Below are 144,179 nucleotides of genomic sequence, written 5' to 3'. Positions count from 1 at the left end.
TTCTGCGTGGGTTGCCTTTGACAAAGGCTTGTTGACTCCAAACCGGAAGCCGACACTGCCAACAGCGAGATCCTTCATGGGACAGTCCGTATCCAGCTCCTGGTTGTCGTCGACGCCTCCTGGTCCATGTGGCTGCAGAGACAAGCTTCGCATCTTCACCTGATTGCTCCCGACATCGCCTGGTTCCTTCCAGGTTCCATCCTGGTCACTGGCTAGTGACCCAGACTCTATCCCCTCTGATTTCAGGTTCTTCACGACATCGACCCACTCTTGGATCCACCCGGACATCTTCCTCCTGGTCGCCTGCAGCATCTTCTTGCGTCTCTCCATAGGATTCGACGACGAAAACCGACACAACTTCACACCGATGCCCCCGGCTTCCCTGGGTGAGGTAACTCGAGCACTCCGGTGCTCCCATGGGTAACAACTATCCAAGTGTCCTAGTGTATCTGGGTTTTCCCGTGGTCCACCCGGAAGTTTCCGAAATGAACTACTTTGTTAACTTTACGTTCCAATTGACTTTCCATGGTAACCCACATGTGTGTTTAGACACTGCAAACGCATCCTGTGGGCCGTCTACGTCCAAGCCTTTGGTTGTCCTGTGTAGCCCCAGCGATTTTCTAGGCCCTAGGCCTATTCACCTTTCCTGAAGTGGTTCTTATACCACTTCTTTAGTATATGGTTCGTGAGGCCCCTAGGGCAGAATTGTATTTGTGCAACTTATAGTATGCTTACTGAGTAACTTGTGCTGTATCTCAAACTCTGGTCTCATAAAGAGTATAGGGGGGTTGTGTTAGTAATAAATACATATATATCTGATATATACCTTGTGTGGTGTCCTTTAATTTGGTATTCAAGGGATTATATATGGTAAAACAGCTGGCTTCACATGCCCTCTTGAGTTTAGCCTAAGACTGCTTTGTCCATGCTACCACTAGGATAGCTGGTCTATAAGGTTGACTTTACAACCATCACCATAAGGGTTGTTTGGACGGGTGCAGGATGCCAACTAGAATAGTGGACATCATATACCAGGCCAACTTCTCACAGGTACCCCAAACCTAACCAGGTAGGAGATAGATTATGCAACCTCAGGACATGACCAACCAGATTTGCCATGGAATCATGGCAACAAATCTAGAGCTATTTGTTTGGACTCTCATGCATACCCAAAGTAATACAGAACCGGCAGTTTCACTGTACATTACAGCATTACGATTCTTGAGTATAAGATGTGTGCTGTAATGATCAATGAAAGGAAACAGAATAATGTCATTACCATTACGAGAATAGCTAAAAAGATGAACAAGTCCACCATTGTGCTGAAACAGTGCTCCTACATAGTGCTCCGTAACCTAGTCTTGTCTAGGGTGGGTGATGTGCAAAATCCCTGCTGGGTGGTCTAACTTTCCCATTCCCTCCGAGTAAGTGCCATCAAGCTGTCCATCTTGTGGACGTGTCGGAAAACAGAAAACAGCTGAGCAGGAATTCTGGCATGCAGTGACCTCGCAGTGTCAGTGCTCCTCTGACCTAATCAAGGAAGTGGTTCTGCATATATAATAAACAGCACCCATGTGAACATGTCGAAACCCCAGTCTGGTCGCAACCGTTTTTTCTAGTTTGATAGCTTTGTCGTTTACAGGACATTTAAGGTTTCACAATAGTGTGTCTACAAAGTTGAAATGTAATATGCATATATCTTGGTGTATCTCAACATCATATTTATCAGTATTAAAATAGTGCCATGTGGTAGTGTCCTAAACGTAATTCCACCGCAAGTGATTGTTGCCCCGTCGGATAACATGGGCTGGCATTGGGACATTACCTCTATGTCCAGCTCCATGATGGCCCAGCTGATTTCTTTCAAGTGTGTGCTTCCTTAATCCTTGACGCAGTGGTGGTGTTCAGGTGTAACCAGCGTCAACTTAGGTGACACTTCAGAAAGGGCCCACTTAATTTAACCCGTGTTCCCATGTCTTGGCTGACTTTTCAAAGCCTTGCTGCCCACACATAAGTCTGACCTCATGCTGGGAAGTTTGTGTTGCTCCCGGAGGTCAGAGACAATGGACCTGTGTGAGCAGGAGGTGCCACCTCCGCCCACACATGATGATTAGTGAATTGAACTGGCAATGCAGTGAGCCTCACAGGCACACTGCAGGAGGAAGAGGTGTGGTGCTGCAGCTAGGGCGACTGACTCCGGAATCTGGGGATCAATGTTCTATCCCCGGCACCGGCAGCAGATTAGCCCAGCACCATGTGACTCTGGGCAATAGCTTGCTTAATCTTCCCAACGGCCCCCAGCGCCTAGAGACCCTTATGGGTGATTGTGCGCTTTACAAATGTGCATTATATTATATCATATTCATTTGTGACACTGGTCAATGTAACAGTCCCCAGCTCGAAGGACAAACCCTTCCCCTGCCCCAGGCACGGTATTTCATGGGCAGACGGGAAATTGCTATGCAGGAGGCATGCACCTCCACAAGGCTGACCTCACCTCTAAGGGCTGGCAGCTGAGGTCAACCACTGAGGACGGTTCTGGCAATCTTGAATTTAGGCTGAAACAGGTTCTGACTAACTTTAGTGACATACAACATCAGGATGTTGTTACTACTGAGGCGGATTAGCCACAGGACATGATTCCAATTGGCTATTAGGCCTCACACCCACTAACATTCCCTAATTCTAGAATTTAAGGGGCACCCCAGACACCAGAATCTCAGGTTCGACATGATACCAAGAGACCCGTTACACAACATGGTAGGACTCCATGAAGAGAGGTGCACCTGTGGTAGCCGCCCTGTACTCGCTAGATTTCACCTCGGTCATGGCAAGAATCCAGTTAGCAAAGGAATGTGAACCCCTCTACAAACCCCAGACATCACAAGAACTCCCTTGGTTTAGAGGATCTAGTCCCCTGCATTTGGCAGGTACAAACTGCAAAGTCCACAACCTTAAAGTCTTGCACCCCAAGCCACCTGACATGGCTAATCCAAGTTCTTGTGTCGGTGGCTTCTGGGAACGGTTGTCCCAACCCTCAGTGGGGCTCAGCTTTCTACACCATTGCCCTTGTCCTATGGATAAAGATTTCTCTGACCAGAGTGCTTGATGATACCAAGGCTTGTTTGTTTTTAGTTCAATGACAACCTGCTTGATTAAATGTTTAGAAAGCAGTCATATCTGCTCAAAGAACCAACCACTCCCGTGGCTCCATCATAAAGTTCCTGCATTATTGTTTAGCCTTTCTTGGCACACCTGCCAGTTCTTCTGGCCACAGATCCTGTTCAGCACCACGGGTAGCCGAGGGCACCTCTACACCCGAGCCCCTGAGTGAGGTAGATTGGTCCATGACCAGCTCCTTGCTTTAATTCTAAAGGGTTTTGCTCAACTCACCTGTGCAAGTACCATTGTGCTAAAGTAACTATTTCAACACCGCAATTCTGATTTACAGCTCCGTTTGACAGCTGAAACCGCACCTCTGCACCTCATTCACTTTAAAGAGGTAAAATTGTGCTAGCTGTTATGAACTGATCTTAGACCTTCAGAGACCTTAACTCCGAGTGGGTTCCATTGAACTCACCCTTTAAAGTATCAACTGCATATATGTTTTTCCCACTGAACATAACGTTAATATTTTTCAGATTGCTAAATAATGATTTATTTATTGCTTGAAATTTGATAGCTCCGGTCATACTGTATGTTTTGATTTCTTTTTTGTATCTAAAAATATATCAAAATCAGAGCAATTCTTCTAAAGTGGTGTTGGAATCTTATCAATGTGTGTCAATAACTTATTGTCCGTGTTGCTGATTTGAAAAGCTTCACAATTGTTCCTCTAAGTAGCCTGTATGCTCTGTGTCACTCCACCAGGACTGATAAAAGATATACTTGGAGAGTATACTGAGAGGAGGTCTACTGAGAGAGTACCCGGGTTCCATCTTTGCATGTTTTATCAGTATTGCACTGTAAGGCACCCCTGCAAGACCACATACTTCTACCATACAGAACCACACTTTATCACACAGGAATCTCAATCCAAGACGTCACTGATGCATGGTCTCCATAGGTGGAAGCATTGTCTCCATAGGAAAGTGTTTTTGAAAAAATATTATACGCCAGGATATTTTTGAAAAATTGTTTTTTGATATAAATTGATTGTTCATGTTTCTTAATTGAAGCACTTCTCACTCTATGTTCTTTTGTACTTTTCTATTCTAACACGCTATATTCAATTTCGTGCACATATTCTAGTTTGGGCAACCGAATCTCTCTCTGTGTGTATTGAGATAGCTACAATTGTTATGAATTAAAATTGCCCTGAATTATTGCTGTTGCTTTGTTTGAATTCGATTCTGATTGTAGTTTTATTATCATTGAATGTATTTGGGCTAAGTAACTGTACATGTCCCAGAACTAAGTGAATAATCTCTGAAGTAGAAGTAATTGTCTGAGACCATTGTCTTTGAATAGCATTTACTACCCGGGTCTCCTTGACGTTCTGGGTCACCCCATTGACTTAATGGTCCCCTCGTAGAGTGAGCGTGAAACATGTGAAGATCAACGCCGGCTAACTGCATAGTCCACTTAGCCCATCTTGCTATTGTTGCAGAGGTTACCGCTGTGACAGGTTTTACAAATGAAATGAGACGTAGGTCAGTACCACCAGGACGACGTTCACTCATTCTGGAATCATATTCCTTCATACATCTTACCACACACAACTTCTTGCAAGAATCAAATTTGGGCTAAAACTTGGTGTCGGATATTGTTTTAGTTCCCCTAATGATCTCAAACTTTACCCCGAAATCATCACAAACTCTGTTACTTACCGCTAAAGCTCTAACGTCCAACACACATCAACAGGATATTAGACTGAGCAAGGAAGCTAACTGATAACCCCTCCTGAAGGCTCTTTCTTTGAAGTGGGGCTTGTGGAAGGGTCGGCCCGCAGAAAGGCCCCTTCTTCTGGCCCAGCCACAAACACCTGGCTGAAGATTCTCCTCCTTCTGGTTTGGGCTTTGTCTAGGGCTGTAAATGTAGCTACATACTTCCCCTCAGTTTTAATCATATCTTTCCCAAAGAGTACTCCCATGTTTTCTGAAGGGTCCTTCTCAGCAAGGTCACCTAGTTTGGGGTCGATTTCCTTAATAAGACCCTATGCCATTCGGCGTTGAGCCCAGCATTGGCATTCCCCAGGAGGATTAAAGCCATCTGGGCAACCCCTGAGTAGCTTAACATTTACCGGGGTCTCGTTGACATGGAACTTCTCCGCCATGTCAACTATTCTGGCGAGGGGTGCTAAGACATCAAGAAGTCGGTCCTGGAATGCCTTTAGGGACCTCTCCAGCCCTTTCCTAGAGTCCCTGCCAAGTTTAAATAAAACGGGTAATGAGCTCAGGGTCCAGGTTGGGGGGTCAAACAAACCATTTCCTGGATTGCAGGTTTTGAGCATTCTGCTCTCAAAATATTACGGACCTCTTTTTCAAGGGGATTTCAAATCCACCGGCTGATGAACCTCCCCATGTGATCTCAAGGCCACCATTTGGCACTCCTTGGGCATCTGATATTACAAAGGGAGAACATTTATTGACCCACGGGTTCCTTGGCTATCCCCTTGGAGGAAGACAGAACCTCCTCCTCTGTACGGAGGCTATCCACGTTCAGGTCGCCCCGAGTAGATCAAAAATGTACTCATTCAGGACCTCTTCATTCTGAAGCTCTAGTTCTTCCAGGGCATAGTTCTGAGTGCCGCTTTGTGCACCTAAGACTGATGTGCTGCTTTGGACTCATTTCAAGTCTGGGCTGCGTAAGGCGCCCAATACCTCAGAGGTGCTTAGACGTCCGGATCCCTTTTAGGTACTTAGACCTCCAGTATGTTTTGATGCGCTAGTGTTGCTCATGGAAGAAGCCCCCTCAATGCGTTTAATATTTTTTAATCTCTTGCCACCTTTTTTTATCCCAATCAGAGTCTCCCCTTGCAGCAGAATCATGGCCATCCTCTTCATCAGACGCCAAAGGTCTCTTGTTAGTCATGACCTGGTACAAGGTTTTTCACACTCAAGTACCCTTTTCCTGCTGGATAAGCTTTTTAATCAAGTCCTCGTTTAAATACTGATGAGAGCATCAGGGCTATAAATCTCCTGAGCTGACATATTAATAAGTATATATGAGAGGGGTACTATATATATATATATGAATCACCTAGCCTGAGTAGTGTAGTTCCAATTTCCAATAGTACCCTGTCTTGCAGGACCTAGGCTGTTTACAGATAACATATACCGTGGGTCAGGTGGCAGACTGACTCTGTACACCCCCACAGAATATATTAGCCATTAGGTGAAAGGTTTAGTCCATAAAAGGCTGCAGTCCTTATAAGGCGTGATGTACTTATAAGGCATTCTGTCCTTATTTTGAGTTATGTCCTTATAAGGCTTGTTCATATGAAACAACAGGAGCTGATGCAGAGAAAGTGTGCGATGTTCCGTGGACCTATATCAGGGTACCAATATGAAATATAACATCTGTTCTTACTGGCGATGGAGAGAGCTAATTCATATGAATGAGGTGGTGTTGTGTGTTCCATGTAGAGGTAACATTAAGTCCATATCGTTCCATCTCCCATTTACCATTCCATTCCCCTTTCCCTTTTGTGTGATCAGTTGAATGGTCCTGTACCTGTCCATCCTCTTCTTTGGTGAAGACGTTGACTGAGAGAACATTGTGAATGTGTGAATGTGTGGCGGCTCCTTGACTGGCAAATGCTATGCTGTGCAGGGACAGTTATGTGACAGCTGTGCTCTCGATCTGGAGAATTATAGCTGACGTCCACCTTTATGCCCTGATTTTGACAGACTTATTCCAAGTTCCCTGCAGTTTTCCATGGACACGTTCCAAAAGCTTTAACCTGACCAAATGTATCCATGATAAACCCTGAGAGTGCAGTAGTGTTACTTTTTTTGCAATACCCGTTAGATCAGAAATTTAGTTTTTGTGCAAAATCAAATGTAGAACAAGACGTGCAATGAAGGTGTCTGTGGTGTCACAATGAAGCCACTATGTGATGTTCAGGCCTTGCTAATGTGAAATTTGAGCTCTAATTTAGAATGAGTTCTACTTTGTAAATGACATTCTATGTTTGGAATGAGAGTTCTAATTAGGAAATAAAAGAATTCCATTAGAATGCAGATTGGAACCACACTTCTAATTTCGATAGTCAGAACTGAGTTTGGAATGCAAATTCTACCCTTGGAATGCCTCTTGTGCAAAATATAAAATGTTTTTTCAGGTTCAAGCTGCAGCTTTAGAATTTAGAATTTGTTTATTGTACAGTTAATAAAAACTCACAATATTACACAAAAGATAAAAAGTCTTTGACTATATAAAAAACTTTTACAAACAAGAAGATATTGCACATTGGTAAATTCTCAAGGAGTCTATAGTGAATTAGTAAGTCTTCCTGTTGGTCTCAGCTATTAATACTTATAGTTCTTATGGCTGTAAGGCTGCTGCAGAGATCTCTGTTCTCCTGATGTGATCAATTCTTTTGCCCAACAGTCTTATAGTTTTTAAGGGCCATTAAGGAAGACTACTTTTCTCCGGGTGCGGTTGGTTTGTCGCACCCTTGTGTTATTTCATTTCATTTTTAATTTCACTTCTAATTTGGATAGTCAGAACTGAGTTTGGAATGCAAATTCTACCCTTGGAATGCCTCTTGCACAAATATAAAATGTTTTTTCAGGTTCAAGCTGTAGCTGTGTATGATGTCTAAGGTTCATTTTGTGAGTAGTAATGAGCGGATTCTAAGGCTACAGTTTTGTTGGGCACCTCGTCTCCCCTGGGTACCCAGAACTACCTTCTATTGACTGAATGGGTGCGATGCTCTTGAAGCTGTGGAGAGTCACCCAGGGAGTCTATGGCAAGCCAGGCCAGCACAGAGGCATTCACACTGATGAAGACTCAGAGCCCAGCCATAAGGCCACTGCCAGGCTCTGCCAGTCAGTGCAGAAGAAAGATGCAGGGTGTCTTCTAATTCTTAGATCCCACCCTGCCATTTGAATACCTGAATCACACCTGTGAAATGGGCAGAGCAGATAGGAGGAAACAGAATGAAACGCTGCGCATTCCTGTGCAGTGCACTAGGCCCGTCTCACCAGCGCCTTTACAGATTCTCTTACGATGGGTTTGAAGGACATTCTTTTTGGCAGCGACATTGAAAGATGACTATTGTTAATTATTGACCGCAGTGGCTACAACATCTGCAGAATAATTAAGACAAAGAGAAATTTTGAAACAAATCCTCTGACAGCTTCTGTCTGTCTAGGCAGGTTCAACATTAAAGTCTGTACGCAAATGAGAGAACACAGGAAACCTTAATAATTAGTTCATTGTAACTGACTTCCTTCCCTCAATCTTTTTGTTCTGTGATGTCATGTTACAGATGGACTTACACCTATCAACATAATGTAACACTGATCTCTCCATGCAGCCTTGAGTGTTATCAGCATTTTAATCGATCCCTTGAGACATCAGGGACCACAGCACATCCTGGGTCCTGGCAGGCTTGTGACATCATGTACCTCATCACACCCCTGGCAGATATTATGACATCATTCACCACTTAGCTATATATAGAGCCATAGCCAGGGATGCCTGCAGTGTGAGTGAAGTGTGTGGGCTTGCGTATGAATGGTGTGAATGTGGTGTGAATGAGGGCACTCAGACTGACAACAGACAGACAGGATGGCCACAACAGCTCTACGTCTCCGAGGCCTGACAGGAGCTTGCCTGGTTCCTTCACAGAGGAGAAATCAACAAACACCACGCAGATCGCAGCAGCTAATGAGAAGGCAGTCATGCACTGTGACGTGGGGGTGCAAGGACCAGTCGATGTGGTATGGCCAAATAAGAAGCTGTTTTCCAGGTTCTCCAGTTGGCAAATTGAATTTTTCCCTGAGCTCGACGAACCCAAGCACCACCCCTATCTGGAGCTGGACACCGGATCTCTGATCTGATGAGCAGCAAGGTAACCCCTGAATGACGGTGTGAATGGTATGAATGCAGCCGCGGCCGGTAGTGGGAGTACCGGCCGGGCGGTGAAGGGAGGGTGAGGGGGCCGGGTGGGGGGTAGTAATGTATGGATCACGGAGTTTAACAGGTAAGTCAACATATACATAAATAAAAAGAATTTTGTTGCGTGCACTGCATCACCAAATGCGATGCAGTGCGCGCAACAAAATTAGTTTAATTTATTTATATGTTTACTTACCTGTTAAACTCCGTAATCCATACATTACTACCCCCCACCCTGCCCCTCCCCCTCCCACGTCACCGCCCGGCCGGTACTCCCACTGCCCCGCGGCTGGTTGAATGTCCAGTAGCAAAGGTCAAAACCTTGGCGTGGTGCTACTGCTCACAAGTTTACCCAGGAACTTGTGCTAATTTGACCTATTTTGGATGAAAGTGGATCGTGCATTGGCTTTGATTTCTCTGTCTTTCTGTTCTGTGTTTTTCTCCTAACTGCTTTCTTGTCCTTTCATGTTGCCTTTCTCACTTTTACTTTCTAAATCTCACTTCATTGTCTTCATACATTCTTTTGTTCCTTCATTGTTCAATTCTATGGGTTTTTTCATCTCATTTATTTTGTCTTATATTTTATTTCATCCTGTATAGGCTTCCAAAGGCTTCCAACTTTCCTCATTGCTCTTTTTCTATTTTGTATCTTGGACTTTCTCTTGTCCAGAATATTTTCTGTCCTTATTCTCACTGTATCCGTTCTCTTATTCCAACTTCCATACTTTCTCTTTATTTCCTGGTTCTTCTTTATGTTGTCTTTATATTTTATCCTTTCTGACATTGTATTCGTTTTCATATTGTTCCTTTTACCACTCTTCACTTCATTACCTTCTGGCATCAATACTTCCCGATTTGTTTTATTTTAGGTGTTTCTTTTTACAAATGGGACAAATATATTTTAATTTGTTTGGGGATGACTTTTGAATCACCAATAGAATGGGGCGCCTAGAAGATGTCTTAGCCCTTTTAGATGTAGCCACTACCTTGTAAGCAGTGAACCCTATCCTGGCACCATTGAGCTGTATATTACATCTGTTCTGCATCTTACCAGAGTAGCTGTTTGAGGTCCATGAATCAAGAAGACAAAACTGGGCAAAAGGACCTACTTAAGACCTTGTGTTCAACAGAAGTAGAAAGACACTGAAAGATGAGACCAAAAATAAAATGTTGAAAGCCCTGCACCTGTCCTTAGAGGGGACAATATCTGAGAGGAGCTTCTCGGCACTGCAAGAACTGAGGTATAAAGAGGAGTGGACAGTAAACCTTTGAGCTATTCTGAGTCTGCGGTGAAGGTGGCCACTTACACTTTTTATTGTATAGCCTGCTTTGATTTTTAGACCATGTGTAGAGTCTTATTGCTGTAATAAGAAATGTGTACAGGTGTTGAAACCTGTAAAGCAAGTCGGGATTAGGCCCTGATACAGTATCCAGGAAAAAAGCACTGGTAAAGCCAATCGGTCTGACACTAGCTGGCAGTCTTTTGATTTTGCCAATTCTTATTTTGTTTTCTTATTTTTGTTTTATAGTAGGGAGTGTTTTCTTTTCTTACTCTCACCACCTTTCTTACTTCTGTTTTCTTGTCTTCCACCTCGGTTCAAACCTGGTTTGTTTGTGTTTGCCTTCAGAGAGGACATAGTCTGGCAGTTCAACTGGATGGTTCCCATGAGGAGCAGGGTCAAGACTGATTTGCCAAAGGCAAGGTCTAAACCGAGGTGGCATGGTGAGCAAAAGAACCATTAATGGGGACGCTACCCGCATGAGTGCCAGTGGTTAGATTACTTTCAATCATTCCTCCCATCACCTTTTGAGAGAACTTTACATGGACCAATTGTACGAAGCCTATATTTTCCATCCTAGAAACCCACATAGCCATAAATTGAAAATGTTGCTTCAGTATATTCATAATGATTTTGATATTTGGAGGGGTACTGAGAAAAACCTTTTGGCATTAGTTTTATCGCTCAACAACTGCAATCCTGACTTACAGATCGCACTTGAATGCAGAAATAAAAAGACAATTATATGAGAAAAAGTATCTTAAGATCAGGATCCAAAAACAAAGAGTTTCAATACTGTCTTATGCAAACCTGCCAAGTAAAACTCAATCGCAATATCGTAGCTTTCATTCCAGGGCGGTGAGAGATAACTTGTCCTCGTTCTGCTTCTCTGGTTTGGTGGATGTGATTAATCATGAGTGTCGTCTTGGATTGAGATTCCTGTGTGATAAAGTGTGGTTTCTGTATGGTAGAAGTATGTGGTCTTGCAGGGGTGCCTTACAGTGCAATACTGATAAAACATGCAAAGATGGAACCCGGGTACTCTCTCAGTAGACCTCCTCTCCAAGTATATCTTTTATCAGTCCTGGTGGAGTGACACAGAGCATACAGGCTACTTAGAGGAACAATTGTGAAGCTTTTCAAATCAGCAACACGGACAATAAGTTATTGACACACATTGATAAGATTCCAACACCACTAAAGAAGAATTGCTCTGATTTTGATATATTTTTAGATACAAAAATGAAATCCAAACATACAGTATGACCGGAGCTATCAGTTTTCAAGCAATAAATAAATGAATACTTCGCAATGCGAAAAATATTAACGTTATGTTCAGTGGGAAAAACATATATATGCAGTTGATACTTTAAAGGGTGAGTTCAATGGAACCCACTCGGAGTTAAGGTCTCTGAAGGTCTAAGATCAGTTCATAACAGCTAGCACAATTTTACCTCTTTAAAGTGAATGAGGTGAAGAGGTGCAGTTTCAGCTGTCAAACGGAGCTGTAAATCAGAATTGCGGTGTTGAAATAGTTACTTTAGCACAATGGTACTTGCACGGGTGAGTTGAGCAAAAACCTTTAGATTTAAAGCAAGGAGCTGGTCATGGACCAATCTACCTCGCTCAGGGGCTCGGGTGTAGAGGTGCCCTCGGCTACCCGTGGTGCTGAACAGGATCTGTGGCCAGAAGAGCTGGCAGGTCTGCCAAGAAAGGCTAAAAAATAATGCAGGATCTTTATGATGGAGCCACAGGAGTGGTTGGGTCTTTGAGCAGATACATCTCTGCTTTCTAAGCATTCAATCAAGCAGGTTGTCATTGAACTAAAAAACAAGCCTTGGTATCTTCAAGCACTCTGGTTATAGAAATCTTTATCCAGAGGACCAGGGGAATGGTGTAGAAAGCTGAGCCTCACTGAGGGTTGGGACAACAGTTCCCAGAAGCCACCGACACAAGGACTTGGAGCAGCCATGTCAGGTGGCTTGGGGTGCAAGACTTTAAGTTTGTGGACTTTGCAGTTTGTGCGTGCCAACTTGCGGGGGACTAGATCCTCTAAACCAAGGGAGTTCTTGTGATGTCTGGGGTTTGTAGAGGGGTTCAAATTCCTTTGCTAACTAGACTCTTGCCATGACCGAGTTGAAATCCAGCGAGTACAGGGCGGCTACCACAGGTGCACCTCTCTTCATGGAGTCCTACCATGTTGTGTAACGGGTCTCTTGGTATCATGTCGAACCTGAGGTTCTGGTGTCTGGGGTGTCCCTTAAATCCTAGACTTAGGGAATGTTAGTGGGTGTGAGGCCTAATAGCCAATTGACTAAGAGGGCCAGGGGAAGTGGTGTAGCCACACCTGTAATGAATATACATCCAGACAACCTGCCTCTTTCAAATAGATTTGCGGTTCTTGACAACCAGGTTGTCATGGACTGACTAGATCCCACGCTAACCAACCACTCAGCCAGTGCACAGGATGATCCCATTGACATCCCTACCCCCTGTAATACTGCTAACAACTCTACCCCTTGTAATGCGGTTTCTAATGTGGGGGAGGTGACAACAGAGGGAGGTAATAGAAATATTAAGATTTTGACCTGGAACATTGCAGGCTTACGTGCCAAACAAAATGACCCAATCTGGCTAGGCAAGCTGAAAGAATACGATATAGTAGCCATGCAGGAAACATGGGCTAGGGACAACTCATTTTGGCTGGATGGTTACTCCTCTTTCTTTGTAAAAGCACAGTGTTCCGTGGCGGGAAGGGACATTGGTGGCCTGATGTTCTTGGTATCCCTCAATATAGCTGGGAGTGTGAGAGAAATTCCTAGTTCCTCATACCATTTTCAACTGGTAGAAATATGTCAAGTAGATAAAAATAAAACACTCCTCGTAAATTGTTATAATTCTTTGCAGGGTGGCCCCCAAAATTCTGTTTTAGACTGTTTAAATGTATTTGTTACGGATTATATGTCAAAACAAACCACTTTTGTTCAAATCATTTTAATGGGTGATTTTAATGTCCACTTATGTGAATTACAATGTCAGATCAAAGATTTCGATGGGCCTGATCTCACGACCCCTCCCCATTTTGAGCATAGCCTGAAGGGTTCCACTATGGAACATTTGTTATCAGCTAATGATCTGTATGAACCAAGTTTTGCTGATCCAAAGGAACGGGTGGTGACTTACAATGCTAGGGGTAGTGAATCCATCATTGATTACATTTTCATGTCCCCAGGGCTCCTCCACTATGTCCATTTCTATAACGCCATTGAAAGTGGCTTTAGTGATCACAATCCGGTGTGTTTAACGCTGGACGGATCACTTGGATTGCTGAAGGGGGCCTTGCTGGCCACTTCTGTGAAGCACGTTAAGAGCAAAGACAAAGGGCGGCGATTAAAATGGTGCAAAGTTTGCCCTGAAGATTTTTTGAATCTCATTGAACACGAAATGGTGGCGGAATTCCAGATTTGCAGGGACCCCGCTAGGGGGGACAAAGTGATCATTGCCGCCTTTGAGGCTATCTGCTCGAAGGTGGAGAAAGAACTAACACTTAGCCCTAAAAGGGGACCCGCTCCAGCCTCCGGCTGGTTCGACCATTCCTGCTCAAAAGCCCACTCTGCACTGATAGCAGCACTAAAACATTCCCCAAGAAACAGGCTAGTGATAGCTCAACTGAGGAAAAAATATGCAGAGGCGGTAAAAACACGCAAAAAAGCTGTTAAAGAAGAAGCCTGGGATGCTTTAATGGACTCCACCACCCTAAAACATAGCTCTAAATTTTGGTCCATTATCAATAACACCATATTTGCTAAGACATGCAACACAGACCTTGAGGCTAATATACCTGAGTCAGACTGGCTGAATCATTTTTCAGTTATCTATGGGAGCAATCTATTTTATGAAACTTTTTGTATACCGTGTTACTCTAATTTGCAACCCGTGGTTGATTTTACTGAAAATGAAGTCAAGGTCGCTATAATTGGGTCCGCTAAGAACAAAGCACCAGGACCCGATGGGGTTCCATTGGACTTATATAAATCAAACCCAGAGCTGTGGGCAACTGTACTAACGAATGTTTATAATAATGTACTTAAGGGGGGTTTTCCTAATACCTGGACATGTTCAATCATTGTACCAATTTTTAAAAAAGGAGTAAGAAATGACCCTAAATGTTATCGCCCCATATCCCTGTTGGATTCCTCTATGAAGATCCTGGGAAAAGTACTACTGGTGAAAATTAACAAATGGACTACAGAGAATAATATTTTGTCCAATGCCCAGTATGGTTTCCGGTCAGGCAGAGGGACAGAGGACCAATGCCTGAACTTGAACATGATAATTGCTAAATATACAAAGGCTAAAAAAGGGACTATTTTTGTTGCTTACATGGATCTGTCCACAGCGTTCGATTTAGTGAATAGAGCCAAGTTGTGGGGCATGCTGTTACAGATGGGATTGGACCCCCCTTTGGTCCACTTCTTGGCTGAACTTCATAAGGACCTCAAGGCTTCCATTAGAATGGATCAAGAGGGGCATCGCACAGCGTGGTTTAAATCAGGTAGGGGTGTGCGACAAGGTTGCATCCTTGCCCCTATGCTGTTTACTTTATATATAAACTCTCTGGAAAAAATTCTCTTGGCGTCATCTGTGGACACTCCGCGTGCAGGAGACACTCACATCCCAGTGCTCTTGTACGCGGATGATGCCGCCTTAATAGCTAGGACACACCTGGGCCTCCAGAGACTTCTCAATGCATTTAGTGACCTCATGTCCTCTCTTGACCTTGTGGTTAATAACGCGAAATCCCATGTTATGGTCTTTGGGGCAGCAAAAAATAAAACTAAATCCTTTTACTGCAAAGGGGAAGTGATCAGCAATGTAAAAGTGTTCACTTACCTCGGAGTAATTTTTGACACCAAGGGCAGCTGGATCCCCCAGGTAGTAGCAAAGACTAAAGCAGTGAGGAGCTCTGTTAACGCTATTCTGAGCTTTTCAAGGAGACTGGGGGGGAAACCAAGTGGTGCACTTTTAGCCTTGTATAGGGCAAAATCATTGGCTATAGCGAGATACGGAGCTGGATTATGGGGTTATGTAAAAACTGAAACCATTCAAACGGAGGTTAATACGTTTTTATGTTCTGTGTTAGGACTCCCCTTATCAACAGCCACCTTTTCTGTCCATCAGGAGCTTGGAGTGTGCTATATCACAGATATCCTCTCCATGGCTCCTATCCTCCTGTGGATAAGAGTTTGGACCAATAACAACTTAGGTCTCAACCACAAAATTCTGTTGGACTGCTTAAAATTGGATAAGCATAAAGATATCGCTTGGCTGGCATACATTAATAAGTGCTCGGTAGAACTTGGACGCCCGGAGATTTTCTCCTCCCCGCTTGATTTAAAAAAAGCTGACCTAGCCTGGGTCAAGGAAATTTTTTATAAACTTAAGTCCTTGGAGAGAGAACAACTCCAGTTAACAAAACCCACGGTCAGAGCACATTATATGACACTCACCTGTATTGCCATCCAACCGTATCTTGCTCTAGTTAACATCCCATTCCACAGATGGCTTTTGGTTAAGTTTAGATTCAACCAGATTTACTTGGTACTCTGTGACAGACGATGGTTCAAGCTTGAGGATGCACCAGTATGTGAATGTGACAACTTTTCCATACAAGACAATATGCACCTTATGTTATTCTGCCCTTTTTATCATGTTCCAAGGCAAAAGTATTTGTTACCCTTGTTGAAGGGGAAAGCGTTTCCTCAAGCAAAACCCGCTCTACTGTTCCTACAAATGCTTGAATCTCCCTTGGTAATGTTCAGTGTGGCAAATTATCTTGTCGCTGCTGTTCGAATTAGGAGGAGGAAAGTACAAGCCCAACTGCGGGGACTGGGATGAATTAGGTATTTCTGGCTTTTTTGCACATGATGAGTCTTTCTATGACCTTTTATTGTTTAAATTGAATTGCACCATATGAAATTTTTAAATGTGTTTTAAATTGTATTGCATCATATGAAATTTTAAAATATGTACCTGGAATGATTTTTAACTGTTGTAGTATGCTTTTATGATTTTTAACAAAATCGAATAAAGTGGTTTTTGACTTGACTTGACTAATAGCCAATTGGAATCATGTCCTGTGGCTAATCCGCCTCAGTAGTAACAACATCCTCCTGATGTTGTATGTCACTAAAGTTAGACAGAACCTGTTTCAGCCTAAATTTAAGATTGCCAGAACCATCATCAGCTGTTCACCTCAGCTGCCAGCCCTTGGAGGTGGGGTCAGCCTTGTGGCGGTGCATGCCTCCTGCATAGCGAATTTTCCGTCTACCCATGAAATACAGTGCCTGGGGCAGGGGAAGGGTTTGTCCTCGAGCTGGGGACTGTTGGATTGACCAGTGTCACGAATGAAGCCTATGAGGCTCACTGCATTGCCGAATCAATTCACTAGTCATCATGTGTGGGCGGAGGTGTCACCTCCGGCTCACACAGGTCCATTGTCTCTGACCTCCGGGAGCAACACAAACTTCCCAGCATGAGGTCAGACTTATGTGTGGGCAGCAAGGCTTCAAAAAGTCAGCCAAGACATGGGAACACGGGTTAAATTAGGTGGGCCCTTTCTGAAGTATCACAAAAGTAGACGCTGGTTACACCTCAACACCACCAGTGTGTCAAGGATTAAAAAAGCACACACTTGAAAGAAATTAACTGGGCCATCATAGAGCTGGACATAGAGGTAATGTCCCAATGCCAGCCCATGTTATCCGATGGGGCAACACTCACTTGCGGTGGAATTACGTTTAGAACACTACCACATGGCACTATTTTAATACCGATAAATATGATGTTGAGATACACCAAGATATATGTATATTACATTTCAACTTTGTAGACACACTATTGTGAAACCTTAAATGAGGGATAAAGTTCACTGCACAAATCTAATTACTATTATTGTCTTGTAAACGATAAAGCTATCAAGCTAGAAAAAACAGTTGCAACCTGACTGGGGTTTCGACATGTTCATATGGGTGCTGTTTGACACCAATTGTTGTATGTCAGTTGTGCTTAATTTTCACTCGAATGCAGAACATTCACAGTCACTTGAAACCGGGACCCAATCCTTCACCCCGATTAAAGTATGAAATCATAAAACTCCACCATATGTTTATGGGCTGACATCCTCGTGGCATGGACTCCAACGATGCAGACTCTCCAGCTCCCCTCAGGTGCTCGAGGCAACTGTTCACAGCACACCAACGCAGGATCATTTCACAGATCTGATGACAGCACTTTCAAACACAAGTGGATTGTGCAAAATTCAGATATCCACATACCTTTTTAGACAAGTAGCAGGCAGATTCCAAGTTAATCAAATCAAATCACCTCCTTTTGTAAGAGGCGTGTAAGGCGGAGAGTCTCAACATCAAGTTGCAAATTCCATGTAATAGCAGATTTAAAGAAGCAGGTGACAACATAAACATCCAACATTTAGCTGTGCTGTAAGATGTCCTAAACCCAACTTACTTATGGCCGTCAGTTGTTGTAGACACCGGTGGGGCACTCAAGAGGTTGGGCATGAGGTTCAGATAGTTTCTTCAGTTGCAATATCTTCTTGATCACGCGTGCTTTCTTTCCTTAAATCGTCGCCAGTGTAAAATCCAATAATTGAAAGATGAATCCTTATTTGCTGTGTCAGGAGGGATGTTTATTCTTGGTAATCACATAATCAAGTAGAGTATTTAGATACGGTAGTAATCCAGGTTCCAGTAAAGGTTAAGGTAAATGCCCCACGGGGAGCAGCTGCCCTGCTGCTCAGCCTCCAAGGTAACGGACAGTACACTTCAAGACACACAGATAGAGCTAAGGATGACATCACAGAGACAGGCTGAGCAGCAGAGTACAAGAGACTAAGAAAGGACAAGACAGAGAGAAGAGCAGGGAGAAGCAGGATACAACACAGCTGCAGAGGTGCACTTTCAGCTGCCAAACGGAGCTGTAAATCAGAATTGCGGTGTTAAATAGTTACCTAAGTACAATGGTACTTTCATGGGTGAGTTGAGCAAAACCCTTTAGAATTAAAGCAAGGAGCTGGTCCTGGACCAATCTACCTCGCTCAGGGGCTCGGGTGTAGAGGTGCCCTCGGCTTCCCGTAGTGCTGAACAGGATCTGTGGTCAGAAGAACTGGCAGGTCTGCCAAGAAAGGCTAAAAAACAAATGCAGGATCTTTATGATGGAGCCACAGGAGTGGTTGTGATGGAGCAAGGATTTGCACGTAGAGCGACTAGCTTGTACTCAGCCCTCTCCATTAACTCATAATGTACTAATAAACATGTTTCGTGTACTAATATTTGCACCCCACAAAGACACTTTTATCTATGGGAAGCTGTTACTAAGGTTAATCCGCTCGCATTAAAATGGCTGCTGCTATGCGGGATTTCTCACTGCGCATGCGTCAGTCACACTCACGTGACATGACGTACTCTTAGCTTTGGAGGGAATCTTTTGCTTCTGCGCACTAGAACTAAGATGGCTGCTCTGTGTTACTGCATGCATGAAGCTTGCACTGCTGCTTTTGCTAAGCTGTTCGTTCTGCTTAACCTATAATGCAATAGTTAAAATAAAGTAATGGGAGTAGAGTAGAAATAAGTGGTATACAGTGCATTCATTTATTCCGTGTCCTAAAACTGTTTATTTTCTATTTTTATGTAACGACAATCTTGGGCCTGGGAGGTGCTATTACTCCATCTTGAAAACCCACATCGCGCATGTTCAATTTCAGAACCACATCGCGCATGTCTAATTTCAGAAGGAACTGAAGTCATTTAACCTTGAAGCAGTGCCAAGATACAGTACACTGGAAGATGCGCCTGGGAAAATGACCGGCTGACCCTAGGCGGGAGAAAATTATTAACAATGTATTTCTATAAGAACATCCATTGTTGGGTGGAATAAAGATGCATGGGAAAATTAAATTTGATGGGCGGGAACGTTATTAAAATATTCAGAAGCAGAAGTTTCATTTTGGCATGGTGTGAAGACCTCTCGCTGTCTCTTGTCCAATCAAATTTGGGTATCCTTATACTTGCAACATTGGGGGTGGTACACTGACCTGGAAAACAGCATAACTAGGGTAGGCTTAGTTAGTTAATTTGTCCGACTTGTCCGAATAGCTGACCTGTCACTGACCCAACGCACTCAATAGGTGACCAAGAGCAGAGGTGCTGCGGAGCACTCTGTCAGAAGATTCGATAACCCAATCAGGGTCTGGGAGTAAGGGTGCTGACGGAGCACTCTGTCGGAAAATTCGATGATCCAATCGGGGTTTTGGCTGTTAGCTGCAGAGAGGGTTGTAGCGCTGGCGTAGCAACTTTAACTGTGGGTGCCGGTCTTAGCCTGTGGAGGTCCTGTCCTGATCCAAATCTGGTTACGCCTGTCGTCTATGCTGGCACCTGCACTTTGGGCTCTATCCTTTGACTAATCCGTGGCCAGGGTTAGTTCTTCACACCATTCTAGGTAAATATTCAATGTGGGTTCGTCATTGTACGGTTTCCTTTTCTCTTCCCACCCTAATGTCAAATGATAAAAGTTTTCACATAATTTCATATGCTATTTACTTTTCTCTCCCCACCCTTTAAATGTCAAATGCGAAAAGACTGCCTTATAAAATATTTGCATATTTTCATTTTAATCGTTATCTTCCTGATTGAAAACTTTCTATTGCTCAATACTTGGATTAAGACATTTAAAGAATTTTAGATAAAGAGTTTAAACACTTCCCGAGTTTGTGGTTATTATATGAGTGCAATGTTATTTTCTACCTATGATTCCAACTCCCTTGATCCCTTAGGACTTTAGGTATCGTTGACAAGGATTGGTCAGTCAATGGTACAGGTCCTAAATGAAATTCATAAATCACTGATTAGAGTAAAAGTGTGCAGGTTATCTGATTAAACTCACTACAAGTTTATGTTGTATGGGTCCAGGTGAGTATGGTAATCGGAGTCTGGTGACCTGTGCGCTCCATCAGTTGCTTCTTTGAGCAGATATATCTCTCCTTTCTAAGCGTTCAATCAAGCAGGTTGTCATTGAACTAAAAAACAACAAGCCTTGATATCTTCAAGCACTCTGGTTAGAGAAATCTTTATCCAGAGGACCAGGGGAATGGTGAAGAAAGCTGAGCCTCACTGAGGGTTGGGACAACAGATCCCAGAAGCCACCAACACAAAGACATGGAACAGACATGTCAGGTGGCTTGGGGTGCAAGACTTTAAGGTTGTGGACTTTGCAGTTTGTGCGTGCCAACTGCGGGGGACTAGATCCGCTAAACCAAGGGAGTTCTTGTGATGTCTGGGGTTTTTAGAGGGGTTCACATTCCTTTGCTAACTAGACTCTTGCCATGACCGAGTTGAAATTCAGCGAGTACAGGGTGGCTACCACAGGTGCACCTCTCTTCGTGGAGTCCTGCTACATTGTGTAACGGGTCTCTTGGTATCATGATGAACCTGAGGTTCTGGTGTCTGGGGTGCCCCTTAAATCCTAGATTTAGGGAATGTTAGCGGGTGTGAGGCCTCATAGTCAATTGGAATCATGTCCTGTGGCTAATCCGCCTCAGTAGTAACAACATCCTGATGTTGTATGTCACTAAAGTTAGTCAGAACCTGTTTCAGCCTAAATTCAAGATTGCCAGAACCATCTGTAATAATCCAAGACAGCTTAATTTTTCCAGAAGGGTTATTGATCAGCACAGCATCAAATCCTTGTACAGCAGTGTCCAGGTTGTAACTGACAGGCAGTGCAGAATGCTGTATGAGCAAAGCTCTGTGCAGAATGTAGAATGTATAAAGAAACATAACATGGCACATGCAGTTAAAGGGGCAGGAATACAGGTTACATATCAAATAAATATAACAGAATGTAACACATCTCCCTCATTAAGTAAATAAACAGCATTATATCATACAAAATCTTGTAGAGCAGTTGGTCTTCTGACACACGTGTCAGCTTTGACTCTTGAAGCTACTGAGTCAGAAAAGGAACTTGGACCAACTCCACCATTGGAACTGTCACATTGACCAAAAATACCTTGAGATTGAAACTGCACTTCATATTGTGTAGGACAATTAGCAACCTTGCTAACATTCCAGACTTTGCCATCTTGAGTGATGACTGAGTTACTGAAGACTTTTTTAATTTGAATCGGTCTACCAAACTTACTCATACCCTTGCTAACTATGTAAGGTTTCAAAATCCTTACCCAATCACCAACAGCCAAACTATGCTCTTTGGTTTTCCACTTCTTATTGTACAACTCTGCTGACTTACTTTGTTTACAACTAACTTTGTTCGCAAACTTTTTAATGTCAACCGCATCCTCTTCCAAATTATTACACTTCTCCTTAAACCACCAAGGACAAATACTTGAGGCAGGATCTGTACCTTTAAGTAACTTAAAAGGACTAACCTCTGTGGTGGTATGAGGAGTAATACGATATGTCCAAAGTTGTCCCCTAAGTACATTTAACCAATTACCACTCTCCTTAACAGCATCAGAAACAAAACTTTTTAGTACTCAGTTAAAGCGCTCAACCTGTCCGTTCTCATGTGGTTCATAAAGGGAGGTCCGAATGTGTTTAATATTAATAATAATAATAATAATAATAATAAAGGGGTTTATAAAGCGCCTGGTGACGCCTCCCTGCGTGTCCCCGCGCGGTGGAGAAGGGTCAGAGTGCAGGAGGAAGAAGTTAGGAGCTAAAGGGAGAATAGGTAAGTCTTCAAGAGTTTTCTGAATGTGGATTCATTGTCCGCTAGCCTAATATAGGTGGGCAGAGAGTTCCATTTGTTGGCTGCCAGTGCACGAAAGGAGCGACCTCCCATTCTAGCTTTTTTAATTCGAGGTATCTTGAGAAGGCCTGTTCCCCTGGAGCGAAGGGATCTATTAGGCTCGTAGGGGACGGCCAAATCTGTCAGGTAGGACGGAGCTTTGTTCGAGATAATCCTATAGCACATGAGGAGCGCTTTAAATAGAATTCTCTTTCTAATAGGTAACCAGTGTAGGGTGGCTAGGTAGGTTTTGAGGCAGCTCTTCTAGGTAGTCTAAGAACTAGACGTGCCGCCGAATTTTGGAGGACCTGCAGTCTCCTGATGTTCTTTTCGGATGTTCCTAGAAGAAGCACATTGCCGTAGTTCATACGTGAGGTTACCAGAGCTTGGGTCATGGTACGTCTGGCCTCCAGAGGGAGGAGGTCCAGTGTGGGGTTGAGGGTTTTCAGAACTCCAAAACATTTCCCTACAACTTTATGTACGTGGCTGTCGAAAGAGAGTTTGGGATCCACCCAAATACCCAGGTTCTTCGCTTCCCTACAAGGAGTAGGTAGGGGCCCAAGACAGGATGGCCACCAGTCTTTGGTCCAGCTGGTGTCCTTACCTCCTATTACTAACACCTCAGTTTTAGAGCCGTTAAGTTTGAGGCAATGTTGGGTCATCCAACTTACAAGATCCTTCATACAGGTTTTAAAGTTGTCAGCAGCTAAGGTGGACGCTTGGGACAAGGAGATCAGCAGTTGGGTATCGTCAGCGTAAGAGACTAGCTCTACGCCGTACGATTGGACCACCTCTGCCAGCGGAGCCATATAAGGGTTGAACAGGGTGGGGCTCAGGGCAGAGCCCTGGGGCACCCCCTGTTCTACGGCTATGCTGTCAGAGAGGTGATTGCCTCTTTGCACCTGAAAGCAGCGGTCTGTGAGAAAGGCTTTCAGCCAACCCAGTGCCGCCCTGGTGACCCCTGCTTTGTTTAGACACTGTAGCAGGATGGGTGTGCTACAGTGTCAAACGCGGCACTGAGGTCCAGCATAATGAGTGCCATGGTCTGACCCTCATCTGCTCCTTCCCGTAGAGTTTCGGTCGCTCTCAAGAGAGCTGTCTCCGTGGAGTATCCCGACCTAAACCCAGATTGCGAGCTGTGTAGAGCACTGTGGGATTCAAGATGGACCATGAGTTGATTATTGGCTATTTTTTCGGCCACTTTAGCTAGGTAGGGTAGCAAGGAGATGGGTCGCAGGTTTTCAAGGGTATCCTGGCTAACATTGGTTTTTTTTTTATAGGTAGTACAATTGCTTTCTTCTATTCTTCAGGAAGACAGGCTGAGGCAAAGGAAACTTGGAGCACATGTCTAAAGTAAGGCTCCAAAACAGTTAGACTAGCTCCTAATACTTTGGGAGGAGCAGGATCCCGAGGGGAACCTGATTTAATGCCTTGGCAGATTTTCAGGAGTATTTCAGGAGGAGGGGCCGTGAAATTTCGTAGGCAGGATTCTGTGAGAGCGACATCTTCCCTCTCAACAAAACCATGACCAGATGTCAGATTACCCGAGAAGTTGGCATAAATGTCAGTAATTTTACCAGCAAAATATTTGGCGATTTTGTTACAGGTGTCCACCGAATCACTGTGGGAAGTGTTATCAGTGGTTATTACTGAGATTTCTTTGAAGATCTTAAAAAGCTCTTTCGAGGAATTGTCTGCTTCCACAATACGATTTTTATAATGTGATGCTTTGGTGACTCGAATTTTTTTGTTATAGTCCTTTTGCGCTTTTTTATATAGAGTTTTAATTTTCGGGCAAAAGTTGGTTCGCCATTCCCGTTCAAGTTTTTTGCAAGCAGACTTAGCTATCTGGAGTTCACGGGTAAACCATGGGGTAGATTTCCTTGCTCTCTTGGTGTTTACTAGAGTTCGGATAGGGGCAGTACTATCTAGGGCAGTTATAATACAGTTCTAAGTCAGGGCCTGCATCAAAGTCAAGAGCACCAGTGAGTGGGTTTGACGTAGGCCCTCATTTCTTGCAATGGATCAGACTGCTGTACTCTAGACTGCAGGCACGGGTGGAAACGGGCAGTACTTACTCACCGCTTTTGTCGATAGCTTGGGGCACACGCCAGGGCTGCCCCCTGTCACCGAACCTGTTTGCTCTGGCTATGGAGCCCCTAGCATGCAAACTGCGGCAACGGTCGGAGACTAGGGTATGTGATCGGACCAACGATGGCACATCGTCTCGTTATACACTGATGATGCATCAATTTATCTACGCGGTAAGGCCAAGATATTATATTCAATTATGGCTCTTTTAAATGCGCACGCAGGAGTCTCCGGCCTTCAGGTTAATTGGACTAAGTCGGTGGTCAAAGTGCCCACACCGCCAGCGCTCGCCCCGCAATGCACATTATCCACTTACATACCAAAGGAAACTCATGAGACATATTTGTGGGAAAGCAGTGCTGCAAGTTTATTTCGTACAACACAGGTAGCTGTTAAGGTGGGTCATCTTACAGGCGATCCAATGCGGCAGCCCCTCGCTGACCCGCATGCCTAAGGAGCCATCTTGCACGGCGAGACGATGCTCTGACGGTGCAGTAAATTACCATTTCGTTATACTCCCGCCCCCCCTGTCAGGGCGGAGCGATGAGGCACACCCCCGGTCGGTTCAGGCCCCCCGACCGCCCGACGGACTAACGGGGCGCCGACGCTGTTTCCTGGAACCTCCTTCGGCTCCAGGTTCTTGGCTCAGGCCCCCTTACTGTGCCAGGCAGAGGTATCTAGACTGTATCCTTCTGCCGCAGAGGTACCCTTACTGTCCATCTGCTTCCAGATCGCCCTGTACTCCGCCACAGCTCTAGAGGAGGCCCACGTCGATGACAGAGCCCCCCCACCCACCTAGCTACTTCCCGTCGCTGTTTTGCTCTCGTATGGTACTTGCCTAATGACAGCCAGGCCTCTCTTCCCATGAATCTTCTGCATGGATCAGTTGACCCCTTTGCGGAATGTTCTACCGCTGCGCCTCAAATTGGTTCATCACCTGATGTATACACAGATTATCGCATTGGTAATGACCCCTTCTGAACCACTGCATGCCCTTGATTATGCTACGAGGGCAGGTCTCGAACTAACTTATGACCTTTTATGTCGGGGTTTTAACTGTAATTCACCACCAGGTGATCCGTATCTTACATGTCGCACTCAGTTTAAACAGGATCAATCGCACCTTGCATGATAACTTGTAATTCCCTTCGTCTACCCCCAAATAATTGGGGTCCAGTTACTTCAGGGGTTGTCAGTATTTCCAGTTACCCCGGTTTGAACTTGACACTCAAAAATTTGCTTTTCTGGCTCTTTTTCAGAAGTTATTTCTTCTCCGCTTGCCTGTGGTCTAAATACTTAACATTACCTTGTCTAAGAAAGCAAAGTGATGGGTTTATGAAAGTTATTCCGTAGTCATAATTATTTACTTGCAGCGTGAGCACAGTAGCTATAATAATTATGACAATGAATGTCCTGGCAAATCACTTCAAGATCATTATGGTCCTAGCAGGATATTGGTAAACACAGCATGGGAGAAGTGGATGGGCACAGTTTCTACAGTCGTGATAGTGCAACATGCCTATGGTTACCCCACTTCCTGTGGATGCCAATCGAAAGCTGATTGACACGATGACTATTTTACAAGCATAGTGCTAGCACACTAGGACATCACACAATGTTACGAATATAGCTGGCATAAGGTTAATGCCTCCAGTGAAAAGCACATCATGTAGCATGCAGATGACTGACTTGAATTTTGTAGCTTGTTACTTGCAGCTCACAGGCTGGCATCCGTCTAACATAGCACTGTGGAGAATGAAGGATATGGGACTCGGTGCCTTGTCACCCTCGCTGACTCATGTAATGCATCGTGCATGCTGCTTTATTTACCCACTTACACAATGTCTTGTCCATGTTAGTGTGCATGATACCAAAAGCGCTCTGCCAACCTGCTTTGGGATGCGTGGTGCTATAAAGTAATAAAATGGGCTATTAGTTTGATATTTTAGGTAAGTACCGGGGCAGACAAAGACAACTGGATTTCTTACAGTGCCTGCACTTATATATGGAGTGAACAAGCTAACAAGCTGTGTCCCTTCGTTTTCCCCAGGAACTCGATGGTACTGCCGTTCACATATTCGCATTGCTATTACATGAGTCTCCACACACAGGGACACAGGGAGGTTAAGGAATTTATTGGGAGTACCACTAATTTACACACTATTGTCAATGTAAAATGCCGCACTCATCTCCCCCATTCCTGAAATAAATTTCTATTACTCTCAAACATGGCGATCTGCCTAGTGGCGTTACTTACCCCTGCACATCACATTCGGGATGTGCAGGGGTAAGTAACGCCTTGAACCCAGCACTACCGTTGTAACCATTTAAATTAAGCCCATCATTCAGATGCTTAAGCCTGATAATGACCATTGCACTTTGGGTGTGTGATTTAGTCTCACATCCAAACTTGACCCTTACCGTTCTACCCAGGAACCCCTCATCCCAGTCCTCCCAACTGAACTCCAAGTTCCCCTCCTTTAAGGGCACTACTAAATACCATAATGCTCTTCCCATTATCTGCGGAAGGCCTTCTCATTATAGCAAGTTCTATTCACCATGACCTTGGGAGTGACATCCCACAGAGTTCTTGTGGTTAGAGAGTCTGCCATTTCTCACAGTATTATCTGTCGACCTGTTCTTGATACTCTTTGTACCTGTATGTCACCTTTTCTCAACACACACTGTTTGCTACCCCTTCCTCGTGTTTGCTTCTGGTACCTGCACAAGTGCCACGCTTACTTACTTAACATTTGTTCTTGTGTATGACTGTCTACCACCTATCGCAGTCTTACACCTCTACTTGTACTTTGTAGACTCATGCACTCTATGTCAGTTTTTTCCCCTGTGGAGCACCATTTGGAGTGACTGCTCACACCTGGCTATCTACCCTGGACTGCCACGTAATTGTTGAAACTGTTCCCACGGTACCCTTCCCCTTGATATCTTGTGATGCCCCCTCCAGCGCCTCTGAGGCAGATTTGTGCTATCTGGGAGGCCGAAGTGTATGCCTGGGTAAACTAATAGCAGTGAGTATCTCTGGACTGCATTGTAGCAAGGTGGAATAACTTAGGGTCCCTCCCTCAACGGATTGGCGCCTGGGGCCAGTGAAAAACAACAAAAAACACGAGAGGTACTCAAAGTCTGGGAAAGAGAAAATTACTGGAACCTGATCGTGTCCCATATAGGTGTTCAGATCACGCCGTTAATCTTAAACAAATGACACTATTATGTCAAAGAGGTGAGACAGAGAAGATACAGAGTCTAGGAGGCTAGAAAAAGTACCCATCAGCCCACTCAAAAGTGGAGTCTCGTCATCTGGGTTGTTGGAAAAAAGGTGTCCTCTAGGCTCCTCCTCAGGGAGAGTCTGAGGTTGCCTAATTATGGACCCTGGGATCAAGCATCCAACCAACAGAAGACAGTGTGTGAGCGGAAGGGGCAAAAAGTTGCAGTGCTCAGAAAAAAGAAAAGGAAAGGAAAATGATCCTCGTGATTAAAAATACCTACTTTGATGACATAAGAAAACTTTATTGGGTCTGACCATCAAAGTGGTATCATTAAAAGCAGTATGCTGATAGCATGCAAGGAATTGCTATCTATCATGTGTGTTAGTTGGTCGACATGTTTCACCCTATAATGGCTTTCTTCAGGACCTATGATATGCTACTGCAACACATACTTATCGTGATATGGAACGTGATTTATGACCATTCTCCAATAGATTCAAAGGAAGATGGTGTATCTTCTCCTGTGTATACAAATGTGGGAAACAAAATAAACACAGTGTTAAATACATACAATTATGTGGTATAAACCTCACACCTCTATACTGTTCGAGTACATGAAAAATGTAGTCTTTACTCACCCTAATTGTAGGGAGAACAAACCTCACCTCACCTGGCAACAGCTCAGGTTGGAAAGAGGCCACGCACTAAAAATAAGCGCATGAAACTAAAATTAATTACAAAGTAACTATTTAAGTCACACATTTTGTTATAGACATTTCAAAAGCGATACCAACAGGCAAATAAGCACGACCAGATCAAGAGAGTGAAAGACTGGGGGGGAGCCTCATCTAAAAGATTCCATCTGGCCAACTAACTAGTTGATCTAATAACCGAGTTGTGCCTCAAAGAAAACAAGGCGCTTCTATGTTAGCGCTTGGGTAAATAAGTGCACAGTCAGAAGTATCACGACTAATGCCCTCGAGAAATGAAGCGCGAAGTTAGAGCGCTAAGAAACCCACCTCTCCGTCGTTGCCTCGGGTTGAAAACTGAGCCGAGGGGGAGGTGAAAGGCTCAAATGCAATCGATGTTTTAAAAGTGGGTAGCGGACCTGAGAGGAGACTCTCTGTGTGCGCATTTCTATTGGTTCAATTTCATGAGCCAATAGTCGCGGTCCAGGCTATCGTGCGACGCTATCAAAAGCACGGACCTCATAGCGCATTTCCATTGGCTAAGTGTCATAAGCCAATGGCAAAGGTGCAGGCTTTCGTGCGGAGCTGTCAAGAGCACGAGCCTAAAACGCCTATGGGGGTCATTCAATCAGTATGAAATCCGTGAGGATGGCGGACCTCGTTGGAAGACCATGAGCGGTGTATTCGCATGGGTTAACTGTCCAGGCCAATAGCTGTTGGTGTGCTGGAAAATGTAAAGGCAGACTATAACCCAGATAGCGTGATTGGTATGATGTAAGCCAATCACGCAATGACTATTTAGGACGATGTGTGGCGAATTTCGGATAAGACCCGCGGAAATATGTTCCTTCATGGTTTACCCTATGATAAAGAGTCAGGTGGGTGGTATAAACACAGCGGACTCTTGGAAAAAACTGTGTACAGAAAACCTAAGGGAGGGCAGTATTTTGCAGGTTAACATAGTGTACAAGACCAAGCAGTTTATAACTGTGTGTGCCAATGATGTAAGAAGTGGCAGATTTCGGATAAAACCCGCGGAAATGTATTCCTTCGTGGTTTACCCTCTGATAAAGAGCCAGGAGGTTGGTTTCAACACAGCGGACTATTGGAGAAAAACTATATGCAGAAAACCTACGGGAGGGCAATATTTCGCAGGTGATCATAGTGTGCAGGACCAAGCAGTTTGTGACTGTGTGGGCAAATGTCAACAGTATTTGGCCGTGGTGGCCAAACCTCGAAGGTATCAATGGTGTCATGCCGAATGTGTAGGCGTAGTAGTACAGACATTTAGTGGGTTGATCCAACATGTCAGCTAGATGCTGCTGTGTAGGAGCTCACAGTTGCATCCAAGGTATATCATCAATCAACCCTTCTGTGTCGCTACGTAATTTGTAGACCCATCTTTGTTCTTTCCTCAGGAGAAAAAGTGGAATGTCTGTGACGTGACTGGGTATGTGTGGTTGCTCCAGGATTAACCACTTTAATTCATCAGGATGATGTTTTTTCTCTAGAAAATGCGAGGTGAGGCGGGTAGCCTGTTTGTTGCGTCTGATAGTACTCTTATGCTCTTGGATGCGCAATTTGATTTTTCTCGCTGTCATCCCTATATACCTTAAGCCACACGGACAGGTGATTTGGTAGATGACTTTGTCGCTGTTGCAATTTGTGTGGCGTCTGAGTATCCAAGGTCGAGTAGTGCCAATATCGACTTCAAGGGTCTTAGTGGTTTGGGCACACACTGAGCAGTTGCCACAGGGATGATGTCCCTGCACTGGAGGAAGGTTCCACAGGTTGGAAGTGGATTCTGTGACTCCTTCTCGAGGTCTTGTATGTACAAGAGCGTCTCTTAGATTAGTCCCTCTCTTGAAAGAGAACAGTGGCAAAGGAATATGTTCACCAGAGCTATTCAGAATACGCCATTTCTGTCTAATGATTTTCTGAATTTTAGACGAAGAGGTGTTGTATGTGGTGACACACACCATTCTGTCAAGAGGTGGTTTTACAACTGGAGGTTCTAGTAGGGCCTCTCGATGATTATTCGCAGCACGTTTCAAGGACTTGCGAACCAAAGTATGCGGGTAGCGCCGCATTTTCAGCTTGCTGGAGAGATCCTTCGCTTTGGAACGGAAATCTGCAGTGTCGGAGCAATTCCTCCGAACCCTCAGGAACTGACCAAATGGAAGGTTCACCCTGAGGGAACAGGGATGATGGCTATCGAACCTAAGCAGTGAATTGCGTGCCATAGGTTTTCGTTATAAAGAACTTGCCAGATGTCCTTCTCGTGGGAAAATTGTCAAGTCAAGAAAAGGGAGTTCAGTTCTACTGTACTCTAATGTGAACCTGAGATAAGGGTTTTGTCCATTCAGCCATTCTTGAAAAAGCAGGAGGGATTGTATATCTCCTCGCCAGACTACTATGATATCATCAATGTACCGCTTCCACAACATCAATTGTTGATGATGTGGATTGGTGTTATTCAGTACATATTGAGTCTCAAATTGATGGACATGTAGATTTGCTAGGCTAGGTGCAAATTTACTGCCCATAGACGTCCCCGAGATCTGTAAATACAGAGATTCCTCGAAGGCGAAGAAGTTCTCAGTCATGGCAATCCTTGCCAGTTCCATTATAAAATGGATGGGAGTAACAGTGTCCACCGAGAAGTCTTCTAGGAGTGTTTTTACCGTCTCTAGTGTCTCAGTTTGTGGTATACAGGTATATAGTGATTCGACATCAAAACTTGCTAAAATGTCAGTATTGATGTCGAAAGGGACATCGGGTAGTTTACGTAGGATGTCCTTTGTATCCTGAAGATATGTTGGCATGGTTTTCACAATAGGACTGGGAAAGACATCAACAAAAGTTGATAGTGGTTCTAACAAAGATCCAATTCCTGAAATAATAGGACGGCCAGGCGGTGGTCTGGCCGGTTTATGAATCTTTGGAAGAGTGTAGAAGTACGGAATGGTCAATGCTGACACAATAGGCAGGAAGGGGAATGAAGGGAGTAGCTCCAGCCCACGTATTTCTGGGGTAAAGCAAGGCCCCAATACATGAGTACTGTCACTTATCTGTATGTGAGACTATACCCTACATGTTTTCCTGTAGATCGTATTATTGCTATACCCCGAACATTGTTGCTCCTCTAGCAGAATCTAAGCTTATTGCAACGTATTTGGGCACCCCAAAACCTGTGGATCCTGCAAAAACCCTTCCTCGTGGCAGCTGCACACTCAGAAGACTCAGGGGCAACCATGACACATCTTGTTCCATGCGTTCTTCCTGCCAATTCAGCCACTAGAAGCAGCGAGGTCTGTGTCACTGAGGGAGTAAGAAGGATACCTAAGCCTACCTAGAGGGCTTAGATCAAGACATGTATGGGAAATTGGATCAACATGATCCCGATTTTTGAACTGTGTTTGAAATGTTATAGGTTATACAGTTAGTTCTGACAGAAAGCACATCCGTGCATCCAATACAACGACATTTGCGGTGCTTTAAACAACAGCGTCACAGATCTTCAGACCCCATGTAAGTGTGCATTAGCAGATTTCGTGCTAAATCGGAACCCTGGCTGAAATGAATTTTATTTACCAGCAGAAACATACATAGTTCCAAATGCCCGAGGACTATAATATCAGGACGACGTGTTTGTTTCAACTCACTAGTATACATTCTACTGTAAAGTGACCTAATAGCAAATTTTCCGTCGACCCATATTTCAGCCAGTTTACTGGTCACCTATGCTACTGACCGAGGCAGCCACTATTACGTCAAATTGTACTGGCTGACAAGTTTCTAACCAGAAATGTCCCAGCTCAATTTTCTCCGCTTACTTTGGCAGGCCCGAGTCCCCGAGTGCCAGCGTTGTTAACCATCGTTGCACCTTGCAAGCCGTTCTAACTCCAGGGACTGAGTGATTCGACAGGTCTCGTACCTTACATCTGTAACACGTACTAACGGGGTAAAACTTCGCGCATCGCTTGCCGAAAACCGAACTGGTTACACCCAATACTCACGTCATGGCGAGACACCTACCCAGTGAAGAGAATGACAAATCTATCATGAACATCACTGGGAGACCGCAGGTGGGTGGCGCCTCACTCGCGGCAGGGAAGCGACCCTGAGCCCTTGTGTGGTGCGTTCTCACTATGCGAGCCTCTCGGATGCCTGCGGCCGGCCATGCTTTATTTTATTTATTTATGCGGAATTTGTTAAGCGCACGGTCACCCAGGGGTTTCATGGCACTGAGGGAAACAGATAGTGGATGGAAAGTGAAGGGGCAGATGGAATAGTGCTCTAACCGTACGCTTGTTTGAATAGCCAGGTCTTCAACGCTCTCATGAACTCTGTCAGCTTGGTGCAGTTCCGGATAGATAGGGGCAGTGAGTTCCAGGTTTTTGGGGCGAGGTATGCGAAGCAGGATCCGCCAAGTCGTTTCTTTTTAAATGTCGGCACTGTGAGGAGGGACAGGTGGGCAGAACGAAGATCGCGGGTCGGTTCATGTTTGTTTATGAGTTGGTTGACGAACCTGGGTCTTTTTCCGTGGAGAGCTTTGAAGATTATGCAGCCTGTCTTAAAGGTGATCCGATGGGTAATGGGAAGCCAGTGGAGGGAGGCCAACAAAGGTTTGGCTGACTTCCTGCGATTGCTCTTGAATATTAGTCTGGCCGCTTGATTTTGAACAATCTGCAGGCGTTTAGCGATGGTGAGGGGAAGGCCCAGGTAGATAGAGTTGGAGAAATCTAATCGCGAGAGAACCAATGCGAGTACTACCTGGATGAGAGCAGAATGGGTCAGCAGATGGGCGATTTTTGTAATCTTTCTTAGCTGAAAGAAGCAGGAAGAAATCACGGTTCCGGCCTGGGTTTTCAGTGAGAGGTTGGCGCTGAGAGTAACCCCAAGGCTTTTAGCTGACTGGGAGGGGGATTGGGGAGTGCCCATTGAGGATGGCCAGAAGCGGGGACCCCAACTGAGTGCGCTGTTGCTAGGGAGTACCAGCTCAGTCTTTCCTGGGTTCAGCTTAAGATGGTTCTGATCCATCCAGCTCTGAATGTGCAGCATGGTAGTTTGAAATTCCTCGACGGAGTCCAGGGAGTTGAGGGGGAATACCAGCTGCAGATCGTCTGCGTAGTTGTAAATAATGACTTTTCGATTTTTCAGAGAGTGCAGTAGGGGTTTAAGATATAAGTTGAAAAGGAGGGGAGACAGTGAGGAGCCCTGTGGGACACCGCAAGTGGTTGGGAGTATGGGGGCTGTGAAGTTCTCCAATTTTACTGCCTGGGATCTGTCCGTCAAGAAGGACTTAATCCAAGCGAGAGCCGCGCCGCTGAGGCCGGCTTGTTCGACACGGTGTAATAGGATAGCATGGTCCACCGTGTCGAACGCGGCCGATAGGTCAAGAAGTACCAGGGCTTGGTGAATTCCGTTGTCGGCGTTGGTCCTTAGAGTGTTCTGCACTGTGAGGATCAACGCTTCGGTCGTGGGTGCCTGGCGGAATCCCGCTTGGTTAGATTCCAGGTAATCTGATGTTTCGATGAAATTAGATAGGCAACTGGTTACATAGGCTTCCAGCAGCTTTGCGCCGTAAGGGAGAAGGGAAATGGGGCGGTAGTTAGAGAGGTTAGATGGATCAGCACCTGGTTTCTTGATTAGGGGAACCAGGGTAGCATTTTTAAAGGAATCGGGTACTATTCCTCGAGATAGAGAGGTGTTCAAAATGGGGAGTATGCCCTGAGGGAGAGCGGTATAGACTTCTTTCAGTATATGCGGGCGGCAGGGATCGTTAGGTGAGCCCGATTTTACTCGGTTCATTAGTTCCAGTAATTTGGGTGGGTCAATGGGGGGAATATCCTGAAGGGTATTAGAATTCCTACTGATGTCCGAGTAGTCTGCCATAGCGTGGTTCGTTTGAATGCTGTTTTTTATGGTGTCAATCTTCTCCTTGAAGAAGTCGTTGAGTCGATTGCACATCATTTGTGATGCAGGTTGGGAGGGAGAGGTTCTGGAGTCATTGCAAAGATCGTTTACGACTCTGAAGATTTCCCGTGATTTGTTCTTGGCGTTGGAAATTGTGTCTGAGAAAAAAGTTGCTTTGGCAGATAAGATAGAATTCTTGTAGTTTTTGCGGGCTGTCTTGTATGATGCTCTATCTATGGCGTGGTAGCCATGTCTCCACTTCCTCTCTAGTTGGCGGAGTTCTAGTTTCTGCTTTTTTAAGTCAGCGGAGAACCATCTGTGGGCGTCCATACGACGGGCGCGGGAGAACATGGTGAGGGGAGCGTGTTCGTTGCAAGCAGAGCGGAGCCACTCGGTGTGTGCTTTGTCCATCAGATTGATGTCTGGTCCCTGGGTAGGGATGGAGTTGGTCAGGGTGGAGAGGAAGTCTTGGAGGTTTAGGGATCGCCATTTCCTGGCTGACCCCCCCGAGGGCGCTAGGTTTTTTGATTGACCCTGAGTGGTGATAGAAAATTGCAGTAAGTAGTGGTCTGACCATATGCATGGTGAGGCCGTGGGACAAGAGGTAGAGATGTTATGAGACCAGATGTGGCCTAGGATATGTCCCTTTTCATGGGTGGGGATCAAAACGTGTTGGTGGAGGTTTAAATTAGAGAGAAGTTCAAAAAGTTCTGTGGCGTGAGGTCCAGCTTCTGAGTCATTGTACCAGTAATTGAAATCCCCCATGACCTTGTCATAGTCGACAACTAGACCTGCTACTTGCTCAGACAAAGAAGCTGGAAAGGAAGGCATAGATGTAGGTGGTCGGTAGATCAATGCTAGCGCCATGGTGCCTGTATCGGTGTCAGATTTGATGAGTACGTTTTCCATATCAGGTAAGTCTAGAGGAGGTAAGATGGTGAACGTATGGTCTTTATGAATAATGGCGGCAACGCCTCCCCCAGCTTTTCCTGATTTTCTATTTGCTGACAGGATGTAATAGTCTGATGGTAGGGCCGTGAGTATATCTGGCAAGGAGTCTGTGGTAAGCCATGTCTCAGTGACAAATAGTATGTCAGGGCTATCCGACTTCAAGAGCAGGAATATATCTAGTTGGTGTTTGACCAGGGATCTGGTGTTAAGATAGAGACATCGGAGGGTCCGGAGATTGGGTTTAGGGGGGGGTTTATTGGTTTTGCATCTTTGAGATAGGATAGAAGTTGGTTCTTTATGTGATGGTGAGAAAGGATATTGTTTGCCTTTAGGCGAGCGTGTGTGGTAGGGTCAAGGGGTTGAAGAGCGGGGTTATGAAGAGAATACAAGTCAAGGGAGGAATACCTGATGAGTTCTTCATTCTGCCTGGTCCCTGGGCCCGTGCAGGCGCGGACGGGCGCAGACGGGCTTGCCCTAGGCGCTCCCGCTGCGCTTCCTGCCCAGGCACATTATGAAGGGAAAGGAGGGGGCGTGGCTAGCGGCGCGCCTGCGATGGCGGCCGCTGAATGACAACTGACAACAAACAATTACCGCCGCAGTGCACACTCGGCTGCGTGGTAGGAGGGCGGAATAGAGTGGTCAGGTAAGCTTTAGAAGTTATCAAATCAACAAATCAACAGATAAAAAAGCAGTTTGCACAATTTTAAAATAGAATAGCGTACCTCCAGAACCCGGCTTCCGCCTCAGGTCTGGGCATCTAGTTTCTGATTATCATAATAATTTGAAAATTGGCCATGGGTATCAATCATAAGGGTGCAGAACCTAACGTGGCAGTCCCTGCTTCGTATCAAAACCCCGTCCCTCTGCACAAAAACCCTCCTTTTATTGTGGCTTGTACTGAGGAGAGCCTTACATGAAATCTGTACCCGGTTGTTATCAAATATCATTGTGCCCTGTAAAAATAAATACTGTAACAAATGGGGCTGCATGACAATGGACACTCACCAGAATCGAGTGTTTATACATGCAAAGAGGGATGTATCCTCATAACCGTGTCTTGAAATACACATGCAAACGGAAACTTTTGGGCTGTAGTTGTCGGGTCTAGAGAGAGGCAACCAGCTAATATTTAGGATGGGTACGCAGCGAGACATGCTAGCTGTCATGACCGGAATTGCTCAATGCTGTCCTCATGGCTAAATGCACTTGAACTACTACTGGGGATTAACTTCAAAGACTCGATACTGATCTGTACTACTTGTTCGAACCCTTTGCATTTTTGTTTGACTTTGAAATTGACTTACTTGATTGTTTATGATATCACTACACTGTACTTTTAACACTATTGATGTATCTGTTTATATATGCTCCCCTCCTCTGTAAAGCGCTCTGATATCTGCGAAGATCTCGTTCGCGCTATATAAAACTTTCAAAATAAATAAATAAATAAGGTTTTTCATGCCAAGAATATTTTATGAAAATCTTCATTCATTCAGAAAGCATTGCTATGTGACACCCGCAGTACAGTGGAGGGATCTAGATGCTTACAAATTCATTGTAAAATCCCTGAACAAGCTGGCGGAAAATCTTCATTCATTCGGAAAGTATTGGTGAAAATTAAAGCAATCAGCCCGCCGTGCCCATTCCTCGAGAACCATCCTAGGTGGGGAGGGCAGTACACCATCTCCAAGCAAGGCGCATTGCATTGCAGGCTTGGACTCAAGGATTAGTCATTTTAATACCATGATTTCTCTTCCGGAACTAAGCTTTGGCATTGTAAGCTGTTCACTTTCCTTCAAAAACAGCCTGCTGCCGAGGCCGGGATCAAACCCCTAACCCTTCCGTCACCAGTCTAACGCTCACCGCAATGAGCTATTCCGGGCGCTCGAAGAAAAAACAAGCACTGGCGTTGCCAATAGGTCTCGCAGTAGGAAAGTTGGAGCTATTGGTTTTGTAAATGACAAAGCCCTTTATGTTTTTAAAATGAAAAAAAAATAAAAGGCATTGTTATTTGCAATGGTAATGGCTCCAACTTTCCTACTGCGAGACCTATTGGCAACGTGAGTGGTGTTGCGTGTGTGAGTGGCGTTGCGTGTGTGATTGGCATTGCGTGTGTGAGTGGCGTTGTGTGTGTGAGTGTCGTTGCATGTGTGAGTGGCGTTGCATGTGTGAGTGGCGTTGCATGTGTGACTGGCGTTGTATGTGTGATTGGCGTTGCATGTGTGAGTGGCGTTGCATGTGTTATTGGCGTTGCATGTGTGAGTTGCGTTTCATGTGTGAGTGGCGTTGCATGTGTGAGTTGCGTTGTGTGTGCGAGTGGTGTTGCGTGGATGAGTGGGGTTGCGTGGATGAGTGGCGTTGCGTGTGTGAGTGGCGTTGCGTGAGTGAGTTGCGTTGCTTTGAGTGAGTGGCGTTGCATGTGTGAGTGGCGTTGCATGTGTCAGTGGCGTAGCATGTGTGAGTGGCATTGCATGTGTTAGTCGTGTAGCGTGGGTGCGTGGCGTTGCATATGTGAGTGGCATTGCGTTGATGAGTGGCTTTGCGTGGATGAGTGGCGTTGCGTGTGTGAGTGGCGTTGCATGTGTGAGTGGCGTTGCATGTGTGAGTGGCGTTGCATGTGTGAGTGGCGTTGCATGTGTTATTGGCGTTGCATGTGTGAGTTGCGTTTCATGTGTGAGTGGCGTTGCATGTGTGAGTTGCGTTGCGTGTACGAGTGGCGTAGCGTGTGTGAGTGGCGTAGCGTGTGTGACTGGCGTTGCGTGTGTGACTTACGTTGCGTGTGTGAGTGGTGTTGCATGTGTGAGTGGCGTTGCGTGTGTGAGTGGCGTTGCGTGTGTGAGTGGCGTTGCGTGTGTGAGTGGCGTTGCCTGTGTGAGTGGCGTTGCCTGTGTGAGTGGTGTTGCGTGTGTGAGTTGCGTTGCGTGTGTGAGTGGCGTTGCGTGTGTGAGTGGCGTTGCGTGTGTGAGTGGCGTTGCGTGTGTGAGTGGCGTTGCGTGTGTGATTGGCGTTGCGTGTGTGAGTGGCATTGCCTGTGTGAGTGGCGTTGTGTGTGTGAGTGGCGTTGTGTGTGTGAGTGGTGTTGCATGTGTGAGTGGCGTTGCATGTGTGAGTGGCGTTGCATGTGTAGTTGCGCTGCATGTGTGTGTGGCGTTGCATGTGTGAGTGGCGTTGCATGTGTGAGTGGCGTTGCATGTGTGAGTGTGTGAGTGGCGTTGCATGTGTGAGTGGCGTTGCATGTGTGAGTTGCGTTGCATGTGTGTGTGGCGTTGCATGTGTGAGTGGCGTTGCATGTGTGAGTGGCATTGCATGTGTGAGTGGCGTTGCATGTGTGAGTGGCGTTGCATGTGTGAGTTGCGTTGCATGTGTGAGTGGCTTTGCGTGTGTGAGTGGCGTTGCGTGTGTGAGTGGCGTTGCGTGTGTGAGTGGTGTTGCGTGTGTGAGTGGCGTTGCGTGTCTGAAAGTGGTGCTGTGTGGGTGAAAGTGGCACTGCGTGGGTGTGAGTGGCTTTGCGTGAGTGAGTGAGTGGCGTTGTTTGGGTGAGTGTGGTGTTGCGTGGATGATAGTGGGCTTGCGTGGGTGTGAGTGGCGTTGGGTGTCTGTAAGTGTTGCTGTGTGGGTGAAAGTGGCACAGAGCCTTTGATGTGGCCTGGCGCAGGAGAAATGCTGCTGCTGCTAATTAAATGTAACTAGGGTTGAAGGCATGCGGTGGAGCTGATGGCCTATTTGTGGGGCGCACGTACTTTCTGTGGATTCTGACAGTCTGGAGTGCTGACTCTGCCGGCTCGGGTGTTTCCCATTGTCTTTTTTTCCGCCTGCTGGCGCAGAAAGAAGCCAAAACAGTAATAACATTTCACTTTGAATTACTGTCCCAGTCGAGATAAGCCCCGCTGCAGAGGATGTTTCCTGTAAGCCTTCATCGCTTTTGTTGGCGCGTTGTTGCCTGCCTGTACGTCGATCCACGGTACGCCTTACGTAACCCAACTATTCGAAGCCCTGACGTCACAGCAATGGTGAACCAACGCAGTGTGTTTACTGAGGGGACGCCACCAAGGCTCGTAAAGAAAAACACGTGACGGATCTCTGCTTCTTAAAAGAATAGGCTCTGCCACACCTTCAGCTGAAGGCCATTTTTAGCGATGGACGTGATAGAAATAAGAAGATAATACCATGCTCTGAGAAACAAGGGAACTCCGAGACAGTTGAAATTGGAAAAAGTAGTTTGAAAGTAAAAAGAAAAAAAGAACAAGGCTGTGTTTGCGGGGAGAGAGAGGGGAGGTGCTGGTGTGGGAGGGGGGAGGTGCTGGTGTGGGAGGAGTGCTGGTAGGGCAAGTCTGTGTTTGCGGGGAGAGAGAGGGGAGGTGCTGGTGTGGGAGGGGGGAGGTGCTGAAAGAAGCCAAAACAGTAATTACATTTCACTTTGAAGGCTCGTAAAGAAAAACACGTGACGGATCAGTAGTTTTAAAGTAAAAAGAACAAGACGGAGGGAAGGCAAGGCAGATTGCTTGACTGGTACAGAGCGATGTGTAGATGAAAGGGGAGCCCAGCTGTTGTATCGAACTGTGGGAGTTCACTATAGTTCAAATGCGACACGGCGGGCATGGGAGGGGGCCGAGCGGCAATGAGGGTGTAGACAAAGAAAACAAGACGGAGGGAAGGCAAGGCAGAGAAGGGGAGGGGGGAGGTGAAATGCGACACGGCGGGCATGGGAGGGGGCCGAGCGGCAATGAGGGTGTGAAGCAGCAGGGGCCTGGGGGAAGCTGGCTGGGGAGGGGGAGGAGAAATGAACAGATGTCCGTGAGGTGTGGGAGGAGTGCCTGATGCGCGTGCATGTTTAATCACGTGGTTCACGTGAACTGCATGAAAACCGCGGGGCTGAAAGCCCTTGGTTTGACGATGATTTTCGCCACTTGAATTCTCGCTCCGCTCGATGCGCTTGCGCACATCGATAGGTCGCGAGACCTAAAAACGGCTGGGTGCCGGTATTTAAGTTAAAATTCAATACAATAGCAAGGGGTTTGAACTCGTAAACAACAGCCTATCATCTCTTTGGGGCCGCATAACCACTGACCTATCTCGGACCTTTGGTAGACAGTCCCCGCCCCCTTCCCAGGATATCCCTGCTTTCTATCCTCATAGGGGGACTTAACCGGGAGTGTCGCCTACCCACGGCCTCATTAAAACTTACTACTTCTGCCTCGTAGCGCCTGTGGCCGCCCTTGCTGTTTCGTGTACTGGCGGTGTGATTGCCCATACAGGGTGAGCCTACGCATGCCGGAGAACGCCCTCATTCGAAGGGGAAGCTCCGGGTTGTGTACCCGCGCTCGAACCCCTTACCCCTTTTTATCCACGGCTGTGCCGGTGGGTCTCGTGGGTGCCTGGACCTGGTGACTCTCGGCCGGAGAGCACGGTCATGCAAGCCAAGGAACCAGCATGTGCTCCGGACCCGCAGGCGACGGTGAGGGAGCCACATGGCGCAGGGCCATGTTGGCTCGCCCCGCGATCTGCGTGAAACCTGCTCCCAGCGCAAACGCCATTATCAGTATGCCGACGTGGGAATGGGCTCTACCGGGGCCGAAATGTGACTTGCAACTGAGCCTAAATCGCCCGATCCCCATCGCCTAGCCCCAGCGACTGCAGCTACGCCGCCGCCACGTGGGAGGGGGGGGGAGCGGGGTTTTGTAGAACAGGCCCCTCTCGTAGCGGGCTTGTGCCAAATTACCCCTCATGCCAGGAAAGCTAACGCACAGTCTGAGGCCTGCCGCTGACCGCGAGCGGTACCAGCTATCCCGTTCTCCCCCCACCCTCGATAGGAACCTAGTACAAACGGAGGGATGGGAGGGGATGCCGCGATGACGCTATACCCCCTTGCCCGCACCCTTACCAGGCATAGCCCGCATGGAGGGATTGGGATCATGACCCCATTATTCAAAGTCACACTCCCTCGCGACAGCATTTTACAAAATACGACTCGCACTTCACCCGCGCATTCTTCCCGCGCCCCGGACTCGCCCGTGCCACAGAAGAATCTCCGTGGCCCACACGGCACTGCGAGCACGCTCTCCCCACTCCCTCAAGACCGTTCTACTAATTATCCGCCCGCGCACTATGGCGTAGCCACCACTAACCCCCCCGTGGCAATCAATCACCACTGGGGCCCCGTGCAACCTGGTCATGCCCAGGGACGAGGCCGGGGGGAGGCGAGATAGCGGTACATACCTAGCTGACGACGACGCACGACGGCACCGGATCAGCGCAGAGCCTAAGGGAATCCTGGCGGGAAAGAGAGGCCGAGCACAGTTGCTGCGCCGCTATATACCGTAAGGGACGCCCCCATCTCCCAGGTGAGTCCTCCCTATTGGCTGCTTGAGTAAGGAGGTCGGCTTAGGGAGGGGTGCCGCGCTAAGGGCTCTGCTCGCCCGTCGTGTGGGACTAGGGCGCTGTCCCGCCCATGCTCCCCTGCGTGTCGCGCGGTCAGTGGCATTCCCATGACCCCTATGACATCGACTCAATGACAGCTGACGGCGCCGCTACAACTACCCCATTAAAGTGGGCGTTCGATACATTTAAGTAGATGGGGGTCGAGATTTATCACCTAGAATCAGACACGATTGATGGGAGCCTAGGCTCGGCTATAACACGTGCTCGATTGGCCCTCCCGTTTCGGACAGGTCTCCCTTTGCTTCCAATGGGCCGGGTTGTGATATCTAAGATGTTAATCCTCCCTCGTCTCTTATACGTTTTCTGCATGCTCCCCTACCATCTACCCCCGGAGACTCTTCCGAGACCTGGAGTCTCTACTGATAACATTGATATGGGGGAATTCCGAGCCAGGGTGGCGCTTCATAAACTATATATGCCACTGTCGAGGGCGGCCTGGGTACACCGAACTATGAGCGATATTATGCAGCGGCACAGCTGCAGTGGCCGATGCGGTGGATCGCCGGGAGCAACCTCACTGAGTTGGCCACTGGCACCATGGGCTGGGATCCCCCGATGCTACTGGAGTGGCTATCGGGAACGATTACACAGACCCAGAGGCGACGGTTTAACTTATTAATGACGGTAGCCAGGCGGGATTGATCTAGATATGTGAGACCCAGGGGTCACCCACCCCCTAACGCTCCCAGTTTACCCTTGGAACTGCTCCCAAGCACATACTCATGTCATGGACGCCCAGAGTTGGGGGTGTGGAGGAAGAGTGGACTGGACACATGGGGTGACATGTACGCCGACTCGCAGTTATTAACATTTGAAGGCTTGGTGTAAACATATGGTGTACCGCAGGGTTTCTTTTTACTACATGCCTTACTGTCTCGCTTGTCTCTACGGATATGAAATGCTGAACCGGTGGAACCTGTTACCTCACAGTTACTACACACTACTCACACATGGCCGCGGTTGACGAGCCATAACGAGCATATACACCTCCATTAGACTCGATGTTCCTCCTGCGTTGACGACACTGAGTGCATATTCGGATAGCGATCTGTCCGTTACCCTATCAGACAAACAATGGCAGCAGTGTCTTAACCAACCCAAAACTGTTTCAGTCAACGCCTGAGGGAAATACACTCAATTGAATGACCTTCACCATTCTTACCTCACCCCCCACAGCTTGTATGTACCCTACTGCCATGGACGTTTGTCCCAGATGTAGAGCCCGGGGAGCTTCCTTTACCCACATGGTCTGGACTTGTACCACCATACACGTATTTTGGTCAGAGGTGCCTATTGTGCTTACAGCGGCAACGGACACGCTGCTGGAGGTGACCCCCCTCCATTTTCTTCTGGGAATCACAAGGTGTAACTCGACTCGTAAGAATGTAAATACATTCTTGGATCTTGCTCTGGGCTTGGCCAAACAAAAAACAGCCGTGTCCTGGAAGGCGCAAACAGGCCCCAAGATTGACACATGGCTGCTGGACTTGCGGAGAGCACTGGTCTCAGAATGCACCAATCAGCGAGCGGTTGAGGCAAGAGCGTCAGCTCCCCCGAGAGAAACCCCTGCACGGTGGCAGGAATCTTTAACAGTGGTCGAATCAAAAATTGCCGCGGGTGTCCTCCCTACCTGAGTCCTCCTACATGGATGGGGCCTCGGGGTGGTTGCCCTCCCCTCCCGCTTGACGCTCCCCTCATTCCACCTCACCCTTCACGCCCGCCCTTTCTCTTTCTCCCCCTCTTATATTTATGTTTACATATATATATATATATATATGGGTACTATACCCGGTATTGTCAGAACTCCAGTCACCCTATGCTCAACCTATGCGATATTATCTACCATAGTTGGTGTTACAACCCTTATTAGGCCATTTTTCACTCACAGTCCCTTCCCTTCCAATCGGATAAAAATGATTATGATTCCCCCACCTCCCCCCTCTCCAACTTATATAACTCGAGTTATAAAATGAATTGGGTACTACACCCGCAATTTTGTACAAGATGAACTCACTCTGCACAATGTTTTGCATATAAACACAGATGTATAAAAATGTGCTTTATGTAAATTACCCATTTACATGTTTTTACATGATGCAATGTAACTTTTCTAAAGCATGTCAGTGAACTCAATGTGACAGAAACATTGAGTCTTTTTTTCATTTCCTTTAAACCAATGTTACTTAACGCAACAACTTGTCTGTTATGGTCATGTGACCAAGAGCCTGTGCGCTCGAAACGCGTCTGTTTTGTGCCCATTAAAAATACCTTAAACCCTACCCGGCTGGAGTGGCTCGTGATTCCTTCGCATCGCATGGCTTGTGCAGGAGATCGGACTGAATATATATATATATATATATATATATATATATATATATATATATATATATATATATATATATATATATATATATATATATATATATATATATATATATATATATATATATATATATATATATACATATATATATATATATATATATATATATATATATATATATATATATATATATATATATATATATATATGTCCAACATGCAGGTGAGTCCAAAGAAAGAGTGAAGCCACTCGGAAATTTGCATGTTGGATATATACATATATATATATATATATATATATATATATATATATATATATATATATATATATATATATATATATATATATATATATATATATATATATATATATATATATATATATATATATATATATATATATATATATATATATATATATATGTTTGTGGAGCTTATAAATGTGAATGAGCTCAACCTTACTTTTACTTCCCATTTTGAAGCTAGTTCCACTAATTTTTTGGACATTCAGATTACTGTGCATGAAGGACTGATAAAAAGAAGCCTGTATCAGAAACCCACGGCAGGTAATACTCTATTACGCGCCACCAGTTTGCATCCGCATCACACCATAGCTAGTCTCCCTTATGGGGAATTTCTGAGAATACGGAGGGCCTGTAGTTCAGAAAGGGCACTAAAAGAATCGCAGGAAAATGCAAAACTTAGACTCTTGGCCCGGGGGTACAAGGCACACAAATTAGATCAAGCAATGAAAAAAGCTAATGGGAAGGAAAGATCGACATTGCTGAATGTGGTCCCCATTTCAACGAATCACACAGCTAAGATCCGATACCTCTGGTGTGCAAGATGAGTCCTCCGATTCTCAATGTAGATTTATTTCTACCTTTTTTTAGCAGTCTCACACCATAAGGAAGATTATAAATTCACAATGGCCTATCGTGTTGACAGATGGAGTTCTTAAGGAAGTTTTACCATCCAAACCTGATTTTACCTACCGGAAAGTGCACTCTATGAGGAGTGATTTGGTCAAAAATAGTCCTGAGCTCTTCAATAAAGATATTTGGCTCTCTCCTAAAAAGGGTTTCTTTAAACGCATGCGCGCTAGCGGGTTTTCCCGCTGCGCTCTGAAATTTAAAAATCGCGGGTAACGTGACAAAGCCAGCTCGTCATGCGCGCAGCGCAGGTAACGCCCATGACGAGCTGGCTTTGTCACCCGCATCGAAGGGGTTAAGTGTAGTACCTGCAGTGCGTGCAGATTTGGGGCCAATACTAATTCATATAAGAACGCCTTGTCAAATGAGGTGATCATGATAGGTGGACATTTTACATGCAAAACAGATCATGCAGTTTATGTCTTATCATGTGTATGGGGTCTCCAATGTGTTGGAAGTACAAAACTTCAGGTACACGCCCGCATATTACAACACTTAAGAGCAACGGTAATTCTGACCCATCCTATTCTGTTGCTCGACACGTCAAATTAGAACATAACAACAATTTTAATGTTCTAACATATTATCTTAAAGACAGTGTCCCTTGCAGCAAGAGAGGAGGTAACAGGGAAAAAGCTTTGAGACAACTCGAAACGAGGTACATTTTAGAGCTTGACACAAAGAGCCCAAAAGGACTGAATATTTGTGAGGATTTACATCATTACCTCTGAATATCTTTATGAAATTGGTCAAACACTTCCTCTTAATTTACATGAGAGAGAGCATCAAGTTTGGTAGGTTCAGGTTTATAATCTAGGTTTAATTCTGTTTCAGAAGGCATTTCGCATATTCATTTATGTATATAGTGTTTTTTTAGTTATCTAATGTAGGAGTAGTTTTTATATCTCCATCTGGTGTCCGGTGGATGTGTATTTTATCATGGATTTATTGCTTATGAATTTATGGTTTTATACTATTTATTGGTACCTTTTGCACAGTTGTGTAATGATCCTGTAATACTCAACATTAGAGTAGTTTACAACGCACTAGCCACTTTAGCCTATGACCTTAACCTGGATTTATTTGCACGTAGCCACTTTCGGAATGGGATCCTGAGCTGATAAGAACTTACAAGGTGGATCCCTTGATATAATAAGACATACATTGTCTGTACTGCTGCCTTCTCTCGGATCCAAACACAGGACCGAAGGGTTCCCGGCTGGGAACTCGGTATTTGTTTTATGTATATTTTTCTCATTTTATGAGCACTTTACACTTAGAGCACTGTTCGGACTGTCATTGACACAGGCAAAGCGCAGGTGATCAGCAAATCCAAGTTCATGACAACGTGTTTTAGTGGGTTCATTCGCATCGCTACCAATGAACATAGCAATGTGATGGGTGCTGGCAGCCGGGGGCGGAGCAATTCATATGTATTATGCAGTAATTAAAGAAAAGTAGGATTAATTTTCGTTCAGCCCTTGGTTGCAGCTCTTGCCTTTGATTTCTATGATTATTACAAGGATACATCGTAGTGTCTGTTAAATGCTAATTGTTCACTGGTTATTGCATTTGTGCACTATATGTTTTATATTGATATTCGAAATGTGACCCTTTTAGAAAAAATATATTTGTTGTCTTATGTACAAGTAAGGATGCAGAAGTAAATACGTTCTTTGGATTTGACAGTGGAAAACGCTAGTCTGCTTTTTGTAAGTTTAACCTGGGGCTAAAGTCTTTCATCTATGAAAAACAGGGGTCACATGACAATCTGCTGAACGTTTTCATTGGTGGTTAATATTTTAAAATGTGTTTGTTTCTAATCACTGTTATCTGGTGAGCAAGGGGACTGAGTTCGCTGAAACGCATCTGGATCGTGGCACTCTGAATTCACTTCTAAAAATGGAATAAAAGATTTGCTGCAGCACGCATGCCGCAGTGAAGTGTCCGTTTCTCCTTAAAGGTGCTGTTTTCAACGGCAAGCTTGTCGGAGCGTTGATGGATATATATATCGGCCCGATTTTATTTTTCAAAGTTTCCCCCCCCCTCTCATGCTGACAGACGCGTTTCGGCGTAAAACGCCTTTCTCAATGTCAGTTCAATAAAGTTCAAAATAGACTTAAATACAGGTGATTGGTGCATGTGACTTTTCGTGACTGCAAGAATGCAGTAAAAATAGAAATAGAAAAGGTGACTGTACATAAGATTTATGGTAGCCATCTTGTAGTGTGCTAATCGTGCAAAGTATACAAGTGTTCAAGAAAAATTTTAATTGCTACATTGTTACACGTGTATTCAAACAATACAATTCATTATTGTTGAGTGTGGTTGACATTGAGAAAGGCGTTTTATATATATCGCGGCTCACCACCGCGTAGGACTGCACCCAGGACGAGTGGTGCGGCGGCGGTGACCTCTGTGACCCAAATATATATATAAAAGTTATTCCAAATAGAATGTTGAGCATTTCCTATGGAAACTAGGTCCTAACTATAACTACCTACTGGCGACCGCCAGTAGGTAATATATATATATATATATATATTAATTCATCTGCAGACCCAACTTCGGAAAGATCCACACGGAGAAAAATTCAAAGCTTCAATGTCTTTAATGACGGCTTGCCGGCAGAGATAGCCTTCAGGACAGGCAGTTCACTTCAATTTGCCAGACGCGTTTCAGGAACCCTCTTCCTTTCATCAGTGGCTTTTGGAAAGACTCGGCATAGCGTTCTCTTCGTGCACTTACTTGTCTCCTGCCCATATGGGCGTGGCTTAACGGCATTCTGGGAGACGAAGTGCACTTTTATTAAAACCTCTGTGGGTGCTTATTTTCGGTCTTTATGTCCATTCAATAATAATTGCACATGTTCATGAAGCTCTCTGCCCCGCTTTGTAGCCGTCATCCCTGCTTAAGACAGACTCCAACCTGCAAAGGAGCCTTTCTTCGTTCCGTTCCGGTTTCGGCAGCATCAGATAATGCCGCCACGGACCCGCTGTTACCAGTGGTGGGTTCTTTCCCCGACCCGGGAAGGCCGTCAAAAATTAATTCATTTGCAGACCCAACTTCGGAAAGATCCACACGGAGAAAAATTCAAAGCTTCAATGTCTTTAATGACGGCTTGCCGGCAGAGATAGCCTTCAGGACAGGCAGTTCACTTCAATTTGCCAGACGCGTTTCAGGAACCCTCTTCCTTTCATCAGTGGCTTTTGGAAAGACTCGGCATAGCGTTCTCTTCGTGCACTTACTTGTCTCCTGCCCATATGGGCGTGGCTTAACGGCATTCTGGGAGACGAAGTGCACTTTTATTAAAACCTCTGTGGGTGCTTATTTTCGGTCTTTATGTCCATTCAATAATAATTGCACATGTTCATGAAGCTCTCAGCCCCGCTTTGTAGCCGTCATCCCTGCTTAAGACAGACTCCAACCTGCAAAGGAGCCTTTCTTCGTTCCGTTCCGGTTTCGGCAGCATCAGATAATGCCGCCACGGACCCGCTGTTACCAGTGGTGGGTTCTTTCCCCGACCCGGGAAGGCCGTCAAAAATTAATTCATTTGCAGACCCAACTTCGGAAAGATCCACACGGAGAAAAATTCAAAGCTTCAATGTCTTTAATGACGGCTTGCCGGCAGAGATAGCCTTCAGGACAGGCAGTTCACTTCAATTTGCCAGATGCGTTTCAGGAACCCTCTTCCTTTCATCAGTGGCTTTTGGAAAGACTCGGCATAGCGTTCTCTTCGTGCACTTACTTGTCTCCTGCCCATATGGGCGTGGCTTAACGGCATTCTGGGAGACGAAGTGCACTTTTATTAAAACCTCTGTGGGTGCTTATTTTCGGTCTTTATGTCCATTCAATAATAATTGCACATGTTCATGAAGCTCTCTGCCCCGCTTTGTAGCCGTCATCCCTGCTTAAGACAGACTCCAACCTGCAAAGGAGCCTTTCTTCGTTCCGTTCCGGTTTCGGCAGCATCAGATAATGCCGCCACGGACCCGCTGTTACCAGTGGTGGGTTCTTTTCCCGACCCGGGAAGGCCGTCAAAAATTAATTCATTTGCAGACCCAACTTCGGAAAGATCCACACGGAGAAAAATTCAAAGCTTCAATGTCTTTAATGACGGCTTGCCGGCAGAGAGGTAAGGCATTTAGAAACATGTCGGGGCGGGAGCGGGGGCGGGAGGAGGAGGTGATCCGTGTCCGTGAACATGTCCGTGTTTCCAGAGAAGGAGAAGGAGGAGTCCCGTCAGCTGCAGCAGCGGAGCAGAGCTGACCGGCTGAGGGCTGAGGGCGGCTGAGAACGGAGCGGAGCAGGGTGGAGGAGCAATCTGTCAGCGCAGGGGGTCGGGGCTGCGGGGGTCGTGAGGTACATCACACCTACCTCTGCTCGCTCCGCCCCGGCCAAAAAATGCAGCCCCCAGCCCCCTTCTGCCCCAGGCAACGCTGGGGCGGGCTGCTAGTATATATATATATATATATATATATATATATATATATATATATATATATATATATATATATATATATATCAGCAACAGTCTTCAACACCTCCACCACGGCGAAATGAAGAGGCGGACCCCACAGCTTCAGGCAAGGCAATGATTTCATTCTTGCAACCTTTCTAGATGACGCGTTTCAAGCATCAAGTGCTCTTGATCACACAACGAACACCGCGTCAGCTTTACTTTTTAAAGTCTTCATATGCCACCTCCTTCTGAGAATCATGAAATGCGACGGAAATGAGTAAAATGAATTGAAGGAAACAAAGGAGTACAAAGGATAAATATAAATGATAAAATTGTGGAATAAGTGGTATATGGATTTAATTCATTGGATTCGTTTGGAAATAATGGCTGTGCAGCTTGATGGGAATCGAAAAAGGCGGTTCCCTTGTGTTCTAACCTCCTTCTGTGAGTCACATGACCACACTCATAGACATCGAGAAAATACTTTTCACAGCATTCTCAAAAACGTTAAGCAATTTTTAGATGTTGTTACTTAAAACGTAAAAATTTTACTGTGTAAATACATGTTGTAAATATAGTAGATCGTATTTCCTGATCATAGAATAGCAGACCATTAATTAATTTTCAACCGCATAAATGCTGGTATATGTATCTATATTTATAATTATACATGCTCTTTCCCTTGTGGTACACAACAGCACACGGCTCATCATACCCTTATCTTCGGACACAAGTCACTTCCTATTGCACCAGACCGGCACACGTACCTGCGATACTCTTTCCATCTAGAGATCAGGGTTTTTGTTCCCTTTTTCGCGTTCTTTATGTATTTTTTTATATATTAATATTGTGTTACGTTTTTTCTGTATGGACTCATAATTCATTACGCATATGTATGCAATGTGTCGTAGAACTCGATTTATGGAGCGTTGACCGATTCTCCTACTGTTAGGTTAATTGTAAACTGATTATGTTCCGTGGTACGGCACAGCCGAGAGAAGCCGCAAGCCACGCCAGCATAGTTGACATGGAAATGTGTTATAATTCCAATCGAAGGACAGGTTTGAAACCAACAAACCTAATTATCCCACTCTCGTCGCCAGTGTTATAATTTGCCAATAAAGAGAGCGAAGAAGTAGTGGAAGTAAGTACTCTCCTTTATTCCAGTCATCCAGTCTCCACAGCACTGAGAGGACAACTGAGGAGTCAACATTCTAAGGTAAGCTTCTATGTGGAACGTACCAAGAGGGAAAGAGTGGGAGGGGAGGACGGAAGGTACCAAGAGGGCTGAGTGACAAGGAAGAAGATTACAACAACATGTTATTTGGCTGAGTGCTTCCTTAAGCCCCTACCTATGCCTTTCGATTATATCACTAATCTCCAATGTTAATAGTCTTTCTTGATTGTCATGTAAATGTTTTGGATGATATTACACTAAAATTTAATAAACATAATTTATCCAAAAACAAAAGAGCAGTCAGTCAGTGCCGGAGTCTGGGTTAAATGACAGTTTATTCTATATTTTTCAGTATCACCCAGCTGAAATCAGACACATATCTTGTTTCTACACATTTATTTTGGCATACAATTCCACATATCCCGCTTCCACTTCCGGGTTTACACTAAGCAGCAGTCTGAATTGACAGGCAGGCTGGGGGGGCTGGACTGACCTCTGGGGACACAGAGAAAGCGATGCTTGACCCAAGAGTGACAGGGCAGCTTCCGGGAGTGGGCGGGCTCAGCAGCCTCGGGCCGGAAGCTGCCTCCTTGGAGAGGGCACAGTTTCCTTGCAGACTCCAATGGGATTTGATGCTGTGGAGGCAAAACTCCCTTGTTCCAAACCTAACCCAGTGTAATGGAAAGCCCTGCAAGGTCTTTTTAGAGCTGAGCGTAAAACCCAAGGAATATTCGGCCAGGTGCACTGAGATTGGATTTACAAAAAGCAGTCACAAAATGAACACTGACTTTTTGCAAATTCAGTCTGATTTTGCAAACTGACCTCTGTACTAATAGATCTGTTTGCAAAATAGAAAACTGCTGGGTTTGCAGAATGACCTGCCTAATTAATATTCATGAGGCAGCTTGTAATTTGCGACCCCTTGTGGGCGGTGCCAAGCACAGGGAGAGTGGCCTGAAGCAGATAACAAATAGCTGTCCCTGTGTGTATTTTTTTTTTAAAGCAGACCCTGTTCCACAAAGAAACCCCAGTTCCTTTAAAACAAGAAACAAGCATTTACAATGCAACGGTCTCGCCTTTGCAAAAGTTAGAGCTATTGGCATTGTAAATGACAACATTTTTATTTATATGTTGGTTTTGAAAACAGATAAATAAATGGCATTGTCATTTACAATGCCAATAGTTAAATCTCTTGCAAATGCGAGACCTAGTAGAGAGTGAGTAATAGTGAGTAAGTGTTAGAGAGTGCGTAGTAGAGAGTGTGTAGTAGAGTAGTAGAGTGAGTACTAGAGAGTAATAGAGTGATTAATAGAGAGTGAGTAGTAGTGAGTTGTAGAGAGGACTAGAGTGAGTAGTAGTGAGTATAGTGAGTATTAGAGAGTGAGTGGAGAGTAGTAGAGAGAGTAGTAGAGTATTAGAGAGTGAGTAGTAAAGAGTGAGTTTTAAAGAGTCACAAAGCCACACACACAGAGAGCCACACACACACACGCATACACACAGAGCCACACAGAGCCACACAGACACACAGAGCCACACACACACACACACACAGAGCCACACACACACACAGAGAGCCACACACACACAGAGCCACACACATAGAGAGCCACGCACAAAGCCACACACACACACAGAGCCTGGCTTTGACACTGTTTGGTTTTACTTGTATTGGAGAACTACTTGTAGGCCACGATTTATAACTTGGAAAGCAAATAACAGATTGAAAAGTAGGCCCTGGAATAGATGGGGGAACAGACCAATGACCGTCCGAGGCTGGGGCAAAGGGCGAGGAAGACGCATAAGAGGCGGGGTCTATGGGAACAAAGGAGGGATGACAGCCACAGAGGTCCAGGCCGAGCTTCCACCTGCCTCGCGGGCCAAATCTGACGTTCCCTGAATAATGAGAGGGGCATACATGCGCCAGCCCCCTGACTCCCATGCTTATGATCTACTATTAAAATTCCACCCTCCCCTTCATTCACAGTTCATCTTTGAGCCTCAGATTGCAGCTGTGCTGGCAAACCCACCACATATGCATGATTCCCAAATACTGCTGCCAAAGAGCGACAAAAAGAGAGGTATGAGGACGGCCAGTCCGGGTTTCTAAATGTAATTGTCCCAGTCGATGCTTAATTTAATTTTCCTTTTCGAAGATTCCCTTTTACATTCTGCTGCACGAGTCTACCCTATACATCATTTAGTTCATTTTTAAGAAGGCACCTGTTTGGCCGAATGAAACACATCTCTCTCAATGACCCGTAGTCACGAGCCAGAGGCCAATGCGCAGCGTCCCACCTGCCAAGATGGGCTTCATATTAGTATAATCGCTGCACATGGGCATTCATTTTAAAATGTTATAAGTAAAGCGCGGGTGCCGCGATTATACTTAAATGAAAGAAATAGATGTTTTGTCTATTTCTTTCAATTAAGTAAATCGCAGCACCCGCGCATTACTTGTAACATTTTAAAAGTAAAACGGGGGTGCGCGATCATACTAAAATGAAAGAAATTACTCTTCACAGCCCGTCCCTTTCAGACTAGGTGCCCCGACTTCCCGCTGGGGTAAAAGGTTCCTTATCTTCTTTATGGGGCCATCTGGACCCATAAAGAAGATAAGAAACCTTTTACTTCAGCAGTAAGTCAAGTAACCCAGTCTGAAAAGGACGGGGCTTAGCGAGAAAGGAGAACGTCACTAGGACTTCTTCTCCAATGGCTGGCCACCGTTTCAGAGGCCAGCCAATGGAGAAGAGGGGCGGGGCTTAACCCTCGCAAGTGAAGTACACTCTAAAACATAAAATCTCGCGAGCTCGACTGTGCATGTGCGCAGTACGCCACACGAGACCTAAAAAGGAGGTGCTGGTGAGGACGGGTGCGTGCCTTGAGAAATAAGGAGGGGGAGAGAAGGAGGTCTGCGGTGCTTAATTTGAGCTAACGGTTGCTGGCTAGGGCCAAGAGCACTCATTTTTGGGGACTGGCACTTATTTTTCATGATCAGACTTTTCCCGAGAGCAAGAGCGAACACACCAAAAGGGAAAGACTAAAGGAAGAGAAAGAAAAAAAATCACAAAGCAAGAAAGCAAGAACCTGCAACAGTGAGACAAGGGGGCAGGGGGTGTCTGGCAGTGGATAAAAGAGGCCTGGGTAAATTCAGGACTATGTAGCCTTGGTATTCTGCACCCCCAACACTTAATAGCACTGGCAGCGGTCTTCTGAGCAGAGCTTCGGGCACCGGCACTTACTCTTATGCAAATTAAGTACTGGAGGGCATATTTATGAGCCCCTTGCGCTGCTGTAGCGTCACTTTGTGTCATGCTCCAGTAGCACAAACTACAAAATGATATTTATGACGCAAAGCCACTTTGAGTGGGTATGAGTGGCCTTATAGATATGGCGCCAAGCAAGGTAGCACAAATCGCTGCGTCGCCGTACTCTGCATCAAGGAGGCGTTTCATGGATTTTGACGCTGCCACAGATTTACGTAATCACGTAAACCTGGGGACGGCCACCGGTGCAACGAGTACAGATATCTTTATTTCTCCTCATTTCTTTTTGTTTCCATGCGCGCTGCACTCTGCAGTAAACATAGAAAGAGGAAAACATCTCTTGTGATTGTTTTTGTACAGGACGGTGTCCCATCTCTTGTGATTGTTTTTGTATAGGACGGTGTCCCATCTCTTGTGATTGTTTTTGTACAGGACGGGGTCCCATCTCTTGTGATTGTTTTTGTGCCGGATGGTGTCCCGTCTCTTGTGATTGTTTTTGTGCAGGACGGTGTCCCATCTCTTGTGATTGTTTTTGGGCAGGACAGTGTCCCATTTCTTGTGATTGTTTTTGTGCAGGACGGTATCCCATCTCTTGTGATTGTTTTTGGGCAGGACAGTGTCCCGTCTCTTGTTATTGTTTTTGTGCAGGACGGTGTCCCATCTCTTGTGATTGTTTTTGTGCAGGACGGTGTCCCATCTCTTGTGATTGTTTTTGTGAAGGACAGTGTCCCATCTCTTGTGATTGTTTTTGTGCAGGACGGTGTCCCATCTCTTGTGATTGTTTTTGTGAAGGACAGTGTCCCATCTCTTGTGATTGTTTTTGTGCAGGACGGTATCCCATCTCTTGTGATTGTTTTTGTGCAGGACGGTGTCCCATCTCTTGTGATTGTTTTTGTGCAGGACGGTGTCCCATCTCTTGTGATTGTTTTTGTGCCGGACGGTGTCCCATCTCTTGTGATTGTTTTTGTGCAGGACGGTGTCCCATCTCTTGTGATTGTTTTTGTGCCGGATGATGTCCCATCTCTTGTGATTGTTTTTGTGCAGGACGGTGTCCCATCTCTTGTGATTGTTTTTGTGAAGGACAGTGTCCCATCTCTTGTGATTGTTTTTGTGAAGGACAGTGTCCCATCTCTTGTGATTGTTTTTGTGCCGGACGGTGTCCCATCTCTTGTGATTGTTTTTGTGCAGGACGGTGTCCCATCTCTTGTGATTGTTTTTGTGCAGGACGGTATCCCGTCTCTTGTTATTGTTTTTGTGCCGGACGGTGTCCCATCTCTTGTGATTGTTTTTGTGCCGGACGGTGTCCCATCTCTTGTGATTGTTTTTGTGCAGGACGGTATCCCGTCTCTTGTTATTGTTTTTGTGCAGGACGGTGTCCCATCTCTTGTGATTGTTTTTGTGAAGGACAGTGTCCCATCTCTTGTGATTGTTTTTGTGCCGGACGGTGTCCCATCTCTTGTGATTGTTTTTGTGCAGGACGGTGTCCCATCTCTTGTGATTGTTTTTGTGCAGGACGGTATCCCGTCTCTTGTTATTGTTTTTGTGCCGGACGGTGTCCCATCTCTTGTGATTGTTTTTGTGCCGGACGGTGTCCCATCTCTTGTGATTGTTTTTGTGCAGGACGGTATCCCGTCTCTTGTTATTGTTTTTGTGCAGGACGGTGTCCCATCTCTTGTGATTGTTTTTGTGAAGGACAGTGTCCCATCTCTTGTGATTGTTTTTGTGAAGGACAGTGTCCCATCTCTTGTGATTGTTTTTGTGAAGGACAGTGTCCCATCTCTTGTGATTGTTTTTGTGAAGGACAGTGTCCCGTCTCTTGTTATTGTTTTTGTGCAGGACGGTGTCCCATCTCTTGTGATTGTTTTTGTGCAGGACGGGGCCCCATAAAAGCCCTTAAAAGAGGCCCTGGGTGCCAGAGGTGCACTGGAGCATGAAGTAGGCCCTCAAAGCAATAATACTTTTCACAACCTCCTACCATTCACCTGGGTGGGCCCACTAAGAGAAGAGTCCAGGCTTATGGGCCCTAGCGCCTCCTAACGGCAGTAGGGTTAGGCAAGATTCATGTTAAAGGGAGACAGAAGGGCCGGGGAAGAGTCAGCCATGAGCAAGACATGTACCTCTGAAAGGTGCAGGGCTGAGGCAGGTATAGGCCTTACTCTTGCAGCACTGGCTGACTCTGCCCCAGCTCACCGGCCTCTTGTAGACACGGCTTTTCGTGGGGTCTACCGGTCACCCAGAAGGTCAGTCCGCCCTGGCAGGCCCATCTGTCCAGCCCTGGGGTCTGCCTAGCAGTGCGCCTTGTAGTCGGTGCAGCAGCTGACGTACTGGGCGCAGGAGGCGTTACAGTTGCAGGGTAAGGTTTTGGAGTAGGCGCCACAGCGACCCTTGCAGGAAAAGACGTCAACGCCCTCGCAGCTGCAGGCGCCATTGAGGGAGGGTCCACCGTCAATGCCGAGGGTGGGGCTGGTCGGGAACCGCTCCCCGCTGTAGGTACCTTGGGAAAAGAGAGACAGTCAACATAAGGTGTATGTAGGAAAGGAAGGCAGGGCACACTGGGGGTGGGGGCACAAAATGTGGGACATGGACACAGGCACTGGGACATGGAGACAGACACTAGGACATGGAGACAGGCACTGGGACATGGAGACAGGCACTGGGATATAGAGACAAACACTGGGACATGGAGACAGACACTGGGACATAGAGACAGACACTGGGACATGGAGACAGACACTGGGACATGGAGACAGACACTGGGACATGGAGACAGGCACTAGGAAATGGAGACAGACACTGGGACATGGAGACAGGCACTGGGACATGGAGACAAGCACTGGGACATAGACACAGGCACTGGGACATGGAGACATACACTGGGACATAGAGACAGACACTGGGACATGGAGACAGACACTGGGACATGGAGACAGGCACTGGGACATGGAGACAGGCACTAGGACATGGAGACAGACACTGGGACATGGAGACAGGCACTGGGACATGGAGACAGACACTGGGACATGGAGACAGGCACTGGGACATGGACACGGGCACTGGGACATGGAGACAGGCACTAGGACATGGAGACAGACACTGGGACATGGAGACAGGCACTGGGACATGGAGACAGGCACAAGGACATGGAGACAGACACTGGGATATAGAGACAGACACTGGGACATGGAGACAGGCACTGGGACATGGAGACAGGCACTGGGACATGGACACAGGCACTGGGATATGGAGACAGACACTGGGATATAGAGACAGACACTGGGACATGGAGACAGGCACTGGGACATGGAGACAGACACTGGGACATGGAGACAGGCACTGGGACATGGAGACAGACACTGGGACATAGAGACAGACACTGGGACATGGAGAGAGGCACTGGGACAGGGACACAGGCACTGGGACAGGGACACAGGCACTGGGATATAGAGACAGACACTGGGACATGGAGAGAGGCACTGGGATATAGAGACAGACACTGGGACATGGAGAGAGGCACTGGGACATGGAGACAGGCACTGGGATAAAGAGACAGACACTGGGATATAGAGACAGACACTGGGACATGGACACAGGCACTGGGACATGGAGACAGACACTGGGACATAGAGACAGACACTGGGACATGGACACAGACACTGGGACATGGAGACAGACACTGGGACATGGACGCAGGCACTGGGACATGGACACAGACACTGGGACATAGAGACAGACACTGGGACATGGACGCAGGCACTGGGACATGGACACAGACACTGGGACATAGAGACAGACACTGGGACATGGACGCAGGCACTGGGACATGGAGACAGACACTGGGACATGGAGACAGGCACTGGGATATGGACACAGGCACTGGGATATAGAGACAGACACTGGGACATGGAGACAGGCACTGGGACATGGAGACAGGCACTGGGACATGGACACAGACACTGGGACATAGAGACAGACACTGGGACATGGAGACAGGCACTGGGACAGGGACACAGGCACTGGGACAGGTACACAGACACTGGGACATAGAGACAGACACTGGGACATGGACGCAGCACTGGGACATGGAGACAGACACTGGGACATGGACACAGACACTGGGACATGGAGACAGACTTTGGGACATGGAGACAGGCACTGGGACATAGAGACAGACACTGGGACATGGAGACAGGCACTGGGACATGGACACAGACACTGGGACATAGAGACAGACACTGGGACATGGACGCAGGCACTGGGACATGGACACAGGCACTGGGACATGGAGACAGGCACTGGGACATGGAGACAGGCACTGGGACATGGAGACAGGCACTGGGACATGGACGCAGGCACTGGGACATGGAGACAGGCACTGTGATATAGAGACAGACACTGGGACATGGACAAAGGCACTGGGACATGGAGACAGGCACTGGGATAAAGAGACAGACACTGAGACATGGAGAGAGGCACTGGGACATGGGGGCACAGGCACTGGGACATGGAGACAGGCACTGGGATATAGAGACGGACACTGGGACATGGAGACAGACACTGGGACATGGAGACAGGCACTGGGACATGGACACAGGCACTGGGACATGGAGACAGGCACTGGGACATGGAGACAGGCACTGGGACATGGACGCAGGCACTGGGACATGGAGACAGGCACTGTGATATAGAGACAGACACTGGGACATGGACAAAGGCACAGGGACATGGAGACAGGCACTGGGATAAAGAGACAGACACTGAGACATGGAGAGAGGCACTGGGACATGGGGGCACAGGCACTGGGACATGGAGACAGGCACTGGGATATAGAGACGGACACTGGGACATGGAGACAGACACTGGGACATGGAGACGGGCACTGGGACATAGAGACAGGCACTGGGACATGGACAGAGCCACTTGAACATTGACACATGAAATCAGACATGTAACCACAGGGCACTGGACTTGGAGCCAGACACTGTGGCATAGAGACATACAATGGAACATGGGGGCACAGGCCTTGGGACATGGAGACAGGCACTGGAACATGGAGACAGACTGGAACAAATGGGACAGACACTGGGACATGGAGCATGACACTGTGTCATAGAGACACAGAGCACTGAACATGAAGACAGAGTCATGAGTGCCGGGGCAGGGTCAGCCCTCACTCAGGCTGTACAGGTGAGGCCTCAGCACTGTCCCTCAGACTGCACATGCGCTGTCCTCAAACAGCACCTCTACCCCCCAGAGAACAGGAGCTCAGACCTCAGACAGCAGAGCCAGCCCTCGGGAAACAGAGCGCCACGACGCAGACTTCGGAGTAGAGGAGCTAGAGTGTCAGGGGGGGGGGGGGGGGTCAGAGTGTCAGGGTGAAGGGGGTCAGAGTGTCAGGGTGAGGGGGGGGGTCCCAGTGTCAGGATGAGGGGGGTCAGAGTGTCAGGGTGAGGGGGGGTCCCAGTGCCAGGGTGAGGGAGGTCAGAGTGTCAGGGTGAGGGGGGGTCCCAGTGCCAGGGTGAAGGGGGTCAGAGTGTCAAGGTGAGGGGGGGTCCCAGTGCCAGGGTGAAGGGGGTCAGAGTGTCAGGGTGAGGGGGGTGTCCCAGTGTCAGGGTGAAGGGGGTCAGAGTGTCAGGGTCAGGGGGGGGGGGGGGGGTCCCAGTGTCAGGGTGAAGGGGGTCAGAGTGTCAGGGTGAGGGGGGGGGGTCCCAGTGTCAGGGTGAAGGGGGTCAGAGTGTCAGGGTGAGGGGGGGTCCCAGTGTCAGGGTGAAGGGGGTCAGAGTGTCAGGGTGAGGGGGGGTCCCAGTGCCAGGGTGAAGGGGGTCAGAGTGTCAGGGTGAGGGGGGGGGGTCCCAGTGTCCGGGTGAAGGGGGTCAGAGTGTCAGGGTGAGGGGGGGGGGGGGTCCCAGTGTCAGGGTGAGGGGGGTCAGAGTGTCAGGGTGAGGGGGGATCCCAGTTCCAGGGTGAAGGGGGTCAGAGTGTCAGGGTGAGGGGGGGTCCCAGTGTCAGGGTGAGGGGGGTCAAATTGTCAGGGTGAGGGGGGGTCCCAGTGTCAGGGTGAGGGGGGTCAGAGTGTCAGGGTGAGGGGGGGGGTCCCCAGTGTCAGGGTGAGGGGGGTCAGAGTGTCAGGGTGAGGGGGGGGGGGTCCCAGTGTCAGGGTGAAGGGGGTCAGAGTGTCAGGGTGAGGGGCGGGGGTCCCCAGTGTCAGGGTGAGGGGGTCAGAGTGTCAGGGTGAGGGGGGGTCCCAGTGCCAGGGTGAAGGGGGTCAGAGTGTCAGGGTGAGGGGGGGGGCAGTGTCAGGGTGAGGGGGGTCAGAGTGTCAGGGTGAGGGGGGGTCCCAGTGTCAGGGTGAGGGGGGTCAGAGTGTCAGGGTGAAGGGGGTCAGAGTGTCAGGGTGAGGGGGGGGGGGTCCCAGTGTCAGGGTGAAGGGGGTCAGAGTGTCAGGGTGAGGGGGGGGGGTCCCAGTGTCAGGGTGAGGGGGGTCAGAGTGTCAGGGTGAGGGGGGTCCCAGTGTCAGGGTGAAGGGGGTCAGAGTGTCAGGGTGAGGGGGGGTCCCAGTGTCAGGGTGAGGGGGGTCAGAGTGTCAGGGTGAGGGGGGTCAGAGTGTCAGGGTGAGGGGGGGGTCCCAGTGTCAGACTGAAGGGGGTCAGAGTGTCAGGGTGAGGGGGGGTCCCAGTGTCAGGGTGAAGGGGGTCAGAGTGTCAGGGTGAGGGGGGGTCCCAGTGTCAGGGTGAAGGGGGTCAGAGTGTCAGGGTGAGGGGGGGTCCCCAGTGTCAGGGTGAAGGGGTCAGAGTGTCAGGGTGAGGGGCGGGGGTCCCCAGTGTCAGGGTGAGGGGGGTCAGAGTGTCAGGGTGAGGGGGGGTCCCAGTGCCAGGGTGAAGGGGGTCAGAGTGTCAGGGTGAGGGGGGGTCCCAGTGCCAGGGTGAAGGGGGTCAGAGTGTCAGGGTGAGGGGGGGGGGGCAGTGTCAGGGTGAGGGGGGTCAGAGTGTCAGGGTGAGGGGGGGGTCCCAGTGTCAGGGTGAGGGGCGTCAGAGTGTCAGGGTGAAGGGGGTCAGAGTGTCAGGGTGAGGGGGGGGGTCCCAGTGTCAGGGTGAAGGGGGTCAGAGTGTCAGGGTGAGGGGGGGGGGGTCCCAGTGTCAGGGTGAGGGGGGTCAGAGTGTCAGGGTGAGGGGGGTCCCAGTGTCAGGGTGAAGGGGGTCAGAGTGTCAGGGTGAGGGGGGGTCCCAGTGTCAGGGTGAGGGGGGTCAGAGTGTCAGGGTGAAGGGGGTCAGAGTGTCAGGGTGAGGGGGGGGGTCCCAGTGTCAGGGTGAAGGGGGTCAGAGTGTCAGGGTGAGGGGGGGGGGTCCCAGTGTCAGGGTGAAGGGGGTCAGAGTGTCAGGGTGAGGGGGGTCCCAGTGTCAGGGTGAAGGGGGTCAGAGTGTCAGGGTGAGGGGGGGGTCCCAGTGTCAGGGTGAAGGGGGTCAGAGTGTCAGGGTGAGGGGGGTCCCAGTGTCAGGGTGAGGGGGGGTCAGAGTTTGAGGCCGCCTGAGGTACTCACTGTCCAGGCGCAGCTCCAGCTCCACGGGGTAGTGGTCCGAGACATCTTTAGCCTGGAAGAGAAGAGAGAAGCTTTAGAACCGGAGGACAGACCTGGGGCTGGAAAACAACACAGACACCTGGCAACCAGGACAGAGGAGGCAAACAGGACAGAGGGGGGGGGGGCAACCAGGGGTGCATAAGGGACTGCATCTACGAGGGGAACCCTGTCTACAGGTGCAAGAAGGGCTACTGGGGCAAGCTGTGCAACCAGAGCTGTGACCAGCTGGGCTACCAAACCTACAGAAGTGACTTCATCTGTCTGGGCAACCACGTCTACAGGTGAAAGAAGGTCTACAGGGCAACGGTGTGCAACCAGGACAGGGAGGGAAACCACGGCTACAGAAGTGACTTCATCTACCTGGGCAGCCACGTCTACAGGTGCACCGCGGCAACGTGTGCAACTAGGGCTGTGAAAAACTGGGCTACCAAACTTACATACGTGACTTAATCTGTCTGGGCAACCACGTCTACAGGTGGAACAAGGTCTATGGGGCAACATGTCCAAGCAGAGCTGTGACCAGCTGAGCTACCAAGGCTACAGAAGTTGCTTCATCTACCTAAGCAACCACATCTACAGGTGGAACAAGGTCTACCGGGGCAACGTGTGCAACGAGGGCTGTGACCAGCTGGGCTACGAAGTCCCCAGGATGACCATGTGTACCACCAGGGCAGGTCTGCAGGCAGATCTATCACCATACTGCGGCACGGAAGGCTACTAATGAGGAGAACCAGAGGAGGCAGCTGGGTCTATACTAGAGGAGGCAGCTGGGTCTATATACAGAGGAGGCAGCTGGGTCTATACCAGAGGAGGCAGCTGGGTCTATATACAGAGGAGGCAGCTGGGTCTATACCAGAGGAGGCAGCTGGGTCTATACCACAGGAGGCAGCTGGGTCTATATACAGAGGAGGCAGCTGGGTCTATACCAGAGCAGGCAGCTGGGTCTATACCAGAGGAGGCAGCTGGGTCTATACCAGAGGAGGCAGCTGGGTCTATATACAGAGGAGGCAGCTGGGTCTATATACAGAAGGGGCAGCTGGGTCTATATACAGAGGAGGCAGCTGGGTCTATACCAGAGGAGGCAGCTGGGTCTATACCAGAGGAGGCAGCTTGGTCTATACCAGAAGAGGCGGCTGGGTCTATACCAGAGGAGGCAGCTGGGTCTATACCAGAGGAGGCAGCTGGGTCTATATACAGAGGAGGCAGCTGGGTCTATACCAGAGGAGGCAGCTGGGCCTATACCAGAGGAGGCAGCTTGGTCTATACCAGAGGAGGCAGCTGGTTATATATACAGAGGAGGCAGCTGGGTCTATATACAGAGGAGGCAGCTGGGTCTATATACAGAGGAGGCAGCTGGGTCTATACACAGAGGAGGCAGCTGGGTCTATTACAGAGGAGGCAGCTGGGTCTATATACAGAGGAGGCAGCTGGATCTATATACAGAGGAGGCAGCTGGGTCTATATACAGAGGAGGCAGCTGGGTCTATATACAGAGGAGGCAGCTGGGTCTATATACATAGGAGACAGCTGGGTCTATATTCAGAGGAGGCAGCTGGGTCTATACCAGAGGAGACAGCTGGGTCTATATACAGAGGAGCCAGCTGGGTCTATATACAGAGGAGGCAGCTGGGTCTATACCAGAGGAGGCAGCTGGGCCTATACCAGAGGAGGCAGCTTGGTCTATACCAGAGGAGGCAGCTGGTTATATATACAGAGGAGGCAGCTGGGTCTATATACAGAGGAGGCAGCTGGGTCTATACCAGAGGAGGCAGCTGGGTCTATACCAGAGGAGGCAGCTGGGTCTATATACAGAGGAGGCAGCTGGGTCTATACCAGAGGATGCAGCTGGGTCTATATTCAGAGGAGGCAGCTGGGTCTATACTAGAGGAGGCAGCTGGGTCTATATACAGAGGAGGCAGCTGGGTCTATATACAGAGGAGGCAGCTGGGTCTATACCAGAGGAGGCAGCTGGGTCTATATACAGAGGAGGCAGCTGGGTCTATATTCAGAGGAGGCAGCTGGGTCTATACTAGAGGAGGCAGCTGGGTCTATATACAGAGGAGGCAGCTGGGTCTATATTCAGAGGAGGCAGCTGGGTCTATACCAGAGGAGGCAGCTGGGTCTATACTAGAGGAGGCAGCTGGGTCTATACCAGAGGAGGCCGCTGGGTCTATATACAGAGGAGGCACCTGGGTCTATATACAGAGGAGGCAGCTGGGTCTATTACAGAGGAGGCAGCTGGGTCTATATACAGAGGAGGCAGCTGGGTCTATACCAGAGGAGGCCGCTGGGTCTATATACAGAGGAGGCACCTGGGTCTATATACAGAGGAGGCACCTGGGTCTATATACAGAGGAGGCAGCTGGGTCTATATACAGAGGAGGCAGCTGGGTCTATACCAGAGGAGGCAGCTGGGTCTATATACAGAGGAGGCACCTGGGTCTATATACAGAGGAGGCACCTGGGTCTATATACAGAGGAGGCAGCTGGGTCTATTACAGAGGAGGCAGCTCGGTCTATACCAGAGGAGGCAGCTGGGTCTATATACAGAGGAGGCAGCTGGGTCTATACCAGAGGAGGCAGCTGGGTCTATATACAGAGGAGGCAGTTGGGTCTATACTAGAGGAGGCAGCTGGGTCTATACCAGAGGAGGCAACTGGGTCTATACCAGAGGAGGCAGCTGGGTCTATACCAGAGGAGGCAGCTGGGTCTATATTCAGAGGAGGCAGCTGGGTCTATACCAGAGGAGGCAGCTGGGTCTATACCAGAGGAGGCAGCTGGGTCTATATACAGAGGAGGCAGCTGGGTCTATACCAGAGGAGGCAGCTGGGTCTATACCAGGGGAGACAGCTGGGTCTATACCAGAGGAGGCAGCTGGGTCTATATACAGAGGAGGCAGCTGGGTCTATACCAGAGGAGGCAGCTGGGTCTATACCAGAGGAGGCAGCTGGGTCTATATACAGTGGAGGCAGCTGGGTCTATATTCAGAGGAGGCAGCTGGGTCTATACCAGAGGAGGCAGCTGGGTCTATACCAGAGGAGGCAGCTGGGTCTATATACAGAGGAGGCAGCTGGGTCTATATACAGAGGAGGCAGCTGGGTCTATACCAGAGGAGGCAGCTGGGTCTATACCAGAGGAGGCAGCTGGGTCTATATACAGAGGAGGCAGCTGGGTCTATATTCAGAGGAGGCAGCTGGGTCTATACCAGAGGAGGCAGCTGGGTCTATACCAGAGGAGGCAGCTGGGTCTATATACAGAGGAGACAGCTGGGTCTATACCAGAGGAGGCAGCTGGGTCTATACCAGAGGAGGCAGCTGGGTTTATATACAGAGGAGGCAGCTGGGTCTATATACAGAGGAGGCAGCTGGGTCTATATACAGAGGAGACAGCTGGGTCTATACCAGAGGAGGCAGCTGGGTCTATATACAGAGGAGGCAGCTGGGTCTATATACAGAGAAGGCAGCTGGGTCTATATACAGAGGAGGCAGCTGGGTCTATACCAGAGGAGGCAGCTGGGTCTATATACAGAGGAGGCAGCTGGGTCTATATACAGAGAAGGCAGCTGGGTCTATATACAGAGGAGGCAGCTGGGTCTATACCAGAGGAGGCAGCTGGGTCTATATACAGAGAAGGCAGCTGGGTCTATATACAGAGGAGGCAGCTGGGTCTATACCAGAGGAGGCAGCTGGGTCTATATACAGAGGAGGCAGCTGGGTCTATATACAGAGAAGGCAGCTGGGTCTATATACAGAGGAGGCAGCTGGGTCTATACCAGAGGAGGCAGCTGGGTCTATACACAGAGGAGGCAGCTGGGTCTATACACAGAGGAGGCAGCTGGGTCTATACACAGAGGAGGCAGCTGGGTCTATACCAGAGGGGGCAGCTGGGTCTATACCAGAGGAGGCGGCTGGGTCTATATACAGAGGAGGCAGCTGGGTCTATATACATAGGAGACAGCTGGGTCTATACCAGAGGAGGCAGCTGGGTCTATATACAGAGGAGGCAGCTGGGTCTATATACATAGGAGACAGCTGGGTCTATACCAGAGGAGGCAGCTGGGTCTATACCAGAGGAGGCAGCTGGGTCTATACCAGAGGAGGCAGCTGGGTCTATATACAGAGGAGGCAGCTGGGTCTATACCAGAGGAGGCAGCTGGGTCTATACCAGAGGAGGCAGCTGGGTCTATATACAGAGGAGGCAGCTGGGTCTATATTCAGAGGAGGCAGCTGGGTCTATACCAGAGGAGGCAGCTGGGTCTATATACAGAGGAGGCAGCTGGGTCTATATACAGAGGAGGCAGCTGGGTCTATACCAGAGGAGGCAGCTGGGTCTATACCAGAGGAGGCAGCTGGGTCTATATACAGAGGAGGCAGCTGGGTCTATATACAGAGGAGGCAGCTGGGTCTATATACAGAGGAGACAGCTGGGTCTATACCAGAGGAGGCAGCTGGGTCTATACACAGAGGAGGCAGCTGGGTCTATACCAGAGGAGGCAGCTGGGTCTATATATATAGGAGACAGCTGGGTCTATACCAGAGGAGGCAGCTGGGTCTATATACAGAGGAGGCAGTGGGGTCTATATACAGAGGAGGCAGCTGGGTCTATATACATAGGAGACAGCTGGGTCTATACCAGAGGAGGCAGCTGGGTCTATATACAGAGGAGGCAGCTGGGTCTATATACAGAGGAGACAGCTGGGGTCCACATCAGCCCAGCTGAACACTGCGCCGTGAGGGCAACGGCCTTAACCCTGCACCTGGGCACACACGGACACGGGACTCTGTTTGCCGGGCCGCGCTGTCTAGCGCAGAGCCCGGCAAAAACTACATTTCCCAGCTGCCCGCCTGCCAAAGGGAGGAAATTGACGCGCCCGGAGGCGCTTAAACTGGAAGGAGCGCCGAGAGCTCCGGGGGTCCACATCAGCCCAGCTGAACACTGCGCCGCGAGGGCAACGGCTTTAACCCTGCACCCTGCACCTGGGCACACACGGACGCGGGACTCTGTTTGCCGGGCCACGCTGTCTAGCGCAGAGCCCGGGCAAAAACTACATTTCCCAGCTGCCCGCCTGCCAAAGGGAGGAAATTGACGCGCCCGGAGGCGCTTAAACTGGAAGGAGCACCTCTCGCCCCGCGAGTCGCGCGCGGGAGCGCCCGGGGCCAAGCCCGGGCAAGGGGCGGGCCCTCTGGGGCCCTCCGTGGACCGATTAGGAGGGGCCACCCCCCTTGTTATTTCTGCAAAAGGAGGTATAGTGTACATACTTTAATTTAACATTTGATCGTAACATCATTACTGCCATTGTGATCATGCCCTGTAAGGGGGGAACAAGCCCAGCTGCGCAGGGGTGTCATGCGGGGCAAATGCACCAAATGCTTACCACAAGCTCCCGGCCAACTGTGCATGTTACAGACATAATCTGCCCCTGTTACTCCCCATCTAGTACACTATCTCCTCCACTAAACTCCCCAAGAATGCAGAATCTGTCGCTGTGGGGTGAGCTAAATAGACTATGTAAAACAAAATATGTCAGTGTGGACTCACCCTTCTTCGCCAAAGTAACCCGCACTACGAATACTAAAGGCAGTTTACAGGAAACCCCCTCTTTATTGAACAAAGTCAACACACAAGCCTCTGTACTTTCATGGTTTCTACCTGTCAATAGAGATAACACTGAGGACAAGGCCGAAAGGACTCAATCAAAACCTCATACACCAACTGTAACCCCCGTGATGTCCGTTCATAATCTCCCCACCACCATGGAGACTGATGTCAAACTGGACGAACCAATATCTTATTCCCAGATCTCTCTTCTGACTCAGATTGAACAACTTGTTAAAACCATCATTTCCCCACTAACAGAACAAATCAACGCAATAGGGGAAAGGCTCTCGGGTCTCGAGAACAAAATCACGGCCATCCTGAAACCCATCGATAATCCAGTAACATTGAACCGACCCCAGCCAACCACCACTTTCCCATCAGCTAAGCTCTCTGCCATCTTTAAAAGCAAGCAAGTCACTCCATTATCTCCTATAATTCCAGGTTCAACTACTTTCAAAGCTCCTTCCAAACCTCTTATATCAAGGCCCCCGGAGGCCAAGTCAGTACGCAATGCACCAAACATACACCTTCCGCCACAAGCAGCGCCATATGTGTCCGTCCTCACAGGAGTGCCACCACTTGCGCTGGGAAAAGCTGAAAGCCAGCTGGACCTAATGAACAAAGTTATATTCTGGTTGGGAAGGAATAGACCCCTACCACCGGACAAAGACGGTGGAATCCTGAGTGTGAGAAGGGTGGGCTGGTTGGGCCCTCTACCAAAAAACATTTCAGGGGACTTGGTACTGGTCAGATTCAGGAATCGGAACATCGCACCATATTTAAGATCTTGTCCAGCCCTAGAGGGGGATGGTCCAATACAGACTTGGGACTTACATGATTTCTATCCCTGTATGCCAAATATCCCCCGATTAGGAACAACAATAGCCTACCACCACCCGCTGGGTGGGGAAGTCCAGGTACCCAGTGGTACTAGTTTCCCTGTTGCCAACAGATGTGTTTCATTGCACAATTGCCGCAACTTTTGAGCTCACTCACTTTAAAGGACAAACTCGTGTATCTTTATTCAAGATAGGGATAAACCCCTTGAAAAATATGTCTCACCGCCGAATCCTGAGGCTGGGGCTATGTCTTTTTTGAATGTGAAGTTATGTTTTTGTGAATGTATATATTTATTTTAATTACTGTTATTTTTTGTATGCTTTCATGATTTTAAGAAACAAAATCGAATAAAGCTTCTATTCACCAGAGTAGACTGCTGGGTCTATACAGAGGAGGCAGCTGGGTCTATATACAGAGGAGGCAGCTGGGTCTATATACAGAGGAGGCAGCTGGGTCTATATACAGAGGAGGCAGCTGGGTCTATATACATAGGAGGCGGCTGGGTCTATATACATAGGCGGCAGCTGGGTCTATATACAGAGGAGGCAGCTGGGTCTATATACAGAGGAGGCAGCTGGGTCTATATACAGAGGAGGCAGCTGGGTCTATATACAGAGGAGGCAGCTGGGTCTATATACAGAGGAGGCAGCTGGGTCTATATACAGAGAAGGCAGCTGGGTCTATATACAGAGGAGGCAGCTGGGTCTATATACAGAGGAGGCAGCTGGGTCTATATACAGAGGAGGCAGCTGGGTCTATATACAGAGGAGGCAGCTGGGTCTATATACAGAGGAGGCAGCTGGGTCTATATACAGAGGGGCAGCTGGGTCTATACCAGAGGAGGCAGCTGGGTCTATATACAGAGGAGGCAGCTGGGTCTATATACATAGGAGGCAGCTGGGTCTATATACAGAGGAGTCAGCTGGGTCTATATACAGAGGAGGCAGCTGGGTCTATATACAGAGGAGGCAGCTGGGTCTATATACAGAGGGGGCAGCTGGGTCTATATACAGAGGAGGCAGCTGGGTCTATATACAGAGGAGGCAGCTGGGTCTATATACAGAGAAGGCAGCTGGGTCTATACTAGAGGATGCAGCTGGGTCTATACCAGAGGAGGTAGCTGGGTCTATTACAGAGGAGGCAGCTGGGTCTATATACAGAGGAGGCAGCTGGGTCTATATACAGAGGAGGCAGCTGGGTCTATATACAGAGGAGGCAGCTGGGTCTATATACAGAGAAGGCAGCTGGGTCTATATACAGAGGAGGCAGCTGGGTCTATACCAGAGGAGGCAGCTGGGTCTATATACAGAGGAGGCAGCTGGGTCTATACCAGAGGAGGTAGCTGGGTCTATACCAGAGGAGGTAGCTGGGTCTATACCAGAGGAGGCAGCTGGGTCTATTACAGAGGAGGCAGCTGGGTCTATATACAGAGGAGGCAGCTGGGTCTATACCAGAGGAGGTAGCTGGGTCTATACCAGAGGAGGCAGCTGGGTCTATACCAGAGGAGGTAGCTGGGTCTATACCAGAGGAGGCAGCTGGGTCTATTACAGAGGAGGCAGCTGGGTCTATACCAGAGGAGGCAGCTGGCTCTATACCAGAGGAGGCAGCTGGGTCTATATACAGAGGAGGCAGCTGGGTCTATATACAGAGGAGGCAGCAGGGTCTATATACAGAGGAGGCAGCTGGGTCTATATACAGAGGAGGCAGCTGGGTCTATATACAGAGAAGGCAGCTGGGTCTATATACAGAGGAGGCAGCTGGGTCTATACCAGAGGAGGCAGCTGGGTCTATATACAGAGGAGGCAGCTGGGTCTATACCAGAGGAGGTAGCTGGGTCTATACCAGAGGAGGTAGCTGGGTCTATACCAGAGGAGGCAGCTGGGTCTATTACAGAGGAGGCAGCTGGGTCTATACCAGAGGAGGCAGCTGGGTCTATATACAGATGAGGCAGCTGGGTCTATATACAGAGGAGGCAGCTGGGTCTATACCAGAGGAGGTAGCTGGGTCTATATTCAGAGGAGACAGCTGGGTCTATATACAGAGGAGGCAGCTGGGTCTATATACAGAGGAGGCAGCTGGGTCTATATACATAGGAGACAGCTGGGTCTATACCAGAGGAGGCAGCTGGGTCTATACCAGAGGAGGCAGCTGGGTCTATATACAGAGAAGACAGTTGGGTCTATACACAGAGGAGGCAGCTGGGTCTATACCAGAGGAGGCAGCTGGGTCTATACCAGAGGAGGCAGCTGGGTCTATACCAGAGGAGGCAGCTGGGTCTATATACAGAGGAGGCAGCTGGGTCTATACCAGAGGAGGTAGCTGGGTCTATTACAGAGGAGGCAGCTGGGTCTATATACAGAGGAGGCAGCTGGGTCTATATACAGAGAGGGCAGCTGGGTCTATATCAGAGGAGGCAGCTGGGTCTATATACAGAGGAGGCAGCTGGGTCTATACACAGAGGAGGCAGCTGGGTCTATATACAGAGGAGACAGCTGGGTCTATACCAGAGGAGGCAGCTTGGTCTATCGGGGTCTATATACAGAGGAGGCAGCTGGGTCTATATACAGAGGAGGCAGCTGGGTCTACACCAGAGGAGGCAACTGGGTCTATACCAGAGGAGGCAGCTGGGTCTATATACAGAGGAGGCAGCTGGGTCTATACCAGAGGAGGCAGCTGGGTCTATATACAGAGGAGGCAGCTGGGTCTATATACAGAGGAGGCAGCTGGGTCTATATACAGAGGAGGCAGCTGGGTCTATACCAGAGGAGGTAGCTGGGTCTATTACAGAGGAGGCAGCTGGGTCTATATACAGAGGAGGCAGCTGGGTCTATATACAGAGGAGGCAGCTGGGTCTATACCAGAGGAGGCGGCTGGGTCTATATTCAGAGGAGACAGGTGGGTCTATATACAGAGGAGGCAGCTGGGTCTATATACAGAGGAGGCAGCTGGGTCTATATACATAGGAGACAGCTGGGTCTATACCAGAGGAGGCAGCTGGGTCTATTACAGAGGAGGCAGCTGGGTCTATATACAGAGGAGGCAGCTGGGTCTATATACAGAGGAGGCAGCTGGGTCTATTACAGAGGAGGCAGCTGGGTCTATATACAGAGGAGGCAGCTGGGTCTATATACAGAGGAGGCAGCTGGGTCTATTACAGTGGAGGCAGCTGGGTCTATACCAGAGGAGGCAGCTGGGTCTATATACAGAGGAGGCAGCTGGGTCTATACCAGAGGAGGTAGCTGGGTCTATTACAGAGGAGGCAGCTGGGTCTATATACAGAGGAGGCAGCTGGGTCTATATACAGAGGAGGCAGCTGGGTCTATACCAGAGGAGGTAGCTGGGTCTATACCAGAGGAGGCAGCTGGGTCTATATTCAGAGGAGACAGCTGGGTCTATATACAGATGAGGCAGCTGGGTCTATATACAGAGGAGGCAGCTGGGTCTATATACAGAGGAGGCAGCTGGGTCTATACCAGAGGAGGCAGCTGGGTCTATATACAGAGGAGGCAGCTGGGTCTATACCAGAGGAGGTAGCTGGGTCTATTACAGAGGAGGCAGCTGGGTCTATATACAGAGGAGGCAGCTGGGTCTATATACAGAGGACGCAGCTGGGTCTATACCAGAGGAGGCGGCTGGGTCTATATTCAGAGGAGACAGCTGGGTCTATATACAGAGGAGGCAGCTGGGTCTATATACAGAGGAGGCAGCTGGGTCTATATACATAGGAGACAGCTGGGTCTATACCAGAGGAGGCAGCTGGGTCTATTACAGAGGAGGCAGCTGGGTCTATATACAGAGGAGGCAGCTGGGTCTATATACAGAGGAGGCAGCTGGGTCTATTACAGAGGAGGCAGCTGGGTCTATACCAGAGGAGGCAGCTGGGTCTATACCAGAGGAGGCAGCTGGGTCTATACCAGAGGAGGCAGCTGGGTCTATATACAGAGGAGGCAGCTGGGTCTATACCAGAGGAGGTAGCTGGGTCTATTACAGAGGAGGCAGCTGGGTCTATATACAGAGGAGGCAGCTGGGTCTATATACAGAGGAGGCAGCTGGGTCTATACCAGAGGAGGTAGCTGGGTCTATACCAGAGGAGGCGGCTGGGTCTATATTCAGAGGAGACAGCTGGGTCTATATACATAGGCGGCAGCTGGGTCTATATACAGATGAGGCAGCTGGGTCTATATACAGAGGAGGCAGCTGGGTCTATATACATAGGAGACAGCTGGGTCTATACCAGAGGAGGCAGCTGGGTCTATACACAGAGGAGGCAGCTGGGTCTATATACAGAGGAGGCAGCTGGGTCTATACACAGAGGAGGCAGCTGGGTCTATATACAGAGGAGACAGCTGGGTCTATACCAGAGGAGGCAGCTTGGTCTATCGGGGTCTATATACAGAGGAGGCAGCTGGGTCTATATACAGAGGAGGCAGCTGGGTCTATATACAGAGGAGGCAGCTGGGTCTACACCAGAGGAGGCAACTGGGTCTATATACAGAGGAGGCAGCTGGGTCTATATACAGAGGAGGCAGCTGGGTCTATATACAGAGGAGGCAACTGGGTCTATACCAGAGGAGGCAGCTGGGTCTATATACAGAGGAGGCAGCTGGGTCTATATACAGTGGAGGCAGCTGGGTCTATATGCAGAGGAGGCAGCTGGGTCTATACCAGAGGAGGCAGCTGGGTCTATACCAGAGGAGGCAGCTGGGTCTATATACAGAGGAGGCAGCTGGGTCTATACCAGAGGAGGCAGCTGGGTCTATATACAGAGGAGGCAGCTGGGTCTATATACAGAGGAGGCAGCTGGGTCTATATACAGAGGAGGCAACTGGGTCTATATACAGAGGAGGCAGCTGGGTCTATATACAGAGGAGGCAGCTGGGTCTATATACAGAGGAGGCAGCTGGGTCTATATACAGAGGAGGCAGCTGGGTCTATTTACAGAGGAGGCAGCTGGGTCTATACACAGAGGAGGCAGCTGGGTCTATATACAGAGGAGGCAGCTGGGTCTATACCAGAGGAGGCAGCTGGGTCTATATACAGAGGAGGCAGCTGGGTCTATACCAGAGGAGGCAGCTGGGTCTATATACAGAGGAGGCAGCTGGGTCAGCTGGGTCTATATACAGAGGAGACAGCTGGGTCTATATACAGAGGAGGCGGCTGGGTCTATACCAGAGGAGGCAGCTGGGTCTATATACATAGGAGGCGGCTGGGTCTATATACATAGGCGGCAGCTGGGTCTATATACAGAGGAGGCAGCTGGGTCTATATACAGAGGAGGCGGCTGGGTCTATACCAGAGGAGGCAGCTGGGTCTATATACAGAGGAGGCAGCTGGGTCTATATACAGAGAGGGCAGCTGGGTCTATATACAGAGGAGGCAGCTGGGTCTATATACAGAGGAGGCGGCTGGGTCTATATACAGAGGAGGCGGCTGGGTCTATATACATAGGAGGCAGCTGGGTCTATATACAGAGGAGGCAGCTGGGTCTATATACAGAGGAGGCGGGCGGGTCTATATACAGAGGAGGCAGCCGGGTCTATATACAGAGGAGGCGGCTGGGTCTATATACATAGGAGGCAGCTGGGTCTACACCAGAGGAGGCAACTGGGTCTATACCAGAGGAGGCAGCTGGGTCTATATACAGAGGAAGCAGCTGGGTCTATATGCATAGGAGACAGCTGGGTCTATATACAGAGAGGGCAGCTGGGTCTATATACAGAGGAGGCAGCTGGTTCTATATACAGAGGAGGCGGCTGGGTCTATATACAGAGGAGGCGGCTGGGTCTATATACATAGGAGGCAGCTGGGTCTATATACAGAGGAGGCAGCCGGGTCTATATACAGAGGAGGCAGCTGGGTCTATATACATAGGAGGCAGCTGGGTCTACACCAGAGGAGGCAACTGGGTCTATACCAGAGGAGGCAGCTGGGTCTATATACAGAGGAGGCAGCTGGGTCTATACCAGAGGAGGCAGCTGGGTCTATCTACAGAGGAGGCAGCTGGGTCTATATACAGAGGAGGCAGCTGGGTCTATACCAGAGGAGGCAGCTGGGTCTATACCAGAGGAGGCAGCTGGGTCTATATACAGAGGAGGCAGCTGGGTCTATATTCAGAGGAGGCAGCTGGGTCTATACAGAGGAGGCGGCTGGGTCTATATACAGAGGAGGCAGCTGGGTCTATATACAGAGGAGGCAGCTGGGTCTATATACATAGGAGGCAGCTGGGTCTATATACAAAGGAGGCAGCTGGGTCTATATACATAGGAGGCAGCTGGGTCTATATACAGAGGAGGCGGCTGGGTCTATATACATAGGAGGCAGCTGGGTCTATATACAGAGGAGGCGGCTGGGTCTATATACAGAGGAGGCAGCTGGGTCTATATACAGAGGAGGCAGCTGGGTCTATATACAGAGGAGGCGGCTGGGTCTATATACATAGGAGGCGGCTGGGTCTATATACATAGGAGGCAGCTGGGTCTATATACAGAGGAGGCGGCTGGGTCTATATACAGAGGAGGCAGCTGGGTCTATATACAGAGGAGACAGCTGGGTCTATATACAGAGGAGGCGGCTGGGTCTATATACATAGGAGGCGGCTGGGTCTATATACATAGGCGGCAGCTGGGTCTATATACAGAGGAGGCAGCTGGGTCTATATACAGAGGAGGCAGCTGGGTCTATATACAGAGGAGGCGGCTGGGTCTATACCAGAGGAGGCAGCTGGGTCTATATACAGAGGAGGCAGCTGGGTCTATATACAGAGAGGGCAGCTGGGTCTATATACAGAGGAGGCAGCTGGGTCTATATACAGAGGAGGCGGCTGGGTCTATATACAGAGGAGGCGGCTGGGTCTATATACATAGGAGGCAGCTGGGTCTATATACAGAGGAGGCAGCTGGGTCTATATACAGAGGAGGCGGCTGGGTCTATATACAGAGGAGGCAGCCGGGTCTATATACAGAGGAGGCGGCTGGGTCTATATACATAGGAGGCAGCTGGGTCTACACCAGAGGAGGCAACTGGGTCTATACCAGAGGAGGCAGCTTGGTCTATATACAGAGGAGGCAGCTGGGTCTATATGCATAGGAGACAGCTGGGTCTATATAGAGAGATGGCAGCTGGGTCTATATACAGAGGAGGCGGCTGGGTCTATATACAGAGGAGGCGGCTGGGTCTATATACATAGGAGGCAGCTGGGTCTATATACAGAGGAGGCAGCTGGGTCTATATACAGAGGAGGCGGCTGGGTCTATATACAGAGGAGGCAGCCGGGTCTATATACAGAGGAGGCAGCTGGGTCTATATACATAGGAGGCAGCTGGGTCTACACCAGAGGAGGCAACTGGGTCTATACCAGAGGAGGCAGCTGGGTCTATATACAGAGGAGGCAGCTGGGTCTATACCAGAGGAGGCAGCTGGGTCTATATACAGAGGAGGCAGCTGGGTCTATATACAGAGGAGGCAGCTGGGTCTATACACAGAGGAGGCAGCTGGGTCTATATACAGAGGAGGCAGCTGGGTCTATACCAGAGGAGGCAGCTGGGTCTATATACAGAGGAGGCAGCTGGGTCTATACCAGAGGAGGCAGCTGGGTCTATATACAGAGGAGGCAGCTGGGTCAGCTGGGTCTATATACAGAGGAGACAGCTGGGTCTATATACAGAGGAGGCGGCTGGGTCTATACCAGAGGAGGCAGCTGGGTCTATATACATAGGAGGCGGCTGGGTCTATATACATAGGCGGCAGCTGGGTCTATATACAGAGGAGGCAGCTGGGTCTATATACAGAGGAGGCGGCTGGGTCTATACCAGAGGAGGCAGCTGGGTCTATATACAGAGGAGGCAGCTGGGTCTATATACAGAGAGGGCAGCTGGGTCTATATACAGAGGAGGCAGCTGGGTCTATATACAGAGGAGGCGGCTGGGTCTATATACAGAGGAGGCGGCTGGGTCTATATACATAGGAGGCAGCTGGGTCTATATACAGAGGAGGCAGCTGGGTCTATATACAGAGGAGGCGGGCGGGTCTATATACAGAGGAGGCAGCCGGGTCTATATACAGAGGAGGCGGCTGGGTCTATATACATAGGAGGCAGCTGGGTCTACACCAGAGGAGGCAACTGGGTCTATACCAGAGGAGGCAGCTGGGTCTATATACAGAGGAGGCAGCTGGGTCTATATGCATAGGAGACAGCTGGGTCTATATACAGAGAGGGCAGCTGGGTCTATATACAGAGGAGGCAGCTGGGTCTATATACAGAGGAGGCGGCTGGGTCTATATACAGAGGAGGCGGCTGGGTCTATATACATAGGAGGCAGCTGGGTCTATATACAGAGGAGGCAGCCGGGTCTATATACAGAGGAGGCAGCTGGGTCTATATACATAGGAGGCAGCTGGGTCTACACCAGAGGAGGCAACTGGGTCTATACCAGAGGAGGCAGCTGGGTCTATATACAGAGGAGGCAGCTGGGTCTATACCAGAGGAGGCAGCTGGGTCTATCTACAGAGGAGGCAGCTGGGTCTATATACAGAGGAGGCAGCTGGGTCTATACCAGAGGAGGCAGCTGGGTCTATACCAGAGGAGGCAGCTGGGTCTATATACAGAGGAGGCAGCTGGGTCTATATACAGAGGAGGCAGCTGGGTCTATACCAGAGGAGGCAGCTGGGTCTATACCAGAGGAGGCAGCTGGGTCTATATACAGAGGAGGCAGCTGGGTCTATATTCAGAGGAGGCAGCTGGGTCTATACAGAGGAGGCGGCTGGGTCTATATACAGAGGAGGCAGCTGGGTCTATATACAGAGGAGGCAGCTGGGTCTATATACATAGGAGGCAGCTGGGTCTATATACAAAGGAGGCAGCTGGGTCTATATACATAGGAGGCAGCTGGGTCTATATACAGAGGAGGCGGCTGGGTCTATATACATAGGAGGCAGCTGGGTCTATATACAGAGGAGGCGGCTGGGTCTATATACAGAGGAGGCAGCTGGGTCTATATACAGAGGAGGCAGCTGGGTCTATATACAGAGGAGGCGGCTGGGTCTATATACATAGGAGGCGGCTGGGTCTATATACATAGGAGGCAGCTGGGTCTATATACAGAGGAGGCGGCTGGGTCTATATACAGAGGAGGCAGCTGGGTCTATATACAGAGGAGACAGCTGGGTCTATATACAGAGGAGGCGGCTGGGTCTATATACATAGGAGGCGGCTGGGTCTATATACATAGGCGGCAGCTGGGTGTATATACAGAGGAGGCAGCTGGGTCTATATACAGAGGAGGCAGCTGGGTCTATATACAGAGAAGGCGGCTGGGTCTATACCAGAGGAGGCAGCTGGGTCTATATACAGAGGAGGCAGCTGGGTCTATATACAGAGAGGGCAGCTGGGTCTATATACAGAGGAGGCAGCTGGGTCTATATACAGAGGAGGCGGCTGGGTCTATATACAGAGGAGGCGGCTGGGTCTATATACATAGGAGGCAGCTGGGTCTATATACAGAGGAGGCAGCTGGGTCTATATACAGAGGAGGCGGCTGGGTCTATATACAGAGGAGGCAGCCGGGTCTATATACAGAGGAGGCGGCTGGGTCTATATACATAGGAGGCAGCTGGGTCTACACCAGAGGAGGCAACTGGGTCTATACCAGAGGAGGCAGCTGGGTCTATATACAGAGGAGGCAGCTGGGTCTATATGCATAGGAGACAGCTGGGTCTATATAGAGAGATGGCAGCTGGGTCTATATACAGAGGAGGCGGCTGGGTCTATATACAGAGGAGGCGGCTGGGTCTATATACATAGGAGGCAGCTGGGTCTATATACAGAGGAGGCAGCTGGGTCTATATACAGAGGAGGCGGCTGGGTCTATATACAGAGGAGGCAGCCGGGTCTATATACAGAGGAGGCAGCTGGGTCTATATACATAGGAGGCAGCTGGGTCTACACCAGAGGAGGCAACTGGGTCTATACCAGAGGAGGCAGCTGGGTCTATATACAGAGGAGGCAGCTGGGTCTATACCAGAGGAGGCAGCTGGGTCTATATACAGAGGAGGCAGCTGGGTCTATATACAGAGGAGGCAGCTGGGTCTATACACAGAGGAGGCAGCTGGGTCTATATACAGAGGAGGCAGCTGGGTCTATACCAGAGGAGGCAGCTGGGTCTATATACAGAGGAGGCAGCTGGGTCTATACCAGAGGAGGCAGCTGGGTCTATATACAGAGGAGGCAGCTGGGTCAGCTGGGTCTATATACAGAGGAGACAGCTGGGTCTATATACAGAGGAGGCGGCTGGGTCTATACCAGAGGAGGCAGCTGGGTCTATATACATAGGAGGCGGCTGGGTCTATATACATAGGCGGCAGCTGGGTCTATATACAGAGGAGGCAGCTGGGTCTATATACAGAGGAGGCGGCTGGGTCTATACCAGAGGAGGCAGCTGGGTCTATATACAGAGGAGGCAGCTGGGTCTATATACAGAGAGGGCAGCTGGGTCTATATACAGAGGAGGCAGCTGGGTCTATATACAGAGGAGGCGGCTGGGTCTATATACAGAGGAGGCGGCTGGGTCTATATACATAGGAGGCAGCTGGGTCTATATACAGAGGAGGCAGCTGGGTCTATATACAGAGGAGGCGGGCGGGTCTATATACAGAGGAGGCAGCCGGGTCTATATACAGAGGAGGCGGCTGGGTCTATATACATAGGAGGCAGCTGGGTCTACACCAGAGGAGGCAACTGGGTCTATACCAGAGGAGGCAGCTGGGTCTATATACAGAGGAGGCAGCTGGGTCTATATGCATAGGAGACAGCTGGGTCTATATACAGAGAGGGCAGCTGGGTCTATATACAGAGGAGGCAGCTGGGTCTATATACAGAGGAGGCGGCTGGGTCTATATACAGAGGAGGCGGCTGGGTCTATATACATAGGAGGCAGCTGGGTCTATATACAGAGGAGGCAGCCGGGTCTATATACAGAGGAGGCAGCTGGGTCTATATACATAGGAGGCAGCTGGGTCTACACCAGAGGAGGCAACTGGGTCTATACCAGAGGAGGCAGCTGGGTCTATATACAGAGGAGGCAGCTGGGTCTATACCAGAGGAGGCAGCTGGGTCTATCTACAGAGGAGGCAGCTGGGTCTATATACAGAGGAGGCAGCTGGGTCTATACCAGAGGAGGCAGCTGGGTCTATACCAGAGGAGGCAGCTGGGTCTATATACAGAGGAGGCAGCTGGGTCTATATTCAGAGGAGGCAGCTGGGTCTATACCAGAGGAGGCAGCTGGGTCTATATACAGAGGAGGCAGCTGGGTCTATATACAGAGGAGGCAGCTGGGTCTATACCAGAGGAGGCAGCTGGGTCTACACCAGAGGAGGCAGCTGGGTCTATATACAGAGGAGGCAGCTGGGTCTATATACAGAGGAGGCAGCTGGGTCTATATACAGAGGAGACAGCTGGGTCTATACCAGAGGAGGCAGCTGGGTCTATACACAGAGGAGGCAGCTGGGTCTATACCAGAGGAGGCAGCTGGGTCTATATATATAGGAGACAGCTGGGTCTATACCAGAGGAGGCAGCTGGGTCTATATACAGAGGAGGCAGTGGGGTCTATATACAGAGGAGGCAGCTGGGTCTATATACATAGGAGACAGCTGGGTCTATACCAGAGGAGGCAGCTGGGTCTATATACAGAGGAGGCAGCTGGGTCTATATACAGAGGAGACAGCTGGGGTCCACATCAGCCCAGCTGAACACCGCGCCGTGAGGGCAACGGCCTTAACCCTGCACCTGGGCACACACGGACACGGGACTCTGTTTGCCGGGCCGCGCTGTCTAGCGCAGAGCCCGGGCAAAAACTACATTTCCCAGCTGCCCGCCTGCCAAAGGGAGGAAATTGACGTGCCCGGAGGCGCTTAAACTGGAAGGAGCGCCGAGAGCTCCGGGGGTCCACATCAGCCCAGCTGAACACTGCGCCGCGAGGGCAACGGCTTTAACCCTGCACCCTGCACCTGGGCACACACGGACGCGGGACTCTGTTTGCCGGGCCACGCTGTCTAGCGCAGAGCCCGGGCAAAAACTACATTTCCCAGCTGCCCGCCTGCCAAAGGGAGGAAATTGACGCGCCCGGAGGCGCTTAAACTGGAAGGAGCACCTCTCGCCCCGCGAGTCGCGCGCGGGAGCGCCCGGGGCCAAGCCCGGGCAAAGGGCGGGCCCTCTGGGGCCCTCCGTGGACCGATTAGGAGGGGCCACCCCCCTTGTTATTTCTGCAAAAGGAGGTATAGTGTACATACTTTAATTTAACATTTGATCGTAACATCATTACTGCCATTGTGATCATGCCCTGTAAGGGGGGAACAAGCCCAGCTGCGCAGGGGTGTCATGCGGGGCAAATGCACCAAATGCTTACCACAAGCTCCCGGCCAACTGTGCATGTTACAGACATAATCTGCCCCTGTTACTCCCCATCTAGTACACTATCTCCTCCACTAAACTCCCCAAGAATGCAGAATCTGTCGCTGTGGGGTGAGCTAAATAGACTATGTAAAACAAAATATGTCAGTGTGGACTCACCCTTCTTCGCCAAAGGCACCCGCACTACGAATACTAAAGGCAGTTTACAGGAAACCCCCTCTTTATTGAACAAAGTCAACACACAAGCCTCTGTACTTTCATGGTTACTACCTGTCAATAGAGATAACACTGAGGACAAGGCCGAAAGGACTCAATCAAAACCTCATACACCAACTGTAACCCCCGTGATGTCCGTTCATAATCTCCCCACCACCATGGAGACTGATGTCAAACTGGACGAACCAATATCTTATTCCCAGATCTCTCTTCTGACTCAGATTGAACAACTTGTTAAAACCATCATTTCCCCACTAACAGAACAAATCAACGCTATAGGGGAAAGGCTCTCGGGTCTCGAGAACAAAATCACGGCCATCCTGAAACCCATCGATAATCCAGTAACATTGAACCGACCCCAGCCAACCACCACTTTCCCATCAGCTAAGCTCTCTGCCATCTTTAAAAGCAAGCAAGTCACTCCATTATCTCCTATAATTCCAGGTTCAACTACTTTCAAAGCTCCTTCCAAACCTCTTATATCAAGGCCCCCGGAGGCCAAGTCAGTACGCAATGCACCAAACATACACCTTCCGCCACAAGCAGCGCCATATGTGTCCGTCCTCACAGGAGTGCCACCACTTGCGCTGGGAAAAGCTGAAAGCCAGCTGGACCTAATGAACAAAGTTATATTCTGGTTGGGAAGGAATAGACCCCTACCACCGGACAAAGACGGTGGAATCCTGAGTGTGAGAAGGGTGGGCTGGTTGGGCCCTCTACCAAAAAACATTTCAGGGGACTTGGTACTGGTCAGATTCAGGAATCGGAACATCGCACCATATTTAAGATCTTGTCCAGCCCTAGAGGGGGATGGTCCAATACAGACTTGGGACTTACATGATTTCTATCCCTGTATGCCAAATATCCCCCGATTAGGAACAACAATAGCCTACCACCACCCGCTGGGTGGGGAAGTCCAGGTACCCAGTGGTACTAGTTTCCCTGTTGCCAACAGATGTGTTTCATTGCACAATTGCCGCAACTTTTGAGCTCACTCACTTTAAAGGACAAACTCGTGTATCTTTATTCAAGATAGGGATAAACCCCTTGAAAAATATGTCTCACCGCCGAATCCTGAGGCTGGGGCTATGTCTTTTTTGAATGTGAAGTTATGTCTATAACTTCACATTCAAAAAATAGCATAGTATCAGCATAGTATCAGCCGGACATAGCGCTTCAGCAGGACATAGCGCTTGAGGTCTGAGCCTCACTCTCTGAAGGAAGCAGCAGCCGAGGCGGGAGGGCGGTGGCATCACACACACGGCCTGGGGGCTAGCAGAGAACGGTGGGTAACCCTCATGTGAGCTGAGTAATGAAGCAGGCATGAAAGAGTTATGAGCATGTTCTGCCGGAGACACATGCATGAATCACAGCGCATAAGGGGATCCATAGAGTTTTAGCCTAAATGTCTTCAGGCAAGATACGACTAGTAGTAAAATCGTTTTGTCCCCGTTGAAAGCAGGAGCACAGGGCATCACTTGTCTCCATGTTCATATTAAAGGTGTTGTGTTATAAAAGTTTAACACCACACTGCATTGACATCTCTGAACAAACCCAATGACCTCAACGACATGTTTCAGTCCTAAAGGTAACGTCTGTTGTTCTTCAGCAGGTGAACCTTACTGACACTCTTCACATGAACTAACAAGCATTGAAAATGCAATAGGTCTCGCCTTTGATTAAGTTAAAGCCATTTGCTTTGCTAATGGTAATGTATAACAAAGCAAATGGCTTTAACTTAATGAAAGGTGAGACCTATTGCATTTTTAATGCTTGTTCTCTAACACTCCATGAGAGTGCTTGTTTTTGCCAGCTCTCTCGCAGGTGTGCGTTCTCTTGTCTGCTTACCCCCTTCCAAACGCTCTCCCTCCGGGCTCAGAAGGCTGCCTTCCTTCTCATTCGTGTGCTTCTCCCCCAACCTTCCTGCTGCTCCTTCTTGTGTGCTGCTTTTAACCTCTCCTTGCCCACTTTCTGTTGCCTCCTCCCCTGCCCCCCAATGCCCCGGGGCTTAGTTGAAAGATGTTATTTACTTATTTTTGTGGAGGGTGATGGGGAAGTAAAGGCAGCAAATGACACGCCAGCCTGTGGCGTCCAGGTTTCCCCCCAATAACTACTCGTGATGCAGGAGGTAGGTAACAGAATAAATGTATTAATATAAATTACTATAGGAAGAGCGCCGGGCGTCTTACTACAATCGCGCTCCGACTCGCTCTGGGAAGCGCGAATCGCCGTTCTATATACAGAGGAGACAGCTGGGTCTATACCAGAGGAGGCAGCTGGGTCTATACAGAGGAGGCAGCTGGGTCTATACCAGAGGAGGCAACTGGGTCTATACCAGAGGAGGCAGCTGGGTCTATATACAGAGGAGGCAGCTGGGTCTATACCAGAGGAGGCAGCTGGGTCTATATACAGATGAGGCAGCTGGGTCTATATACAGAGGAGGCAGCTGGGTCTATACCAGAGGAGGTAGCTGGGTCTATATTCAGAGGAGACAGCTGGGTCTATATACAGAGGAGGCAGCTGGGTCTATATACATAGGAGACAGCTGGGTCTATACCAGAGGAGGCAGCTGGGTCTATACCAGAGGAGGCAGCTGGGTCTATATACAGAGAAGACAGTTGGGTCTATACACAGAGGAGGCAGCTGGGTCTATACCAGAGGAGGCAGCTGGGTCTATACCAGAGGAGGCAGCTGGGTCTATACCAGAGGAGGCAGCTGGGTCTATATACAGAGGAGGCAGCTGGGTCTATACCAGAGGAGGTAGCTGGGTCTATTACAGAGGAGGCAGCTGGGTCTATATACAGAGGAGGCAGCTGGGTCTATATACAGAGAGGGCAGCTGGGTCTATATCAGAGGAGGCAGCTGGGTCTATATACAGAGGAGGCAGCTGGGTCTATACACAGAGGAGGCAGCTGGGTCTATATACAGAGGAGACAGCTGGGTCTATACCAGAGGAGGCAGCTTGGTCTATCGGGGTCTATATACAGAGGAGGCAGCTGGGTCTATATACAGAGGAGGCAGCTGGGTCTACACCAGAGGAGGCAACTGGGTCTATACCAGAGGAGGCAGCTGGGTCTATATACAGAGGAGGCAGCTGGGTCTATACCAGAGGAGGCAGCTGGGTCTATATACAGAGGAGGCAGCTGGGTCTATATACAGAGGAGGCAGCTGGGTCTATATACAGAGGAGGCAGCTGGGTCTATACCAGAGGAGGCAGCTGGGTCTATATACAGAGGAGGCAGCTGGGTCTATATACAGAGGAGGCAGCTGGGTCTATACCAGAGGAGGCAGCTGGGTCTATATACAGAGGAGGCAGCTGGGTCTATACCAGAGGAGGTAGCTGGGTCTATTACAGAGGAGGCAGCTGGGTCTATATACAGAGGAGGCAGCTGGGTCTATATACAGAGGAGGCAGCTGGGTCTATACCAGAGGAGGCGGCTGGGTCTATATTCAGAGGAGACAGCTGGGTCTATATACAGAGGAGGCAGCTGGGTCTATATACAGAGGAGGCAGCTGGGTCTATATACATAGGAGACAGCTGGGTCTATACCAGAGGAGGCAGCTGGGTCTATTACAGAGGAGGCAGCTGGGTCTATATACAGAGGAGGCAGCTGGGTCTATATACAGAGGAGGCAGCTGGGTCTATTACAGAGGAGGCAGCTGGGTCTATACCAGAGGAGGCAGCTGGGTCTATACCAGAGGAGGCAGCTGGGTCTATATACAGAGGAGGCAGCTGGGTCTATACCAGAGGAGGTAGCTGGGTCTATTACAGAGGAGGCAGCTGGGTCTATATACAGAGGAGGCAGCTGGGTCTATATACAGAGGAGGCAGCTGGGTCTATACCAGAGGAGGTAGCTGGGTCTATACCAGAGGAGGCGGCTGGGTCTATATTCAGAGGAGACAGCTGGGTCTATATACAGATGAGGCAGCTGGGTCTATATACAGAGGAGGCAGCTGGGTCTATATACAGAGGAGGCAGCTGGGTCTATACCAGAGGAGGCAGCTGGGTCTATATACAGAGGAGGCAGCTGGGTCTATACCAGAGGAGGCAGCTGGGTCTATTACAGAGGAGGCAGCTGGGTCTATATACAGAGGAGGCAGCTGGGTCTATATACAGAGGAGGCAGCTGGGTCTATACCAGAGGAGGCGGCTGGGTCTATATTCAGAGGAGACAGCTGGGTCTATATACAGAGGAGGCAGCTGGGTCTATATACAGAGGAGGCAGCTGGGTCTATATACATAGGAGACAGCTGGGTCTATACCAGAGGAGGCAGCTGGGTCTATTACAGAGGAGGCAGCTGGGTCTATATACAGAGGAGGCAGCTGGGTCTATATACAGAGGAGGCAGCTGGGTCTATTACAGAGGAGGCAGCTGGGTCTATACCAGAGGAGGCAGCTGGGTCTATACCAGAGGAGGCAGCTGGGTCTATACCAGAGGAGGCAGCTGGGTCTATATACAGAGGAGGCAGCTGGGTCTATACCAGAGGAGGTAGCTGGGTCTATTACAGAGGAGGCAGCTGGGTCTATATACAGAGGAGGCAGCTGGGTCTATATACAGAGGAGGCAGCTGGGTCTATACCAGAGGAGGTAGCTGGGTCTATACCAGAGGAGGCGGCTGGGTCTATATTCAGAGGAGACAGCTGGGTCTATATACATAGGCGGCAGCTGGGTCTATATACAGATGAGGCAGCTGGGTCTATATACAGAGGAGGCAGCTGGGTCTATATACAGAGGAGGCAGCTGGGTCTATTACAGAGGAGGCAGCTGGGTCTATACCAGAGGAGGCAGCTGGGTCTATACCAGAGGAGGCAGCTGGGTCTATACCAGAGGAGGCAGCTGGGTCTATATACAGAGGAGGCAGCTGGGTCTATACCAGAGGAGGCAGCTGGGTCTATATACAGAGGAGGCAGCTGGGTCTATACCAGAGGAGGTAGCTGGGTCTATACCAGAGGAGGCGGCTGGGTCTATATTCAGAGGAGACAGCTGGGTCTATATACATAGGCGGCAGCTGGGTCTATATACAGATGAGGCAGCTGGGTCTATATACAGAGGAGGCAGCTGGGTCTATATACAGAGGAGGCAGCTGGGTCTATTACAGAGGAGGCAGCTGGGTCTATACCAGAGGAGGCAGCTGGGTCTATACCAGAGGAGGCAGCTGGGTCTATACCAGAGGAGGCAGCTGGGTCTATATACAGAGGAGGCAGCTGGGTCTATATACAGAGGAGGCAGCTGGGTCTATTACAGAGGAGGCAGCTGGGTCTATACCAGAGGAGGCAGCTGGGTCTATACCAGAGGAGGCAGCTGGGTCTATACCAGAGGAGGCAGCTGGGTCTATATACAGAGGAGGCAGCTGGGTCTATACCAGAGGAGGTAGCTGGGTCTATTACAGAGGAGGCAGCTGGGTCTATATACAGAGGAGGCAGCTGGGTCTATATACATAGGAGACAGCTGGGTCTATACCAGAGGAGGCAGCTGGGTCTATACACAGAGGAGGCAGCTGGGTCTATATACAGAGGAGGCAGCTGGGTCTATACACAGAGGAGGCAGCTGGGTCTATATACAGAGGAGACAGCTGGGTCTATACCAGAGGAGGCAGCTTGGTCTATCGGGGTCTATATACAGAGGAGGCAGCTGGGTCTATATACAGAGGAGGCAGCTGGGTCTATATACAGAGGAGGCAGCTGGGTCTACACCAGAGGAGGCAACTGGGTCTATATACAGAGGAGGCAGCTGGGTCTATATACAGAGGAGGCAGCTGGGTCTATATACAGAGGAGGCAACTGGGTCTATACCAGAGGAGGCAGCTGGGTCTATATACAGAGGAGGCAGCTGGGTCTATATACAGTGGAGGCAGCTGGGTCTATATGCAGAGGAGGCAGCTGGGTCTATACCAGAGGAGGCAGCTGGGTCTATACCAGAGGAGGCAGCTGGGTCTATATACAGAGGAGGCAGCTGGGTCTATACCAGAGGAGGCAGCTGGGTCTATATACAGAGGAGGCAGCTGGGTCTATATACAGAGGAGGCAGCTGGGTCTATATACAGAGGAGGCAACTGGGTCTATATACAGAGGAGGCAGCTGGGTCTATATACAGAGGAGGCAGCTGGGTCTATATACAGAGGAGGCAGCTGGGTCTATATACAGAGGAGGCAGCTGGGTCTATATACAGAGGAGGCAGCTGGGTCTATATACATAGGAGGCAGCTGGGTCTATATACAGAGGAGGCAGCTGGGTCTATATACAGAGGAGGCAGATGGGTCTATATACAGAGGAGACAGCTGGGTCTATACACAGAGGAGGCAGCTGGGTCTATACCAGAGGAGGCGGCTGGGTCTATACAGAGGAGGCAGCGGGGTCTATATACATAGGAGGCAGCTGGGTCTATATACAGAGGAGGCAGCTGGGTCTATATACCAGAGGAGGCAGCTGGGTCTATATACAGAGGAGGCGGCTGGGTCTATATACAGAGGAGGCAGCTGGGTCTATACCAGAGGAGGCAGCTGGGTCTATACCAGAGGAGGCAGCTGGGTCTATATACAGAGGAGGCAGCTGGGTCTATATACAGAGGAGGCAGCTGGGTCTATACCAGAGGAGGCAGCTGGGTCTATACCAGAGGAGGCAGCTGGGTCTATATACAGAGGAGGCAGCTGGGTCTATATACATAGGAGGCAGCTGGGTCTATATACAAAGGAGGCAGCTGGGTCTATATACATAGGAGGCAGCTGGGTCTATCGGGGTCTATATACAGAGGAGGCAGCTGGGTCTATATACATAGGAGGCAGCTGGGTCTATATACAGAGGAGGCAGCTGGGTCTATATACAGAGGAGGCTGCTGGGTCTATACCAGAGGAGGCAGCTGGGTCTATATACAGAGGAGGCAGCTGGGTCTATACCAGAGGAGGCGGCTGGGTCTATACAGAGGAGGCAGCGGGGTCTATATACAGAGGAGGCAGCTGGGTCTATATACAGAGGAGGCAGCTGGGTCTATATACAGAGGAGGCAGCTGGGTCTATATACAGAGGAGGCGGCTGGGTCTATATACAGAGGAGGCAGCTGGGTCTATATACAGAGGAGGCAGCTGGGTCTATATACATAGGAGGCAGCTGGGTCTATATACAGAGGAGGCAGCTGGGTCTATATACCAGAGGAGGCAGCTGGGTCTATATACAGAGGAGGCGGCTGGGTCTATATACAGAGGAGGCAGCTGGGTCTATATACAGAGGAGGCAGCTGGGTCTATATACATAGGAGGCAGCTGGGTCTATATACAAAGGAGGCAGCTGGGTCTATATACATAGGAGGCAGCTGGGTCTATATACAGAGGAGGCGGCTGGGTCTATATACATAGGAGGCAGCTGGGTCTATATACAGAGGAGGCGGCTGGGTCTATATACAGAGGAGGCAGCTGGGTCTATATACAGAGGAGGCAGCTGGGTCTATATACAGAGGAGGCGGCTGGGTCTATATACATAGGAGGCGGCTGGGTCTATATACATAGGAGGCAGCTGGGTCTATATACAGAGGAGGCGGCTGGGTCTATATACAGAGGAGGCAGCTGGGTCTATATACAGAGGAGACAGCTGGGTCTATATACAGAGGAGGCGGCTGGGTCTATATACATAGGAGGCGGCTGGGTCTATATACATAGGCGGCAGCTGGGTCTATATACAGAGGAGGCAGCTGGGTCTATATACAGAGGAGGCAGCTGGGTCTATATACAGAGGAGGCGGCTGCCAGAGGAGGCAGCTGGGTCTATATACAGAGGAGGCAGCTGGGTCTATATACAGAGAGGGCAGCTGGGTCTATATACAGAGGAGGCAGCTGGGTCTATATACAGAGGAGGCGGCTGGGTCTATATACAGAGGAGGCGGCTGGGTCTATATACATAGGAGGCAGCTGGGTCTATATACAGAGGAGGCAGCTGGGTCTATATACAGAGGAGGCGGCTGGGTCTATATACAGAGGAGGCAGCCGGGTCTATATACAGAGGAGGCGGCTGGGTCTATATACATAGGAGGCAGCTGGGTCTACACCAGAGGAGGCAACTGGGTCTATACCAGAGGAGGCAGCTGGGTCTATATACAGAGGAGGCAGCTGGGTCTATATGCATAGGAGACAGCTGGGTCTATATAGAGAGAGGGCAGCTGGGTCTATATACAGAGGAGGCGGCTGGGTCTATATACAGAGGAGGCGGCTGGGTCTATATACAGAGGAGGCAGCCGGGTCTATATACAGAGGAGGCAGCTGGGTCTATATACATAGGAGGCAGCTGGGTCTACACCAGAGGAGGCAACTGGGTCTATACCAGAGGAGGCAGCTGGGTCTATATACAGAGGAGGCAGCTGGGTCTATACCAGAGGAGGCAGCTGGGTCTATATACAGAGGAGGCAGCTGGGTCTATATACAGAGGAGGCAGCTGGGTCTATACACAGAGGAGGCAGCTGGGTCTATATACAGAGGAGGCAGCTGGGTCTATACCAGAGGAGGCAGCTGGGTCTATATACAGAGGAGGCAGCTGGGTCTATACCAGAGGAGGCAGCTGGGTCTATATACAGAGGAGGCAGCTGGGTCAGCTGGGTCTATATACAGAGGAGGCAGCTGGGTCTATATACAGAGGAGGCAGCTGGGTCTATATACAGAGGAGACAGCTGGGTCTATATACAGAGGAGGCGGCTGGGTCTATACCAGAGGAGGCAGCTGGGTCTATATACATAGGAGGCGGCTGGGTCTATATACATAGGCGGCAGCTGGGTCTATATACAGAGGAGGCAGCTGGGTCTATATACAGAGGAGGCGGCTGGGTCTATACCAGAGGAGGCAGCTGGGTCTATATACAGAGGAGGCAGCTGGGTCTATATACAGAGAGGGCAGCTGGGTCTATATACAGAGGAGGCAGCTGGGTCTATATACAGAGGAGGCGGCTGGGTCTATATACAGAGGAGGCGGCTGGGTCTATATACATAGGAGGCAGCTGGGTCTATATACAGAGGAGGCAGCTGGGTCTATATACAGAGGAGGCGGCTGGGTCTATATACAGAGGAGGCAGCCGGGTCTATATACAGAGGAGGCGGCTGGGTCTATATACATAGGAGGCAGCTGGGTCTACACCAGAGGAGGCAACTGGGTCTATACCAGAGGAGGCAGCTGGGTCTATATACAGAGGAGGCAGCTGGGTCTATATGCATAGGAGACAGCTGGGTCTATATACAGAGAGGGCAGCTGGGTCTATATACAGTGGAGGCAGCTGGGTCTATATACAGAGGAGGCGGCTGGGTCTATATACATAGGAGGCAGCTGGGTCTATATACAGAGGAGGCAGCTGGGTCTATATACAGAGGAGGCGGCTGGGTATATAATCAGAGGAGGCAGCCGGGTCTATATACAGAGGAGGCAGCTGGGTCTATATACATAGGAGGCAGCTGGGTCTACACCAGAGGAGGCAACTGGGTCTATACCAGAGGAGGCAGCTGGGTCTATATACAGAGGAGGCAGCTGGGTCTATACCAGAGGAGGCAGCTGGGTCTATCTACAGAGGAGGCAGCTGGGTCTATATACAGAGGAGGCAGCTGGGTCTATACCAGAGGAGGTAGCTGGGTCTATATACAGAGGAGGCAGCTGGGTCTATATACAGAGGAGGCAGCTGGGTCTATACCAGAGGAGGCGGCTGGGTCTATATACAGAGGAGGCGGCTGGGTCTATATACAGAGGAGGCAGCCGGGTCTATATACAGAGGAGGCAGCTGGGTCTATATACATAGGAGGCAGCTGGGTCTACACCAGAGGAGGCAACTGGGTCTATACCAGAGGAGGCAGCTGGGTCTATATACAGAGGAGGCAGCTGGGTCTATACCAGAGGAGGCAGCTGGGTCTATATACAGAGGAGGCAGCTGGGTCTATATACAGAGGAGGCAGCTGGGTCTATACACAGAGGAGGCAGCTGGGTCTATATACAGAGGAGGCAGCTGGGTCTATACCAGAGGAGGCAGCTGGGTCTATATACAGAGGAGGCAGCTGGGTCTATACCAGAGGAGGCAGCTGGGTCTATATACAGAGGAGGCAGCTGGGTCAGCTGGGTCTATATACAGAGGAGGCAGCTGGGTCTATATACAGAGGAGGCAGCTGGGTCTATATACAGAGGAGACAGCTGGGTCTATATACAGAGGAGGCGGCTGGGTCTATACCAGAGGAGGCAGCTGGGTCTATATACATAGGAGGCGGCTGGGTCTATATACATAGGCGGCAGCTGGGTCTATATACAGAGGAGGCAGCTGGGTCTATATACAGAGGAGGCGGCTGGGTCTATACCAGAGGAGGCAGCTGGGTCTATATACAGAGGAGGCAGCTGGGTCTATATACAGAGAGGGCAGCTGGGTCTATATACAGAGGAGGCAGCTGGGTCTATATACAGAGGAGGCGGCTGGGTCTATATACAGAGGAGGCGGCTGGGTCTATATACATAGGAGGCAGCTGGGTCTATAAACAGAGGAGGCAGCTGGGTCTATATACAGAGGAGGCGGCTGGGTCTATATACAGAGGAGGCAGCCGGGTCTATATACAGAGGAGGCGGCTGGGTCTATATACAGAGGAGGCAGCTGGGTCTATATACAGAGGAGGCAGCTGGGTCTACACCAGAGGAGGCAACTGGGTCTATACCAGAGGAGGCAGCTGGGTCTATATACAGAGGAGGCAGCTGGGTCTATATGCATAGGAGACAGCTGGGTCTATATACAGAGAGGGCAGCTGGGTCTATATACAGAGGAGGCAGCTGGGTCTATATACAGAGGAGGCGGCTGGGTCTATATACATAGGAGGCAGCTGGGTCTATATACAGAGGAGGCAGCTGGGTCTATATACAGAGGAGGCGGCTGGGTCTATATACAGAGGAGGCAGCCGGGTCTATATACAGAGGAGGCAGCTGGGTCCATATACATAGGAGGCAGCTGGGTCTACACCAGAGGAGGCAACTGGGTCTATACCAGAGGAGGCAGCTGGGTCTATATACAGAGGAGGCAGCTGGGTCTATACCAGAGGAGGCAGCTGGGTCTATCTACAGAGGAGGCAGCTGGGTCTATATACAGAGGAGGCAGCTGGGTCTATACCAGAGGAGGTAGCTGGGTCTATATACAGAGGAGGCAGCTGGGTCTATATACAGAGGAGGCAGCTGGGTCTATATACCAGAGGAGGCAGCTGGGTCTATATACCAGATAAGCTTGTGCAACCATAGCTTCTGAAATGGTTAAACTGCAGCACTCAGGGCTACTCTGTAACAAGGAGGTCCACCCTAAAATTGAAATGTTGTCAATGGCAACTTTATTTTCCCATCCCCACCACATCTCCACCCCAGCGCGGCTGCACTGCACGGCTCACCTCTTCATACGTCAGCCCGTAGGCCTCGTGGTAGTTAAAGGCGGTGGCGGACCCTGTGAGGATGGCGTCCAGCATCTCCACCCCGCTGGCAACAAACCTGGAGAAGGGAAGAAGGAGAAACAGAAACCATGCATGATTGATAAACATACTATTGCGGTCAGGTAGGCCTTACTAACGCGTACAAGTATCCACAGGGTGATTATTAGAAATAATGGTGGGGTAGGTTTAAAGAATATCTGAAGTCCCTCCCCTTTTGACACCTTCTCCCAGCCAGGATATAAATGAGAAAAGATGTTAGTAATGACCATTTACAGAGCGGCTCACCGCCCCCCCCCTGAAACAAAACATTGCTATCAGCATAATTCTTCATGTGGTCAGTACCTGACCCCTCCCCCTGCCCAGATTACTTGAGGGCCCCCTGTGGAGCCTGCGCCCCAGTTTGAAGACCCTGCTAAAAGAACAGTGAGATAGTAATGACTGCAGAGTGTCAGGAAAGAAACCATCTGACAAGGTTTTTAGCTCTGTCCTCACACTGTTAGGGTCACAGGATCCAGTCCGAACAGGACGCCCCCAAGGCTGTCTCTGTTCCCATCTGCATCAGACGGGGCTGCTCCCCAGTTCTTTCCCCAACCCCAACCCCGCATTCAGGTAACACAGAGAGGAAACAGCAGGCATAGTATCAGCCGGACATAGCGCTTCAGCAGGACATAGCGCTTGAGGTCTGAGCCTCACTCTCTGAAGGAAGCAGCAGCCGAGGCGGGAGGGCGGTGGCATCACACACACGGCCTGGGGGCTAGCAGAGAACGGTGGGTAACCCTCATGTGAGCTGAGTAATGAAGCAGGCATGAAAGAGTTATGAGCATGTTCTGCCGGAGACACATGCATGAATCACAGCGCATAAGGGGATCCATAGAGTTTTAGCCTAAATGTCTTCAGGCAAGATACGACTAATAGTAAAATCGTTTTGTCCCCGTTGAAAGCAGGAGCACAGGGCATCACTTGTCTCCATGTTCATATTAAAGGTGTTGTGTTATAAAAGTTTAACACCACACTGCATTGACATCTCTGAACAAACCCAATGACCTCAACGACATGTTTCAGTCCTAAAGGTAACGTCTGTTGTTCTTCAGCAGGTGAACCTTACTGACACTCTTCACATGAACTAACAAGCATTGAAAATGCAATAGGTCTCGCCTTTGATTAAGTTAAAGCCATTTGCTTTGCTAATGGTAATGTATAACAAAGCAAATGGCTTTAACTTAATGAAAGGTGAGACCTATTGCATTTTTAATGCTTGTTCTCTAACACTCCATGAGAGTGCTTGTTTTTGCCAGCTCTCTCGCAGGTGTGCGTTCTCTTGTCTGCTTACCCCCTTCCAAACGCTCTCCCTCCGGGCTCAGAAGGCTGCCTTCCTTCTCATTCGTGTGCTTCTCCCCCAACCTTCCTGCTGCTCCTTCTTGTGTGCTGCTTTTCACCTCTCCTTGCCCACTTTCTGTTGCCTCCTCCCCTGCCCCCCAATGCCCCGGGGCTTAGTTGAAAGATGTTATTTACTTATTTTTGTGGAGGGTGATGGGGAAGTAAAGGCAGCAAATGACACGCCAGCCTGTGGCGTCCAGGTTTCCCCCCAATAACTACTCGTGATGCAGGAGGTAGGTAACAGAATAAATGTATTAATATAAATTACTATAGGAAGAGCGCCGGGCGTCTTACTACAATCGCGCTCCGACTCGCTCTGGGAAGCGCGAATCGCCGTTCGCGCATGCACACTAACGTGCGCTCTTGCCCAGTGCGTGTTGCGTCACACGCACACTGGCGCGACTAGAGCGCTGACACCACATATCTCCTCCTTTTACACAATGGAAATGTTACAGTTCACTGTCCAATGTTCTCTCACTCAAAGTCTCTAAGGTGTGCAGGTCTGACTATCACTCTCCCAGTACGCATGCGCCTTACCGGAGTGGAGGCTTCATGGACACCCTCGGTCACTGGGCTCCCCACCTTTTCTCTCCCCTGACCATGTCCATTTCTCCTGGGCGTCGCTTCTTTGTTTGCTGATGTCTCCCTCACACTCGGCCCAACTAACTCTTCACTCTCCATGCACGCATCTTCTTCTCCATGGCTTTCGCCGTCTGACGCTCTTTCTTCTGCTTCTCTTTCCTGTCTCTGAACAGGAGTGCTATTTCCTTTCTCCTCCGGCCACTGCACGATTTTATTTATCTTCGCCATGCGATCCTGGGACCACACTTTTCCATCGCTAAGCAGTACTGCTCTGCTGTACACTCCTTCCACTTGTAGGGGTGGGCTGTACTTGCTCTCTCCCTTCTTCCTCAGTACTACCTGCTTGACTCTCACCCACTCCCCCTTCTCCAGAACTGAATCCTTCACCTTTCTTCTCTTGTTGTTGTGTTCTGTGTACACCTTCTGGGCCTTCTCCAAATTGTGTTGGACCACGGCAGGCAAACATTTACTGGTGATGGTCTTTTCTCTCCATACCACATTGTCTTTCGTGAACGGATGCCTGCCCCTTAGGATCTGGAAGGGACTATACCCTGTTGAGGTGGGGGTGATCCTGTACGCCCACATCATCCTTTGAATTTCTGCTTCCCAGTCCTTGCCTTGCATGATGGCCGCTTGAATGGACCCCATGAGAACGCGGTTAAATCTCTCCACCTGTCCATTGCTTGCTGGATGGTACACTGAGGTGTGTTTAGATTTGATCCCGTTCCTCTCGGTGTATCGGTGCCACTTATCTGATGTAAATTGCGGGCCATTGTCTGTCAATATTGTCCTCGGGAGGCCTTCCCTTAGGAATACTGAGGTGAGAAATTTGATTACCACTTCCGAGTCCATCTCCTCCTGCACATGCACTTCCGGCCATTTGGAGTACTTGTCAACTACAACACATAAGTATTTAGCTGTCCCTTGGCCGTCCAATATCGGTCCTAGGATGTCAACTGCAAGGTCCTCCCAGGGATTGCGGGGTGGTTCAAATCTCCCCAACGCAGGTCTCAATGGTTTGAGTACTTTGTCCGACCCCTGGCATTGGTCGCAGTCTCTAACATGTCTCTCATCTGGATATCCATTCCTGGCCACCAGTACATCTGCTTCACCCTTGACTTGGTCTTTACGATGCCCAGGTGACCTTCATGCAGTAGATTCAGCAGGGTCGGGACCAACTTTTCTGGCGGCACCACCTTGTCACCGCGGTACAGGAAGGTACCTGAATCACTCATGGATAATTCTTCCCGCACTTCATACAGTTTCCTAGGCACCTCTTTTAATCTTTTTTTTTCCGGCCATCCTTTTACGAGGTTCTTCTTAACCTCTTGCAAGTTCTCATCTTCCTCGTATGCTTGCTCCCACTCTTGTAAACTGATGGCTCTTTCCATGTCTTCCATCACCGTTACCATTTCCTCGTTATCCGCTACAGGCGTGGCGTGGGCACTTCCTCCATAGCTGAGGCCCTGTTAAGGTAGTCCGCCACTTTGTTGCGTGTCCCCGGGATGTACTCCACATCGTACGTGTATTCTAGGAGTTTAAGAGTCATCTTTGCTATCCGCGGGATGGCTGTGGCATGTCCATTCGAGGTAAGCACTTTAACTAAAGGCTTGTGGTCAGTCTGTAAGCGAAACCTCGTACCCCATAGGAACTGCCGGAACTTCCCCATGGCCCACGTGACAGCCAGCATCTCTTTCTCTATCACGCTAAACTTTTGTTCGGTGTGCGATAACCCTCTGGACGCAAAGCTGAGTGTTTCCACGGTGTTGTCTTCTCTCTCTTGTGCAAGGACCGCACCCAAATCTTTTTCACTGGCATCAGTGGTGACAATAGTATTTCCTGCGGGATCATGTCCATGTAAGAGCACGGCCTGGCTGATGTTCCTCTTCAGTTCCTCAAACTCTTTCTGAGCCTCGTCGTCCCACAGGAACATTGTTTTGTCTCTTATTAGTTGCCTCAACTTGTGCGTTTTTCGTGGCAAAGTGTTGGACGAATTTGCTGTAGTACTCGGCCATTCCAAGGAATGACCGCACCTCGTCCTTGCTGGATGGGGCTCTGGCCTCGCAGATTGCTTTCACATTCTCCCTCTTGGGAGTGATCCCCTGTTGGCTTATCTCGTGTCCCAGATAGATGACGGATGTCATCCCAAATCTGCACTTCTCCCACTCCGCCGTCAGTCCTTTCTCCTGCAGTACGCCTAGCACCTTGTTCAATTTGTTGTCGTGGTCCTTACGGTCCTTCCCCATTATTAGGATGTCATCCTGAAAGTACTGGATGCCTTTGACGTCTTTGAACAGGCGGTGCATGAGTTTTTGGAACACCGCTGCGGCGGACGCTAGCCCGAAGGGCACCCTGCGGAACTGGTAGCATCCATATGGTGTGATGAAGGACGTCAGTTTCCTGCTTGACGGGTGTAGGTGAATTTGATGGTATGCAGACGTGAGATCTACTGTGGCGAACCATTTCAAACCTCTTGTTTTTGCCAGCATTGCTTCGATTCTGGGGAGCGGAAATTTCTCTACTACTAAGCATTTGTTCAACTCACGCAGGTCTGCACACAGGCGCACTTTGCCATTGGGTTTCCTGGCGACAACCAAGGGGGCCAACCACTCCGAGCTATCTATGGGCTCTATGATCCCTTGTTCTTCCAGCTGGCGCAGTTCTCGTTGCACCGCTTCCCTCACTGCTATGGGCACATTTCAGACTTTGTGGGACACTGGCTGGGAGACTTCTTTGAGAATGATCTTGTGCATGAACTTCTGCAGCTTCCCTACCTTTCCTCCAAAGACCTTGGGAAACTCTCTTCTTACTCTCTCCAGGTCTGGCCAGCTTCCTACGTCGGTCAGCAGTACTTGTTCCTTGCCCCCTGGGTCCAGTTTGATTCCGAGGTCTCCTTGGTCTCTCCATCCTAGAACTGAGGGGCCTTTCTCTGATACATACAACTTGCATGTTGCCGTCCTCCCTCTGAATTCGAACTTCAGGTTTCGGTACCCTACCATAGGGATTGGGTTGCTCGTGTATGACACTGGTCTTATGTCAGGTGGTTCTAGTTTGGGACCCAGGCTGGGTTTGAATTCCTCTTCCCATACTGACCTCTGCACTATGGTGTACGGGATCCTGAGTCAATCGCGATTCTGATTTTGACTCCCCCTATTAGCATGTCTGCTCGCGGTTTGTCGGAGCGCTTGGTGTCAATGCCTAGCACTTGCTCCTCAATACACAGCACTCTGTCGTCTTCATCTGATTCCTCGTCCGCTCCTTCCTCAGGTTGCGGATGCGCTATGTATTTTACTACTGATCTCTTCTCTTTTCTTCAACATAATTTCTCGTAGTGGCCTATCAGGCCGCAGAACATGCACTTTGCGCAAAAAGCCGGGCAGCGTTTGTCCTGGGCTGCGTGGTTCGCGCTCCCACATCTATAGCACATGGACTTGGTGTACGAGGACTGCTTCCCTGCTTGTCCGGGTCTTCCCGCCCATTTGCTGGTTCCTCTGCTGTTTCCGGGCGCCATCTTGTGTCTTCCCGATGGTTCCGCGTCATCTACTTTGTTGACCATGATTCTTTGCGCACTCTCTTTTTTTGCGGCTTCAGCACATCGCTTCGAAAGTTTGGCCTTCTTCACCATCGCAATTACTTCCTTTAGCGTTGCTTCACCGTGAGCCCACAGCTTGTCTTGTACACTCTTGTTGGTGGTGTGCATTACAATCTGGTCTTTGATAAAGTCTTCTTCCAGCGCCCCGTACTTGCACGTGACTGCTAGTCTCCTCAGGGCTGCTACGTAGTCGTCAACCGATTCTCCTTCTCCCTGCTTCCTCTGTTGGAAGTTGAACCGATCAATGGAGACACATACCGCTGGTCGGTAGTGGGCGTCTAGATCTTCTAGAGCTTGTTTGAAGACGTCTGCATCGCATGCTTGTCGAGGTGTCGTCGCTATGTTCGTGAACACCCTATACCTTCCGGGCCCAGGTTGTGCAGTAGTATTTGCTTCCTTCTTGCGGGGGTGAATTTGTCACTGGATTCGTCTTCTAGGGCTTCTAGGTATTTCTTGAAGTATTCCCTCCAGTCCTCCCATTTCATCTGGGGTTCACCTGGCTTGGGTAGAAACGGGATTGGTGCCGTAAGTGAGGATGCCTGGTTACTCATTCTGGCCTGTCTTTCTGGCTCACCCTCCTGATTCCTGGGGCTGCCAGGCGCGCTGTCGTTCCTTCCCCGATTCCTGGGGCTGCCCGGTGCGCTGGTGCTCTCTGCTTGCGACGTGTTGGTGCTTGGTTCTCCTCTTCCCCTTTTCACGTGGTCACCCTTTTCCGCCAGGGCCTTGGTGGGACACTTGCGTACTCCTACCGTGCTTCTGTGCAGGTTGCTGCGTCAATTGACTCCTGGAAACGTGGTGTGCTTGTGTGGTTCTCTGCGCCTCTGCCGCGCTCTTCCCGTGCGTCCTGTGGCGGTTATGCGCCTCACTCCTTCCTCTGCAGGTGGGTGGTATCGGTTGGTGCGTCCCGGGTCCTTCTTTCTCTCCACTGTTGTACGTTTTTCTTTTTTTTTCTTTGTGGGGACAGATCCCACTCCTCGTCGCCACTGTGGAGTCCCAGGTTTCCCCCCAATAACTACTCGGGATGCAGCAGGTAGGTAACAGGATAAATGTATTAATATAAATTACTATAGGAAGAGCGCCGGGCGTCTTACTACAATCGCTCTCCGACTCGCTCTGGGAAGCGCGAAGCGCCGTTCGCGCATGCGCATGCGCACTGACGCGCACTCTCGCCCAGTGCGTGTTGCGTCACACGCACACTGGCGCGACTAGAGCGCTGACACCACCCTGCCCTCCCTACTTTTCTAATTTTTTCATTTTTAATCCGTCCATTTTGGATCAGGAAATAAAAAAAATATGGTGCCCGCATCATTTTGTAATTGCACATGCATAATGAAACACGCGCGTACCTACAAAAGGCCCACGTCATCGCTGCTTTTATTGTGTTGTTTTCTTTCGGCCACGTGGCACAGCATCTTCCCGACGCTATACAACTTTGCCGAAAAGCACTGGCAAAAACCGATAGTCAGCATTTTGCCTCTCTGCCAATGCTTGTTTTCTTACTGCAGCTGATGCAGCCTTATAGGCTGCAAGTATAAAACACACTGGCTCGTTCATTGTCTCCGAAAGAAGAGTCAGCCAGCAAGCCTGATGGTGGCATGTAAAGGTTCTCCTCTTGGGAGCCGCGAGCCTCACAAAAGCCTGCGCGAGGCTCCGAACGCTGCACCCTTCAGGATGTGACGTGTGAAAGGGGCCGACATTAGGAATTGAGCTGGAGACTCGTGTTACAGCCTTTCCTGTCATGTGACCTAAGACAAAATTTGCATACCCAAAAGTCTGTGTCACTTGTGCTTTTGTTTCGATTGTCTCAACAAGTGCTTTGTCAATGTACCGGATTACAAGGCTCGTTGGTTGTATTTTGAAGGGGTATCAGTGATGGACTTAGCAGAGTAAATCGCCCTGACATTCTGTGGAAGCGGTTTCCTGGGGGCACTAGTCTGATAGTGGTTTACTCCACCGCCGCCGGCACAACGTATCTGCGTCTCTCAAATTTCAGAGAGACGCACTGAATATAACGTTAATGTTTATCACATTGCAAAATTTTGATTGATTTATTGCTTGAAAACTGATTGCTCCGGTCATACTGAATGTTTTGATTTCATTTTTTAATATGTAATCCAATATATCCCCTCTGGTGTGGCACAGTCATTTTGAAGCCTTGTATGCGGAGGGTGGGGGGGATCAAAACACTGATATAATAACATACACATCCAGCGCCACTGGAGCTCCCTTTAATGAAAAAGAAGTGAGGGATGCCATAAAAGGTTTAGCTGCAGGGAAAGCCCCGGGACTAGACGGGGTACCAGGGGACTTGTTCAAACAAGAACCTGGGATATGGGCACCTTACCTCACACTGATATTCAATGCCATCTTGGGGGGAATGGAGGTGCCCGATACTTGGAGGGGAGCTGAGGTGGTTCCAATTTATAAAAAGGGATCCCCTCTGCTTCCCTCGAACTATCGACCTATTAGTCTCATCGACATTTCCCAGAAACTCTTTGGTAGACTGATCTTGAATCGTCTACAGGCCTGGATAGAAGAGATGGACATCCTGTCTCCCTACCAGGCAGGCTTCAGGCAGGGTGTCTCGACCATAGACCAAATCTTCAGGTTAAACCTACTCTACTGGAGAACAGCTGTAATCGAGGGCGGCACTCTATATACCATCTTTGTAGACTTACGTGCCGCCTTCGATTTGGTACCCAGAGCAAGGCTGTGGAGGGTCATGGAAGAGCTAAACGTCCCTGGAGATATTTTGGCAATCCTGATGAGACTCCATTGCAACAACTATGCCCGCGTAAGGTGTGGCAAAGGTGGCAAGCTAACCGAAAGGTTCCCCGTTCGCAGAGGGGTGAGACAGGTCTGCGTGCTCGCACCGACCCTGTTTTGCCTCTTTGTGAACGGGGTTGTTGCCCACCTAAACAGGATTGCCAACACCGATGCCCCAAAGTTGACAGGCAGCAGGGTGCCTGCAATTATGTTTGCAGATGACACCCTGCTGCTGTCAAAATCCCCCATGGGAATTCAACGCATTTTAGATGGCTTTCTGGAGTTTTGCTCCGAACGTGGATTGGAGATCAACCCACAAAAAACTAAATTTATGATCTTAAATCCAAACCCCCATAATCGAGACCCTCCCAGGCTAGGCACTGTCCAATTAGAACGTGTGCATAATATTGAATACTTGGGGATTACTCTAAACGAACATCTAACTTGGACGACTCACCAGACCAAAGTGACCATCAAACTGGCTCAGTTGGCGGGTGGCACGATGCGTCTGGCGAATAAATCTTCCTATCGCCCACTAACCCCAATTATGCATATTTACAAAACCCAGGCCCGGGCGGGTGTCACATATGGGGGTGAATTGTGGGGGCATTCCAAACTCCCAAAACTACAGCTAATTGAAAATAAATTCTTGAGACAGGTTGTCGCTCTACCTCAGAGCACCCCCCTACTCCCCCTCAGACTAGACCTGGGAATTCGATCTATAACAGAAGAGCTGGGTCTCAAACCGCTAACTTTTTGGAGGCGCCTGTGGTGTAGCCCAGACCTTACAAGCTACAGAGAGGAATTACAGGAATTTTTAGAGCTAAGGAACGCCAAACGAATTCCATGGATGATTTATGTCAGGGCAATGCTTGAGGAGATGGGTTTCCCGGAACTATGGAGGGATCCCCTAAACTTTTGTGTAAAGACTCCAAAGAAAGTACTCGTGAGAGCATATTATGAATTGATGTTGACAAAAGCTATCGATGCCACGAGAGAAGGATCCTTGACACATTTGTTCCTCAATGCGAAAGTCTCTTATCATCTTGAAAGTGCTCTTGACTCAATCTCCCCCACACTTACGAGAAAATTATTTCTACAGTGGAGGTATGGATGCCTCCCTCTAGCTTCATTCACAGCGTCATGGCAATCACGATCCACCACAGAACTCTGCCCAGTGTGTGCTCATCAGAAGGAAGATGATGTTCATGCCGTCTTCTTCTGCAAGGGCTACGAGAGGAGTAGGAGATACTGGCTAGTCCCGCTACTTAAAAACTTGGGCTTCAGATCTTTTCAACCTGCCTATAGAATTTTAAAGTCAGACCTCTCTCCCATTGTGGTTTTCGCCCTTTCAAAATTTTTGACCTCCATGTGGTTCATCCGGAATCGAGCACTGAAAAGACTTATATAATAGTACCCCTGGCATTTTTCTGCTTTTATTGTACCCCATGTTCCCTTCTTCTTAAAATGTTCTTAATCATTGGATCACACTATGTTTAATCATTTTTTACTGTGTACAAATACTATGCATCTTTTATGATCTGTGATCGAAATAAAGATTTTTTTAATGAAATATGTAAAAATCAGAGCAATTTTTCGAAGGTGGTGGTGGAACCTTTGACACACTGGTGGTTTTGAGGTGTAACCAGCGTCTACTTAGGGGACACTTCAGGTTAAAAGGGCCTCACAATCTTGTATGGAGACGTTGTCAGCTTTGCTGTTAGTTATTGTTTGCTTGAATACACCGGCTGGGGCACCTCCTCGTTTCTTTATACGGTTTTGTGTGGCACTTTGATGGACTAGAGGAACGACCTCACATACCACTGGAGCCATGTCCCCTCCGAATCATGATACAGTTGTGAAGAGTAAGTCAAGTTGTGTGTCAGTGAGCAGGTCCATCAGCGAAGGTGACGTGGCTCGGCTGGGCTCGAGGGTTACGATGAATGTGCTCCAAAGTTTGGGGTCTTGCAGTTGTGGAAATTGAAGAAATTGATGTACATAAACAGTGTTCATTTCCCTTTTTCACACTCCTCTCCCTGTGAGCACCATGAATACCGTAAATTATTGACCGCATCACTCTGCCAGTAAGAGCCCGTACCCATATGTACATGACAGCCATTCTAGGCACCCTGGCCCTTTTTGCCCGCTCATTAGAATCACCGGCTTCTCTTCTGCGCGTATTTGAACCCCCCCCCCCCTCTCTCACATGCATAGACCATGAAACCCTCTCCCTCTGCGCGACCCTGCCCTGAAAGGCAACCCTTCTGCTTGACCCACACAAACCCCCCATGTCCTCTTGAAGAGGCATCCTTTGCCTCAGCTGACATAGCCCTCCCCAGCGGCACCTGACTGCCCCCGCTTTCTCATGTACGGGTCATAAGATCTCTCTCTGTGCGACTCTGTCCCTGTGCACACCCTGGCTTCCCCCCCTCCCTTCTCCCTCACACGGGCAAGTCATAAACCTTCTTCTTCTGCAAGACCCTGTCCTTGAGAGTCACGGCCGCGCCTGACCAGCACCTCCTTTCCTTTCATGAATAACCCCTCTGTTAGTAAACCCTCCCTCCGCGATTGACTGTCCACACATGTCTGAGGTCATCGCCTAAGCCGGAAGATACTGTTTATTGCCCCTTATTGTATGGAGTCACTCCTCTTCAAAGAACCCACTATTGATCCTGGCCACCCCACCCCCCTGGGCTATGATCAGGCGCACACATCCTAAACAGTTGACGGAACACTCAGCTGCGTGATTGCCCTCCCCTCTTATCAGCAGGTCAAGGGTCCCTATTGTGAACATATGTGGGGTAGGATTGACACGAGGATCATGGGGATGTCTTTTCCGTGTTTCACAATGTTGTGATTGTAATGCTAAGTGTTCTGTAAGGTATAAAAGACGATCTTTCAGCTCACTTGTTAGAGCACCTCCCGACAGACACTGTGTTTCGTGTCCGAAATGACAGGCTCTCCTCATGAGTAATAAATCCTGTTCTTGTGATTCCTGCGTCCAGCGCCCGTCTCTTTATTTGGTAACTATTCAGAATGGGAACTAAGAGGCGACTTGCGCCAGCAGCCCGGACATCGATAGTAATATGGGCTCACGTTTTACACAGTCCCAGGTCCGAGGGTCTTGTTCTCGACCCTTTGCTGGTGGGTTAGATGGTTCTGGTGGGACATAATAAGAGACAGTTGCAGATTGCCCCATGTATTGTGGATAAGGATAGCGCTGTCCCGGGTGGGATGGGGTAAGCGGTGCAGTGCTTTGAATGCAGTTGTATGCGGTCCCCTTGTTGCAGATTAAGGCAGGTCTAGCAGAGTAGCCTTGCACCTTGTCCAGCTGGACTCTCGGCTACTCCTCAGAGGCAGGTGTGTCTCCCGCTGCAGTGGTCCACTCAGGTGCTTCCTAAATATGTTGTCTGTGCCCCTCCCCCACCCCCTCCTCTGGTTCAAATGCAGAAAAGTATTTTTCAAAGCTGGGCTCTTTGTCCACTGTTTGTCCAGAGTGACAATGGAGAGTTTCTATTCAGAAATGAAGGCAGGTTTCAGAGGCTTGGGCTCTGTGTCCCCAGAGAGCTGGACTCCCCTTTAAGGGTCATGTTGTCGTCGGTAGCGCCCAGTATCATGACCTCTGTTAATGCACTTCGAAGTGGCGTAATCTCTCCAGCATCCAGTGCTAGACATTATCCGGACCCTGTGGGGTGTGAGCCTCGGTTCTCACCCTCTTCTACATCTGCGCATGGACTTGAGTGTTAAACAACAACATATTTGGAAATGTGAAGCTTTGGAGCTGGCATCACCCACTTTAATCACTTGTATATGTTCTGCAAAGACCTTTTCCATTTTCCGGTGATGCTACCAACATATTATAGATTACAATTACATTTTAAGATGTAAATGTAAAAAGTATTTTTACAATGTCTTTGATTTTTTTTATATTTTTCCACAATTGCCATTGGCGAATTAATATTTTATATAATGTTTGCATGTAACCAGACGTTTTGATACACTGGCAAACACCGGCGGCACAGAAGGGAGCTCTGTCATTTCTCTTGTCTTTAATTCACAAAATGGCAGTGACCAGCTGGCCTCGGATGTGCAGTAGTTTTCAGACTGCGGTTCAGTCTGAATCTACTAACATTTTAGTAGGAGCCTGAGCTGTTTTAGGACACTTGAAGCATTAAAATTACTCCTGGTAGGTATTTTGTCTTATGAAACAATTGTTGACTATTTGTCTCAGTAGGTTCTACTCTTTCTTTTGTTATTAATATCTTTCTCCTTTTATATCACCCTCTTATCATGTACCTCCTAAATTCCCCACCTTTAAAGCCCTTCATTCAAACACTGGACTGGAGAGGCTGACCCTCACCTGAATGGATGCTGCTGCAACGAATCGCTGCCTCCTGCGCGTGCCAACCCCGCCACACCCTCCTTCCTTTCACAATCCCAGGTTGTGTGCTATGCACATACAACTTATTCCTTGATGCATTCAGTTTTCTGTCACTTCATGTCTCCGTCTTGTGTTCCCTCATTGACAGTCAGGTCTAAGAAATAGGGGGCGTGGCATTTCAGTCACTGATTAAAAGGAGATTTGTAGGAATATTCATCGTTATGTTCAGAAACCTATCGAGGCCAACTTTTATGTTTTTTCAAGTTGTCGATAAATCATCAATAAACCTGGTCTTTTAACAAGTGGCAACCACATTGTCGTCTCGGTCCACAACTACATGAACAATATTGCATAAAATGGTGCCAATGTTGTACCTATCGCTCATTCTCTTCCTTCAGAGTAAGACAGAATATATAAAAATGAATCTCAAAATATCAAACAGATCTCTGTACATGGGGGTCACTTGGTGACCTTGAGGAAAGGACATTTGTTGCACCCTTCACTTATTTTTGTTTAATACTAGTTTAGAAACTAGTGACATCCACTGAAAAGAAACTAAGCGTGTCTCCCTAGTGTTTGACAACCCTTCTCTTTCAGACGTATGCTGTGTCCCACATATGCGACACGAGTGAGAAAACAAAATGTTCAATAGAGGCGTGAGTGTATTTTGAGATTCTTCGGTTAGACTCACATTCGACGACACAATTAGACAGGTTTGGGATCATTCAAAGATATAAAGATCTTACATAAAAATAAATCATAGGTGCTATAAGAACATTATCCTACAAAAGTTCTACTCGCACAAAGACACAATTCACCCATAGTCCAATTATTCAACTGAAAGCAGTTTTATTTTGTGTGTTCTGTTAGTGCATAGGATTGGATTGCCTCCCTCCAATCTCTTGTGCTGACGCCCCTCTCACCTGACTCCAGCCCACTCCACTCCCTCAAGTGGGATCGTGGCTGCTTCGAGGTCTGGACGGGATGTCATTTTATCAAGTTGCACCCCTCCCAGGCCCCCGACTCTTCGGGTAGTGCACATGTTACTAAAGGACTCAGTAGGTGTGAGTCCGACTGGTGTAAACAAGTGAGACCGACTACAGATAACACAGAGATGCCACCGGAAGAAGCTGCAGAGGGGCTGTCCCTCGAGCACAGGGTTGTGAGTTCACATCCGGACTCCAGAGTCAGTGCGCATTCAACCTACCAACGCCACAGGTCTGAGCAAGCGAGAGGAACCCTACAGGAGCTTTGTATTATTGTCCCCTGGTCTCTCTTCATCTGGGGAACACTCAAAGGGCATGCTTCTCTGTAGAGCAGTGGTGGCCCAGTGCCCTGCCCTGTGTCCTGCCCTGCTACCCTCCCTCTGCGCCCCCTGGGACCCTGGCCCCGCCCGCACACTCACCTGTCGTACGCGCAGTGCGTGTTGGTGCTGACCGTGGTGTCCTCATCATCTGAAATCAGCCACTGTAGCTGCGGCGCGTGGCGCAGGCGAATGCTGGGCCAGTGCTTGTCGGTGACGTACTTGCAGTCAGCGTTGTAGTCCCCTAATATCAGGATATTCTAAGGGAAGGCAGGGTGAAAAAACAAAGGTTAGATGGGCCGGTAACGTACATCCGGGACAAGTAAAGCCTTCCATTGCTTGAACTTGCCACAAATAGGCCCTGTGGAATGAGTGATGCTCAGAAGGGGCTCAAAGGACAGCTCAGTGAGTGAATGTCAAGGTCACTGGACTACCCATAAAACATGGCATCTTACACTACACACCACAGAATATGACCTGATGTTTAATCCCAAAGACCACCACTAGATGTCATCAAAGCCCTGTTCTTTCAGCAGTCACAGGTGACCTCAATACACTAAGCACATACATGTGACTCTGCAGAGATTCCCAGCTGCCTCGGTATCGATGCCAGAGTCACAAATACAAGCAACATGCGTCCCCATGTCAGTACCTACAGTCCTACGTCTGTCCAGTCTGGGACATATCAGTGCTGCGCCTGCCTGCCCCTACAGTAGGGGGTGCTGCCACACCCCTCTTCTGAGGGTAGAGGGCCTTTCTTACTGTGCACCCAGGAAAATAACTTATCCAGTGACTGCTGCACTGTGTGATGAGGACTGCAGTGACTTCTAGGCCCTCACCTGTGTGAGTGATGCGTGAACACTCACCTGAGCGAGGAGACGCTGCTGCACAGTGTAAGGAGGACTACAGTGACTGCTAGGTACTCACCTGAGTGAGTTACATGTGAACACTCACCTGAGTGAGGAGACACTGCTGCCAGGGTCGGATTGGTAAGGCGGTCACTCGGGCAATGGCCGAGGGGCCGGTATCTGAGTTCCAGCTGTGTGCTGCTTTTTTGGGCAGCCTGGCGGGGCTGATTTGGGCGGTGTCTGTGTTGTTCGGGTGCCTCCTGTGGCCCCTAGGGTGCCTGAGTGGCCTTTCTGGAGGCAGATGGGCGTCCATTGCCTCCCTTTTATCGCGGGGGCAGGGGGTCTGAGCAGAAGTGGCCTCACTTGTTTTCAGTTGTGTTTCACCAGTGTGAACTAATCTGTGCATTTTTTTTATCTAAGTTAAGAAAACATGCCTCTGTCATCGATCCCGCCCCCCTTCTTTTTATAAAACTTTGCAGAAGCAGTCTTTTGCAGAAAGACAATATGCAAATGAGGCCCACTTTTTTTAGCATTCCCGGGGCTGATTTTTAGTCCCAATACAACCCTGGCTGCTGCACCATGTAAGGACAACAGTGACTGCTAGGTGCTCACCCGAGTGAGTGACATGTGGCCACTTACCTGAGTCAGGAGGCGCTGCTGCACGTCCTCCCACACATCGAAGAGTGCGTCCACCTCACGCACAGCGTAGTCCGGGCTCGTGTGGATGGACACCAGAACCAGGTCCTTAACCACTGAAATCAAACAGAAGTAACTCTGGAGGTGGGGTGCACACAGGAGTAAAAGACACACAGGAACACCACTGCACTCAAGCTGGACACAGGAGTAAAAAACACACAGGAACACCACTGCACCCAAGCTGCACACAGGAGTAAAAGACACACAGGAACACAGCTGCATTCAAGCTGCATAGGAGGGGCAAAATGCACACAAGGGCATGTTAACTGAAGATTGAGGGGCATATTTACAACGCCCCTGCGGCACGTTAACACCACCGGAGTGTAACTTTTATGACGCTCCGGAGGTGCAGTGTGCTGGCCCATATTTACAAGGCCACCTAAAAATACCCTTTGTGACTATTCATGGCCTTGTAAATATGGCCCCTTTCACGCATCAGTCTTCGTCGGTTCCGTGGGTGTTGCTGTGGGTGTTCCCAAGCAACATCCACGGAACTTGAATCATTCCTAGATTTACACGGTTTTGTAAGCCTGGGACTGTGTAAAAATCCTACGCCTCCCCAGAAGAGGCGTAAGGGAGGCGCAACGAGGAGAAATACCTGTATTTCTCTTTGTTTTCTTGCTCTCTCTATGTATGCATTCTGCTTTAGGAAAAGCCTTTTTCTGTTCTCAAATGGGCCGATTCTGCTAATTGGCCCGTTTGCGAAAAGAAAAAGGCTTGATGCATCTGGCCCTTTGTGGGACTGTTCCCATGAGGCACAGGGCCAGACTGATTTGCATATGGCCATGTCTGAACTGGGGTGGCAGAGTGGGCTAAAGAATGATGATGGATTCAACCCAGATCAGTTGACTGGGGGCGAGTGTTTGCAATGTTCAACACTCCGCCCATCATCCCCTTTGGTTTTGCTTCGTTCTCAGAAACCCCCTTAGAGGATTGGGCTGCTTCTCAGATATCCCTTTGAAGGATTAGAGTGTCAGTGAGTCCCCATGTGGCAGCCGCTGCCTCGATATAGGCACACATATATTGACTTAAACAGAGCCGTTTCAGTGTATTCTGTACAAATAGTTCTTTGCGGATTTCTTTACATTCTTCCTTTATTGCTTTAATTGGTTCTTTAAAAAATACATCCCATTTGTTCTTACATTGTTGCTCTTTGCTGGGCCCATACTTGTTCCATTACCACTGGCACATTATCCTGTTTCTGTTATTTTACCTCAAATTAACACATTACTTAAATTCAAGGAGAAATAGTAATTTGGATACAAAAGGTAAAGGTTCCCGCTGTAACAATACATCCTTCAGCTACTTGTCGAGTTAGACCTAAAAAATCATTAAATACATATTACACAGTGAAAGGCTGACCCCCAGTGACCACAAAAGGCACTGCACCTTTCTATCACCGTTCCCTCTAACCCGACCTACCCTCTACCCTTTGGAATTGCCTCTATTTCTATGTTTCTGTTTGTTTTGTGTTTTGTGTCCATTTCTTTTATCTGGTGTCCCAGCAGAGCCAATGTAATGGAAAGCTATTGAGGAGCTGACTGGGTGGTTCATGTTTGAAGAATCTTTGCCACAAATAGTAGTCAGTGAAAATTCAAATGACACTAAATGTAAGGGTTACCTATTCATCGACTTCACAAGCATGAAGAGCAGAGCTGGTGTGGTCCAAAGAATCTCAGGTGTGAGTGCCTAACTCACGAAGGCTGATTACGAGTTGGGCATTAACGGGCCTGGAATTGCCCATTTCGGCTTCCAATTCCTCTACTACAGAAATCCTCCCAGGCACTATTCCTTCTCCCTCTGCAATTTTACCAGCCAGTCCTTCCAGCTGATAAAACTAGGTCAGGTGCTGCCCAGCAGCGGCTCATAGGAGCGTTGAGGCATTGAACCCCTAGTGCGAGCTACTACACCCCAGACAGTCCCCATATCCCGATGCATTTGGTTCCAAGAGGGTAGGGGTGGGGCTACCGAGCAATGTGGTGAGGATTGACTGAGGCTATGTTAATGAATAGGCCTGGGCGGTAAATTCCAATCTGCTCGCGGAATTTGCGGAATTTGGGTAATTTCATGTTCCGGAGAGAACGCAGAATTACAAAAAATTCCGCGATCTGTGGCTTCGGGGAATTTTTTGCTTGTTCGCTCTTTCAAAATGTGTTCACAAGATATTTCCCCCCGAGCACGCAAACAGCATTCGCAAACAGGAAAAAAGCATTGTGAAAGGGCAGAACAAGCAATTCCGCGTGTATGCAGGACTCTGCGTGTTCGGGGAGATTTTTTACTGTTTCGTGGAGCTTTGAGTAGCGTGACTACGCTACTTCTGCCCACCCCTATTAATGAGATTGTCTGTGTGTTTGCCATGGCCAGCCAGACATGTGCAGTTCCGGCTACCGTAATCAATGTTACGTGGGAGCTGGAAGAGCTTTGACACAGCCCCATCAGTCTTCGACAGAGCGCTGTGTTTGCCTAACCAGCCAATCCTGGCACTGCTCTTATGCTGTTTGGTATTTAAAGCAGCATGCGAGCATTACTTGGATTGGCCAGGATACTATTGCCCAGCATGCACATCTGTGCCTGGCAGAGTGGGTCCAGAAGTTCAGCTCATCAAGGAAAGAAAAATGTTCTTCATATTTCTTGATTTTATTTAAAGTTACATTTGTGCAGCAAAGGTTATCCGTACGCATTCTATATAAACAAAACGTACCTATAAATAGAATGTGCCCTGACCACCAGTGCAATACAAATGTAAGCACGTCTGTACTTTAGGAAGTGATGTTACTTTTACGGCCTGCACATGCCTCATCACTTTTAAAAGTCACCAGTCGCCACACCTGATAATCCTGGGTGCGGGGACACTGACCTCTGGTGATCGGGCACAGCAGTAGCCACCCATGATACCACTCTGAGCGACACGTAATCAGACTCGAAGCCTTCAGGCAGCTTTCTTAACCCAGATGCTGGGCTGTTTCAAAGAACAGAAACATTTGAAAACATATGTCATTAGGAGCTGCCTATGGCGGAGGTGTAACAGCAATGGATGTGTGGCTGGTGAATAAAGCTATCCCCATGCTATCAACACTTTACTTCCAAAACAAATACACCCCTTCCCTCAACAGGTGGTGTAATGGTGTAGTTATAAAAGTTATGACGCAAGGCGTGCAGTGTGTGGTTGTATGCTGAGGAATAAGGATGTCTGTTACAGAGCTCCGTGTGTGGCGTGTTCATTGCATGCTCCCGGGTTGCAGAAGACTCCACAAACCATTCACCACCCATGCTGAACAGATCAGTTTAGTCACCGATCTCGTATGACTTTGGCATTTCTTTGTGTTGGTAACAGTTGGTCAAAAGTCTAAGTGACAGCGGGCAAGACCCAGGAGTATATATTATGAGCTCTGAGCCCCAGGGCCCCTTGTGCAGGCGTCACTGCAAGGAGGTATCCTGGAAGTCTGTCCAACCCAGGCTGATGCAGACTACCAACACCACTCCAAGATGGCTGCCACCATGGTACTTCTTCTCTATAAATTTCACTGGAATTCTACAGTATTTTTCAGTGTTGCACTGCCCACTTGCAGAACACAGGCTCCTCTCTACAGCCACTGTAAGGGGGCAGTCCATCACCCAAAGTACTTACACCCCTCGCTCTTTCCTTGCCATAGCTGTGAGTGGTAGCTGGCCAGTGCTTGTTGGATCGCAGGGTTTCTGCTTCCTTCTAGTTTAGACAAAAGGGACAAGAACAGGGCAACTAGGGCCATCAAATGACACGCAGAGTTCATTGCCTATTGATAGGGCTGGGTTGGAGTCAGTCATGAGTGAGGCGACAGGCCCTTCTAAGAGGCTGGTATCTCAGAGAGGCTCACGTGGTTCAGAAGGAGTTACTCACAACTGACTGACTTCGTCCCAGCCCAAACAGTTTTTCAGAGGCACCATAAATCTGCAATAAATATATAGTGGCCTCGGTCTGGCGCTGCCACGTGTCGTGGTCCTCTCAATAAGAGGTAGATAAATGGTGCCTTGTCGTCAGCGGGGCATGAACCAACCACTTCTTACCTGTGGTGAGAGAGGAGAAGCGTGCAACGAAAGGCTCGCGGATAAAGACGTCCGTGCCGCAGTTCTCACAGCCGTCATCATAGTGGTACCACTCTGTCGGCTTCAAGATGTCCTCTCTGTGCAGAAAAAAGGCGGGAAATAGGCTGAGGGTGGCACAAGTACAGCTGGTAAAGGTTGACCATCAGCCCGTAGCTGTCACGGACAGGCCTGTATTATGGCTCACTGTCTGTAGAAATGTAAGCCAGATTAAAGGTACAAATATTTCCCCAACCATAATCGCTTCAGCTTTTCCTAAAATGTAACCTTGAGTGAATTTGCAACTTGTATATAGGTGACTCTAACCGCTAGTATCTGTAGTAGACTTTTGTACTTACTATCATTCTTATGTGAGTTTAGAGTTTATCTGCTTTGTATCTTTGATGTAATCCATGTACTCTGAAGTCCTTATGTAATAATTGTAAAGCGCTCTAACACCTTCGGGTAAAGATTATGCTATATAAAAACGCATAACAAAATAAAAACATTCAAACAATGAGCAATCTATCTTTTAGAGCATTTTAATACTGTATAAGTAACTTTAAGCTCTCGGAAAAGGTACAATTTGTTAACAAAAAGCATTAGCTAGCCATTCACGTAAATACTAGTTTGATGAAAGGCAGAGGAAGATGGCCGCCGCATCAGACTCCCAGATCTAGTGGCAAGAGAGGCGCACATTTCAACCAAATGCGGGACATTCATAAGACACAGGGGGGTATTTACAAGCCCCGTGCGCCCCCGGTAGTACACTTTCATTTGTAAACCGGACCCCCGGTTTTATGGCATCTTTTAACACTGCTGAGTGTATGTATTAATATTTGTGTCTCTATTCAACATATTCGTATTTATCCATTATATTTAATGTGTGTTCGTTGAACAAGTGGTGTTGCAGCACAGTTATTTAACCCTTTATTTTCCAGATAACACTGCCCTTCCACTTGTATGACAGCGGGTCTTAGAACCAACTACAAGTGTGTCTAACTCACTCACTAGGTCCACTATGGTGGGTGTAATCACAAAGGTAAGTCACACTTGTGAGTAACTTTCATGTGTAATTTACTCTTACAATTATGAGTAAATTTACTACTTTTGGCTATTCACAAAACCTCATTGTAAAGTTACTCAAAAGTGTAAATTTACGTGTCTCGGTTCCCTGAAAAAAATGGTGAAGACAAAGAGTAGCTTATACTACTGCCGAAAAGAAACAGTAGTAAGTCCAGCACCCCACATGGCCAACCACGGGTACTGCAAAACCTCCCATAGGAAATAATAGACGTACAGACCTAAAATAAAACCCATAGGAAGACATGTTAAATTAGAATAAAGTATTTAAAATAGTTATAAATATAAATAACTATAATTTAATGTTAAAAATACATAAATAAAACACCTTTATTTGTTAATTATAAAATAATTTAACAATATTTATGAATGTATATATTAATGAAACATTAACTTTTATTAAAATATAATTAAACTACTTTCAAGTAATTAGTTACCTTGCATGGAAAGGAACTTCACTTCAGTTTACTGCTGACTTATGGAAAACCCTGTGTGGTTGGTTGTTTGTCCATGCTTGTAGACTAAGTTGGCCTGTGGTATTGTGATTGGTACCTGCTGGGACGAGGCCAGCGCATGGGGAATATACATGGGGATGTAGGAGAGTAGGGTCTGCTTTGCTATGGTCACCCCACTTTTTGCTTTTTGCTTCACTGGTTTTCGACTTAATGTGGCTGTAGGCCTGCTAATCAGACCCACAGCCCAGCTGTGCTCTCTCTAAATTCACTACAATGTACTTTAGGTACATTACCAATTGGACATTGGGTCACCTTATGAGCCCCTGTACAGTGTACTATAGGTACCCAGGGCATATGTGCATCCAAGGCCTACCAGGGGCTGCAGCATGTATTATGCCACCCCTGGCTGGCCATCCAAAACTGACACAACTGGCTGGTAACACAGCTGGGGCAAGGTCGTGTATTCACCCCTTGCTTAGATATAGTATTCCTATATCTAACCTTATATCTAGACACATATACACCTATAAGTCACTCCTATGGCAGGCCTTAACAATCCTGGAGGCAGAGTGCTTGGTTTTATGTGAGATGGTGCTCTAGCATGAGCTGAGCCTGTCTGCAGCTTTCGGAACCATGTCCTTATAGCTGTTCTAGGATATTGCCATACCATATACTCTTAAGTGCATTATGAACCTCGCGGTTAAATGCTAACTCTGGTTTGGCTTTATCAAAACATGTCGAGTAAGGTGTCATACACTTTGGAATACTACCCCCTCGCCAGTCCTGGCGACGGAGGTAGCATTCCACCCTTCTAGAGGGAGAAGACATGTTGTTTATACTAATCCCGGTTAAAGTTAACCAGAGCCTCAGCATCACAAAATGGATGCTGCTGCCACAGACACAAGTCTGACCACCTGCTGCTGATAGTCCTTCCAGCGAGGGAGGCTCGGACAATAGGTTTCCTGTCTTGGGAGGTGCTAGCACCACCCCAGACAGGCTCTTGTGTATTAGGGCAGGGAGGGCTGAAAGAAATGAGACACTGCCTGGGGCACCCAAGGTGTCCCATGCATAGTCCAGTTCAAACCGGTGCTGGGGCACTCCAGCCCCAGCTCTGGTGTGAAACTGGACAAAGGGAAAGGGGTGTAACCACCCCCTTCCCTGGTCCCACCCATAGGAGGGACCTAGCAGGTAATCCAGCCCCTAGATTTGGTATATAGGTAGGAGCGGAGTCCCAAGACTTTAGATTATCCTGACTGAAACTTGAAATGAAACTCTGGACCTTCGACGTTCTAACTGAAGATAGAAGATCGAAAAATCTCCCTTGTGGTCAAGGAGTGACCACCCTGCACAAGCAGGCACCATCCAGCGATCAACGGTTTCTTTGTCGACGCTCCCGCCGGAGCCCGAGCACAGAGCCTGACAAGACCCAGACTTCCAGGCTTCCTTTAGCCCGATCCACAGCAAAGCTGAGACCCGTGGAGGCGACGCGAGACGTGGGACCGGCCATCTTGAAAAGTCAAATTGCTTTCCGTGCGGCTTCTGAGGCACCCTCGAAGCTGTGCATTGGGATTGAGAAGCCCCAGCCCCGAGCAACATCTGCACCGAAGATCAGCCCTCCACACTCCACGAGTTCTGCGTGGGGCCCTTCTGCATTTTCCTGCTTGACGCGTCTGTCCGGTCATTGCTTGTTGGCTAGTGGCCATCTTGACGATGAAACTTTGAATCTACAATGCTGGTCTGGTTGCTCCAGACTGGCCCTTGCTTCCCTGAAAAGAAGAAGCCCATCAGTCCTTGCTGGTCTGATTAAGAAGCCAACTTTGATTCCTGCATGGTTTGCCTTTGCCAAGGCTTGTTGACTCCAATCCGAAGCCGACACCGCCGACAGCGAGGGCCTTTGTGGGACAGTCCATGCCTGGCTCCTGGTTGTTGTCGATGCCTCCTGGTCCACGTGGCTGCAGAGACAAGCTTCACAACATCACCTGATTGATTTGCGACATCGCCTGGTTCCTTCCTGGTTCCTTCCTGGTCACTGGCTAGTGACCCAGACTCTGTCCCCTCTGCTTTCAGGTACTCTTCATCCTCGATCCGCCCTTGGATCCAACCGGACACTTCTCTCCTGGTCGCCTGCAGCATCTTTCTTCAAGGCTCCATAGGATTCAGCGACGAAACCCGACACACTTTGACACCTATGCACCCGCTTCCTGTGGGTGAGGTAACGCGAGTACTCTAGTGCTCCTGTGGGTATTGACTATCCTAGTGTCTAGGTTTCAAGTAACTTTCATCGAGTCCAGTCCGAAGTGCCCTAAAAGAACTAGTTTCCAATTCTTTCGTTCCCATTCTAACTCTATGGTAACTTGCGTGTGAGTAAAGACTCTGGAAAACGCCTCCCGTGGGCCTCCTACTTCCTATCCTTTGGTAGTAGTGTAGCCCCAGAGATGCCCTAGGCCCTTGGCCTATCCTTTGTTTGTGACGTGGTTCTTATACCACTATTTTAGTATATGGTTTAGCGTGCTCCTAGGGCTCTACTGTATTTTGTGCAACTTATTGTATGATAATTAAGAATCTTGTTATGCGCTTGTGCCTCTGACCTCATAAAGAGTTCAGAGGGGTTGTTTAGAAATAAATACATATATATTTTATATATATATCCTGTGTGGTGTCCTTTCATTTGGTATTCAAGGGGGTTGTATGTGGTAAAACAGCTTGCTTCACATGCCCTCTTGAGTTTAGCCTAAGACTGCTTTGTCCATGCTACCACTAGGATAGCTGGTCTATACGGTTGACTTTACAACCATCACCATAAGGGTTGTTTGGACTGGTGCAAGGTGCTCACTAGAACAGTGAACATCATATACCAGACCAACTTCTCGCAGGGGACACCTGGTCCAACCTCAGGACTTACCTCTAGACCACTGGCACCACAGCTCCGCTCATCCACTGACATACTTTGTGGTCAGATGCAAAACCACCATCAATGTACAGCTTTTACTCAGTTGTCTCTTTCTGTGGCATTCTACACAAATCCCCAAATGCAGTCCCTTCTTACCTGTAGACATAGGCGTATTTCTCCCGGTAGGTGCTGCGCCCCAGGTAGTCGGACACCAGTACGTTGTAAGGCAGCCCGGTTGCTCTGGAAGCAAAATGCAGACAGCACACTTTAATACTTCAGTTTTATCTAATCCTGTGTTATTTTCACTGTTGCTGCAGTAGGTGGAAGGGGTTTTACACTCAGTGCAACGCTGGCCGCATTATATCATCACCCATTTGGGGCGCTGTCCTCAACCCAATTCTACTGGTCAGAACTGCACAACATAGCATTGTGGTTGGTGAGCAAGGGCAAGTGAGCCCAGCGGCGGTGAGGTGGCATCTACAGGGATATTTTATGGTTTAAAACAGGGGTCTCCAAACTGGTCCTGGAGGTCCGGATCCATGCCAGATTTTTAAAATTAATACATGTATCTCAATGGGGATATCAAAAAAATCTGGCATGGATCCGGCCCTCCAGGACCGGTTTGGAGACCCCTGGTTTAAAACGTATCTTAGATTTAATATAGACGACCTCCCAATAATATTTACAAAGGTAACATTTACGCATGTAGATTCACTATCTAGTAAACTTACTCTCACACTTTGTAGTAACTTTACCACTTTTGGTTCTTTATCACTTCCGAGTGTACTATATCTCCAAATCGTAGGCCGGCATATCTTCTCCACCTCGGTTTAGGGTGCGGTGCCAGCATCACCGTGGCGCACCACCCTGCATTTACTACCAGCGACTTTACAGCTGTATTTTAAATTGCACACACATTACGGAGGCCTCCACATCAGGGGCGGAGACTTCTGCATGTAGGTTAGGAACAGCATTTTGTAGTACATGAATAGTAATATTGTAGCACTGATAAATGTTCTACAAAGTGCAGTTTGTGAACAAGCCCCTCAATACTCCGGCGCCCAAAGAATGCCTTGGCACCAGGTATTGTCTCTACTTGCAAATTGCTTTTGATGTGTTTTATTTTAAAGTCAGTTTCACTTCCTGGTAGTTTCCTTGTTGAGTGGGAGGTAGGTTCAAAGGCTAAAGGTCATCCAACCCCCACTGGACAGTAACAACCTCCTGGGGGTGAGGGGAACAGGAAGTGGTCATAGAAAAAGAACTCTCAAAAGCAGGATAGAGATAAGTCTCTATAGGCAGAAAAAGGTGTCCCTTATGAGCAGAACAAGTACTAGGAAAAAGATTTGTTGTAAACTTCAAATAACAAGACAATATAAAAATGGCCCCAGGGTGATAAATGATTATATAGAAACTATGAGAGTCTAGTTAATTAATTAATTAATCATAAAGAGAACATTTATACAAAAAATATTTCATATTTTTCTGTAAACCATAACAAAAATGCATATATATATATAGATATATAGATAGATACAGATAGATATAGATATAGACATATATATATATATATACATTAATACAACCTTATAAGTGGGCCTCGCCCTTCAACCATTTCACTTGAATTATTGGAACAAGAGAAACAATCAATACATCGTTACAATAGGGACCTAAAGGTAATTGAACATTAAGGGCAATAGCCTATTTACTCAGAGTCCATCAAAGAAGACGAAGACACAGGAGGAAATTGTCAGCAAAAATCAACCGCTTTGATGTCAAAATGAATCGACGTTTCGGTCTCTTCGCCCTCCCTCTAGGGCCATCCTCAGGACTGAGCAAGGGTGATTTTATATGTATAAATAATGTGTGTCATTAATGCTGTTTTAATAAAGGAATGCTTGTTAAAAAATACTTCTTGCTTTTGACAGCAACCGTCTGCTGGAACAAATATTGGCCCTTGCTGAGTCCTGAGGAAGGCCCTATAGAGTGGGTGAAAGGAACCGAAACATTGATTCATTTTGACTTCAAAGAGGTTGATTTTCGCTGAAAACTTCCTCCTGAGGCTTTGCATTCTTTGATGGAGTAAATAGCCTTTTGCCTTGATGTTTAATCCCCTTCTTTATGTGTTTCCAATTGTGGCGAAATACTCATTGTTTGTCTTGTTGCGAGGGGATGGGGTGGTAGGCTCAGCCCAGGGTGGGGGGTGGGGGGTGGTAGGCTCTGCCCAGGGTGCGGGGGGTGCGGGGTGGTAGGCTCTGCCCAGGGTAGGGGAGTGCGGGGTGGTAGGCTCCGCCCAGGTTGCAGGGGTGCGGGTGTTGGGCTCTGCCCAGGGTGCGGGGGTGCGGGGTGGTAGGCTCTGCCCGGGGTGTAGGGCGGGTGGTAGGCTCTGCCGGGGTGTGTGGGTTGCGGGGTGGTAGGCTCTGCCCAGGGTGAGGAAGATGGTAGGCTTAGCCCAGGGTGGGGGGTGGTAGGCCTCTGCCCAGGGTATGGGGGGATAGGAGGTGGTAGGCTCTACCCAGGGTGTGGGGGTGGTAGGCTCTGCCCAGGGTGGGGGGGGTGCAGGGTGGTAGGCTCTGCCCAGGGTGCGGCGGGTGCGGGGTGGTAGGCTCTGCCCAGGGTGCGGGGGTGCGGGGTGGTAGGCTCTGCCCGGGGTGTGGGGGTGGTAGGCTCTGCCCAGGGTGGGGGGTGGTAGGTTCTGCCCGGGGTGGGGGGGGGGTGTGGGGTGGTACGCTCTGCCCAGGGTGCGGGTGGATGGGGGTTGTAGGCTCTGCCCAGGGTGTGGGGGGTGGTAGGCTCTGCCCAGGGTGCGGGAGTGTGGGGTGGTAGGCTCTGCCCAGGGTGCGGGGGTGTGGGGTGGTAGGCTCTGCCCAGGGTGTGAGGGTGTGGTTGGCTCTGCCCAGGGTGCGGGGGATGGGGGGGTGGTTGGATCTGCCCAGGGTGCAAGAGGATCAGAGGCGAGCAGCAGGCCCTTTTCAGGGTGCCCGGGCTGCACAGCCCCCGCTCTGAGGTGGAGGGAGCGGGGGACACACATCAGCAGGGGGCGGCGGGTGGTACTCACTGGCGGAGTTCTCGGACCAGGCTGATGATGGCCTCGTTGTCCTTGTTCATCACCTCCTGGATGCCGACCAGCTCATAGCGCCGCAGGATCTGAGGGAGAGAGAGAGGGGGTCCAGACAGAGTTATGCGGCATGGTGTGAAAAGGCTCAGCTACAACCCCTTGCGCACCCTCCTTGTGTGCACAAACATGCCCCCAGTAACAAAAACGGCCCCCACCAGTCCAAAACTGCCCCCCACCCCCCCCCACAACCACCCATAAGGCCCACCAGGAAAATGCTTGGTACCCGCTACGGACAGTCCGACCCTGTCTAACATCAGATACCAAAGGGGATGATGGACGGAGCGTTTGAGCAATATATATAGATTTTATTTATTATTTATAGTAGTTAATAAAAAGAAAATTAATTTCGTTTTGTGTTTTAGTTCTGTGGCAGGTTGTAGGTTTATAGGGAAATAGGGTGGGAAGTAATGTAATTATATGAAATGTATTCAATAATTTATATTTATTCATAATTGTATCATTGTGATGTTATTGAGTTAAATGGGTACATTAATTTATTAATAATTGTTTAATAATTAGTTGGTAATTTAAATCAATTAATTATTAATTAATTATGGTAATTGTTTAATAAATTTTAGGTGTGTTGTGTTATTTATAGGTGTAAATGGTGGGAAGGGTGGGAAGTATTTATTTTTTATTGATGAATTATTAACCCCTTGGTTGCTGGGGTCATTTTCCTGCTGTGCTGGGGGGCGCGCACAGCACCCCGGTGCTGATGACGTTATGAGCTACAGTGCTCCTGTGCTCATGACGAGCTGAGCTCGTCACAGCCACACCCGTTTCAATAGAACGTTCAGCACAGCTGGGGAATTATCCCAGCGCGCGAGCGTTCTAATGGCCATGACGAGCTCAGCTCGTCATGAGCACCGGAGCACTGTAGCTCATGACGAGCTGAGCTCGTCATGAGCCTGCAAGGGGCTAAATATTTGTTAATAAATTTGGATTAACTAATTATAATTATTAATTGTAATTGTGTAATTAATTTTAGGTGTGTGTTGTGGATATTATAGTGTTAACACAGCAAACACAAGGAGATGATGGACGGAGCGCTGAAACTTTTCAGACACTCACCCCAGTCACAGATCTGGGTTGAATCCATCACCGTTCTTTAGCTCACTCCCCTACCCCAGTTCAGACATGGCCTTATGCAAATCAGTCTTGACCCTGTGCCTCATGGGAATAGTCCAGCCCAAACTGCCAAGCCATGTCTTCCCTGGACTGTAAACAAGCATCCTGGGACCTGTTTCTGGCTAACAGCCTTCATCAGCCAGGCTAGCTTGAATCCAGTGGTAAAGTGATTATAGTGTTAAACAATGTGTAATTATTGAATGTTTATTATCTTTTTTAATAATAATATATTTAAATTTCAATCATATTTATGTTAATAATGGAATTTAAATGTAATTAAAATGTTGATTTTTTTTATTGGTGTGGTATCCAGCACTTTTCCTACTGTTGCACTTACTGGAGTGGGAATAGTAATGTTTACCCCTCCGCTATCCAGCACTTTCCCTACTATTGCACTCACTGGAGTGGGAATAGTTATTTTTACCCCTTCGCTATCCAATATTTTTCCTGCTATTGTAATTATTGTGTTGTGAAATGTATGTTTAAGTTTTTTTTAATAGTTTTTATGCGTTAATTAATTATAGGATTTTTTTTATTTTAACTTATTGATATAAATATATGTTTTATTTTTATATAATTTAAAATGTGTATAACTTAAATAAAGATAATAGTTAATAAAATGTATTTAAGTAAATATATGTATTTGTACAAATTTTGTGTGTTTATAGTTTTTTAAAATTAAGTTTATTTGTTATATTTAGTTAAAATGTATATTAAATGTAATTTATGTTGTTAAAAATATTAATATTTTGTTTAATTTATATATATTTTTAAGTCAATATTGTTTACATCTATATATTTTTTGCTTCGTTATTTTTGATTCAGTATTATTGTCTTACCTGTTTAAGTATAGGGAGTCAATGTTTTTGTATTCAATATTTTTATATCGATATTTTTGTAAACTACATTTTTTACATCGATATTTCAACCTGGAACCTTCTAGTGAGGGCCAGGCTCACTCAATTCGCCTGCTTGGGGCCATCATAGCTTTGGTGCAAAGTGGGGGGTATTTTATTATTCTGGCTGCCTTGCAATCTTATCAACACACAGGCGTTCAGGTGAGCTCCTTGCCTCCTCCATGTACCGACCACAGCCTCACCCCGCCGTTTTACGCACAACCACTGCTTGTTACAAACGTTCATCATGTACTCCTGCTCTCCATGGATGTCCATTCATGTTCTTTACTCCTGCGTTGCTGCTCTGTAGACATGTCCAGTCATGTCCAGTCATGCACCTCACTCTTGGGCTGCTGCTCTCTGTATGTGATCAGTCACTGACCACAAAGTCCACTGAGTTTAAATACCCGGGGGCTGCCCTGATGCCAACCTCAGACGTATCTGGCTTAATTTGCCTCAAAATTCTATATGGTCAAGTTCAGATCCTGTAACACCTCTCACCCTTCGCTGTAAAGCGCCTCTCACTCTTCAGGGTCTTGCAGCTCTGTATCAAAAACTCTACAATAACATAAGGATTAAAAAGACCCCCCGATTTCTCCGCCCGCCTCCCTTGCCCGTGGGTGGTAAGTCTCACCTGAACCAGGCGGTCCCTCACAACGGTGTCCGTCACCTTGGACATGCTGAACCGGGCAATGTTGAAGGAGGCCACCTTGAAGGCATGGCCGGTGCAGGAGAATGAGGAGGCGGCAAGAAGCAGGACCCAGCAGGTGGCAGGAGCCATGGCGCCAGCTGAGGATGGCAGAGAGAGGGCACGGTGAGAAGTCCTGTTGGCAGGCAGCTAAACTCTCTCTTCCCTCCACCTCCCAGTACAGAAGAGATGCATTGTGTGCGCTAAAGCTACTGTGAATGCCCTTCAGGCCATGAGAAGTGCTGGAAGCGCAATGCTGTGAGGTGCCCCTGCGAGCAGCAGCGGGCAGTGCCACACAATGGGTGCCCTGTGTGCTGCGGAACCAGCCATGCCTGGAAAACACCTCCTTTTCAGGAATCACAGGCTCTCCTTGACCTCGCGGCCCACGACGCAAGCCTGGAGTCTGTCGCCATCCACCTCCAGATACAAGGAGTGTGTATGTATGTGGTATGTATGCCTGTGGTATGTATGCATGTATGTGATATGCATGTATGTGGTATGCATGTATGTGGTATGTATGTGTATGTATGCCTGTGGTATGTATGCATGTATGTGGTATGCATGTATGTGGTATGCATGTATGTGGTATGTATGTGTATGTATGCCTGGGGTATGTATGCATGTATGTGGTATGCATGTATGTGGTATGCATGTATGTGGTATGTATGTGTATGTATGCATGTGGTATGTATGCATGTATGTGGTATGCATGTATGTGGTATGTATGTGTATGTCTGTGGTATGTATGCATGTACGTGATATGCATGTATGTGGTTTGCATGTATGTGGTATGTATGTGTATGTATGCCTGTGGTATGTATGCATGTATGTGGTATTCATGTATGTGGTATGCATGTATGTGCTATGTATGTGTATATATGCCTGTGGTATGTATGCATGTATGTGGCATGCATGTATGTGGTATTTCTATAGCACAAACCTAGTCAAAAGGCAGCGGAGTGTCTCCCACAGAATAAAAGCATTGGGCCAGGTGCAGGACGCATTGCTTTCCTCTGACAACTACTAATGGACATGAACACAAAGAAAATGAAACGTTCCCAAAGGACTGCATGTACCATGGTGCATCACTTCAGTGACTGGTGCAATATGCGAGTGCAGCCGCAGTGCATCGTTTGCACCGACCAACCACCGCATAAACACGTGCACTGTGCAACCAATGCAAAACACAATGGAGGCTGAAACTATACGTTTCTGCACTTCTTGGTCAGTGCAAATATTGTTTTTTCATTGGTCACTAGTGTAAATGCGGTGCATAATACCTCTTCAGCCCGAACCCCAAAGGTTGTGGCAAACCCAGACAAGTTTCAGCTTCATCTGACAGGCCTCTGCCTGTTCAAAGGTGCAAAGCCCATGCAAGCACAACTGTATATGTATATGTTTATTACCTGCTGACGGTCGCCAGAAGGTTGTAGTTAGTATCTAGTTTCCATAGGAAATGCAATTTTTGTTTTGCTAATAACTATGACGCCATTTGACGAATCTTCACGAAATGTTTAAGAACAGTCACTTCGGCTGCTGTCTGTAAAGTTTTGGGGTGATTTCTCAAGCAGGGGCTGAGAAAAAGGGAGAGTCCAAAAACACGTTTTCCCCATGCATTTTCCCATAGGGATTTTAGACATGTCTACAGCCCGAACCGCTGAATGGAATTACCCTATAACTCGTACCATAAGGTATCTATAACTCGCCCCCTCGCCGTGCAGGGAGAGTCCAATGCAATCCTATAGGGAAAATACAGGAGAGTAACTTACAGGTCAGTAAGCAGTTTTGAGTTTGCCTCCAGGGGTGTTGGTTAACACTGGGCACGGGTCGGACCAAGGTAGGTACTGCGCCACCAGCGGCACTGGAGCGGCCAGATGCAGAGGTCACTGGGCCCAATGTTATCCTATGAAGACTGGAAGCACCTCAAAGAGGTACCGGGTACAGGTAAGTACCTGCGGTTCAGGGACACAGACCCTGGGGGTTAAGGTCAGCACTGGAGGGGCCGCCAAAGAGCACCAGGGCTGCACCATCAGAGGCACAAGGGCAGGCGGGTGCAGAGTGCATCGGAGCCGTCGGTGCCTTGCTGAAACCAAGGGAGAGCCTCGGTTTAGGAAGATGACTGCAGGCTCGGTTCGGAAGGCTGGCTGAAGGAATCCCATGACTGGGGAGGTAAGTTGGATAGTGGGGATGCCGGGACACCGTCTGTTGGGGACATCAAGGCCGGGGGCAGCGGGTGCGGGGTGGCTTTAGGCGTCAGGTTTTCTCACCAGCTCCTGTCATGGTTGGGGGGACCCTTCATGTTGAGGCTCAGGTGTCGTGGGGGAGGTCAGGAGAGGTTGTTCAATGCTGGACCCCAGGTCAGGATCGCAGAGAAGACTTCACTGGGGCGACGCAGGGGCCATCTGGACTGGGTCTGCGGGCGTCGGGTGCAGAGTGGAGCAAGTGTTGCGGATCTGCCTGGATACAGAGTCTTTGTGTTGGTTTCTTGCTGGACAAATCTGGTGACCACGAGAGACAAGAGTCTTTGTTGAAGACACCACCGCTCCCCAGGGTTCTTGGAGGTTGCTAGCTGCGGGTCACGCCTGATTTTTAGAGCAGGGTCACTGGAGGAGGAGACATGCCTGTAGGGCTGGGGCAAGTTAGTCATCATCTTCTTATCCGCTGCAGCACGGCTCCTCTGTCCTTCTTCTTCGTAGGGCATCAAACCTGAGGAACAAGGTTCAGGGCAGCCCTTGAATGCTAAATGTAAGAGCATGACTGAGGTCAGGGCGGTAGCCAATGGCTACTGTCCCTTAGGGTGACTCCACCCTTTGAGTGCCTCTCCCTTAGGGGAGAGGAGCGCATCCCTGTTCCTATTGAACCTAATTCTTCAATTCAAGATGCCTCCTGGTGACTCTAGGGGTGTGCCAGGCTACGGTGGACACTCCTACTCTGCTGGCTAATTTTCCCGCCTGTCCTGCCGCCAAACGTAGGGCCTGGACAGGGGTGCGGGCATCTCCACTAGTTGGAGCTGCCCCAATCAGCACATCACAAGATGACCGCCAAGTGTTGCTGTTCCTGCCAGGGGAGGGGGCAATGACCTCCACCCAGAGCAAGCTTGGTTTCTGACCTCCGAGAGCACAGAGGCTCCCACCCCGTGAGGTCAGAAACCTGCCTGGTGGTGGCAGGCTGGCAGGGACTAGTCAGCCAATACACTAGAAGTTGGTTGTTTTTCAGGGGCATCTCTAAGATGTTGACTTTGTGTTGACAAACTCCCGGCCCATGTACTCCAAATGGCTTCACTGCACTTACAATGTCTGTGAATGGCACGGTCACTTAAGGGCATACTGCTGAAGCAGCTATGCCCTCACCTGTGGTATGGCGCCCCCTGTCTTATGGCTGTGAGGGCTGCTACAGGGATGACTTACTTGTGCCACAGGGAGGGGTGGTGGGCATGGCACACAGGGATGTGTGCCTTGTCGACTTTCGGTTTGCACCAAAACACGCAGCCTGCAATAGCAGTGTGTGGGCGATAAAGTGAGGGGTCTCTTTGGGTGCCATGATACATGCTGCAGCCCGCAGGGGCCCTCTCTGGTCACAAGGCCCCTGGTACCAGAGGTCGGTTTCACAAGGAGCGTACATGTGGCCCAGAGGTGTGCCAATAGTGGAGACAAAGGTACCGTTTTTGGAAAGAACACAGGCCCTGGGAACCTAATTAGCAGGGACCCAGGGCACACTCAGTCAAGTTAGCATCAGTTATCAGGCATAAATGTAGGGGGTAACCAAGCAAATAGTGGCACTTTCCTACAACGTCTTCTATGGCATCATTGATAATAACCCTGCAACATTTGCGGTATAATTATTGATGAGAAAACTGTGTATGGCGGGAGCACGTGTTATAGTTACCTTAGGGTACAAGTTACAGTTACTCTAGATAACTACTGAATTTGGATTGGATGGATGGATGGATGGATGGACATCTTGCCGGCCGGGTGGGTGGATTGATGGATGGATGGATGGATGGATTGGATGGATGGATGGATGGGAGCGTGGGTGGGTGGGTGGATGGATGGATGGATGGCTGGACGGACGGGTGGATGTGTAGATGGAGGGATGGATGGATGGGTGGGTAGGGTGGATGGGTGGATGGGTGGATGGCCGGATGGACGGAAGGACGGGTGGATGGATGGATGGATGGATGGATGGATGGATGGATGGATGGATGGATGGATGGATGGATGGATGGATGGATGGATGGATGGATGGATGGATGGATGGACATCTTGCCGGCCGGGTTGGTGGATGGATGGATGGATGGATGGATGGATTGGATGGATGGGTGCGTGGGTGGGTGGGTGGATGGATGGATGGATGGCTGGATGGACGGGTGGATGTGTAGATGGAGGGATGGATGGATGGGTGGGTAGGGTGGATGGGTGGATGGCCGGATGAACGGATGGACGGAAGGACGGGTGGATGGATGGATGGATGGCTGGATGGACAGACAGATATTTTTTTTTCCATAATGGAACCTTCGCTTTGTCCCAGCAGTGCATAGCTACCCATATGAAAATGGAGGTTAGGCGCAATCCAGTAATCCATGTGAGAGAAGCACCCTCCCTGACAACAAAAACCACAGTCATCCTCACAGGACAGAGGCCAGGCTAACTGCCGTCTGTGGAGAGAATGGAGGGCACGAGCAGTCACTGGTCCTCGTGGGGTCAGGGGTCAGGGGTCGGGTCTGAAACCAGGTGGCCGGAGTTCTACTCTTGGCTTCCCAACGTGACCTACATGTGTGACCCTGGGCATGTGCAGCCTCCCCGCGCCTTTGCCGAGTGTCAGGGTCTTACAGGTCGCAGCAGTGCGCATTAGAGGGGGTTGAGAATGTGGCGCGCGCACACGCAGGGGGTTCCTGCGAGGGGTACCCCTCAAGCACCAGGACACTTCACCTTGTCACACGTGCACACGTACCTTTTATATGCACGAGCGTGTCCCGTCGTCTCGCTGCACGTGAGTCAGGCGGCCTCACTCCTGGCCCTGCCGGCCGCTCACACCTTTTATAGGGCCCGTGGGGGGAGCGTGGGAGCACGCCCCGTGCGGCCACCTGCCCTGGTGCGTGGGGAGCGGTGCTGGGCGCTATCTGTCTGAGCTGGAGGTCACCAGAGCGTGTTTATTGATCAAACATCGATCAGGGCCGCCCCTTAGGGCGAGCAGGTACCAGCAGCTCAGGTGAGGCCTCGCCTCGCCCTCAAGGGCCCGAATCACAGCGTGAGAATCTACAGCCCAGCTGCTGGGGGGTTCACGCTCGTGTGCACCGTGCACTCACACTCGGACCTGGGCGCGGGGGGGGGGGGGGGGGAATTCACGCTCGTGTGCACCGTGCACTCACACTCGGATCTGCGTGTGAATCTACAGCCCACCTGCTGGGGGGTTCACGCTCGTGTGCACCGTGCACTCACACTCGGACCTGCGGGGGGGGGGGGGGGCGGAGGATTCACGCTCGTGTGCACTGTGCACTCACACTCAGACCTGCGGGGGGGGGGGGGGGGGGATTCACGCTCGTGTGCACCGTGCACTCACACTCGGATCTGCGTCTGAATCTACAGCCCACCTGCTGGGGGAGTCACATTCGTGTCTGCGTGTGAATCTACAGCTCACCTGCTGGGGAGTCACGCTCGTGTGCACCGTGCACTCACACTCGCACCTGGGGGGGGGGGGGATTCACGCTCGTGTGCACTGTGCACTCACACTCGGATCTGCGTGTGAATCTACAGCCCACCTGCTGGGGGGTTCACGCTCGTGTGCACCGTGCACTCACACTCGGACCTGGTGTGGGGGGGGGGGGGGTAGGTTGCACTCACACTCGGATCTGCGTGTGAATCTACAGCTCACCTGCTGGGGGAGTCACACTCGTGTGAACTGTGCACTCACACTCGGATCTGCGGGGGGCCTCGTGCCGAGCACCCCCACACTGCTGTGAGATCACGCACGAGGCAAGCTTCTCTTAGCAGCGGGGGCTGGCTTTCATCCCAGGGTGGGGCGCCTGCTAAGTCACGAGTGAGTGAGATGCGTTTGTGAACTTTCAGGCGTCTCCACGACCGGGAAACACGTGAACACTGACTTCTGTCAAGGGAAGCGCTGTTTCTGAAGCGTGAACAGAGCTCCGCAAAAAATAGGTGGAAAAGACTGAAACAAAACGAGTTTATCAGTAGAAAAAAATATTTTCCGAGTGCTGAAAAAAGAAATAAACGTGCGTTGGGCAAGTGTAATGGTGCACTGGTACAAGTGGGAATGAAGAACTGACTTTAGATTCAAGCACCTGGGAGTCTCTGAACTCTTTGGGGAGAGGTTCGGTAATGGAGTCTGTGTCACGACAGTGATCAACTGAAGCTTGATTGGTCTCCATGGGCCACACTCCAACCTCATACAACAAGGAGAGGCAGAAACAACAGAGGGAATGTTCTTGCACAAACTTGATTCACAGATGTCAAAGAATTGAGCAAGAATGGCCCTGATGCTTGGGTCCATGAAAACATGCTCTTTATTTCATACCAAATTCATGAACGTTTAATATGTCAACAACCAATGCGTTTCAGTCTTGTGGCATAAAGAGCTTCCTTAGGGCTGCAGATCAAAATGACAAATTAGATCATCTTAAAATGCATGGAGCCATCTATAGATAATAAAAATACACAGAAAGTACAACAAAGAGAGAGAGAGAGTCCTTTAAGTTCTGTTTATACCCAAAAATGGGATGATGAAAAAAGAAGCAGACATATTACCCTGTCAGTACAGCCCTATCTATAACCAACAAGCAGCTATATTAGCTAAAGTGAAGCAATGTATTCAATGCAGGTAGACAGAATCCTGCTCCCAATCTAGGGATATATATGAATTTCTGACATAATATCGACAGACAGAATATCGAAATACAAAAATATCGGAACAAAAATATCGACATCAAAAATATCGGAATCATATCTTCATAAAGGTAAGTACAAAAATATCGAAAAAATAATATCGTAGTACAAAAATATCGGAATTAAAAATATCGTTTTTGTAAATGTATTAATAATAATGTAAAAATAATTTTAAAATACATATAATTTTACAAATATTAAATAAAAATATTAAAACAAAATTAAAACTAATACATATACATTTAAAATAAATAAAACACTTAATAATTTAATGTAATTTAATTTTTTTAATGTTATTAAATTGATTTAATGTAATTTCTTTTTGTTTTTACCCTGTACGCCTGTACCCCAAAAACCCAAAACTGACTCTGAACCCTAAAAATATCCCTGTACCCCAAAAACCCAAAACTGACCCTGAACCCTAAAAGTACCCCTTTACCCAAGAACTGAAAACGGACCCTGAACCCTAAAAATACCCCTTTACCCAAAAACTGAAAACTGACCCTGAACCCTAAAAATACCCCTTTACCCAAAAACTGAAAACTGACCCTGAACCCTAAAAATACCCCTTTACCCAAGAACTGAAAACTGACCCTGAACCCTAAACATACCCCTTTACCCAAAAACTGAAAACTGACCCTGAACCCTAAAAATACCCCTTTACCCAAGAACTGAAAACTGACCCTGAACCCTGAAAATACCCCTTTACCCAAAAACTAAACACTGACCCTGAACCCTAAAAATACCCCTTTACCCAAAAACTGAAAACTGACCCAGAACCCTAAAAATACCCCTTTATTTATTTTATTTTATTTTAGAGTTTTGTAGAGCGCGTAGTCACCACGAGGGTATCCCAGCGCTAGAACCTTGTTACTCATGAGGGGGAGCGGATAGGTAAGAGACCGGATTAGGGGAAGAGGAGAGTTTTGAGGGTTTTTCTGAACCGAAGTAGATCAGGCTCTGTTCTGAGGTTCAGAGGGAGTGCGTTCCACTTGAGTCCGGTGTTTACCGAGAAGCGGCGGCCCCCTATCCGGGCCTTTTTCACCATGGGGATCGTGATAAGGTTTCCGTGCTCTGAGCGAAGCGCTCTCGTGGGTCTGTAGGGGGTGATCCAGTTGTTTAGTATGGGGGGGGCGGTGTTATGGAGAGCCTTGTGGGCCAGGCAGAGGGCCTTGAAAGTGACCCTTTCTTTGATCGGGAGCCAGTGTAGCTTCCTAAGAGCGGGTTTGGACGATGATCTGGCCGGGGTGTTTGTTAGGAGTCTGGCGGCGGCGTTCTGAGCCTTTTGCAGAGTTTGGAAGGTGGATTCCGGGGCACCCAGGTAGATGGCGTTGCTATAATCCAACCTGGATAGGATTAAGCCCCGGATCAGCATAAGGCGCGACTGGAAGGGTAGGAGAGGGATTACTTTCCTGCAGGATTTAAGTAACCCGTAGCAGGTTCCGGCCGTCTTTCTGGCCTGGGTCCGGAAGGTAAGGTCGGTCTCCAGCCACACGCCAAGGCTCTTGACCTCCTTTTTGGGAGTGGGAGGTTCGCCCATGCAGGCGGGCCAGAAGTTGGAAGGGATGTTAGTAGTTTTTTGTCCGAGGACCAGGATCTCTGTCTTGGAGCCATTAAGCTTCAAGGCGGAGTCGCTCATCCACTGGTATACGCTGGTAAGGCAGTCGTGGAGGTTGGAGGGCTCGAGTTTGGGGTGGGAGAGAGTGACCACCAGTTGCGTGTCGTCGGCGTAGCTAACGATGGTGACTCCGAAGGGTGAGACAAGTTCCTCCAGTGGGGCCATATAAACGTTGAATAACGTAGGGCTCAGGGAAGAGCCCTGTGGCACACCGCACTGGAGGGGGATGGAAGAGGAGCGGCTTTCGCCTTCCCATACTTGATAGGAGCGTCGGGAGAGAAAGGACGAGAGCCACTTCAGGGCTTTGCCCTTAACTCCAACAGTCCCGAGGCGGTGGATTAGAACCTGGTGGCTGACCGTATCAAAGGCCGCACTTAGGTCTAGGAGGACCACTGCCACTGATCCTCCTGAGTCGATGATTTCCCTGGTTCTTTCCACTGCCACAAGGAGTGCAGTGTCTGTGCCTTGGCCAGGTCTGAAGCCAGTCTGCGAGTCGTTGAGAAGATGGTTTGACTCGAGATATTGCGACAACTTTTTGTTAACTAATTTTTCGGCGACTTTGCCTATCCAGGGGAGAAGTGAAATGGGTCTGTAGTTGGAGAGGTCAGTGGGGTCAAGCGACGGTTTCTTGAGAAGCGCCTTGACTACGGCTTCCTTCCAGGTGGAACGGACCACTCCTTGTTCCAATGAGATATTGATCAGGGCAGTCAGTTGGGGGACTATAGTCTGCATGATAATTTTTGCGAAACGTATGGGGACCGGGTCGCTAGGGGCTCCGCTCTTGGTTGAGGCAAATGTGATTCTTACTTCTTCTTCCGAAACCGGGCCGAGCGATTCCAGAAAGGGTTTGTCTACGGGAGGCGTCTGCTCCTTGGCTCTTTCTGAGATGTTGGAGTTGGCAGGTGGGAGGGAGGAGAGTATTTTTTTTATTTTTTCATCAAAGAAGGAGGCCAACATGGCGCATTTTTCCTCGGCTTCTTTGGGGTCCATGGGTTTCTGGGGGGGGGCAGGGACACGGAGGAGTTCTTTAAAAATGGAGAAGGTCTCCTTGGATGAGCAGGCAGAGTTTTTTATCTTTTCCTCGAAATAAGTCCTTTTAGCGTCATGTAGGGCTTGTTTGTAAGCTTTCATGGAGCAGAGGTAGACGCTTTTCTCTTCAGCTGTTTTGTATTTTCTCCATAGGCGTTCAGTCTTTTTGCAATGCTTTTTGAGAGAGGCAAGGGCGGGTGTGTACCAGGGGGAGGGACTAATTCTTTTCATGTGTTTTAGCGAGCTAGTCAGTGGAATGGAGCTGTCTAGAGGTTGGACTAGCCAATCCATGAGTTCTCTGTCCGCGGTATTAGGGTCCGTGGACAAAGGGGGGATGGTATTGCGTAGTTTGGCTTCCCATTCCTCTGGGACTAATTTATGCCATCGTCTGGTTTGTACCCTGGTTTTATGAGAAGGCCCTGGGGATGTGTCGAGTGGCCAGTGCATGGGAATCAGCATGTGGTCTGTCCAGGGCAGGGGGGTGGGGTCCTGGGCGTGCAGGTTCGCAATGTTAGAGAAAATGGGGTCTAGGAGTTGGCCCTTCTCGTGGGTGGCTTTAGGATTTTGCAGGAGGAGGTCAGCTGTGGTGAGATCAGCAAGCAGGTTTGCTGCGGTATTATTCGTGGGGTCCAAGAAATGAATATTAAAGTCCCCTAAGAGGAGGAAATTAGAGACCGAGATGGACTTGAGTAAGATATGGTCAATCAGAGTGCTGGTAAATTCCCCTAGGGATCCTGGGGGTCGGTACACAAGTATTCCGGACAGGGAGGTGGAAGGAGAGATCTGGATTGTGAAGTAGCAGTTCTCACAGTCTTTAACAGATCCGGTCTCGATTCTGCATTTGAGGTGATCTTTGAAGAGTATGGCTAGGCCTCCGCCTCTACCGATTGGCCTATTAAGGCAGCATATTTGGTAGCCGGGGGGAGTAGCATTGGCCACATCGAAGTCGTTGTGCGGGGTTAGCCAAGTTTCTGTCAAAAATAGCAGATCTAGCCGCGAGTCCTGGACAAGGATGTTGATTTCATGGGCATGCTTTACCAGGGATCTGCAATTCAGAAGACCGAGCTGGAGACCTGGGTGGCATTCCGTTTCCTCGAGGTTATTACAGAGGGTGCATCCTACATAGGGTGTGTCCTCCTTGTGGATATATTTGCACTGGGGGTGTTTTCCACGGGTCCAGGCAAGCAGTGAGTCTCTGGGGTATGAGATGCCATTTTGCCGATTGGGCATAGTGGCTAGGCCTAAGGCCGTCTTGGCCCGGACGGGCCCAGACGGGCTTGCCTTTGGCGCGCCTTCGGCGCGCTGACGGCGCGCCCGCTGCGCCCGTCCGCTGCGCGTCCGGTAGTTGCACATCTTAAATGTGCAGAAAAAGGGGCGGGTGGGCGTGGCCTAAGTGGGCGTGGCCTCTCTCCCTCGCCGAGAATGGCGGCAGGGAAGTTTGTTTGATGCTTAACGTTGCAGCGAGGGGGTCGCTGTTTTAGTGACTGAGAGCCCGCTTCAGGAGGAAAACGGGTGAGTGAGGTTCAGTTAAAAGTACAGAGTATTTCGGCGAAATTAGTGACACAAATGCAAATTTTTAAAAATGAAAGGTTTCTCTCCCGGCTTCCGCCTCAGGAGCTGTCAGGATTCTAAACAAGTAGCGCTGAAGGCAGCGTTTAAGTACCGAGGGCGGCGGGTGGGCGTGGCCTAAGTGGGCGTGGCCTCTCTCCCTCGCCGAGAATGGCGGCAGGGAAGTTTGTTTGATGCTTAACGTTGCAGCGAAGGGGTCGCTGTTTTAGTGACTGAGAGCCCGCTTCAGGAGGAAAACGGGTGAGTGAGGTTCAGTTAAAAGTACAGAGTATTTCGGCGAAATTAGTGACACAAATGCAAATTTTTAAAAATGAAAGGTTTCTCTCCCGGCTTCCGCCTCAGGAGCTGTCAGGATTCTGACACCCATGAACTGAAAACTGACCCTGGCCTGAACCCTAAAAATACCCCTATACCCAAGAACTGAAAACTGACCCTGAACCCTAAAAATACTCCTTTACCCAAAATTAATTAATATTATTTAATTACCAATTAATTATTAATTAACAATAGCAATAAAGTAAATATATTAGCACATTAGCTGTAATTAATTTAATTTAATAATTAATATTATTTTTCCCAATTAATTAATTAAGAATGACAAAAAATTATATATAAAAAAATTACTATAATTAATGTAATTAACATTAATTAATTACCAACTAATTAATTATTAAAATATGTTCAAAATTATTAATTAACTAATTAATATAAATTAATTACCAATTAATTATTAATTAAAATATGTACAAACATATATTAATTAATTAATTATTATTAAATTACTTCCCCCCCTATTCCCCTATAAACCCATAACCCGCTACAGAACATATTTATCAATTAATAAATTAATTAAAATTAATTAAAAATTAATTCTCAATTAATTAATTAATAATTCCTACTAATTAATAATTAATTTAACATAATTAAATTACTTCCCACCCTATTCCCCTATAAACCCACAACCCGCTACAGTAGTAAAAGACAAAATTTAATTAAATTACATTAAAAATAAATAATAAAACATAATAAATACAATATAATATACACTAAATTTATTTAAAAATTGATATTAGTAACATCAAAGTTATTTATTTCGATATTATTGACATCGATATTTAAAACTTCGATATTACTGATATCATACTAATATCGATATTAAGACTTTCGATATTACTTACCTTCGATATTTTGTCCCATTGATATTTAAACTTCGATATTATTGTATATCGATATTTAAAAATCGATATTTTGTCTGTGTACCGATATATATATATTTTTGGGGACAGGTCACAAATAATCTCACGCTCCTTAACCTTGGTCCTGAGTCTTGGACCCCTGCAGGGCAAACAAGCATATTTTTTTTAATTCACAGGAAATTTTGTGAGTATTCGCGAATATCGCAGTGAATAAAAACAAAACACAGGCACAGTCTCCCATGCTTGTTTTTAATGTCCCCCTAGGTGGGCCAGGTCCTGGGGGCATACATCATTTATAAAAAATGGAGGGGGGCTTAATTATGCCCCAGGGACCACCACCTCCCAATGCTCATGTTATTAATAAGCGGGGGCTGCACAGACCCCCTCAGTGGCCCAAGGACCACCACCTCACCGGGGATGTAAGTAAAAAGCATATGAGGGACTGCATGGACCGTCAGCCAGCGGTCCGTCAGCTCTAGGTGGGGTATGGAGAGGCGTCTGCCGCTGGTCCAACTGTGGTGGAGCAGCCACCCCGGCAGATCTACGCAGGGTCCTCCGAAACCTGTACGGAATCTGTCAGGTTCTCTTGGTGGTGGTCAACGGAGACTTCAGATCCCACTGCAGAGCCCGCATGTGCCATCTGACACGGTCGACGCGCAGGAAGCAGGATGCCATCAGGCCAAGACATTTCCCATTTTTGCTTTGTTAATAGTGAATGTATGAGATTATTTTACTTGTCAACGAATATTGTAATCCTTATTATTAGAACACACTCGATAAACATGTTTTAAGTACGTACTTTTTAAAAACATGGGCTCTATCGCGCTGCACTCTTTTCCCAGCTGTGATGCTGCACTCAGAATAATGAGAGAACTAACTCAGTGATTCGAATGTTGGTTCCCTGATGCTGCTAAGGAGCAGGTCATGAGTTTCAGTCCCAGCATCCTCTCTTCTGACCTCCCTCCTCCTGAAGGTATGAATGTATGGCATAAACTAGTCCCATGTTATGTCTGTTATATCAAATACAAATTGCTGGAGCCAGATGCAAGCAAGGTTGGTGAAGAGGGGGAGGCTGGCAGGTGTCCCCCCCAAAGGAGGGTTTAGTTATGTAGGGCATCTTTGACAAGCATTACAACTTGACACTCTACCACTTATATAAGCCCTTAAAGGCTTCATGGCGCAGTGTGGACATAATTCACTTGGTCATTATTGTGTACTACATTTGAGGAATGTAACGTGAACTGGAATCATTCACCAGATTACACGTGCTTTGGCCTAGGTTGACTGTGGGTTCACTCTGCGGCCTGCTGTGTGGGTCGGCTGGTGGCGGCTGGAGACTGCAAGGCGCGGGTGGTTTCTCAAAGGGCCTGATGACGTTCCTTAACCCCAGGCTGGGGGGTTCCCCAGCACTCCAGTCACCTGTCCATGTGATCAATGGTTGCTGTACATTGATTTTCACATGCACGGTAATGGGCGCAGGGTTTCACGCATACTTTCTTATGTCGTCCTGTAAAACCAAGCCACCTTTCCACCGTGGTGCCGGTCCCTCTGGTGGGCGTCGGGGCTCTGCCCCTACTCTGAGCGGCCACCTCTGGAGGGACAGCTCAACACCAGATGACGAGTGATGGGTAGGCCGGCTTGGGGGCTAAGCTTCGTGGTCATGGGCTTGCTCCATGAAGGGAATGCCCTGAAAGCAACTCCTAATCCTAGAACCATCCTGGGACTTTGCCAGAGTCTCTCATGGTCAGTCCAGGACTCTGGAGTAAACAACAGACCTCAGCCAAAAGCACAAGGCCTGCAGGTGAAGGGAGATGTTTAGGAAAACACATTATGTTCCTTCTAAATATAGTCCCAGCCTGGGTGTGTTGCAGGTGGTGAGTTTCACACTGCCGGGCACTTCAGTGAGGGGTCAGGTCTACCTTTCCACAGGTAATCCCAAAGCACGTGCATCACATCAGAACCACGCAACCCGCAGCGCGTGCCAGCAGGTGGAGGGCAGCCAGGCTCTCCTCAGCCTCTGCTTGCACAGTACCCTGAGGACAGGCATCTGCAGGGCAGACTGGGTCCGGCTGGCTCTGCTCCGTCCTCTCTAGGCATGGGCCTCTTGTTCACATTGTGTCAATGGACTCCAATGGTGAGACCTTGTGTTTTTGTGTGCCAGGAAACTCCACCCTGTCTCTTAACGGCTTCTTGTACCCATGAGCAGAGGTTCCACATGCATTTTTACTTCCACGTCCTCTTCAATGATGCCCAGATTCCCATCTGACTGTACAACGACCCCAGGTGTCAGGCACGAGTCCCCAGAATCCCCAGAAGGCCAGCTCAGAGGGTTCCATTTGAGCCCTTGGCTGCCGGTGGGAGCGCACAGGCACTCATCTCTGGGGATAGGCATTTACTGTTCCTCATCAGTTGTTGACCAGGAGTTAGTGATGGGAAAAAACACAAAGGGGAAGAAGGAACAAGCATTTACAATGCAATGGTTTCGCCTTTGGAAAAGTTAGAGCTTTTGGCATTGAAAATGACAAAATTTGTATTTATGTGTTGGTTTTGAAAACAGATAAATAAATGGCATTGTCATTTACATTGCCATTAGCTTAATCTCTTGCAAATCCGAAACCTATTGTACCCTACGGACGACAGCAGACAGCAATTACTACCACACACACACACCCAGAGCCACACACACACACACACCCAGAGCCAGCCACACACACACACACCCACACACCCAGAGCCACACACACACACACACACAGAGCCACACACACACCCAGAGCCACACCCAGAGCCACACATACCCAGAGCCACACACACACCCAGAGCCATACACACACACACCCAGAGCCACACACACACACACACCCAGAGCCACACACACACACACACCCAGAGCCACACACACCCACCCAGAGCCACACACACACACACCCAGAGCCACACACACACACACCCAGAGCCACACACACACACACCCAGAGCCACACACACCCACCCAGAGCCACACACACCCACCCAGAGCCACACACACACACCCAGAGCCACACACACACACTCAGGAGAGCAAGCACAGCAAGGGGCAGGGAAGCAAGCACAGCGAGGGGCAGGGAAGCAAGCACAGCGAGGGGGCAGGGAACTAAAAGTAAAATACTAAAAATAAAATATTCCATGTCGCAATTAAAGTTACCATCAGCCAGTCACTGGTTAATGACTGTAAAAAAATCATCATCACCTATGTACCGAAGGGAGGAGTAAAGAACCTCAGGGTGCCCTTTAGTGTAAAAGTCTTCATTGGCTTAGGGTGCAGGTGGGCCTTACTTTTGTTTGAGCAAATGATGTGAACAGGCCCTGTCCCGTCCTGATGCTCTGTTCAGGACGGGGATGATCAATAAAATGATAATGAATTACCATGTTATTTTTTATCTCTGGGGGTTTGGGGATAATTTAAGTGTGGCAACACTCCTCTGCTACAACAGAGGAACTGTCCCTGCGTTCTGCACCAATAGAACTTATACTGACGAGGGCCCTGGCACTTATTTTACAAATTAAGCACTGGTCGCCTAGCTATGTAGCTATGTAGCAAGGCTTTGAATACCGGTGGGAAAGAAGATGCATCGACTGTCAGTCCTGCCCACAGACCTCAGGGCAGTGACTAACCAAGGAAGGTAGATAATGACCAGAGTCAGCAGGTAGGTATAAACTGAAAATACACAAGTACCTCTAAAGAAGTTGGTACAGGGTTTCCCCACCCAGGTGCTGGATGAGTGTAGGGAGTGTTCCTCAACTTCAGGCTCAGAACTTGGGTTGATTAATAGGAAAGAACATGGACTGAGGTGGGCACTTGCATGTGAGAGCTGGGAGCAATACTAACAGCCCAATATACAATACATCCCAAACTATCTGCTTAGAACAACAGAAGCACTATTAACTACCAGTTATAAACAAACACCATTTTCTTTACTATGCTGATGAAATACCTTGTAGCAGTCACAACAGGTCCAGTGTACTCATGCTCACCATACAGTGTATTCCTGCTGGAGTACCCAGCCCTGGTGGTATACTGGTGGGACCACTTCGAAAAAGATGGTGTCTTGGAAGGAGAGACCCAGATACTGGTAATACCTAGATAGAACAGCCTACACAGAGGGTTGCTGGAGATTCTGACACAGCCCAGTGTCAGAATCTACCTACCTCCATGTGGAATCGCAACATAATCCTCACGCGGCTACACTTTCTGTAATAGAAGATTGTTTTCCTAATATGAATAGCCCTCCTAGGGCATATTGGCTAGCTTTAAGCGCTGACAATCCAGGAACCCTTCATTGAGGTCCACAAGGAAAGGTGTGACTGCCTTGGGCAGACCATTGAGTTGCCCGTCTTTCTACAACCAAACCCTGAAGCCAAAAGGGCCTTACTGGAGCGCTAATGTACTACATGGACAGAACCATACTCTTTGTGACCATTGTCAAACTTTACAGGTGATACCCCATCTCAAAACCTGGTATTGGGAGATGGATTGTTAAGTACATCCACACTTGCAATGCTAAGGAAAAGCATACTTTTCCTGTGCACCCCACGGCCCACACCATGCTTAAAAAGGGTGCCATTATGGCTTTCCTCTATAACATCCTGATATCTGTCATCTGTGATGCTGCCACTTGGTGAACTCGCATACATTTACCAAACATTTCTGATTGTATATTCTAGCCCGTCAAGAGGCACTTGTGGGCCAAACTTCAATGGCTTTGTTCCAAACATCTGCATCATCTGCCCACTAGCCACTGCTTTGGGTAAAATGCATTTAAGTCTATAAAGAGCATTTGTATCTACAGATAAAATATCTGTTATTACTGACCCTGTAAGCATCTGTTCCTAGCGTGTTGTGCTATAGATCACATATGCGCACCCTCTTCCTCAGAAGCTGGCGATGTTCACACTTCTCTTTGACACTACCCATACACTACTCACCCACTGGACAGAAGGGAATCTAAGGTGTAGCCTGTGTCCCTATGTAGTGTGGACTATGAGCCGTGTCTTGTGAATCCAAGTTCTTAAAATAAAAACATGTTGCGACATCTGAGCCCACTACTTGATGACTGGAGTGGCAGAGCACGTGAATCTACAACAGTACATGCTAGCACATGTATTTACAGGGTGTCACATTTTACTTTTTCTGAAGTCATTGCTCTAAATAGCATTTAACTAACCATTACGGTTTGTTGGTGTGTTCAGAGCAATAGTTAGCTTGTTCATTTACTCCCTTGGAATAGAGTACGGTTGAATTGTTTTCTGACCTAATCATCTCCTGGTTGGCTCTGAAGCCATATTTATGCAAGAATGGGTTACACTTCTGCCATGTTGGATCGGAGCTTGTACATTTACATGACTCTTGACGTCATTCAAAAGAAACTAACGCTCCCTATAAACATGAAAGTGCTTTTAACTAGGTCTGCCCGTTTTTGTAACATTTTATTTGCTGTTTGTTTTCCCTTAACCTTTTCTTATTTGTAGCCAGATCCCTAGAACTGTGCCTTTTGATATGAATTGAAATTTAAAGAGTGGATTTTGTAATTGTAAGCATTCGACTGCCAGAGATCAGGTAGGGTAGTGGCGAGAGGCTTAATTCCTACAGACCAGTCGTCCAGTTTTTCTCTTAGGCAGTTTCAAGACCTCCTTAAAATACTCGGGGCTCACCTACAAGCTGTTGAAAGCTCAAGAAATGACGTCGCAAGAAGTGCTGGAGGAATCGCATGCAAGACTTTGCGAGCAAACTTGTTTGCTTTCGGAATATGTTTTGAAACAATTCTGTTTTGGGTCATATTTTATTGTTCCTGCTGCCTATGCTGACTGCAGGTAAACGTTTTACTACCATTGTGGTATCATTTGTGCAAATTCAAGCTAACACGCATAGAAAACGCAGACAGTAAACCTCTATTTTGTGCTTCATGCTCTGAGCACCCAGCAAACAAAATATATTTCACAGGTTTAGAATGTTACAAGTGTTTTACCGTTCCTGTGGAGTTAATGTGGCTATTAAAGGAGGTTTTTTTTGTACTTGCATGCCGCATTTTTAAGAGGATTTTTACGTTGTAGCTTGCACCTGGTTGATTGCCCTCAATAAAGATAAATCATGAAACTGAATTTAACCTTTTCTGCTTTATCATGTGCTGGCTGTCAGCCATAGGCATACGAGGGTTGTAATGTCCACAAATCCATACGGATATGTTTGGGCTTAATATACATGCTTCGACACTTCAGCCTCTCACAAAGCGGTTCAATCGCCAAGACCATTTCGGACTGAAGAAAGCGGTTAGTCACTCGCCTGACTCACGAGGGTAAGAGTCATGATGATTGATTCTTCTAGATGCTAAACATAGAATAATAGATGAATAGAAAATTTGAATGAAAGATCTTTTACTGTAATTGAATAGCTGGGCGCACAAACTGCAAAATACAGAATTTAGCACCACACCTTGACGTTTGTAGTTCAATACGCCTTGGTCTTCCAGCTCCTATTTCCTGAAATGTATGCTGTCTTCATAAACGCAATTGCTCTGTTGATGTGCAGTTTTCAGTTTGAATATATATATTTTTTTTATTTTAGAATAAAGACAATGACACCCTGAAGGACCTTTTAAAAGCAAACGTTGGGGGGCGGGAAAGGAACGGACAACGGGAGGGGTGGGGGGGCGGGCGGGAAAGGAACGGACAACGGGAGGGGTGGGGGGGTCGGAAAGGAACGGACAACGGGAGGGGGGGCGGGCGGGAAAGGAACGGACAACGGGAGGGGTGGGGGGGCGGGAAAGGAACGGACAACGGGAGGGGTGGGGGGGCGGGAAAGGAACGGACAACGGGAGGGGTGGGAAGGGAACCACTCACCTGGACTTCCTCGGCCGGCGGACAAAATTAGTGGCATGGAACGCTCCTCATGAAGGACTGCATGACACGGCCCTGGCTGTAGACGGACGGCTGAGACCCACGGAGAAGGTGACCCGACACGAGGGAAGGAGCAGTCGCACGGGGATGCACGGGACAAAGGTGCAGGGGACATGGTGATTTCTACTACGGGGGGGGGAGGGCCTGTGCTCGGGAGCCTCGGGGCGGTTGATCAATGCAGGCTGCTTCCTCCTTCCGGCTCTCTCCGCCTCCTCCTGCGATGACGCGGAAGGGGGCTCGGCCGGCTGGGCCAATCCCAGCGCGGCCCGGGCTTGAAGGCGGGCGCTGCTTCCTCCTCTTACTCGGGGCCGCGGCGGTGAATACATGGAGCAATGCCGGGTGGGCACCGGCCTTAAATCTAAATATTAAGCGAGGTGGGCACTCGCTCGGGGTACCACAACAGCGGCAAGGTCCCTGGCAGGGTAGGCACCTGCCAGCGGACAAAATAATCGAAAATCAGGTGCCGGCAATGCCGGACCAGATTCGGGGGCGTTCCCGGCTTTTGGCTGACGTATCATGACGTAGCCAAAAGCCAAAGATTCTCGGGAACGCCCCCGTGTCTGGTCCGGCATTGACGGACGCCTCTCTGTTCCAATGGCTAGCCTCCATTTATGGAGCTAGCCAATGAAGCAGAGAGGCGTGTTCAAGTCACCCATACTAGAAACTACAGATTTCTCTGGAGGAGGAGCCTAACGGCTCCGCCCCCCAGCGAAACCTAAAAACCATAACAAAGGCAGAAAGCAGGGGCCTCTATCAGGAAATACAGGGGCAGAGAGTGTCTGAGGTGGGTTGAAGAGGCCTGAGGCGGGTTGAAGACCATACAGCATTGGTATTTGGCGCGCCGTTTCGTAAAAGCACATGAACTTCAACTGTCTTCACTCTTGTTCTTAAAAGGGGTGAGCGTACTTGGTGTAATTCTCTTTAGCGTAATTACTCGTAATTTCCGCAACATTTCTCATAATTAGGTGTCATTGTGTGCGAAGCATGATCCGGCACCTCGCACTATTCTTAGTACAATATGCGCCCGCATCCAAAATGGGGCACAAATTACATTTTGCGCTTTGAAAATAGCACTAAATGCTGCAGGACATGAACAGCAGCGGCCGCAGCCACTCACTTAGTTTGTTGTTGCTCTGGCAGGCTTTTCAATCCCACCTACTCTTAATTACTCAAGCTGACATAATCACATAATTTCACATCACAAAAGTAACGCAAACTTACTCCAATTACTCGGGTGTAATTAAATCATATTTGGATACCATGTGGCCTAATGTAGTGTGTGACATCATCAGCCGCTCCTGATCTTTGTTTAAATTCCACTTTATATACTATCACTTGCAGGCTGGCACTAATACAGGAAATTAGACTTTGCTACCTAGTGGGTTGGGACTTGAGGACAGGTATAACTGGGTGAGTCGTATATGCCGGAGACGTCTGGGCAGCCACGGGTACATGTATCAAAGAACGGGAGGAAAGACTCTAAAGTGACACAGGAGATTGACAAAGTTGTGTGCTGGGAAATGTTGCTAGACGTGCATTCCCACAATGACCCTTGCTCATTAGCCAAAAGGTAAGAGTGCCTTTTTTTGTCCCAGATCGATAAAGCTTTTTTTGTTCAAAATGTTTTTATTGGTTTTTAATAAAGAGAAAACAGTACAGAAGAAAACAAGGAGGGAGAAGAAAAGGTTAAATTAAACACTGGAAAATTGCATGATATGTTCATCAATGTGGTACTTTATGACCATTATCAGCAGAGCGCGTAGAAAGTTGTTAGCTGTAGAACATACCCATGGAGTTTGGTGTCTGTTTGCCATCTTGAGTTTTGGGTGAGATATCAAGCCTATAAGCAAGATGTACACATTCTACCACTGTGTCGGGTATCCTTTCAGGGGTCTATATAGTGGACTGCCCCTGTGTAACATAGGGGCCGGTTTAGAGTTTGGCAGACAGGGTACACGTCGTATACGTGATGGAGCCTTCTGCCACCACACCCTTGGTCGACCCATCTTAGTTAGAGAGGGGCGTAACTTCACTCTTCTGTCATTGGAGCCCCAGTGGCCCTCTTGACAGGATATTTGTTCCAAGGGCTCAACAGAGTAGGTGCCGTCGTAGGAAAGGCCTTACACTGTCCGCATTATTTAGGGTGGATGGTGCAATGCCTTTTCCCCCCTGTCCCTCACTGCCAGGAAAAAGATAGCAGAGAGGGGTAGGAACAAACAGTAATGACCTCCACACCCTGGGGGAGAGCTCATAGGGTAGGGGGGTATTATTTTATTTTTTCTCAAAAATAAACTCCCACATTGAGAGTTTGTTTTTGAAAAACAAAAAAAAGGTGCTTAAAACTGACAGAGGATGTCCACTAAACTGTTTATACATTGAAAGGAACTGCCATGCAGGGTCGGACTGGCACAGAAGATGGGCCTGGGCCCCAAAATAAACGTGGTCCCCATTAGTGAATTAGAAAACTAAAAAACTGGCTCGAATTTGCAAATCAGGACATTTTGGAACTTATAGACACAGGGCCTGATTCACAAAGGTAAACTGAGACGAAAGTCTAACTTTACGACTTTTGGTATTCACAAAGGGCATTTTCTACTCGTAAATGCCCTTTGTGAATAACAAAAGTTGAACTTTACGACTTTCGGTATTCACAAAGGGCATTTCCGAGTAGTAAATGCCCTTTGTATATACCAAAAGTCGTAAAGTTACACTTTCGGCTCATTTTACCTTTGTGAATCGGGCTCACACTGTATACTGTTTTGCAAGGTATATGAGACTTCGTTGATTTGTGGTGGCTGCAGGCAATGTTTGGTTTAATATCAGAGAAATTAACAATAACAACCAGACCACCGGTCATAAAACAGGCCCACAATAAACAGCCAAAAAAGCAGCCCACACACTGACCTGTCAGGCCAGCCCGTCAGATACTGTCTGATTGCAATAAATGCCGGTCCGACCCTGCCGTCGTGACAGCAGTTCCCTTCAGTGTACAGAGATTGGGCTAGTGGGAGATAGTCCTTCAGCCAAACTCTAACCCTGGCCCTCAGGCTATTCACAGTTGTCCCGGGGAGAAGTTTGGTTTATGATAGTCGTGGCCGAAATAGCCAACCTGAAACCTTTCCCACATAGAGGTGATTGTTTTTAGCTCATAATTGAGGATGGGAGAGATGGAAAAGAAGCGAATTAAAAAATAAACGTAATGGGCTTCTGCTTTGCAATCAAGACGCGCTTCTCTTACAAGCAAGAAGGGTTGCGTTTGCTGCTTATGATGCATTTTGGTGCTGTACCATCCATAAGTGCCAAGTGGAACAATGTGATCTAGTCCTGGGTTTTTATACAGAATATCTCTCATTTTGTGAGTATTTAACAAATGTGGGTTTTTGGAATGTGTGCCAC

General features: G+C 48.5%; 1 protein-coding gene across 3 annotated transcripts; it reads right to left on the bottom strand.

Moving 5' to 3' along the window:
* Positions 1-49,325: 49,325 nt before the first annotated feature.
* Positions 49,326-126,553, bottom strand: LOC147684318 (deoxyribonuclease-1-like). Of its 3 annotated transcripts, XM_086940200.1 has the most exons (13): positions 126,490-126,553; positions 121,486-121,640; positions 118,768-118,856; positions 115,869-115,952; positions 111,270-111,385; positions 107,169-107,281; positions 105,784-105,941; positions 91,642-91,738; positions 61,181-61,232; positions 55,517-56,140; positions 53,105-54,955; positions 49,643-51,454; positions 49,326-49,448 (listed from the first exon to the last, which is right to left on the bottom strand). In XM_086940200.1, exons 2-10 carry the CDS (start codon positions 121,630-121,632, stop codon positions 55,932-55,934), a joined length of 1,065 nt encoding a protein of 354 aa, XP_086796326.1. In that variant the 5' UTR covers positions 121,633-121,640; positions 126,490-126,553; the 3' UTR covers positions 49,326-49,448; positions 49,643-51,454; positions 53,105-54,955; positions 55,517-55,931. The 3 variants fall into 3 exon arrangements, with proteins under 3 accessions (XP_086796326.1, XP_086796328.1, XP_086796327.1); XM_086940202.1 differs by lacking the exon at positions 49,326-49,448 and having other exon boundaries at positions 50,700-51,669; positions 53,219-54,955; XM_086940201.1 differs by lacking the exons at positions 49,326-49,448; positions 49,643-51,454; positions 53,105-54,955 and adding an exon at positions 55,004-55,315 and having other exon boundaries at positions 55,481-56,140.
* Between the last annotated feature and the right edge of the window lie 17,626 nt (positions 126,554-144,179).

This window comes from Lissotriton vulgaris, chromosome 10 (genome assembly GCF_964263255.1).
Source record: "Lissotriton vulgaris chromosome 10, aLisVul1.2, whole genome shotgun sequence".
Classification (NCBI taxonomy): Eukaryota; Metazoa; Chordata; class Amphibia; order Caudata; family Salamandridae; genus Lissotriton; species Lissotriton vulgaris.
Note: the sequence above shows the minus strand (reverse complement) of the source record. Positions and strands in the feature narration are given on the sequence as shown.

Coding starts and splice junctions, on each gene's coding strand:
- LOC147684318 (XM_086940200.1), bottom strand. CDS start 121,632: ATGGCTCCTGCCACCTGCTGGGTCCTGCTTCTTGCCGCCTCCTCATTC. Junction 118,857..121,485: donor TGAGGGACCGCCTGGTTCAG/GTGAGACTTACC, acceptor TCTCTCCCTCAG/ATCCTGCGGCGCTATGAGCT. Junction 111,386..115,868: donor AAATACGCCTATGTCTACAG/GTAAGAAGGGAC, acceptor TTTTCTGCACAG/AGAGGACATCTTGAAGCCGA.